This window comes from Nicotiana tomentosiformis, chromosome 10, assembly GCF_000390325.3.
Source record: "Nicotiana tomentosiformis chromosome 10, ASM39032v3, whole genome shotgun sequence".
Taxonomy (NCBI): Eukaryota; Viridiplantae; Streptophyta; class Magnoliopsida; order Solanales; family Solanaceae; genus Nicotiana; species Nicotiana tomentosiformis.
This window is the reverse complement of record NC_090821.1, coordinates 993,253-1,137,431: the sequence shown is the minus strand read 5'-3', so window position 1 is coordinate 1,137,431 and position 144,179 is coordinate 993,253. Positions and strand designations below refer to the sequence as shown.

Sequence of the window (144,179 nt, the reverse complement as noted above, 5' to 3'; positions counted from 1 at the left end):
CCGGGGCATAGACACGTGGAATACCGGGTGAACTCCTGCTAGGCTGGGAGACAAGGCAAGCTCATAAGCAACCTCCCTAACTCACCGCAATATCTCAAAAGGACCAATGAACCTCGAGCTCAGCTTGCCCTTCTTCCCGAACCTCATGATGCCCTTCATAGGCGATACCCGAAGCAAGACCCGCTCACCAACCATAAATGCCAAATCACGAACCTTACGGTCCGCATAACTCTTCTGCCTGGACAGGGTTGTGCGAAGTCTCTCCTGAATCACCTTCACCTTATCTAGGGCATCCTGGACTAAATCTGTACCCAACAATCGGGCCTCGACCAGCTCAAACCATCCCACTGGGGACAGGCACCGCCTACCATACAAAGCCTCATATGGTGCCATCTGAATGCTAGACTGGTAACTGTTGTTGTACGTGAACTCTGCAAGTGGCAAGTATTGGTCCCATGACCCTCTGAACTCCATCACATAGGCACAGAGCATATCCTCAAGAATCTGAATTATGCACTCGCACTGCCTGTCCGTCTGAGGGTGAAAGGATGTGCTCAGCTCGACCCTAGTACCCAACTCCTGTTGTACGACTCTCCAAAACCATGATGTGAACTGTGTACCTCTGTCTGAAATGATGGATACTGGAATACCATGAAGGCGGACAATCTCTTTGATATAAATCTCAGCCAACCTCTCAGACGAATAAGTGGCCAACACTGGAATAAAATGAGCTAACTTGGTTAGCCGATCTGTGATCACCCAAATAGCATTGAACCTTCTCAAAGTCCATGGAAGTCCAACTACAAAGTCCATGTTGATCCGCTCCTACTTCTACTCTGGGATCTCTAAACTCTGAAGTAATCCACCCGGCCTCTGGTGCTCATATTTGACCTGTTGACAGTTGAGACACTTGGCCACAAACCCAATTATATCCTTCTTCATCCCTCCTCCACCAGTAGTGCTGTCTCCAATCTTGGTAAATCTTCGCGGCACCAGGATGAATGGAGTACCGCGAGCTGTAGGCCTCCTCGAGATTCAACTCCCGAAGCCCATCTACATTGGGCACACAGATCCGGCCCAACATCCTCATCACACCGTCATCACCAATAGTCACATCTCTAGCATCACCTCGCCAAACCCTGTCTTGAAGAACTAGAAGATGATGATCATCATACTGGCGCTTCCTGATACGGTCATAAAGAGAAGACCGAGCAACCACACAAGCTAATACCCTGCTAGGCTCTAAAATATTCAATCTCACGAACTGGCTAGCTAAGGCCTGAACATCTAAGGCTAAGGGCCTCTCAGCTACCGGAAGATATGCCAAACTCCCCAAACTCTCTGCCCGACGACTCAAGGCATCGGCCACTACATTGGCCTTCCCCGGGTGGTATAATATAGTGATATCATAGTCTTTAAGTAGCTCCAACCACCTCCGCTGACGCAAATTAAGGTCCTTCTGCCCGGACAAGTGCTGCAAACTCCGATGATCAGTGTAAATCTCACAGGGAACACCGTACAAATAATGACGCCAGATCTTCAAGGCGTGAACCATAACTGCTAACTCGAGATCATAAACTGGATAATTCTTCTCATGCACCTTTAATTGTCTAGAAACGTTGGCAATCACCCTACTGTCCTGCATCAATACCGTTCCAAGGCCAATCCTCGAGGCATCACAATAGACAGTGTAGGACCCCGAACCTATAGGCAATACTAATACTGGGGCTATAGTCAAAGCTGTCTTGAGCTTCTGAAAGCTCTCCTCACACTCCTCGGTCCACCTGAACGGAGCACCTTTCTGGGTCAGCCTGGTCATATGTGCTGCAATGGATGAAAATCCCCCCCACAAAGCGACGGTAATACCCCGACAAACCAAGGAAACTACGGATCTCCGTAGCTGATGATGGTCTATCCAACTCTGCACTATCTCCACCTTCTTCGGATCTACCTTGATCCCATCACAAGACACTATGTGGCCCAAGAATGCCACTGAATCAAGCCAGAATTCACACTTAGAAAAATTTGCATACAATTTCTTCTCCCTCAAAGTCTGAAGCACGGTCCTCAGGTGCTGCTCATGATCTTCCTAAGACCGGGAATATACCAAGATGTCGTCAATAAACACAATGACAAAGGAATCAAGATAAGGTCGGAACACACTGTGCATCAAATGCGTAAAGGCTGCTGGGGCATTGGTCAACCCAAATGACATGACAAGAAACTCATAGTGACCATATCTGGTCCTGAAAGCAGTCTTCGGGATATCCTACTCCTGAATCTTCAACTGATGATAACCTGAACGTAAGTCAATCTTGGAAAACACTTTGGCACCCTATAACTAATCAAATAAGTCATCAATACGAGGCAATGGATACATGTTCTTCACTGTGATTTTGTTCAACTAGCGATAATCAATACACATCTGCATAGAACCATCCTTCTTCTTCACAAATAAGACAGGAGCACCCCAAGGTTACACACTGGGCCAAATGAAGCCCTTATCAAGCAACTCCTGTAACTGCTCCTTTAACTCCTTTAATTCAGGAGGAGCCATACGATATGGAGAAATAAAGATGGGCTGAGTGCCCGATAACAAATCAATGCCAAAATCAATATCTCTGTCGGGCAGCATGCCCGGAAGATCAGCTGGAAACACATCTGGAAAGTCCCTCACTACTAGAACTGACTCCACTGTAGGGGTATCAATACTGACATCTCTCACATAGGCCAAATACGTATCACAACCCTTCTCAACCATTTGCTGAGCCTTAAGAAATGAAATGACCCTGCGGGAAGTATACTCTAAGGTACCTCTCCACTATAATCTCGGCACGCCTGGCATAGCCATCGTCACGGTCTTAGCGTGACAATCAAGAATAGCATAATAGGGTGACAACCAGTCCATGCTTAAGATAACATCAAAATCTACCATACTGAGTAATAACAAATCGGCTCTGGTCTCAAAACCATTAAGAGCAATCAAACACGACCGATATACGTGGTCCACAATGAGAGAATCTCCCACGGGAGTAGATACATAAATAGGGGAACTCAAAGAATCCCGAGATATCCCCAAATGTGAAGCAAAGTAAGAAGACACATATGAATACGTAGAGCCCGGGTTAAATAATACTGATGCATCCCTATGACAGATAGGGACGATACCTGTGATGACTGAATCTGAAGCAACAACCTCTGAATGGGCTGGAAGGGCATAGTACCTGGCCTGGCCTCCCCCTCTAGGGCGACCTCGACCTCCCTGAACTCCACCTAGAGCTGGTTGTGAAGGTGCACCCCTCCTGGCTCTAGGGCAATCTCTAACCAGGTGACGAGTGTCACCACACTCAAAACAACCTCTCGGAGGACGCGACGGCTGAGACTGACTCGGATCTGGCCTGCTGGACTGGCCGGTAATAGCACCTCGAGTAGGAGGCATGTTGGATACTAGCGGTGCATAATAGGGATCCTGAGGTCTAGGAGGCGCTGGAACACAGCTGTATGCTGGAAGAGCTGAATGAACAGGGCGACTCTCAAAATCCCTACCGTAGTGTGCTGCTGGTGTACGAGCTCCTGAATAATGACCACTCTCTCGAGACCTCTTGGCCTCCCTCTCCTCTCTGTCCCGGGAAAACATGCCCTCTACTCTCCTGGTAATGCTCACTGCCTATTGATAAGTGATGTCCATCTCCAATCCCTGGCCATACTGGTCCGAATACTGGGGTGGAGTCCCTCAATGAAGCGACGAACCCTCTCTGACTGTAGAAACTAGAGCCGGTGAATGGCGAGCTAACTCACTGAAATGGACTGCATACTCCGACACAGTCATAGCACCCTGACGCAACTGCTCAAACTCTATACGCCAAGCATCTCTAAGGCTCTGAGGAACATACTCACGCAAGAATATCTCTGAAAACTGAGTCCAAGTGAGTGAGGCTGCCTCGTCCGGACTACTTAGCTCATAGGCATGCCACAGCTGATATGCTGCTCCCCTCAGCTGGAAAGCGGTGAAAGAAACCCCACTCGTCTCCACAATGCCCATAGTGCGGAGAATACGATGACACTCCTCAAGAAAACCCAGAGCATCATCTAAAGCTAGTCTGATGAAAGTAGGTGGGTGGTACTTCTTGTACCTCTCAAGTCTGAGCTGCTCTGCCTCAGAAGCAGCTACCCTAGTCTCATGCTGAACCGGAGCCATTGGGGGCATAGGAATATACTCTGGGGCCTGATCAACCTAGACCCTCTGGTCAGGAGTGCGGGATTCTATGCCCCTCCCCAGGCCTGAGATATAGCGGGAGCTATCAGAAATAGTCCAGCCTGATCCAGAGTGCTGAACATGCTCATGAACTGAGCTAAACTCTCCTGGAGGGCTGAAGTAGTAATAGGGATCTCCGATGCTGGCCCTCCAGCTAGAGCTGCTGGGGGCTCCTCTAACGCAGCTCTTGCAGGTGCTCGGGCTGCACCGCGTGGTCGTCCTCTACCCCGACCCCGGCCTCTTTCAGCTCTCACAGGGGGCTCGGGTGCCTGATCGTCGGTCCTCCTGGTATGGGTCCTCATAATATGTGAGAAAGAATAGAATAGAGTTTAAATTTTTTTGATGTCAATAACTCGCACGACAAGGGAATCAAAGGAATATGATTGTTCTTAACAGTTACATAGCCTCCCGAAGATAAGTACGGATGTCTCCGCACCGATCCGCGAGACTCTAATAAACTGGTTTGTGACTTGCGACTCCTATGAATCTAGTGCTCTGATACCAACTTGTCACGACCCAAATTAGCCCTTCGTAAGGTGTCGTGATGGCACCTAGTCTTTACGACTAGGTAAGCCTAATATTACGAAAAATATAAAGAAAACACAATATTTTAAAGATAAACAGCATATTGTGAATAGCCAATAGTAGTACCACTCTGCATATATAAAATAATTTCCCAAGACCCGGAATATCACTAAGTCACAAGCTGCTATAATCTATGCAGCTCGATACAAAAGTCTGAAGATAATAAAGAAAGTCTCTAGGCGAGGGAGTAGAAGGAGACTCCGAAGATCTGCAGACACAAGCAGTAATACCTTGAAGTCTCTTAAAATCAGCAGCACGCACTAACCCCGAGGCGGATAGCTCGCACCTGGATCTGCACATGAAAACATGTGTAGGGAAGGGCATGAGTACACCACAATGGTACCCAGTAAGCGACAAGCCTAACCTCGGTCGAGTAGTGACGAGGTCAGGTCAAGGCCCTACCGGAGTAAATATAATAAATTAAACAGTAAAAGATATAAGTAAAATTTACGGTAACACATTTAAAGAAATTCTCAAAAATTTAACAGTTAAGGGAGCCCTCGACTCAGAACAAGGTAAACACAGTGGGAAATCTCCCGAGATACCGTCCCATAGTTCCAAATGAATATGCAGTACAGGGGGATCTCCCGGAATAAATTCGTAGTCCCAATATAAATATGCAGTGCTGGAGAATCTCCCGGAATACGTCCGTAGTCCCAAAGTAAATATGCAGTGCTGGAGGATCTCCCGAAATACGTCCGCAGTCCTAAAGTAAATATGCAGTACAGGTGGATCTCCCGGAATACGTCCGTAGTCCCAAAGTAAATATGCAGTACAGGGGGATCTCCCGGAATACGTCCGTAGTCCCAATTTAAATATGCAACGCAAGATGAAATGGCACGAATGACATCGAGTTATACAGTTTATACTGGACACAGATAAGGAAAATAGGGACTTAACTAAGCATGGCGCACAAAATGTCAATTAGGAAGTTAAAACACGTAAGCATACTTCTCTAATCAAAGTTTAACAATTAAACGTATCAGTGCAATTTAATAAGGAAAAACAGTTTATGATTTAGAAAGGATAAACGGGATTTTTGCAATAATAGCCTGTGTACGTACTCGTCACCTCCCGTTCACGGCGCCTACACATCAATTAATATCAAACATCCTAAGGAAAAGTCCCCAACACAAGATTAGGCAAGCCACTTACCTCGAACCGCTCAAATCAACACGATATCAGTTCTTGCCACGGGTATCCGACTCCAAATGGCCCGAATCTATTTAAATTAATTGCATTATGTAAATATAACTACAAGTAACTAATTTATCTAATTAATTCGAAGCTAGCGTGAAATTAGGAAAAACGCCCAAAAAGTCTCCCCGGGCCCACGTCTCGGAATCGGGTAAAAATTACAAATTTTGAACACCCATTCACTCACGAGTTCACTCGAACAAAAATAATCTAAATCCGACGTCAAATTCCCATTCAAATCTCAGATTTTCAATTGGGAACCTTTTCTCCATTTCCAAACTTCTACCCTCAAATTCCTTAATTTGACGAGGAAAACAATAATAGATTTATGTATTATGATCAAAATAGAGTTAGAATTAGTTACCCAAAAGTTCTCCTTCAAAATCTCTCGAGAAATCGTCCCCACCGAGCTCTAAATCGAATTGGTGAAAAATGAGGAGTGAACCCTCGAAGCTGCCTCTTCAACCCAGCGATTTTCGCACCTGCGCTTATGGGGCCGCATCTGCGGTCATGCACCTGCCGAAAAATCATCGCAGGTACGAAGGTCACTTATCCGGGCTAGGTCCGCACTTACGCGCTTGAGTCCGCACTACGGATGCGCTTGTGCACTCAATCGTCTGCTTCTGCGGAACCTTGGGTCCTTCTCACCTCTGCATCTGCGACTGCCCTTGCGCAGATGCGGCTCACTCGTTGTATCTGCGACCACTGACTCTCCGGCCTAAAAGCGCACCTTCGATACCAGCCTCACTCTTACGGGGCCTCACCTGCAGACTCCCCACCGCAAGTGCGAAAACACCAGTTAAGCACTCGAAACACACCCGAGGCCGCCGGGACCTCAACCAAACCTACCAACCAATCTTATAACACCATACGAACTTAGTCAAGCCTTCAAACCACATCACCAAAATCATGAATTAAGCATGGATTCAAGCCTAAGAATTTAGAATTTTCCAAATTCTACAAACGACGCTGAAATACGTCAAATCTAGTCCGAATGACCTCAAATTTTACATACATGTCATAAATGACACTACGAACCTATAACCGCTTCCGGAAATCCATTCCAAGCTCACTATCAAAAATTCCAGCATCGACCGAAATCGTCGAAAATCTAACTTTCGTCAATTCAAGCCTAAATCTACTACAGACCTCCGAAACACATTCCGGATACACTCCTAAGCTCAAAATACTCAACGGAGATAACAAAGTCGACGAAATTCCATTCCGGATCCGTATTCATATAGTTCCGACTGTGGTCCAATCTCTAAGGGTTAAACTTACAACTAGGGACTAAGTGTCCCAAAACTCCCCGAATTCCATAACCAAACACTCCGGCAAATCCCAAAAGCAGAAACAAATATGGGGAAAGCGGATATTAGGGGATCGGGGCTCAAATTCTCAAAACGACCGGCCGGGTCATTACAAATTCACATAAGAATCGAAGTGGCAATCCCACCAAATCATCATATAGAAACAAAACCAACAAGACTTGAATTTAGGCAAGACAATTAAAAGATTTAATAAGTACCAATAATTTTCCATTTAATACATAAGTCGTGCCTAAGGATTTTAACCAATGTAATTTGCACATATAACCCAAGTACGTACTCGTCATCCCGCGTACTTGATTTTCCATTACACAAATTACACATAAGACTCAATGCCTAAGGGGTAATTTTCCCACTCGAGGTTAAGCAAGACACTTACCTTTTTGAAGTTATGCCGATATTTCAAAATCGCGTTCTTGCTTGAATTGACCTCCGGACCGCTCAAATCTATCCAAATTAATTTCATAACTTCATTAAAATTTATCAGAAACAATTCCGAATAATAATACGTCGACTTAAAATTTTATTCCAAAAGTCAACAAAAGTCAACGCGGGGCTCGCCTCTTGGAACCCGACATAATTTTCATGAAATCTGATCATCCATTCCGATATGAGTTCAACCATACTAAAATTATCAAATTCCGATGTCAAATGAACCTTCAAATCTTAAATTTGTGGTTTATGAAGCTTCTACAACTTTTCCTCAAATTTCCATCTCAAAGTACTAACTAAATGATGAAATCAGTGATATATTCATGTATATTAACCAATTTTAAGTTAAAATCACTTATCCCGATGAATTTCTTGAAAAACCCACGAAACATCGTCTCCAACTGAGCTCCCAAAGTCCAAAAATAAAATAATAACCTAAACCTCAGATATATAGTGCACCTCTCAGATTCTCAATATGCTGACCGTGCATTTCCACCGCCCCCGCGAATGCCTCATCGCGGTCCGCGGAATTCCCACCGCGTCCGCGAAAGTTTGGTGGCTGCACTACCAAGCTTTAGTTTTTTGGCCATAACTTTCCCTGCAGATGTACAAATAATGACTTCTTTACCTTTCTAAAACTTAGACACGAAGGGATACAACTTTCATGTTTGAATCATCTCAAAATTCCTTGTGAATCAAAAGATATAGGCTTCCGAAGTCGGACCTACGGACTGCAGAACTTCCTGGAGCGCGGCCGCTGACAGAATTGCACGGTCCGCGAAAATTTGAGCGCACCCGCGTAATTCTGCTATTGTCCGCGCCCCTAATTTGCCTCAGCGCCCCAATTTTTGCGGTCCGTGTCCTCCTTTTCCTCAGCGCCCAAAAATGCGCGGTCCGCGTCCCCGAAAGTGCCAGAACAATATTAGAGTGCTGAAATGTCCGGACTCGCTCAAAACTCATCCCGAAACTCATCCGAAACCTCCCGGACACAAACCATATATGAATTTCAATCATAAAATATGCTACGGATCTGTTCGCGTACTCAAAATACTGCAAGGAGGTCATCTTGACCCAATATTGACCAGGGCCAAACTCCCAAATTTCTTAACTTATAAATATCTTAACTTCTATGTTTTGTGCCGAAACATATCAAATCAATCCGGAATGACTTCAAATTTTGCACACAAGTCATAATTGACGTAAGGGATCTATTTCCATTTCCAGAATTAAAATCCGACCTCGTTATAAAAAATTCACCCTCCGGTAGGATTTGTTTCTCCAAAAATCTTCTATTTTTCAACTTTCGCCAAAATGCGTCGAATTGTCCTACAGACTTCCAAATCTAACTCCGAACATACTCCTTAGTCCGAAATCATCATACGAAACTATTTCCATCCTCAAAATTCTATTTCGGGGTCGTTTGCTCAAAAGTAATCTCCCCGGTCAACTCTTTCCATTTAAGCTTCTAAATAAGAATTGCTCTTTTAACTAAATTCCGAATCTTCAGTAAATCAAACTCGACCACACCCTCGGGTCATAATACATATTGTGAAACTGTTCGAGACCTTAAGCCACTGAATGAGGCGTAACTTCTTAAAATGACAAGTCGGGTGGTTACATTAACTAAACATGCAGTAATTCTAGGCATATAATGAACAAATATAACGTGATTATTTATAATGTTAGACTTACACTATTGTGTTATTACATGATATTTAATAGCAGAGTAGCCATATTATGATCAATAATTGATTATAGAAACATATTAATATTATAGTTTGCGGTTGCTTATGACAAGTTACACTTGAAAATTGATTATGAACTATAACATAATGAATTATAATATAGTATATATTGTTACAACACAAAATATTATAAAATATCAATTTGATTATAATATATCGTTAGATTGTTGTAGATTGATTTTGAAGTAATGATTCATGCATAATAAAGGTTTATAATGCATTTTTATTTAGTTTTATAGGTAGTTTGACGTTGTAATATATATGATTGTATAAATATTATGATGAAACTCATTCAACTTAATGTAAGACAATTACCACATATTGTCATAACTGATAATTGCACTGTTAACAATGGCTATCGTGACAACTTTTGGGGTACTAACATAAAAGATATACGATTGTGTATATAATTTAATATAGTATAATTATAATGTGTTAAGGTTGTATGATATTGATGAAATTAGGTGTTTTGTGGTGTAGTTTTAGATAATTGATTTTGATTAATTGTGACAGTAGATAATGATGTGTAATAAGTAATAGAATTAATGTTATGTAATAAATACGATTAAAATATTGAATAAAGTTGTGTATGGTATATGATAGAGAAGTTAATATTTATAATATAGTGATACATGTACATGCATCTTCATGCATTTACCACTGTGCTACGGCCGGTCGGGCAGTTACCATCGGTTGGTCAGTTACGTATCATTATTTACCGCCGGTTGGGCAGACATGCATATTCATTTACCACTGAGCTACAGCCGGTTGGGCAGTTACATATTTACCTCCGAGCTACGGCCGGTCGGGCAGTCATGCATTTACCATCGAGCTACGGCCGTCTGAGAAGTTACGCATTTATCACCGAGCTACGGCCGGTTGGGTAGTTACACATTTACCATCGAGCTACGGCCGGTCGGGCAGTCATGCATTTACCACCGTGCTACGACCGTTCGGGCAGTTACCACTGATTAGTTGGGCAGTCATGCATCATACGATATGGATAGTAGAAATAGTCTCGAAGAGAAGCATTATATATACAAGTATAACAAGTAAGCATTTACAGAGATTCAGGTTAATTCTTATATCTCTTTAATTAATGTTGACTTATTGTTATGTTTCAGTTTTGCCTTACATACTCAGTACATTATTCGTACTGACGTCCTTTTGTTGGGGACGCTGCATTCATGCCTGCAGGTATAGATAATCAGTTTAACGAGCCCTCATAGTAGACGAGATTGGCATTCAGCAAAGGATCGGTAAGACTCCACCTCATTCGGAGTGCAGTCGAGTCTATGAGTCATCGTGTCAGAGTTTTGCTAAAGACTTATGGGTAGGACGGTATCCTGTCCCATTTGATGTCAAATAATCTTAGAGGCTTTGTAGACAGAGGTTCATTTTGTACAGTATATCAGAGGCCTTGACGGTCCATATGTATTCATGTTTTAAGAAATGGTTCAGTGATACAGTATTGCCCACTTATAGTTATACATTATGAGTTGTGGCCATATTGGCCCATGATAGTTATAGAAGAAAAACAAATCAGTTACACAGTGGTTTGCTTGGGCCAGCATGGCACCGTGTGCCAGCCACGCCTCCCCAGATTCGGGGCGTGACAAAGTGGTATCAGAGCGGATCGTGTCCTAGGGAGTCTACAAAGCCGTGCCTAGTAGAGTCTCACTTATGGATGTGTTGCGCGCCACATTTATAATTGAGAGGCTATAGGGCATTTAGGAAATGTTACCCTTCTTTTGTTTCCAAATCGTGCCATAGAGCTGAGTCGTACGAAATCAGTATGAAGCTTTCGCTAGATTTTGTATGCACCAGAGGTGTAGGTATCACAATAGAGCTTCAAGGTGTAGATGTAATTCTACTTATGTTAAAAGAAGGTTATGATAGCGAGAGAAGATACGACGCGAGATTGAAAGGTAAGTAAGTTAAAGGTGAAGACAATATGAGATACTCAAGTACAAAAGGCTGTGAATAGTCGAGGCTTCAGATATAGTTTGGGTGTTAGTTTAGTTTATAAAGGAGACCCTAATAAAAATTTTGTAAATCTGTAATAGTTAACATTCGAGGACGAATGTTCTAAAGGAGGGAAGGATGTTACACCCCGTAAGTTTAACAACCTTGATATCGTTATATATATATTTGATATGGTATTTTGAGTGGAACTTTTTTTTTTTGTAAAGAAAAAATGGTTTGAAAAATATGATTTTATATAGTTATTAATATTAATACTTTCGAATATGTTTTAAATTATACACATAATATAAGAAAGTTTATGAGATTTTCTTTATTGTAAAGATAGAAATTATTTTCTCATAAGAAAAGAAGGTTATCTTTTTACCATTTTAAGAATTAAGCGTACGAAAACTTTACTTTTTATATGAGATTAGGAAAATTAAAAGTTGAGAAAATATATATATATTTACATGGATGTTTTAATGAAATAATAGTGTATGTATTTATTTTATATGGTACCACATGACCATGATAGCAAGTTATATAAAGTGTGTTAAAAGTGAGCAGTATTTTAAGTAATTTGAGACAATTCTTAATTATGCGGGTAATTGGTTAATTACCGGATAGCGAAATTATACCTAATTAATTATTGGATAAAGTTTAAATTTCCCAACAAGGGGATTACGTGGCAAGCAACCCCTTTCCTTTTAATGACTAAGTAATAAAAGAGCAAGGTGTCAAGATTCACACCATCCGTTTTCATTAGCCTCAAAATTCCTTTCACAGCCACAAAATCTGACTTCTTCATATAAGCATCCAATAATGTGTTGTAAGTGTATTCATTTGGTTTCACCCCTTTGCTAATCATTTCATCCATGAGCTTTCTTGCCTTGTTAACCTCTCCCACTTTACACAACCCGTCGATAACACCAAGCATTAATTACGTAGGCCACCTAAACAAAAATGAGGATAACACTATAATATCTTATGAAAGCATTCCAACAAACCTTTCCATAACATCGGTAACGTTTTTGTTCTAAAGAGCTTCATTCAAGCTTTTCATTTCATAAGTTACTTAAGGAAAAGGTTCAGCCAAGATGGTCTTTGCATAAGAAGCGTTATTGCTTCAGGCTTTTCATATAATTTGTTCCGTGTTTTGTCGCAATTAACGTGTGTTAGAGGATTGTCAAGAGAATCGACTCACGTATGTTGAGGTTATCCCTTCTTTCTTTTGGCACGATCCAAGTAACGATACGTAAATATAATGCTATTCCATAAGTGATTCTACTCTTAGCAGTTAAGGATGCCTATGTTATTCATTCGAGTAAAGTAAAATTCAAGCATATCTACGTATGTCCCTAGTCCCTATTGAGGTATATGACAGAGAACTTGTGTTACAAATATATGTGTTGGGATTTGTTTATAAATATAGTTTTTATAGTTTAACTAAACATGCAGTAATTATATGCATATGATGAACAAATATAACGTGATTATTTATAATATTAGACTTACACTATTGTGTTATTACATGATATTTAATAGCAGAGTAGCTATATTATGATCAATAATTGATTGTAGAAATATATTAATATTATAGTTTGCGGTTATTTATGACAAGTTACACTTGAAAATTGATTATGAACTATAACATAATGAATTATAATATAGTATATATTGTTACAACACAAAATGTTATAAAATATCAATTTGATTATAATATATCGTTAGATTGTTGTAGATTGATTTTGAAGTAATGATTCATGCATAATAAAGGTTTATAATGCATTTTTATTTAGTTTTATAGGTAGTTTGACGTTGTGATATATATGATTGTATAAATATTATGATGAAACTCATTCAACTTAATGTAAGACAATTACCACATATTGTCATGACTGATAATTGCACTGTTAACAATGGCTATCGTGACAACTTTTGGGGTACTAACATAAAAGATATACGATTGTGTATATAGTATAATTATAATGTGTTATGGTTGTATGATATTGATGAAATTATGTGTTTTGTTGTGTAGTTTTAGATAATTGATTTTGGTTAATTGTGATAGTAGATAATGACGTGTAATAAGTAATAGAATTAATGTTATGTAATAAATACGATTAAAATGTTGAATGAAGTTGTGTATGGTATATGATAGAAAAGTTAATGTTTATAATATAGTGATACATGTACATGCATCTTCATGCATTTATCACCGTGCTACGACCGGTCGAGAAATTACCACCGGTTGGGCAGTTACGTATCATTATTTACCGCCGGTTGGATAGGCATGCATATTTATTTACCGCCTAGCTACGGCCGGTTGGACAGTTACATATTTACCACCGAGCTACGGCCGGTCGGGCAGTCATGCATTTACCACTGAGCTACGGCCGCTTGGGCAGTTACGCATTTACCACCGATCTATGGCCGGTTGGGCAGTTACACATTTATCACCGAGCTACGGCCGGTCGGGAAGTCATGCATTTACCACCGTGCTACGACCGGTCGGGCAGTTACTACTGATCAGTTGGGCAGTCATGCATCATACGATATGGATAGTAGAAATAGTTTCGAAGAGAAGCATTATATATATATAAGTATAAAAAGTAAGCATTTATAGAGGTTCAAGTTAATTGTTATATCTCTTTAATTAATGTTGACTTATTGTTATATTTTATTTTTGCCTTACATACTCAGTACATTATTCGTACTTACGTCCTTTTGTTGGGGATGCTGCATTCATGCCTGCATGTATAGATAATCAGTTTGACGAGCCCTCATAGTAGACGAGATTGGCATTTAGCAAAGGATCGGTAAGACTCCACCTCATTCTGAGTGCAGCCGAGTCTATGAGTCATCGTGTCAGATTTTTGCTAAAGACTTATGGGTAGGGCGGTACCCTGTCCCATTTGATGTTAAATAATCTTAGAGGCTTTGTAGACAGAGGTTCATTTTGTACAGTATGTCAGAGGCCTTGACGGCCCATATGTATTCATGTTTTAAGAAATGGTTCAGTGATACATTGTCGCCCACTTATAGTTATACATTATGAATTGTGGTCATGTTGTCCCATGATATTTACAGAAGAAAAATAAATCAGTTACACAGTGGTTCGCTCGGGCTAGCACAGCACCGGGTGCCAGCCATGCCTCCCCAGGTTCGGAGCATGATAGGACGTATTCCGGGAGATCCTCCAGCACTGCATATTTAAATTGGGACTACGAACGTATTTCGGAAGATCTTCCTGTCTTGCATATTTATTTTGGGACTACGGACTTATTCCGGGAGATCCCCATGTCTTGCATATTTATTTTGGGACTACTGACGTATTCCGGGAGATCCTCCGGCACTGCATATTTAAATTGGGACTACAGACGTATTTCGGGAGATCCCCCAGCACTACATATTTGCTTTGGGACTACGGACGTATTTCAGGAGATCCCCCTGTACTGCATATTCATTCGAAACTACGGGACGGTATCCCGGGAGATTTTCCCATTGTGTTTACCTTGTTCTGAGCCGAGGGCTCCCTTAACTATTAAAGTTTCGAGAATTTTTTTAACTATGTTACCGTAAATTTTACTTATATCTTTTACTGTTTAATTTATTATATTTACTCTGGTAGGGCCTTGACCTGATATCGTCACTACTCGACCGAGGTTAGGCTGGGCACTTACTGGGTAGCATTGTGGTTTAGTCATGCCTTTTCCTGCACATGTTTTCGTGTGCAGATCCAGGTGCGAGCTATCAATCTCGGGGTTAGTACATGTTGCTGATTCTAGGAGACTTCAAGGTACTTCTGCTTGCGTCCGCAGATCCTCGAAGTCCCCTTCTACTCCCTCGCCTAGAGATTTTTCTTATTATCTTCAGACTTTTGTATAGAGCTATATAGATTATAGCAGCTTGTGACTTAGTGACATTCCGACTAGGTGCCATCACGACTCCTTTCGGAGGGTTAAATTGGGTCGTGACAAGTTGGTATCATAGCACTAGGTTCATAGGAGTCGCGAGTCACAAGCCGGTTTATTAGAGTCTCGTGTATCGGTGCGGAGACGTCCGTACTTATCTTTGGGAGGCTATGTAACTGTTAAGAACAATCATATTTTTTTGATTTCCTTATAGTGCGAGTTATTGACATCAAAAAAGTTCTAAAACTCTATTCTATTCTTTCTCACAGATGGTGAGGACCCGTACCGGGAGGACCGACGATCAGGCACCCGAGCCCCCTACCAGAGCCGCCAGAGGCCGGGGTCGAGGTAGAGGACGACCACGCGGTGTAGCCCGAGAACCTGCGAGAGTTGCGTTAGAGGATCCCCCAGCAGCTCCAGTTGGAGGGCCAGCACCGGAGATCTCTATTACTACTCCAGCCTCCAGGATACTTTCACCCTCAGATGGACGGAGAGTCCAAGAGCACGATTCAGATTCTTAAGGATATGCTTTGTGCCTGTGTGATGGAGTTCGGAGCGTCATGGGACTAATACTTGCCACTTACAAAGTTTGCTTACAACAACAGTTATCAGTCCAACATCCAGATGGCACCGTATGAGGCTTTGTACGATAAGCGGTGCTGGTCCCCAGTGGGATGGTTTGAGCTGGGCGAGGCCCGATTGTTGGGTACAGATTTGGTCCAGGATGCCCTGGATAAGGTGAAGGTGATTCAGGAGAGACTTCGCACAGCCCAGTCCAGACAAAAGAGTTATGCGTACCGGAAGGTTCGTGATTTGGAATTTATGGTTGGTGAGCGGGTCTTGCTTCGGGTATCACCTATGAAGGGCGTCATGAGGTTCGGGAAGAAGGGCAAGCTGAGCCCGAGGTTCATTGGTCCTATTAAGATATTGCGGCATATTGGGGAGGTTACTTATGAGCTTGCCTTGCCTCCAAACCTAGTAGGAGTTCACCAGGTATTCCACGTGTCTATGCTCCGGAAGTATCACCGTGATCTGACTCATGTATTGGATTTCAGCTCAGTCTAGTTGGACAAGGATCTATCTTATGTTGAGGAGCCAGTAGCCATTTTGGACTGGCAGGTCAGAAAGCACAGGTCAAAGAATATTGCTTCAGTAAAGGTCCAGTGGAGGGGTCATCCGGTTGAGGAGGCGACTTGGGAGACCGATCAGGATATGCATAGCCAATACCCTCATCTTTTCACTATTTCAGGTATATCTTTATACTCGTTCGAGGACAAATAATTGTTTTAAGAAGGGGAGGATGTAACGACCCGGCCGGTCATTTTGAGAATTAAAACCCCTATCCCCTAATATTTGCTTCCCCGCATTTTTTTCTGCTTTTGGGATTTTTTGGAGTGATTAGTTGTGGAATTCGGGGAGTTTTGGGATACTTAGTCCATAGTTGTGAGTTTAAGCCTTAGAAATTGGACCGTAATCGGAACTGTATGAAGACGATCCATAATGGAATTCCGTCAACTCTGTTAGCTCCATTGAGTGATTTTTAGCTTAGGAGCGTGTCCGGAATGTATTTTGGAGGTCTGTACTAGATTTAAGCTTGAATTGGCGAAAGTTAGTTTTTCGGCGATTCCGGCCGATAGTGAAAATTTTGATATCTAGCTCGAAACGGAATTCCAAAAGTGGATGTAGGTTCGTAGTGTCATTTGTGTCTTGTGTGTAAAATTTGAGGTCATTCGTACTAGATTTGATGCGGTACGGTGTCGTTTGTAGAATTTGGAAAATTCTAAATTCCTAGGCTTGAATCCGTGCTCAATTCAAGATTTTGTTGTTGTTTGATGTGGTTTTAAGGTTCGACTAAGTTTGTATGGTGTTTTAGGATTGTTTGGTATATTTGATTGAGGTCCCGGGGGCCTCGGGTGTGTTTCAGATGTTTAATGGAATGAAATTTGGACTTAGGAAAATCTGGTGCACCTTTGCTGGTTCTGGTGTTTCGCACCTGCGGAAGGGAAGCCGCAGGTGTGAGAGCCGCGGGGGGGGGGGGAGGGGGGAGTGCGCAGATGCAGAACTGGTGGGGTTGGTGATGGAGCACAGGTGCGCAAGTTTGACCGCACCTGCGAGCTCGCAGGTGCGCATGGGAAGCTCGCAGATGCGAAAATGGGTTGTCTAGTTAGGCTCGCAGGTGCGGCTGATTGTCCGCAGAAGCAGAACCGTAAATGCGGCCCAGGGATCGCAGGTGCGGACCCAGCCCGAGTAAGTAGACTTCGCACCTGCGATGGGTTTGTCCGTAGGTGCATGACCGCAGGTGCGGTCCAAGATCCGTAGGTGCGGAAATTGCTGGGTTGAAGAGGAAGATTCGAGGGTTCATTCCTCATTTTTTTCACCAATTCGAATTTTAGCTCGGGAGAAGTCGATTTTGCAAGGTTTTTGAAGAGGGAATAAATAGGTAACAATTCTTAACTCTAATTCGTGTATATTTCATTAATCTATAGCAATTTTTCTCATTTAATCAAGGGATTTAATTGAAAGAGTGAGAATTTGGGGGAAAAGTTCCCCAATTAAATTTTGGGTTTTGATCGAGTTCTAGGTGTCGGAATTGGATAATTTTTGGACGAGTGAACTCGTGAGTGAATGGATCTTCATAATTTATAATTTTTACCCGATTTCGAGATGTGGGCCCGAGGAGACGTTTTGGGCATTTTTCCTAATTTCACGCTTTAGCTTCGAATTAATTCGTTAAATTAGTTACTTGTATTTATATTTATATTATACAATTAATTTGAATAGATTCGGGCCATTTAGAGTCGGATACTCGTGGCAAGAATGTGATATCGAGTTGATTTGAGCGGTTCGAGGTAAATGACTTGCCTAACCTTGTGTTGGGGACTTTTTCCTTGGGATATTTTGATATTATTGATGTGTGGACGCCGTGTACGTGAGGTGATAAGTACATGGGTTGTTATTGCGAAAATCCTGTTTATCCTTTTTAAATCATAAATTGTTTCTCTTATTAAATTGCACTAATATGTTTAATTGTTTATCTTAGACTAAAAAAATATGTTTACGTATTTTAATTGCCTATTTGACATTCTGTGTGCCATACTTAGTTAAATCTCTATTCTCCTTATCTGTGATTTGTGTAAACTGTATAATTCGATGGCATACCTGTCATTTTATCTTGCATTACAAATTAAATTGGGACTACGGACGTATTCCGGGTGATCCCCTAGCACTGCATATTTACTTTGGGACTACATACGTATTCCGGGAGATCCCCTTGTACTGCATATTCATTCGGAACTATGGGACGGTATCCCGGGAGATTTTCCCATTGTGTTTACCTTGTTCTGAGCCGAGAGCTTCCTTAATTGTTAAATTTTCGAGAATTTCTTTAACTATGTTACCGTAAATTTTACTTATATCTTTTACTGTTTAATTTATTATATTTACTCCGGTAGGGCCTTGACCTGACCTCGTCACTACTCGACCGAGGTTAGTCTTAGCACTTACTGGGTACTATTGTGGTGTACTCATGCCCTTTCCTGTACATATTTTCGTGTGCAGATCCAGGTGCGAGCTATCCGCCTCGGGGTTAGTTCCTACTGCTGATTCTAGGAGACTTCAAGGTACTTCTGCTTGTGTCCGCAAATCCTCGGAGTCCCCTTCTACTCCCTCGCCTAGAGATTTTCCTTATTATCTTTAGACTTTTGTATAGAGCTACATAGATTATAGCAGCTTGTGACTTAGTGACATTCCGGGTCATTGGGAGATTATTTTGTATATGCCGAGCGGCACTACTTTTGTTTATTTATAGTATGCTGTTTTATCCCATTATTGAGTTTTCTCTAAGTTTTTCGTAATATTAGGCTTACCTAGTCGTAAAGATTAGGTGTCGTCACGACATCTTTCAGAGGGTTAAATTGGGTCGAGACACATATATTATGTGATGGCACTAACAAATTTGTGGATACATGAATGCTTAAAGTAAAATTGAACCAAAAAAAATTGCACAAACCATACCTTCTTGGAAACATAGTGAAATATAGCGTAAAGATTTGTGTGTTACCATAAGTTGTAAGCTATGCTAATGTTACCTTTAAGCTATACCAACAAATGTTGTGATATCAAATATACTGCTTGAGTTTTCATCCCATCATATTTTTAATTTATGATGATACCGTCTCTTCTATTTTTTATACAGAAATTCTTGAAGAATGAAGAGATCAAACTCAATTGGTTAGAAACTCGTGCTGATAACGTGTTATGAAATAAAAGCAACTTAGTAAAACATGAACAAGAAATATTGTTATGAAATAAAAGCAATTTAGTAAAACATGAACAAGAAGTGGAGATAGAGAGAGGGAAGATATTTTCTTCTTCAATTGTGTATATCTATTCCTATCTATTACAAGGCCTTTATATAGGCATGAAAAGTGAAGAATCACTATTGCAAAATATGTCATTGAACATGTCATTAAGCATTGGGAGGAAGATCATGGAGGAGGTTATGGAGTTACAATCATAACTCCATAATTATTAGAGTATTGAGATTTATGGAGATAATAAAGAAGAGTAGGCATCCACCATAATTTAATTTTCTTATAACAAATATTACATTATACGTATTATATTTAGATCTTATCGTTTGCAGCGAGCAGGATCACTTTCTCGTTGATTAGTTCATCTCTTTTTTATTGAAAAGTCAAAATTCCTGTATATAATTTTTCCAACGAACACGCTTGGTCAGATGGACTAACCTAACTCACCCTAAAGCTACTACCTCACTTTCTCGTCCTACTAAGATTTTGTCCCATCAATTTAAATATTTACTCTTAAAATTTTATGCATAAATAGTAATTAAGGAAATATTTATTTCTCTTCAAACAATAATGACATTTATTTCCAGAATTAAAAAAAAAAAAGGAAGAAAAGAAGTAGTAGTCTCTCAATTCCGTTTTACTTGTCTATTGAATTGCAAGTCAAAGAAGGAAAAGTTTAATGATCACGCTCTACTCTAGTCCTAAAAAGGATAGGTGGTCGCTGCAAATATAATCCGGTATAAAAGCCCGAAGTCGAATCCCACAGAGAACTAAGGTTTCACTATAATTGTTAAGTATCACTAAGAAGACAAGTTCGAACAATTCGTAAGTTATAAATATAAATATTCTTATGTTAAACTAATTAACTAACAAATTAAAGTAGTAAATTAACAACTAGAGATAAAAGGGGTTGGATAAAAGATTAAGAAGGTCTAGAGTTATGATTTCCCCAGTTGTCAGAATCCTTCCCGCTACGTCTTCTATAATTTCGCCAAAGTATTCTCTACCGATCGTGAGTACTTTGGGTGTTGTATCTCTCTCTCGAGTAACTACTACAATTTACTAGACGTATTCTTTCGAACAACGCTAGCTAGCACCAATTCACCGCTCACTACGATCGCACCAAAGGTTTCGTTATCTTTAATCCCACCTTTAAACCCTCCATATTGATCTCTCAAATACGTTAGGAGTGGTATTGTTCAACAACTACCTAAATGTGTACTCTCTCTCGAGCAATATACATACTAAATAGGCACAGTCAATTGATAGTCATTCAATGAACAACAATAAATGCGTAGTTGAATAAGTAGAGAAATTCAACGACTCAATTATATAAAAAACTTAATAAGAATTCATCCTACAAAAGGTTCCATCAAAACCCTAGATAACAAATTAGTTATTCATAATAGTATGCAAAAGTACAATACTAGAATTCATAACCAATAATAGAAATAGGAAGACGGAAGTGAAAAACTCGTAAAAGAATTCCCCGCCTTTCTCGTAGCGTGTTCTTGCCTCCTTAGGTCGAATCTCCTCTCAAAACATGTCTCTTCCTCTCTCGAAAATGACCTCTTTTAGGTCGAATCTGCTCTAAAAATGTCTTTCCCTTCTTAGACATGTTTAGGGAGTATTTATAGGCTAAGGTTGAAGTCCTTGAGTCCAAATCCGGGTCGGAGTCTTTTAATTCACGCACTTTGGATTATCGGGTAACAGAGCTGGCTACGCCTGGATTGTAGCGTGGTCAAGCTAGCTTTACTTAGTCTATAGCACGGTAAGGCAGGCTATAGAGCTGATTTTACTTGGTCTATAGCACGGTTTGGGTACTTGATGGTTTTATGCTCTTTTCTTGCATTTTGTCCTCCTTTTGTGAAACTTTCATTCGTCTTTGTCTTTCGATGCTCCTACACATAAAATAACATAATTTAGCTCAAACACCGCACAATTAACTACTAAAATAACAACATATAAGGCAAGTAATGTACTAAAAATATAGCATTTTAGCCACACATTACTACCCCACACTTAAACGTTGCTCGTCCTCGAGTCAACCACCAATTCACACTAACCTTTAGCACTTTATTTTCTTTTAGCACATCCGAAGCACACCATAACTATCACTATGGTTGATAACAACAAATAAACTTTAGCATATGCCTTCAACACACACTTCCCTTTACTTTATGCCATACTTCAAAAATATATTCAACAACAAGACAACATGCTCATAACAATCCTAACCTCACAAACCGACTCAATATTACAATGCATTCGTGTCTTGAACACTTAATATCATAGAGACATCTAATAATGTCACCTATCCCTTGCGAAATCATGTGCCCTCACAACAAGAACATAAGAGTAAGTTGAGTCCACACATTCGAATCAAATGCTCAAATATATTTTAAGGACTCACATATATCAAAGAAATCCCTCACTCTCACAAAGACGTCACATGCATGCACAAAGTACCATATGCTTGCCCATTATGTAAACCTTCCCTAATGTAGGCTTTCTCAATCAAAAATCAATTAGGACTTGTTCATGGTTGTAATGTGGGCTAAGGGTCAGGTAGGATATGAATAGTGACTAACCCTCCTAAGCACTTTAACATATCACAAATTTAACTTTAAACGCATTTTTCTTCAACACAACTTCACTTTCACAAATAATATCACCCCCAAAAATATTTTCTCTTTCTTTAAACATTACTTTAATTCATACCCACTAGCAAGTACAAGATATTCTTATTTTCTTTTGCTACATATTTATTTTCTTTTCAATAATACTTTTTTCTCCTTTTTTTCTTTTCTACCATTCCTGCTAGTGGTGTATTCCTTACAATTCAAGTTCACATTTCTTTCTTTCATTGGTTTCACTCAAAAGCCACCCAAGTTCCCTCATTACTTATTTTAGCGCTCATTTTACAATTAAAGTGCTTTAAGAGGTAAAAGAATCAAAATAATATCAAATAAGAACAAAGGAATATAAGCTCGTAATGTGGGTATCAAATAAAAGTCTATTGGCTCAAAAGGGTTTACTAGGGATTGATTTTATTTGTGGTAGACATTGAGTTCAAAAAGATCGAAGAAAGCCTAAAATTATTTTTCAAACCGAGCAAGCCTAGGATTTCGCTTCAACTCACATGTCGGGCAAGTTCTAGACTCAATTACAATGACATGGACTACACAGGAAGATCTCACCACACATGGCACATGATTCACTAAGGACGGTTCCATTCCTACTCTCAAATAATTACAAGTATTCACGGAGCCACAAATTATTAAGCATTAAGCACAAAGTAAACACGGGCCAAGAAAACGAGACATAGGCGTCAATAGACATGATATCTAACTCAACAAGGCATCATAAGCAACTTCAAACCATAGGGAAGGTAATACACATGCTAGAGCCTACATATGCAACTATCAAACAAGTCAAAAGGGCGACTAGAAATTTCATCTTCTTTCTTTTATTCACTAAATCCTATTCTACTCTAAAAATAAAAAACTATGACCCGGTTCAAATTACATCCCATGAAAAAGAACCGATGTACAAAGAAAAACCACGGGGATTATTACTACCTACAAAACTAAAAGAAATATTTTTTGGATTTTTCTTTTTTGTGTGTGTGTTTTTGGTCGGACTTTAAATCCTCAAGAAAATTGTCAAGGATATCCATCGTCGGGAACATTCCAATCTTTTTTCTATTTTTCTAAAAAGGTCTTATTCAATTAAACTAACACAGCTAAAATAGCATAGAAAGTCACCCTAGACAATCTCCTCACCCCATACTTAAAATTGTGCATTGTCCCCAATGCACACTATACTAATAAGAGGGTAAAAGAAATTTCATGGTAGGCCAAAGGTCGAAGCACTAGCAGCTCATGAGGTACTCAGACTTCTCTCAGGTCTGGTCCTTTGTGTAGGCACCTCACACTTAGTTCAAACCATCTGGTTTGCTGTTGCATCCTTCCAATAGCTTTGGTTTTCATACTCCTAGAAAACCAAAAATTGACACTACAAAAATAATACAAAAACAATAATAATTAAAAATAAAAGAAAGCAGTTAAGTTGGGATGCCTCCCAACAAGTGCCTTATTTAATGTCGCAGCACGACGCGATTTTGTTTTTTGCCTCCACCTAGAGCTTATGAATTGAACTCCAAGTTTTGCTTCAAGCTTATGATTATGCTCCTGGGGTGGTGGAACGAATCTAACTGGCCCAAGGAGACAATGTAGTATTCTGCACTTCTTGGCCTTTAGATGAGGTATGTAATTCCGACTTTCTACAAGAAGAATTCCATAATGTAGGTACCTTGTTCCTCATTCGTTGACTCCTCAAGTGGCTAGAATGACTCTATTTCTATATCATCATACAAACACAATGTGAAAAAATATTTGGAGTGTAGACCAATGCGCTTAACTACATGAACTTTGAGACTATCAACATCCTCAACACCAATGACACTAAACTCAACTAAATATGTATCCTCAATGTCCTTGGTTGACTATAGTATCTCTTCTACAACATTGGCATCCACAAATTCTAGTTTGATTGATTGTTGGTGTTCTACTATGGACCCCTAGATTGGCACCTCAATTTCTGTCTCTAATGCACACTGCTCCTAGCTACTTGTCACGGCCCGAAATTCCTACCTTCGGACCGTGATGGCGCCTAACATTTCACGTGCTAGGCAAGCCAACGTTAAAATAATATTATCTATTTTTAAAAAAAAAAATTATTAATAATCAAAGAACAAATGCGGAAGTAAAGTCTGAAATGTAGTGAAAAATTCATAAAAACAACGATGTCTAAATACCATCCCAGAATTGGTGTTACAAGTGCACGAGCTTCTAGAATAATACAAATAAAGGTCTGAATAAAATAAAGCTGTCTGTAAACGAACACACAGCTAAAGTAAAATAGACGGGGACCTCAGAACTGCGGACGCCATGGAGTTATACCTCAAGTCTCCTTCGAATAGCTGAAATCCGAGCAAGTCTAAGGCACGCTGCTGGGACCAACTCCGAAATCTGCACAAGAAGTGCAGAGTGTAGTATCAGTACAACCGACCCCATACTTTCATTTTCGTTGTGGCGTACAACCCGTTCCCCCAATATAATTTTAAACAACTCATAAATATAATAAAACTTACTCCAATAAATACCACGTCCAATGAGAAATTATTAAGCATCAAGGCACAGTATAATTATAATTTATTTACGAACCAAACAATGAAAATAATAATTTATTATGAAAATCATAGAGAAAATAGATAGCTTAATATTTAATATGCTAAATGTCAAATAACAATTAAAACACATAATTCAAATAGCATGTAACAATTAATGCAGGAATTCAAGAATTAATATTTGACAAAGAATAGGAGAGAAATAATTATTATAATAATTAATTTATGATTTAAAATAATTTATAATTTTTCAAGAAAGCAGGCAAACAATTAATTTGACGACGTATAGACATTCGTCACCTCGCTTATACGTCGTTCACATGCAATTCACATAACAAATAATTTAAGGGTTCTATTCCCTCAAGTCAAGGTTAATCACGACACTTAGCTCGCTTTGCAAATTCCAATCAATTATTCAACCACAGCATTTCCTTTAAATTTGTCTTCAAAAGCTTCAAATCTATTCACAAACAATTCAATATACTCAATACGAATCATAGGAATTAATTCCATGTGAATTTACTATAAAATTCCAAAATTTATTTAAATATTTGACAGTGGGACCCACGTCTCAAATCCCGAAAACACTCACGAAATCCGAACACTCGTTCCGATACGAGTTTAACCATATAAAAATCGTCTAATTCCGATATCAAATGGACCTTCAAATCTTAACTTTTTATTTTTGAAAGATTTTATAAAAATCTGATTTCTTCCATCTAAATCCGAAATAAATGATGAATATAGACATGGATTTATAAAATATAATCACTTTTGGTTAAAAAAATACTTACTCAATTCAAAGTCGTGAAAACCCCCCTTGAAATCGCCCAAATCCGAGACTTGAAACTCAAAAATGAGAAAAAATTGCGACTTCCGAATTTATGGGCTCTGCCCAGTTATTTTCGCATCTGCGGATAAAAGTTCCACATTTGCGGACTCGCATTTGCAAGACAAAGCTTGCATTTGCGATGCCAGGCTGCCAGGTGAAGTTCCGCATCTGCGGACACTCCTGTCGCACCTGCGACATCCGCTTTTGCACAAAATGGCCGCACCTGCAAAGACCCCAGGCCAGCCCAGTCCCGCATCTACGGACACGCTTCTGCGAGAAGCTATCCACTTCTGCAATCAAAGTCTTGACATGCTTGGGCACTTCTGTGATGGAAGGCTCACACCTGCGAGCAAAAGTCCGCAGGTGCGATTACAACAGAAGGAAAAGAAATCAGATTTTGCTTAAGTCCAATTCTTGATCCGATTTCAATCCGTATCACTCTCGGGGTACTCGGGACCCCATACGAATATACCAACAAGTATAATAACATAATACGGACTTACTCGGGGTCTCGTATCACGTTAAACAATGCTGAAATTACAATTCACAACCCGATTCAAACTTTGAGTTTTAACCTTTTCAATTTGCAAATCTCGTGCCAAAACATATTAAATGAATTCGGAATGACTTCAAATTTGGCACACAAGTCATAAATGATATAACGGAGCTGTTCAAATTTCCAGAATCAGATTCTGCCTCTGATATCAAAAATTCAACCCCGTGGTCAAACTTGGAATCTTTAGCCTTTAAATTGCCAGTTCCGTTAAATGGTCATAACTTGACTTAGGGACCTCCAAATTAAATTCCGGGCATACGCCCAAGTCCCAAATCACGATACGGAGCTACTGGAACTGTTAAAATACTGATTCAGGTCCATTTGCTAAAAATGTTGACCAAAGTCAACTCAGTTGAGTTTTAAAGCTTTATTTCACATATTAATCCACTTTTCACATAAAGATTTTTCGGAAAATTTTACGGACTGCACACGCAAGTCGAGGAATGATAAATGGTACTTTTCGAGGTCTTAGAACACAAAATTACTGAATAAATTTAAAGATGACATTTTGGGTTATCATATTCTCCACCTCTAAAACAAACGTTCGTCCTCGAACGGAGTTCGAAAAAAATACCTGAGCTGGAGAAAAGGTCTGGATATTTACTCTGCATGTCCGACTCGGACTTCCAGGTAGATGCCTCTACCGGCTGACCTCTCCATTTCACCCGAACTGAAGGATAACTCTTAGACCTCAACTGTCGAACTTGTCGGGCTAGAATAGCCACCGTCTCCTCCTCGTGAGTCAAATCTTTGTCCAATTGGACTGAGCTGAAATCTAACACATGGGACGGATCACCATGATATTTCTGGAGCATAGACACATAGAACACCGGATGAACCGCTGATAAACTAGGTGGTAATGCAAGCCTGTAGGCTACTTCACCCACCTTTTCAAGAATTTCAAAGGGTACGATATACCTAGGGCTCAACTTGCCCTTCTTTCCGAACCTCATTACATCTTTCATAGGTGAAACCCGGAGCAATATTATTTCTCCAAACATAAATGCAATATCACGAACTTTACAGTTGGTATAACTCTTTTGCCTAGACTGAGCTGTGCGAAGTCGATCCTGAATAATCTTGACCTTATCCAAGGCATCATGTACCAAATCGATACCCAACAACCGAGCCTCTCCCGGTTCAAACCAACCAACTGGCGATCGGCATCGACTTCCGTATAATGCCTCATATGGAGCCATCTGAATGCTCGACTGGTAGCTATTATTATAAGCAAACTCCGCAAGTGGCAAGAACTGATCCCAAGAACCTCCAAAGTCTATAACACAAGCGCGAAGCATATATTCCAATATCTGAATGGTGCGCTCTAATTGTCCGTCTGTCTGTGGATGAAATGTTGTACTCAACTCAACCCGCGTGCCTAACTCACGCTGTACAGCCCTCTAGAAGTATGAGGTAAATTGCGTACCTCGATCTAAAATAATAGACACGGGCACACCATGAAGCCGGACAACCTCATGAATGTAAATTTCAGCTAACCTCTCTGAAGAATAGGTAACTACCACTGGAATGAAATGTGTTGACTTGGTCAACCTGTCCACAATGACCCAAATTGCGTCAAATTTTCTCTGAGTCCTTGGAGCCCAATAACAAAATACATAGTGATACGCTCCCACTTCCACTCAGGAATTTCTAACTTCTGAAGCAAACCATCAGGTCTTTGATGCTCGTACTTAACTTGCTGACAATTCAGACACCGAGCTACATAAGAAACTATATCCTTTTTCATTCTCCCCCACCAATAATGTTGCCACAAATCTTGATACATTTTGGTGGTATCTGGATGAATAGAATACCTAGAACTGTGTGTTTCTTCAAGAATTAATTCACTAAGCCCATCCACATTAGGCACACAAATACGACCTTGCATTCGCAGAACCCCATATTCCCCCACAGTAACCTGTTTGGCATCACCGTGCCGCACCGTGTCCTTAAGGATAAGTAAATAAGGATCATCATATTGCCTCTCTCTTATGTGCTCATATAAAGAAGACCGAGCGACTGTGCAAGCTAGAACCTGACTGGGTCCTGAAACATCTACCCTCATGAACTGATTAGCCAAAGTCTGAACATCTACGGCTAATGGCCTCTCACCAACTAGAATATACGCAAGACTGCCCATACTCACAGCCTTTCTACTCAAAGCATCGGCCACCACATTTGCCCCGGGGTGATACAAAATAGTGATATCATAGTCTTTCAACAACTCCAACCATCTTCTCTGCCTCAAATTAAGATCCTTTTGTTTGAACAGATACTAAAGGCTATGGTGATTAGTAAATACCTCACACGAGACACCATAGAGGTAATGCCTCCAAATCTTCAGCGCATTAGCAATGGCTGCCAATTCTAAGTCATGAGCGGGATAATTCTTCTTGTGAACTTTCAACTGCCGCGATGCATATACAATTACCTTGCTATCTTGCATTAATACAGCACCAAGCCCAATGTGAGATGCGTCACAATATATCGCATACGATCCTAAACTTATGGGTAATACCAACATTGGCGTCATAGTCAAAGCGGTCTTGAGCTTCTGAAAGCTCAAATCACACTCGTCTGACCGTCTGAATGGGACACCTTTCTGGGTCAATCTAGTCAATGGGCTTGCTATAGATGAAAACCCTTCCATGTACCGACGATAATAACCCGCTAAACCCAGGAAACTCCGGATCTCTGTAACTGAAGTAGGTCTAGGCCAATTTTGAACAGCCTCAATCTTCTTAGGATCCACCTTTATGCCTTCTGCCGATACAACATGCCCCAAAAAGGCAACTGAGTCTAACCAAAACTCACATTTTGAAAATTTGGCATATAACTGCTTATTCTTCAAGGTGTGAAGCACACTTAGAAGATGTTGCTCATGTTCCTCTCGACTGCTGGAGTACATCAAGATATCATTAATGAATACAACCACAAAAGAATCCAAATAAGGCTTGAACACCCGATTCATCAAATCCATGCTGGGGCATTTGTCAACCCAAATGACATCACTAGGAATTCGTAATGCCTATACCGAGTTCGAAAAGTTATTTTAGGGACATCGGATGCCCTAATCTTCAACTGATGGTAACCGGACCTCAAATCGATCTTCGAAAATACCTTGGCACCTTGAAGCTGATCAAATAAGTCATCAATTCTTAGCAGCAGATATTTGTTTTTGATAGTGGCCTTGTTCAACTGCCGATAGTCTATACACATCCGCATAAAGCCATCTTTCTTCTTTACAAATAATACTGGTGCACTCCAGGGCGAGACACTGGGTCTAATGAATCCCTGATCAAGTAATTCTTGTAAACTGCTCTTTCAATTCTTTCAACTTTGGCGGGGCCATACGGTATGATGGAATAGAAATGGGCTGAGTGCCCAGAGCCAAATCAATACAGAAGTCAATATCTCTGTCGGGTGGCATCCCCGGCAAATCTGCAGGAAATACTTCTAGAAATTCACGAACAACTGGTACTGAGTCCATAGAAGGGACATCTGCACTGGGATCGCGAATATTAGCCAAATAGGCTAGACACCCTTTCTCTACCATACGCCGAGCTTTCATATAAGAAATAACGTTGCTGGCAGAATGACCAGGAGTTCCTTTCCACTCTAACTGAGGTAACCCTGGCATAGCTAGGGTCACTGCCTTGGCATGACAATCTAATATAGCATGATAAGGGGACAACCAATCCATACCCAAGACGACATCAAAATCTACCATATCAAGAAGTAGAAGATCCACACTAGTCTCAAGATTACCAATAGTAACCACACACGAATGATAGACATGATCTACTACAACAGAGTCTCCCACCGGTATAGATACACACACAGAAGCACTCAAAGAATCACAAGGCACAACTAAATATAAAGCAAAATAGGAGGACACATATGAATAAGTAGATCCTGGATCAAATAGAACTGAAGCATCTCTATGAAAAACTGGAATAATACCTGTGATCACAACATCAGATGACTTGGCCTCAGGCCTAGCTGGAAAAGCATAAAATTGGGGCTGGGCCCCACCACTCTAAAATGTGTCTCTGGGACGGCCTCTAACTGACTGGCCTCCACCTCTAATGGTCTGACCTTCACCTCTAATGGCCTGACCTCCACCTCTAGTTGCATGACCCCTACCTCTAGCTGGCTGAGTAGGCGGTGAAGCAACCGGTGCCGGTATGATGGCACGAGAATCTTGTCGAGATCTGTTACTCGCCAATCTAGGGCAATACCTCCTGATGTGACCAATGTTCCCACACTGATAACACCCATCCTGATGTCGTGGCAGCTGAAGCTGAAGCTGACCCAAATGGGCCGGATAACCGCTGTAATAACTCTGGAGTGGTGAAGCACTGATAGGAGCTGAATGTGCACTGAATGCCGGCTGTCCAGAGTAAGGCATAATAGGAACGTGACTCCCTGAAGCATCGGGAGATACATGAAGTGCTGAATGAAATAGTCTGGGAAGATGACCCCTACCAAAATTACCTCTTCCTCCAGACGAGGCAACACTGAAACCACCGAACTGACAAGGCCTCTTATCGGACCTCTGCCCTCTCTCCTATGCAAGAACCATCTCAATCCTCCATGTGCCATTAGCAGCCTCCTGAAAAGAAATTTCACTTCTGGTCTCCTTGGCCATCTGAAGTCTGATAGGGTGAGTGAGTCCCTCAATAAACCTCCTCACTTTCTCTCCCTCTGTAGGTAGTAAAAGGATCTCATGACGGGCCAAATCAACAAAACAGGATTCATACTGAGTAACAGTTATACTGCCCTGCTATAGACGCTCATATTGCTTGCGAAATTCCTCTCTCAATATGATAGGGAGGAACTTTTCCAGAAATAGCTAAGAAAACTGCTCCCATGTACGTGCAGGCGATCCGACTGGTTGGGTTAATGTATAATCTCTCCACCACCTCTTGGCAGACCCGTCATCTGAAATATAGCAAAATCAACCCCATTGGTCTCAACTATACCCATGTTCCACAGCACCTCATGGCACTATTCAAGATAATCATGTGGGTCCTCAGAAGGTATACCACTAAAGTGAACTGGAAAGAGCTTGGTAAACTTATCCAGTCTCAATAAGGCTGCATAAGATGTGGCGGTCCTATCATCGATCTATGCCACAACAACTGGCTGAACTACTAACTGGTGGAGCTGCTGGAGCCTGATTCTGGGGAGCCATCTGCTCCGGAGTGGGATTAGTGGGAGTTTGTGCTCCTCCCCCCAGCTTGTGAGACGGTTGGTACCACTGAAAATGTACCATTCTGGGCCACGCCCTCCATTAGACTTACCAAATGGACTAGAGCGTCCTGAAGTACTAGAGTGGCTATGAATCCTTCCAGGACCTGAACTGGTCCAACTGGTACATTCTGAACTGGAACCTCCTCCTGAAGGTCCACCTGAGGTTCTTCAACAGGTGCAGTTTCTCGAGCTCTGGATTGAGCTCTACCTCTGCCTCAGCCTCTAGCACGACCTCGGCCTCGACCTCTACCTCTGGCCATAGTTGCCACCGGGGGTTCTGGTCCTTGTCCATCGGTAGAGGTATTACGTGTTCTTACCATCTGCGAGAGAATAAGAGTAGAATGGCTCAATCATTGATGATAGAATAAAATAGCACGACAGAATAAGAAAGAAGTGATATTGTTCCTAAACTTTATAGCCTATGAGAGAAAAGTACAGATATCTCCGTACCGATCCTTCAGACTCTACTAAGCTTGCTCGTGACTCGTGAGACCTATGTAACCTAGTGCTCTGATACCAACTGTCACGACCCGAAATTTCCACCTTCGGATCGTGATGGCGCCTAACATTTCACTTGCTAGGCAAGCCAACGTTAGAATAATATTATTTATTTTTAAACAATTTATAAATTTATTAATAATCAAAGAACAAATGAGGAAGTAAAGTCTGAAATGTAGTGAAAAATCCATAAAAACAACGACGTCTAAATACCATCCCAGAATTGGTGTCACAACTGCACGAGCTTCTAGAATAATACAAATAAAGGTCTGAATAAAATAAAGTTGTCTAGAAATAAACACACAGCTAAAGTAAAATAGACGGGGACTTCAGAACTGCGGACGCCATGCAGTTATACCTCAAGTCTCCTCCGAATAGCTGAAAACCGAGCAAGTCTATGGCACGCCGCTGGGACCAACTCCGAAATATGCACAAGAAGTGCAGAGTGTAGTATCAGTACAACCGACCCCATGTACTAGTAAGTGCTGAGCCTAACCTCGACGAAGTAGTGACGAGGCTAAGACGGTTCACTTACATTAACATGTACGCAATATTAATAAAAACAACAAATAATAGAAAAAAAATCAGGTAACTCATTTATAATAATTGAAGCCAACTCAGCAGTCATAATCCATTATTATTTTACCCAATTCTGTTGCAGCGTACAACCCGCTCTCACAATATATTCACATTTAATTCTGTTGCAGTGTGCAACCCGCTCTCCCAATATATTCCTTTTAATCAAGTCTGTCATATATTTATTTCAATCAAGTATATATATAGACTTTTAAATAAGTCTGTTGCGGCGTGCAATCCGATCCCCCAATATTGACTTTTAAATAAGTCTATTACAGCGTGCAATCCGCCCCCCCAATATTGACTTTTAAATAAGTCTATTGCGGCGTTCAGTCTGATCCCCCAATATATATATATACTTTCATTTCCGTTGCGGCGTGCAACCCGTTTCCCCAATATAATTTAAACAACTCATAAATACAATAAAACTTACTCCAATAAATACCACGTCCAATGAGAAATTATTAAGCATCAAGGCACACAATAATTATAATTTATTTACGAACCAAACAATGACAAATAACAATTTATTATGAAAATCATAGAGAAAATAGGTAGTTTAATATTTAATATGCTAAATGTCAAATAATAATTAAAACACATAATTCAAATAGCATGTAACAATTAATGCAGGAATTCAAGAATTAATATTTGACAAAGAATAGGAGAGAAATAATTATTATAATAATTAATTTATGATTTAAAATAATTTATGATTTTTCAAGAAAGCAGGCAAACAATTAATTTGGCGACGTATAGACACTCATCACCTCGCCTATACATCGTTCACATGCAATTCACATGACAAATAATTTAAGGGTTCTATTCCCTCAAGTCAAGGTTAACCACGACACTTACCTCGCTTTGCAAATTCCAATTAATTATTCAACCGCAAATTTTCCTTTTAAATTTGTTTCCAAAAGTTTCAAATCTATTCACAAACAATTCAATATACTCAATACGAATCATATGAATTAATTCCATATGAATTTACTAATTTTCCGGATAAAAATTCGAAATTTATTTAAATATTCGACAGTGGGACCCACGTCTCAAATTTCGAAAAAACTCAAAAAATCCGAACACCCATTCCGATATTAGTTCAACCATACAAAAATTGTCCAATTCTGATATCAAATGGACCTTCAAATCTTAAATTTTCGTTTTTGAAAGATTTTATAAAAATCTGATTTCTTCCATCTAAATCCGAAATAAATAATGAATATAGATATGGATTTGTGAAATATAATAATTTTTAGTTAAAGAACACTTACCCAATTCAAAGCCTTGAAAATCCCCCTTGAAATCGCCCAAATCCGAGACTTGAAACTCAAAAATGAGTAAAAATGACGACTTCCGAATTTATGGGCTCTGCACAGTTATTTTCGCATCTAAGGATAAAAGTTCCGCATTTGGGAACTCGCATTTGCGAGACAAAGCTCGCATTTGCGATGCCAGGCTACCAGGTGAAGTTCTGCATCTGCGGACACTCTTGTCGCACCTGCGACATCCGCTTCTGCGCAAAATGGCTACACCTGTGAAGACCCCAGGCCAGCCCAGTCCCTCATCTGCGTGATTTGGTGCGCATCTGCGGACACGCTTCTGCGATTGAAGCCTTGACATGCCTGGGCGCATCTGCGATGGAAGACTCGCATCTGCAAGCTCTCACCTGCGAGCAAAAATCCGCAGGTGCGATTACAAGAGGAAGGAAAAAAAAATCAAATTTTGCTTAAGTCCAATTGTTGATCCGATTTCAATCCATATCACTCTCGGGGTACTCGAGACCCCGTACGAATATACCAACAAGTTCAATAACATAATACGGACTTACTCGGGGTCTCGTATCATGTCAACAATGCTGAAATTACAATTCACACCCCGATTCAAACTTTGAGTTTTAAACTTTTCAATTTGCAAACCTCGTACCAAAACATATTAAATGAATCCAGAATGACTTCAAATTTTGCACACAAGTCATAAATAATATAATGGAGCTGTTCAAATTTCCAAAATCGAATTCTGGCACCGATATCAAAAAGTCAACCAGTGGTCAAATTTGGAATCTTTTGCGTTTAAATTGCTAGTTCCGTTAAATGGTCATAACTTGAGTTAGGGACCTCCAAATTAAATTCTGGGCATATGCCCAAGTCTCAAATCACGATACGGAGTTACCGGAACTGTCAAAATACTGATCTAGGTCTGTTTGCTAACATGTTGATCAAAGTCAACTTAGTTGAATTTTAAAGCTTTATTTTACATTTTAATCCATTTTTCACATGAAAACTTTCCGGAAAATTTTACAGACTGCGCACGCAAGGCGAGAAATGATAAATGGTGCTTTTTGAGGTCTTAGAACACATAATTACTTATTAAATTTCAATATAACATTTTGGGTCATCACACTACTATTCATAATATTATCTTGTTGAGCATTTAAAGCCTCAACCAATTGCCTCATTTGTGCCTCTAGGTTAAGAATAGTTGCCTCTTGCCTTTGGATAGTATCCCATTACCTTTGGTTAGTATTCCCTAGCCTTTGTATTTGCAGTTATTTCTCATTACTTCGTTCCATGAGGCACTTTAACATATCTATGATCTCATTAAGGTCAGCTTCCCCGGGTTCTTTGTTCCTATTAACCTCATAAGAAAAAGTATAACCAACATAATAAGGGGTTGGGGGGGAGGGGATAAGAAATACAAGCACAACCATAAAAGTGACCATCCTGACCACCACAAACATCACATACATTCCACACATAAGATTGAGTTGGTCCACATAACTCGCTCTCGAGAATATTTTTACAATTTTGCCACATGTGGTTTCCTACACAATAAGCGCAAGGAAGATCAACAGTAGAATAACCAATATCGAAACTCCCATAATTTCAAGATGTCGTGTTTATCAATTCGACAAGTAAAACTAAAATAAAAAATAAAAAATTCAAATAATAAAACAAAATAAAAGTTCAAACTTGAAACCTAGCAATATGTACAACTACAACTACACCGTTAGTTCCCCAGCAACAGCACCAAAATTTGATCATGCCCAACTCTAGTCTTAAAAAGGATAAGCGGTCGCTTCAAATATAATCCGGTCTAAAAGTCCAGAGTCGAATCCCACAGAGAACTAAGGCTTCATTATAATTGTTAAGCATCACTAAGAAGATAAGTTCGAGCAATTCCTAAGTTATAAATATAAATATTGTTATGTTAAACTAATTAACTAACAAATTAAAGTGATGAATTAACAACTAGAGATAAAAGGGATTGAAGAAAAGATTAAGGAGATCTAGAATAATTATTTTCCCAATTGTCAGAATCCTTCCCGCTATATCTTTTATAATTTTGCCTAAGTATTCTCTACCAATCGTGAGTACTTTGGGTGTTGTATCTCTCTCTCTCGAGCAACTACTACAATTTGCTAGATGTATTCTCTCGAACTTCGCTAGCTAGCACTAATTCACCGCTTACTACTACCGCACCAAAGGTTTCGTTATCTCTAGTCCCGCATTTAAACCCTCCATATTGATCTCTCAAATAAGTTAGGAGTGGTGTTGTTCAACAACTACCTAAATATGTACTCTCTCTCGAACAATATACATACTAAATCGGCACAATCAATTAATGGCCATTCAATCAACAAAAATAAATGCGTAGTTGAACAAGTAGAGAAGTCCAACGGCTCAATTATATAAAAAACGTAATAAGATTTCATCCTACAAAAGGTTCCATCAAAACCCTAGATAAAAAATTAGCTATTTATAAAAGTATGCAAAAGTACATTACTAGAATTCATAACTAATAACGGAAATAGGAAAACGGAAGTGAAAAACTCGTAGAAGAATTCTCCACCTTTCTCCTGGCGTGTTCTTGCCTCCTTAGGTCGAATCTCCTCTCAAAAAATATCTCTTTCTCTCTCAAAACGTCCTCTTTTAGGTCGAATCTGCTCTAAAAAATGTTTTTCCCTTCTTAGACATGTTTAGGGAGTATTTATAGGGTAAGGTTGAAGTCCTTGAGTCCAAATCTGGGTCAGAGTCTTTTAATTCATGCACTTTTAATTATCGGGCAACAGAACTCGCGAGGCCAAGTTTATAGCGCGGTCAGCCTGACTACAAAGCTGGCTACGCCTAGCCTGTAGCGTGGTCAAGCTGTCTATAGAGCTGGCTTTACTTGGTCTGTAGCACGATACAACAAACTATAGAGCTGGTTTTACTTGGTCTGTAGCACGGTTTGCGTACTTGATACTTTTGTGCTCTTTTCTTGCATTTTTGTCCTCTTTTTGTGCAACTTTCATTCGTCTTTGTCTTTCGAGGCTCCTACACATTGTAACGATCCGGCCGGTCATTTCGAGAGTTATAACCCTGTTTCTCCCATTTCTGCTTCTTTATGTGTTAATTAGCTGTATTGTATTGTATCGGGTTGGTTGGTTCGGGTCCGGAGTAGTTTCAGAGTGGAATGAGATACTTAGTCTCTTATTTAGAATCTTAAGTTATAAAAGTCAACCAGATGTTGACTTATAGGTAAACGATCTTGGAATTTAATTAGGATGGTTCCATTAGCTTCGTTAGGTGATTTTGGACTTAGGAGTGCATCCGGAATATGATTTGGAGGTCCGAAATAGAATTAAGCTTGAATTGACAAAAGTTAGAAATTTGGCGATTTCGGTCAGCAGTGAAAAATTTGATATCGGGGTCGGAATGGAATTTTTGAATTTGGAGTAGGTTTGTAGTGTCATTTGTGACGTGTGTGAAAACTATGAGGTCATTCGGACGTGGTTTGGTTGGTTTCAGCATCGGTTGCCGAATTTGGAAATTTTGAAGTTCTTAGGCTTGAATCTGAGGGTAATTTGGTGTTTGGATGTTGTTTTGAGTGATTCGAGGTTCGACTAAGTTTGTATGTTGATATATGACTTGTTGATATTTTGTTTTAGGTCCCGAGGACCTTGGGGTGATTCTGGGTGGTTAACGGATTTGTCGAAGTTGGAAAATGTAGCTGAAGCTGCTGCTACTGCTATTTCTGCACCTGCGGAAGGAAGAGTCGCAAGTGCGCAAGGGGAGTCCATAGGAGCGGGCAGTGCTGGACTACACAGGATGCGCAGGTGCGAAGAATTGGTCACATCTGCGAACCCGCAGGTGCGAGACCTGGGGTGCAGATGCGAAAAGGAGGGCGCTAGGTAGGCTTCGCAGAAGCGGAGGGAAAACGCGCGGGAGCGCTCGTGCAGGGGTGGGGTTTAGGTCCGCAGATGCGGAACCTGGGCTTCTAAGTGAGTTTCGCACCAGCGATGAATTCTTCCGCATGTGCGGTGGTGCAGAAGCGTGAAATTGTTCGCATGTGCGAAACACCTGGGCATAAACCATAAATAGAACCCTTCGCGAAATTTTGTTCATTTCCACCATTTTCAAGTCGGGTTTTGGAGCTTTTGGAGTGATTTTGAAGGGTGATTCAAGGGCTATCACTAAGGTAAGTTGCTTGAGCCCTAATACTCGTATGTATGCTGATTTTCCGTTATTTATTCATGTAATTAGTGAAAATAAGGGGTTAGGGCTTGGGATTTTAGAAAGTTTAATTTAAGGATTTGATGGACCAAACGATGTCGGATTTTGTTAAATTTTGTATGTATGGACTCGTGAGTGGATGAGCTTCCTAGTTTTTGCAATTTTTTTCGAATTTTGAGACGTGGGCCCTGGGGCCGGGTTGAGCCAATTTTGGATTTTGGACTAAATTGATAGTTTTTCTTGTGGAATTCATTCCATTAGTGTGTATTGATGGTATTGTACTATTTATGAATAGATTCAGAGCATTTGGAGGTCGAGTCGAGAGGCAAAAGCATTGCGTGGTAAAGATTTGACCGGTTTGAGGTAAGTAACGATTGTAAATCTAGTCCTGAGGGTATGAAACCCTGAATTTCATATCATTCTACTATTTTGAAGTGACACACATGCTAGGTGACGGGCGTGTGGGAGTACACTGTTGGGGATTTTTGACTTGGTCTATCCCGTAGCAACTGAAAAGTTGTGTATTTTGTTGAAACTATATGATACTTATATGTTTTAGAAAGAGTTTCTATAAATTGGGTTGAATGCCATGTTTTGAGCCTTGTGCCAGTGCTGTGTGGACCCTTAGGGGCCTTTTCTTACTATCCTCTCACTGTTTTCGATTGAAAATATATACTCAGTCATGGTTATACCTGTTTACTGCATAACTCAATTTTTATTACTCTATTTTGATGCATATAATTGTTATTTTGGGCTGAATACCCTGGCTTGAGAGGTTTATGACTGAGTGAGGCTGAGGGCCTGATTTGTGAGGATATTTTTGGGATCGGGCTGCACGCCATAGCATGTTTGATATAGGCCGAGGGTCTGAGTGATTTATGCCATGATTTGGCTTGATATAGCGCTTGGGCTGAAGGAGCCCCTCCGGAGTCTGTACACACCCCCAGTGAGCGCAGGTACCTACTGAGTGAGAGTGCCGAGTGCTAAGTGACTTGGAGGCATGAGTGATTGTGAGGTATGCCCGAGTGGCATGAGCGACTGTGAGGTATGCCCGAGAGGCATGAGTGGTTGTGAGGTTTGCCTGAGGGGCTGTATATGAGTGACTGTGAGGTTTTCCTGAGGGGCTGTATATGAGTGATGTTTTGCCCGAGGGGCTGTTTATGATTTCATCATTTTTTCGCCTTTGCATTTAGCCTCTGTTTGAAAACTGTTGAAAAATATCTTTAAATGATTTTACTAAACTGGGTTTAAACGAGATGTTTTGATTCAAATCCTGATTTTTAAAGCATGTGGTGTTTTATTGAGATTTCATGATATGAACTTTTTATGCTTTGTTGCTCGTCACTACTGCTCAGTCTTTATTTATTGTTATTACTTACTGAGTTGGCGTACTCACGTTACTCCCTGCACTTTGTGTGCAGATCCAGGTATAGCTAGACATGGTAGCGGTTGTTGATTATTCTGGTTGCAGATTTTCTCGGGGATAGCAAGGTAGCTGATTGGCGATCGCAGCCCCTGCTCTTCTCCTTCTTATCTTCCTTTAGTTGTATTTAGCTATTTCCTAGACTATGTTAGTCTTGATATTGTCAGATGAATGGTAGTAGATGCTCATGACTAGTGACACCCCGATGTTGGACTTTTCTTTTTCGCACTTTTATTTTGATTTGAACTCTTTTACGAGGGTTTTTATGCTAATAGCCTTGAAATTATCTTTGAAATGAAAAATATCAGTTTGTTTTGGAAATGAGTCGGCTTGCCTAGTTCCACGATAGGCACCATCACGACAGGGTTAGTTTGGGTCGTGACACACATAAAACAACACAATTTAGCTCAAACACCGCACAACTAACCACTAAACTAACAACATATAAGGCGAGTAATATACTAAAAATATAGCATTTTGGCCACACATCACTACCCCACACTTAAACATTGCATGTCCTCGAGTCAGCCACCAATTCAACCTAACCTTTAGCACTTTATTTTCTTTTAGCACATCCGAAGCACACCATACCTATGACTATGGTTGATAGCAACAAATAAACTTTAGCATATGCCTTCGACACACACTTCCATTTACTTTATGCCATACTTCAAAAATTTATTCAACAATAAGACAACATGTTCATAACAATCCTAGCCTCACAAACCGACTCAATATCACAATGCATTCGTGGCTTGAACACTTAACATCATAGAAACATCTAATAATGTCACCTATCCCTTGCGAAACCATGTGCCCTCACAACAAGAACAAGAGAGTAAGTTGAATCCATACATTCGAATAAAATGCTCAAATATATTTTAAGGACTCACATATATCAAAGAAATTCCTCACTCTGACAAAGACGTCACATGCATGCACAAAAATACCATAGGCTTGCCCATTATGTAAACCTCCACTAATGTAGGCTTGCTCAATCTAAAATCAATTAGGAATTTTTCATGGTTGTAATGTAGACTAAGGGACGGGTAGGATAAATTTAGTAATAGTGACTAACCCTCCTAAGCACTTTAGCACATCACAAACTTAACTTTAAGCGTATTTTTCTTCAACACAACTTCACTTTCACAAATAATATCACCCCAAAAATATTTTCTCTTTTTTTAAGCACCACTTTAATTCATACCCACTAGCAAGGACAAGATATTCTTATATTTTTCTGCTATATATTTTTTTTTCTTTTCAATAATACTTTTTCTCTTTTTTTTTCTTTTCTACCATTCCTGCTAGTGGTGTATTCCTTACAATATAAGTGCACCTTTCTTTCTTTCATTGGTTACACTCAAAAGCCACTCAAGTTCCCTCCTTACTTCTTCTAGCACTCATTTTATAATTAAAGTGCTTTAAGAGGTAAAATAATTAAAATAATATCAAATAAGAACAAAAGGGTATAGGCTCGTAATGTGGATGCCAAATAAAAGTCTATAGGCTCAAAAGGGTTTACTAGGGATAGATTTTATTTGTGGTAGACATTGAGTTCAAAAAGATCAAAGAAAGCCTAAAATTATTTTTCAAACAAAGCAAGCCTAGGATTTCGCTTCAACTCACATGCCGGGCAAGTTCTAGACTCAGTTACAATGACATGGACTACACAAGAAGATCTCACCACACATGGCACATGATTTACTAAGGACGGTTCCATTCCGAGTCTCAAACAATTGCAAGTATTCACGAAGCCACAAATTATTAAGCATTAAGCACAAATTGAATATGAGCCAAGAAAACGAGACATAGACATCAATAGAAATGCTATATAACTCAACAAGGCTTCATAGGAAACTTCAAACCATAGGGAGGGTAATACACATGCTAGAGCTTAAATATGCCACTATCAAACAAGTCAAAGGGCGCCTAAAAATTTCATCTTCCTTCTTTTATTCGCTAAATCCTATTCTAGTCTAAAAATAAAAAATTATTACCCGGTTCAAACTACATCTCATGGAAAAGAACCGAGGCACAAAGAAAAACCACGGAGATTATTACTACCTACAAAACTAAAAGAAATTTTTTTTGGATTTTTCTTTTTTTGTGTGTTTTTGGTCGGACTTTAAACCCTCAAGAAAATTGTCTAGGATATCCATCATCGGGAACATTCCAATCTTTTTCAATTTTGCTAAAAAAACATTATTCAATTAAACTAACACAGCTAAAATAGCATAAAAAGTTACCCAGATAATCTCCTCGCCCCATAATTAATATTGTGCATTGTCCCCAATGCACACTATACTAATAAGAGGGTAAAAGAAATTTTCTGGTAGGCCAAAGGCCGAAGCACTAGCAGCTCATGGAGTACTCAGACTTACCCCAGGCCTGGTCGTTCATGCGGGTACCTCACACTTAGTTCAAACCAACTGGTTTGCCGTTTCATCCTTCCAATAACTTTGGTTTCCATGCTCCTAGAAAATAAAAAATCGACACTACAAAAATAATACAAAAAAAATAATAATTAAAAAAATTAAAAATAAAAGAAAGCAGTAAAGTTGGGTTGCCTCCCAACAAGTGCCTTATTTAATGTCGCGGCACGACGCGATTTTTTTTTTTTGCCTCCACCTCAAGCATATGAATTGAACCCCAAGTTTTGCTTCAAGCTTATGATTATGCTCCTGGGGTGGTGGAACGAATCTAACTGGCCCAGGGAAATAATGTAGTATTCTGCACTTCTTGGCCTTTAGATGAGGTGTGTAATTTAGACTTTCTGGCAAGAAGAATTCCAGAATGTAGCCACCTTGTTCCTCATTCCTTGACTCCTCAAGTGGCTCGGATGACTCTATTTATATATCATCATCCAAACACAAAGTGGAAAAATACTTGGAGTGTAGACCAATGCGCTCAACTACATGAACTTTGGGACTATCAATATCCTCAACACCAATGACAGTAAACTCAACTAAATATGTATCCTCAATGTCCTTGGTTGACTATAGTATCTCTTCTACAACATTGGCATCCTCAAATTCTAGTTTGATTGATTATTGGTGTTCTACTATGGACCCCTATATTGGCACCTCAATTTCTGTCTCTAATGCACACTGCTCCTGGCTACTATTCATAATATTATCTTGTTGAGTATTTAAAGCCTCAACTAATTGCCTCATTTATGCCTCTAGGTTAAGAATAGTTGCCTCTTGACTTTGGATAGTATCCCATTACCTTTGGTTAGTATCCCCTAGCCTTTGTATTTGCAGTTGTTTCTCATTACTTCGTTCCATGAGACACTTTAACATATCTATGATCTCCTTAAGGTCAGCTTCCCCGGGTTCTTTGTTCCTTTTAACCTCATAATAAAAAGTAGAACTATCATAATAAGGGGTTGGAGGAGGATAAGAAATACAAGCATAACCATAAAAGTGATCATCCAGACCACCACAAACATCACATATATTTCACACATAAGATTGAGTTGGTGCACATAACTCGTTCTCGGGAGTATTTTTATAATTTTGCCACATATGGTTTCCTCCACAATAAGCACAAGGAAGATCAACAGTAGAATAACCATTATCAAAACTCCCATAATTTCAAGATGTCGTGTTTATCAATTTGACAAGTAAAACTATAATATAAAATAAAGAAAATCAAATAAAAAACAAAATAAAAGTTCAAACTTAAAACCTAGCAATATGTACAGCTACAAATACACAGTTAGTTCCCCGGTAACAACGCCAAAATTTGATCACGCCCAACTCTAATCCTAAAAAGGATAAGCGGTCGCTGCAAATATAATACGATCTTAAAGTCCGGAGTCGAATCCTACAGAGAACTAAGGTTTCGCTATAATTGTTAAGTATCACTAAGAAGATAAGTTCGAACAATTCCTAAGATATAAATATAAAGATTCTTATGTTAAACTAATTAACTAACAAATTAAAGTAGTGAATTAACAACTAGAGATAAAAGGGGTTGGAGAAACGATTAAGGAGATCTAGAGTTATGATTTCCCCAATTGTCGGAATCTTTCCCGCTACGTCTTTTATAATTTCGCTTAAGTATTCTCTACCGATCGTGAGTACTTTGGGTGTTGTAGCTCTCTCTCGAGCAACTACTATAATTTACTAGACATATTCTCTCGAACTACGCTAGCTAGCACTAATTCACTGCTCACTACGACTGCACCAAAGGTTTTGTTATCTCTAGTCCCGCATTTAAACCCTCTGTATTGATCTCTCAAATACGTTAGGAGTGTTGTTGTTCAACAACTACCTAAATGTGTACTATCTCTTGCGAAATATACATACTAAATAGGCACAGCCAATTGATGGTCATTCAATCAACAACAATAAACGCGTAGTTGAACAAGTAGAGAAATCCAACGGCTCAATTATATAAAAACGTAATAAGATTTCATCCTATAAAAGGTTCCATCGAAACCCTAGATTACAAATTACCTATTCATAAATGTATGCAAAAGTACAATACTAGAATTCATAACCAATAATGGAAATAGGAAAACGGAAGTGAAAAACTTGTAGAAGAATTCTCCGCCTTGCTCCCAGCGTATTCTTGCCTCCTTAGGTCAAATCTCCTCTTAGAAAATGTCTCTTCCTCTCTAAAAAAAAACGTCCTCCTTTATATCGAATCTGCTCTAAAAATGTCTTTCCCTTCTTAGACATGTTTAGGGAGTATTTATAGGCTAAGGTTGAAGTCTTTGAGTCCAAATCCGGGTCGAAGTCTTTTAATTCACGCACTTTTGATTATCGGGCTATAGATCTCGTGAGTCCAGGCTTATAGCGCGGTCAGCCTGGCTACAGAGCTGGCTGCCTAGCCTGTAGCGCAGTCAAGCTGGCTTTACTTGGTTTGTAGCACGATTTGGGTACTTGATGCTTTTGTGCTCTTTTCTTGCATGTTTGTCCTCTTTCTGTGCAACTTTCATTCCAATGCTCCTACACATAAAACAACACAATTTAGCTCAAACATCGCACAATTAACCACTAAACTAACAATATATAAGGTGAGTAATGTACTAAAAATATAGCATTTTGGCCACATCAATTAACTGCATTTAATTTTTTCTTTTTTTAACTAAACAAATTTTGTCCATTGAATTTAAAGTGTGACGCGTTTCAGACATTTGATTTAGAATTCTAATGGAGGTTATTGGAGCAAAATCTACTGGAAGGCATCTCAAATATCAATTGATATATGGATAAAGTTCAATGATTATCTGCGAAATTAACCCATACATCATAAAGAAAGGACAGAGTAGTACATCATTGTTTGATCCAAAATTTAGATCTAAGTTTAAACAATAAGATTTTCTAATAGAATACAGTTAATCTTAGCCAACATTAATATCCAAAAGATTGTTTAACTGACTTCGTAGCAAAATGTCACGAGTTCCGTTCAAATAGAGATAAATGTGCAATAGTAAACAATATTCAATAGCCCAAGAACAAAGAGAATAGCATTAATAGTAATAAATGATATACATAAATGCAAGTGAGTTAACCAGAAAGGGATGAGATTCTTTGATATTCCTCATGACAATGATAAATTATTGATGGGCCTTTGAATATTCAGATTCTCCTTGGATAGTGGGAAAAAAGTTAGATACAAATCTGAAGAAAAGGTATATTTTATATGTATGTAATAAAACAAGAATCTTCAGAGAATGTCACTGTGTTGTTTCTTACAACGAGTGTCCAATTCCCCTCTATAGCTACATATATTTCTATTATAAGGGCACATGGACCACAAAAACTCTAATAGTATAGATCTGAGGAATATTCACTGTAATATTCTCTTTGAGGCCTTATTCCTAAAACTAGTCGTTGATGCTCTGCTAAAAGAAGTACCCGTTGATAGAATTTAAGGGTCCACCAAATTATATAGAGAACCAGATTCTCTATTTGTTCCCATAGAACACACGCACACTGCAGTAGGTAAATGAGACAAAGAGGTTTTACGTGAAAAACTCTCAGCTCACGGGATTAAAAACCATGACCTACCCTTGTAGGATTTCAAATTCACTGCTGAGCAAACTTTAGATTATAACTTATTGTAATCTAGGAATTAACCTCTTAATCCCTCACTAACTTGTAACAACTCTATTACAAACCACTTTGTAATAACTCTATTACAAAGACTTTACAACTCGACTAACTCTAGCCAAGACACAAATACAAGGGTTTATGATTTACAAAGATTTCTTACACAATGCTTCTAACTAAGCTAAGTATGAATTACAAGTAAAGAACTTTAATAAAGGTGCAACACAACTAAGGACATGTAATGACTCAATACATGAAACTGATCCTTCGTTATGTTGTTCTTTGTTCTTGATGCCCTTGAGAATCACTTGCAAGATTGGCACAGACTTGAGAGAAAATGCTTGATCAATTCTTGAATGTGCAAGTGTTTTGTTTTAACTTTGCTTGATATAAATAACTCATTTGTGACATCATTTGAATGATGTAAACAAGTTAGGTAAAGGGCATTTCCCATAAAGTTGACTGCTGCACTATTTTTGCATTGTTGTGTGTACATGCAGCAACTTTACAGCTGTGGGTAGTTGACTTGTACAGTCACCACGGGAACTGGTGGCCATTTATTCCCTATGTTGTTCCTTTGATTCTGAAGAGTTGAACCACGTCCCCGAACTGAGACTTATTGTTCTTTAAGTACTTGAGGATGTGTAACAGGTTCCTTATCTGGTTTTTATCAATAAGTTTATTAGATTATCAAAACATAATACGGATACATATAACCTATCAATTTTTCCCTTTTTGATGATGACAAACTTATAATTGAAGTTTCCCTTAAGAGTCAGAATGACACACATATAACTTGTATTCCCCCTGAATCTGTTCCCGGGCTTGTTCCCCGTCAATTATTTTTCCCCTTTTTGGCATCATAAAAAGATTAGTAGCAAGCAATAAGCAAAAAAAAGTCTAGCATGGTTAACTCATGCCACATGTGTGCATACAATCATGACTAAAAATAGAGCAAAAGAGCAAGACATACATAGCAAAATGATGAAACTTCTATTAATTTTTGGAAATTAAGCAGGGAGTAGTTCCATTATTACCAACACATCCACAAAATTAAAACAACAAAAACATAAGTACCAGTCATAAACATCATTAAAACTAAAAACAGAGGACAGACACTAGGAACTTGACACTGGGAACATGTTCTAGGGAGCACTGGAAGGGGAAGGCTTAGATAAAGAGGTAAGGTTTTTAAGAAGGATGTCCATTCGAGCATTAGCTGACATATGCTCATTAAGCAGTTTCTCCTTCAGGTCCTCAACTTGTTTCCTGAGGTCAATATTTTCTTTGGTCAGACGGGCAACCTCTGTGCTGTGAGAGCTGCGGGAACCAGGTGCCTCCTGAAGCTTACTTAGTTGACCCTCAAGAATGGCATTCCTTGCCTTCAGCTTCCTTATCTCATCAGTGGCATTGTTTTGGGCGTTGATCAACTGGGAGATAGTAGAAGTGCTGCCAACCCCTCCAATCTTATCAATGCACTCACATTCCTCGAGGGTGGTCTTGGAGAAGGTTTTTTTACAAATACCCACTTTAGCTTTTTCCAAAGGGACTTTGAAGAATTCAAAAACCTTAGTGAGGAGGAACCCGTAAGGCAGCCCATGATTACTATCCTTGAACTCTGCCACCTTCTGCATGTGTTCTATCATGATTCCAGGTAGGTTGATAGTTGTGTAGCCATCCAGTGCTTCCATGAGAACTAGGTCTGCTCGAGATGTAATGAACCTTATTTCTGTACGAGGGAGCAAAACTTTGTTCACCAATTCAAACAACAATTGGTACACTGGAAGGAGGGCCTTCTTGTGTACCCGCTCCCCTTGCTGAACTGCCTTATCCTTCAAGATAGCATTTCTAAAGTTTGAAGAACAGGTTCCCTGAACAGAAGACAAACCCTCAACAGGCACTCCCAAGATAGTTCCCAGCACAACAGAGTCCATTACAATATCAACACTATTCACCATCACACAAATATGATCATCCTTAACTGTAAAGACGTTGGCATAAAGACTGAGCACTTTGTCCTCATAAACTTTGGGACAGTCACATGTGAACAGGTGTGTTCACTATTGGAATTTACAAATCTCCACCAATTGGCGCATTCCATCCATATCCAGAATATCAGGGGCAAATGTACGACCCCACATCACCTTTTGATTTTTCAATTTTTCCTTGCTATCATCTTGGGTATCAGCAATCTTGGTCTTTTTGGAGGAACCAGGTTTCTCACTAGCATCACCCTTCCTTTTTACTGATGTACGAGCACTCTTTCCTTTCTTAGCAGATTTCCCAGACACCCTTTTCGCAGACACTTTTTCAACTAATTATTCTGTCACTTGTTCCCCAGATTCCTCAACTACCTTTTCACAAGATTTTTCATCCTCAACCTTGCTCAAGACCATTTTACTCACAAATGACTCCCTTTTGGACTTTGGAACAATAAGTTTCTTTGAGGACTTACGAACCAAGGAACTAGGTTCCTCTTCTACCACATCATTAATAATAACGACTAGTGCATGAGGTACTACCTTCTCATTTACAACTTTTCCATCTTTCACCAATCTCCTCTTCTTCTTTTCCAGTTTGCTTTTCTTTAAAACTGACTCAAATTCTTCCTTCTTTTGAAACCTAGTGATAGGTCTCTTAGAAGTTGACTCTTGGGGAGTTGCCTGACTACTCCTAGCCCTGATGAAGCTCGCAAGAGTCACATTATCATAGTCATCTTCACTCCCTTCGTTTTCCTCCTCAGACAGAGATCGCATATCGGGAGGAACAATGGCCAATGGCTCAGCATATAAATGAGGAGAGGGAGAGGGATCAGTACTGACCTGGGTTCTTTAGAAGAACAAGGAGTTTCATCCCAAGTAGAAGCATAGTGCTCCTCTTGTAATTCCAAAGTAAATTCAAAAGGCATAAGAGGATCATTACCTGTAGGATCCAAGCTCGGGGTTGCCATTGTCGATTCATCACCGGTATAACCCACACCTTGTCCTTTAACAGAACTTTCTTCCACTGGTAGACTAGAAATTTCTTGATTTTCTTCTCTATCCATTGTGTCTTTGTCAATCATCTTTTCCGGCGAGGCAGAAGTAGAGGTCACAACCACAAATTTCCTGGGAGTCGATGTTTTGCGACTCCGATAAGAACCAAAACTCGACTGGATTGGAGAGGAAGCAGAGGGTGGTTGTGACTCTAGCTTAAGGTTTGGACTAGTCGGAACAAGAAGTGTGGGCTCTATCATTGGTGTTTCAACGGATGAGGACATAGTGGAGATGATGCTTGGAATATTTTGTGTTTCCTGATTGGCAGACTTGGTGGAGTATAGTTAGTTGAAGAAGAGAGTTGGAAGAAGGAAAAAGGGAAATTTTGGATTCGTGATATGAATAATTCTGAAAGTGACTGTGAATGGATTTATTTGAGAGGAGCTAGAGACCGGTTGGGTATCAATTTTGGGTAGTCGGGTCGCTTGATAAAGGGTGAGACGTTTTGATTCAAGAAGAAAAAAGAAACTGATAGTATAATGACGTGGTACCATTTCAGCTGTTTAAAAATTGTGTATGAGAGTACAGAGGAACTACTAACCTGTGTCAAAGGAACCATGTTCCCTGATAGAGTTTGAAAATGTAAGCCTCATCCTTTGATCAACGTGCAATGCATTAGCTACTTGTCTGCTCTGTAATCTTCATGCGTGTCTACCTATAACGGTATAGAGATGAGTTAGACTTTTCCAGAAAATACTTTTTAGCTATTTTACATGTACATTTCTTTCATAGCCAATCATCGAGGGACTAGGTCCCTAGCTAGACTTCATCAACCCTAGTGCCAAGTGATTCTTTTCAAAGTGCACTCTGCTTAGTGCTTTGGTGAAGATATCTTCAATTTGATCTTCTGTGCTACAAAACTTCATGTAGATGAGCCCTTTCTCAACATTGTCTCGAAAATTTCTAGATGTTGCTTGATCCACAGCAGTTGAGCACAGTAAGAGGTAGCTGTCACATACTCAGCTTCAGAAGTGTTTTTCCTCATAATTCTCTTTGTAGCCTTCAGATAAGACTCCTTTAGATTGGATTGAAACCTGGCACAGAGTCCCACACAGAAAACAATGTCTGGTCTACTTGCTGTGAGATATAGAAGTGACCCAATAATGCCTCTATACATAGTCTTGTTTACAGGAGAACCAAGTTCCTCCATATCCAGGCTAGTGGCAGTGGCAATAGGTGTATCAACGATCTTTGAACTCTCCATCTCAAATCTCTTCAGAAGCTCTTTGATGTACTTCTGCTGACTTATCATTGTGACCTTAGAAGTTTGCTTGACTTGAAAACCCAAGAGGAAATTCAATTCTCCCATCATGCTCATTTCAAACTTGCTTATCACGAGCGTTGCAAACTCTTCACACAGAGAATCATTTGTTGCACCAAAGATGATGTAATCAACATAAACTTGCACAATGAGAAGTTTCCTCCCGCGTTTCTTCAAAAATAGAGTGTTGTCAATTTTCCCTCTTGTAAAGCCATTTTCTAGAATAAACTTGGACAACCTTTTATACCATGCACGAGGAACCTGCTTCAGTCCATATAATGCCTTGTCAAGTTTAAACACGTGCTCGGAATGCTTGTGGTACTCGAAACCAGGTGGTTGCTTAACGAAGACTTATTCTTTTTAGAAAGTCATTCATAAAAGCACTTTTGACATCCATTTGGAACAATTTGAATTCTATATGAGATAAAAAGGCATTAAGAATTCTGATGGCCTCCATTCGAGCAACTGGAGCAAAAGTTTCATCATAGTCAATCCCTTCTTCCTGATTGTAACCTTGAACTACTAGTCGTGCCTTGTTCCTTGTTGTGTTTTCAAACTCATCAAGTTTGTTTCTGAATACCCACCTAGTTCCTATAACAGTTCTGTCAACAAGTCGTGGAATCAGGTTTCATACACGGTTCCTATTAAATTGATGGAGTTCTTCTTGCATAGCTGTAATCCAATCAGCATCTTTTAATGCTTCCTTGATATTCTTGGGCTCAATTTAAGAGAGAAAAGTTGAGAAGACAAGCGCGTGTGTTGCCTTTGATCTGGTTTGAATTCCTAAATCAAAAGGAGTGATCACATTTTCTAGAGGATGTGAACTTTTGTATTTCCAGTTAGACACCTGAATCTTGTTGTGGGATGGTCCAGGTATTTCTGAATGTGATTCTCTCTCTACATGTAGGGTCCCTTGATCTACATCAGCAATTCTGTTTTCAGCTTCAATTGTTGTGATTGAGGGATCGGGTTCCTCTATGTCAGCTGGAGATTTATTTGTGCCATTGTCATTTGAATCCTTGACCTAACTCATCATGTCAGTTTTTTTTTCCATTTGCCATGTCAATGACTTCATCAGGGACAGTTGACTGTTCTCCCTCTTGATGAATCTTATCATGTGAATCCTTTCTACATGAGTGGTTAGATTCATCAAAGACCACATGTATACTTTCCTCAACACATTCCATCGCACACTTTGTGATCCTTGAAGCTTGAGTTGGGTAGGCCACGAACCAGGTCCTTCTTGACCAACTTGTTCAGTAACGTGAAACTTTCATGACCCATCCTTCTGTGCCATAGTTCAGTATTATCATCAACAACACTTAGACAACTGAGATCATCACTCTTGTTTCCCTTGTCACATATTTGGGAGACACTTAACAAGTTGTACTTCAATCCATTCGCATAGTACACATTTTTAATTGAGTGAGAAAGAGACTTCCCAATTCTTCCAATTCACAGAATGTATTCCTTTTTGCCGTTTCCAAAGGACACACTCCCTCCTTGCAGGGCTTTGAGTGAAAGAAAATTATTTGTGCTTCCAGTCATGTGCTTCGAGCAGCCACTATCCATGTATCATTGTTGGTTGCTCCTTTTCACTGCTCTCTGCATAAGGAAATCAAGGGTTAGACTTAGGAACCCAAACAAGTTTGGGTCCCTTGTAATGAGAAAAAGGATGAATCAGGACCTTCTTGGTCCAAGCAGGCATCACACGAGTTTTATATAAGGGACCAGGTTCTCTAACAGTAGTTACCTTTTTAGCAAAACTTTGTTTTTCTGTTGAGACTGAAACTTGGCCTTGCAGGTTTCCTTAAAGTGCCCAATGTTACCACAGTGAGTGCAAAGCCAGTTATCAGGTACAGTAACATACTTGCTATGAGGGTTGTAATGAGTCTTTTCCCTTTGGAACCCTATCCCTTGTATGTTTTCCCCATTGTTTTTATACAAGGCAGTGATAGCATCAGAGGACCAGGTCCACTTGAGTGATTTTTCTAGATCATTCTTAACTCTGCCTAGATCTTCCTCAAGCTGTATGTTTCTCTCAAGTTCGATACATAGACTAGATTTTATTGATTTTAGCTCATCTTCGAGCCTAAGGTGTGCCTCACTTGCAAATTCCTTTCCCTTTTGGGTAATCTCATGCCTACCTTCCCTTTTTAGTTCCTCAATTATTTCCTTTAGGTCAACGACTACTACTAATAGTTCATATCTCTCATGCTCTATGTTTGCAATTCTCTCAGTCGAAGTATCTTTTTCCCTTTTTAAACTCTCAATAGTCTCTCTTTTATCAACCGCAATCACCACTAGATCATCTCTCTCGTGTTCTATTTTTTCTAGTTCTGTGGTTAGCGCATTTTTATCATTAATGAGACTGTGATAAGCATTAATTAAAATATTAGCCAAAGATATAAGCTTCTTTTGAGAATAGGATTTCAAATTTCTTTGAACATCCAGAAAGTTTACCTCATCTTCATCTTCATCATCATCAGATTGTGCCATCAAGGCAAAGATAGAGTCATATTCAGTTACTTCACTTTCTACTGCTATCATGGAGTTGTCACCTTTGTCATCATCTTCGCCAGATTCACTTGAGAAGTCTTCCCATACAGCAAGAGCTTGTTTCACAATGTTGTCGCCAACATCTTTTCTTTTGAATCATTTGTCAGGAACCTGGTTCCTCTTAGATGCTTTGTCTGAGTTGTGTTTGTACTGATCTTGATTGAGGAGAGGACAATATTTGATGAGGTGCCCTGACTTCCCACACTTATGACGTAAGTCATAGCCTCTTGGCTTGCTAGATCTGCCCTTATTTGGAATACCTCCATTTTTGCGGACCATCTTCTGAAATGTCTTTGTCAAGTAAGCCATATCAGCATCCTCACCACTTGATTCATTGTTGTCTGTCTTGAGGACCAAGTTCTTCTCCCTTTTTGGGCTCTCTTCTCTCATGATTCTTTTTCTTCTTCATTTCATACGTTTTCAGATTACCAATGAGTTCATCAATGGTCAGCTTATGCAAATCTTTTGCCTCTGTAATGGCGTTTACCTTGCTTTCCCAGGAACCAGGTAATACACTAAGTATTTTCCTGACAAGTTTGTTCCTGGGAATGATTTCTCCTAGTGAGTGAAGCTCATTGATGATAGAGGTGAAGCGAGTGTGCATGTCCTGAATGGACTCGTCGTCCTTCATTCTGAAGAGCTCATACTCAGTTGTCAACATGTCGATCTTCGACTGCTTGACTTGAGTTGTCCCTTCGTGTGTTGTTTGAAGAGCTTTCCAAATCTCCTTATCACTCTGACAAGCTGAGATGTAGTTGTATTCATCTGGTCCGATGCCACAGACAAGAATCGTTTTTGCCCTGAAATTCTTCTCAGTAGCCTTTCTGTCAGCATCGTTGTACTCTTTTCTTGTTTTGGGATTGTAGTTGTTCCCTCATCAACAGTTTTCATGGGAACAAAAGGTCTGTCACATATTACGTCCCACAACTCTGAGTCCTCAGCCATGATGAAATCATGCATTCTTGTTTTCCACCAACCATAGTATTGGCCGTTGAATCTAGGTGATATGTACGTGGATTGTCCTTCCTCGAAGTTTGGTGGAGCAGCCATGATGAAGATCCTTTCTAGGTGTTAACCTTTTAGAAAGAACCTACTCTGATACCAAATGATAGAATTTAAGGGTCCACCAAACTATATAGAGAACCAGGTTCTCTATTTGTTCCTACAGAACACACACCCACTGCAGTAGGTAAATGAGACAAAGAGGTTTTACGTGAAAAACTCCCAGCTCATGGGATTAAAAACCACGACCTACCCTTGTAAGATTTCAACTTCACTGCTGAGCAAACTTTAGATTATAACTTATTGTAATCTAGGAATTAACCTCTTAATCCCTCACTAACTTGTAACAACTCTATTACAAACCACTTTGTAATAACTCTATTACAAAGACTTTACAACTCGACTAACTCTAGCCAAGACACAAACACATGGGTTTATGATTTACAAAGATTTCCTACACAATGCTTCTAACTAAGCTAAGTAAGAATTACAAATAAAGAACTTTAACAAAGGTACAACACAACTAATGACATATAATGACTCAATACATGAAACTGGTCCTTCGTTATGTTGTTCTTTGTTCTTGATGCCCTTGAGAATCACTTGCAAGATTGGCACAGACTTGAGAGAAAATGCTTGATCAATTCTTGAATGTGCAAGTATTTTGTTTTACCTTTGATTGATACAAATAACTCATTTGTGACATCACTTGAATGATGTAAGGAAGTTAGGCAAAGGGCATTTCCCATAAAGTTGATTGCTGCACTATTTTTGCACTGTTGCGTGTGTAGGCATCAACTTAACAGCTGTGGGGAGTTGACTTGTATAGTCACCACGGGAACTGGTGGCCATTTGTTCCCTCTGTTGTTCCTTTGTTTCTGAAGAGTTGAACCACGTCCCCGAACTGAGACTTGTTGTTCTTTAAATACTTGAGGATGTGTAACAAGTTACTTATCTGGTTCTTATCAATAAGCTTGTTAGATCATCAAAACATAACAGAGATACATATAATCTGTCACCCGTCCTCGTCCTTGACCTTCGATGAAATCAACTTGATGACATGTGGCGGTATTCAAAGGCCTTCTTAGTATCTATTAGGCTCACATATAATTGGACAATTTTTAGCCCATACAATCGTATCACTGGAAGTGAATGAGTAAAAATATTGTCCAAAAAAGTTAGTATCGATTGGAGGACAGAAGATTGTTATAGAAAAAGTAAGAGGTTTTCTGTTTCTGTTTTCGTTTTAACAGTTAATGCTTTTGGTTATCCATTTCACAAGCATGACGTCATATAAGCAAGGCAATATTATGCACGCACGCACGCGTAGAAGAAAGTAATCAATTAGGGGATTGAATAAACTTTTGATTTACTTATCTGTTTAATTACGCAATGATGATTGGAATCTTAGTTTAGTACTGTCCATTCTCAATCTATATATCGTACAGACAAAGGCAAAGAACTGGAGTTGAAAAAGGAAAGAGGATTTTTGTTTGTTTGATTAGGACTCCCACATTTATTTATTTATTTATTTATTTATTTATTTATTTATTTCTACAACACTTTTTTCATTAAAAACAGGTTTAAGACACTTTTGTAATTTTTTTTAAATATGATAAAAATTTTAAAAACAATAATCATCATACAAGGGGTCCCCCTCCCCAAACAAAGCTCCTTTAATTAGCTAAAAGTGATATTGTTAATGTACTAAGTATGTTTCTTAAATTATTATCACTACTCAATTAATTTTTGTAATAATATACGTAACTTTTTTTGGTTACAATTTAATAATATGAAAATCTGTGTTTTACCATATGGACGTACACATTATCTTTGGAAGCAGATATATTGTAGTCCATGAAAGTTCATCAATATAATTAAGGTTTTCAAAAGCGAATGTATCATTACAACCGATTTTAGATATTATTCATTTTGACAAATTAAAATTATTTCAAAATATTTAAAAAAGAGACAGAAAAAGTGAAGAGAAGAAAAGGGACGTTAGTGGGAAGAGGAACAGAAAGAAAGGTAAATGCGGGCGACCTTTGCTGACCCTTCAAGTCTCGTGCATGCGCTTTTTGCAGTTGTACAGTTTTACACTTTACTCCTCTCTCTCTGGTTTATGCATTCCATTTTCTCCCCCAACTCCGCCGGCGATACAACTTTCCGGTACCGGAATTCAGCTTTCCAAAATTCCTCTATCATAAATTTACTATATTTTCTCCCACCCCAGCAAACTCTACACAGTACAGATAAACACACAAACATTGCAGCTTACTAGCTTTATAATGTATACTTCTAATTATTCCTCCTATTGACTTTTCCCATAATTGGGTTTTTCTAAAGACTTCATTATTAGTTCAAAACTTCTTGTTTTTTTCTTGGTGGGTTATTGGTTATGAAGTATTACTAATAATACTGTATTAGAGTAAGATTATGCTGTATTAGGGCTTAAATGGATTCTAAGATTTGCATGAATGGAGTTTGCGGGGCTACTTCTTCAATTGAGTGGAAAAAAGGATGGCCTTTGAAATCTGGTGAATTTGCCTACCTCTGTGATAAGTGCGGGTAATTCAATTCAATTCAGATCTCTCTCTCTCTCTCTCTCTCTCTCTCTCTCTCTCTCTCTCTCTCTCTCTCTCTCTCTCTCTCTCTCTCTCTTTATATTGAATTTTATGTTCTGTAAATTCAACTTTATTGTTGTTCTTAATATTTCTAGTAAAAGTGATTTGCCTATTATTACTCCCTCTGTTTGTACTTTATGATACCATTGCTAGTTAGGTTGTGAAGCAATTTTAGATGTGTATAATTATAAAAAGTTTGTCACTTATATACTCTTTGTGTAGATTTTGGAATTTTAGATATATTTTAAAAATGATTAAGGAACCAATGTCCTAGTTGAGAGTTGAGGCCGAAAATTAGATGGTTTGACCTTTGTTCTTTGAAATGGTTACTCTTTTTGGAATGGAAAGAGTATGTACAATCTGAATTGTTTCTGTTTTATGTTAAGGTTTTTTTTTTTTTTTTGGCTGAAAGATATCTGTTAAATCATGTTCTATATATTGGCTTATTACCCATTATTTGCGAAGTTGTTTCTTGAGTTCGATGAAACAGTTACTTTACCTTTTCTAATTAGAGATCGCGTACCCAATTTGAGAGAACTTATATTATGTTGTGAAAATACTTTCCTGGTCCCGTTCGTGCACCAAGTAATGGCTGCTCAACTGAACTCTAGTTCTGGAAAGGTTAGAAACTCAATTGCGGGAAAGATAATCCTTCTGCATTGTGTATCACTTATTCTTGTCCCTTAGGAAGTTGGTGCAATTTAACCTGCTTGCCTTATTCTAAGGATTTGCATTATCAATGTGGTTCTTGTTGTGTAATAGTGAGTTCTTTTTCTTATTTCTTTTTGGCAACTTTGTCGTTCTTTGACGAAAGATCACTCTACCTAGCAGTAAATTGATGTGGATTGATAGAGGAATAAAAGAATTTACCTTAGGTTAGCAACTAATACTAAACTCTGGAAAGCTGAATACTGCCAAGTTGGTGAAAGGGTTGATTTCTTAATATTATACTTAGAAATGTTAGTTGCTGATAAAAGTGGAGATGAGTTTAAACAAGTATTGATTGCCTCAAGTTAGGTCTAGGACTTCACATAAATTATCTACATGAAGGCTTAACAGATCTCATAAAATTAAATTTGTTTAGGTCTACAATTTATCACGTGAAGTTCGTATTCACCATCTTGTTACTCTGTTAATTTCTCTCCCATTTTCCTGAGAATTAGATCACAAATTCAAGATGTCATAACATGGGATTTGGATTTACTCCAGGACTGCTTATGAGCAACTCGGCTTCTGTGATTTATTCCACTCGGAGGACACTGGTTGGAGGGAGTGTATTTCATGTGGCAAGGTTAGCTTGCAAAATTGTCTTTCTGCTTCATCGTATAATCTGATTCTCTGCAGAGATTCCTATAACTAACCTTTGCAACTAATTTTGGTATTGGCAGCGTCTTCATTGCGGATGCATTGCTTCTAGTTCTTTGCTGGAGCTGCTCGATAGTGGGGGCATTAATTGTGTCGGCTGTGCTAGAAGTTGTCAACTACATGCTGTGAGATCAATTATATGCATCTATGACTTATGTACTGTGAACATATGATATAAGTGTTGCACAAACAAATTGTTACTTTTGAAGTTTGCTTGCAAGCTCTCTATGGATTGTAATTTAAGTAGTAGTCCATAAAACATCTGAATAAACATAGAAGTCTTCATTCTCAAAAAAACAAAACACACATAAAAGTCTAATAACTCATGGCTTGCTCCTACTGATTTTATGACCTAAGGAAAAAATCAGCAAATTGTTCTCGTGCTTGCCATCTGGTTAACTGTTCTATTTCCTGATTGTTCTCTAACATTGTTCAAGAGCAGGACACCCTATTTATATTTGTAATGTAGTTAAGCAAGTGTATTGTTTAATAAGCAAGTATATTCTTTCATTGAATGTGACAGATTGAGTTTGCTAGACAAGACATTGTTTTCTTAAATTTTCACTATTATAAACTTAGGAACTATGTTGCGTCTTGCATCATGTTCTTCCAATTTTTTATACAGACACCAAATCATGTAAAGGCCAAAGCATTTGGAACTTCTAACTCAAACAGTGTTGGTGAAACGCCTTCAACTTCTTTGGGCAGTCAGATGAATGGCTCTGAACCTAAAAAAAGAGAGGGTTCTGACGGTGTTGATCCTGTACTTGTGCTCCCACACCAGAATGGCAACACAAATAAGCCTATAGGCCAAATAAAAATGGAAGAAGCTTTCCATCCTGCTGGAGAATCTGGATGCACATTTTCATCAAATTTGTGTCAGGCTTCTGCCGAATCCTCTAAGAATGTCAAATTGGATTCGTATAACGGATACATAGGCGTTAATGAGATTCATGGATCACAGGTGCAAACAAATTTAAGCATTGCTCTGTCTGCACCTTCACCGAACACAAAACTCTTTCCTGCTACAGTGGATGAGGGGGACTTGAACAAGAGAATTTCTTCCTTGCAACAAGGGTCTAGGTCTCGAAGCCTCTTGCCCAAACCTCCAAAATCTACCTCTGCTGTGAGATCAGAGACAAATGCTGGCATAATTTCACAGATTCGTGTTGCCAGGCCACCTGTTGAAGGTCGGATTAAGAATCAGCTGCTTCCACGTTATTGGCCGAGGATAACAGATCAGGAGTTGCAGCAAATATCTGGAGAGTATCCATCATGAGTTCTTAAATTAGATTGATTGCTGTTCACCTATTTTATTACATGATTTCCTTAACAATGTCTTTTCAAGCTCAAATTCCACCATCATACCATTATTTGAGAAGGTTCTGAGTGCAAGCGATGCAGGTCGAATTGGCCGTTTGGTACTTCCTAAAGCATGTGCCGAAGTAAGTTTCACGTTTTGTTTCTTCAGTATCATTTTAACACATACCCCTGTCCTGACCTTTTTTCCCCTTTGTGAATGTAGTTTACTTGCTGTTTTGCTCACTGTAGGAGAGGCCTGGTCTTCCTTTACCTTTTCTCCTCTTGGCGACTCCATCAGTTTCTTAATTGATTTGAAGTTATTTCAATTTTCAGGCATATTTTCCACCAATTTCTCAACCAGAAGGCCTTCCTCTGCGGATTCAGGATGTGAAGGGCAAAGAATGGGTATTCCAGTTCAGATTTTGGCCAAACAACAACAGTAGAATGTATGTTCTCGAGGGTGTGACCCCTTGCATACAATCTATGCAATTACAAGCCGGAGATACAGGTATGAAGTTTCATGTTTTGTAGTGAGTCATGAAACCTGCTATATTCAGTTCATCGTGTCAACGTCAAGTATTAATCATTTACCTCGACTTAAAAAGATTGTCTTTTTTATTCATTAGATGAAACCTTCTGCCCGTGACATTCAAGATTCACTTTGTGATCATTCCCTTTTAGTTCTTTGCTTTAACTCAACATAGAAGCTGTAATGCTGACAGGTCAAGTTAAACATAAAATGTATGAGATTTGAATTTTCAACAATCTCCAAATACATGCTTTTGGCCATCCCTCTTGTCAAAGTCACTCAGCTGTTTTCTGGAATTGGAATGAAGGTGTCCAGTGTACAATTTCTGAATATGAGTCCTTCAACTACATACTATTAAAAACTCAACTCTGTTATCCGAAAGCAAGATAAAAAAACAGAATATGACTATTGTTTCACTTGTTTAGTGTTGCTGACATCTATGTTCATATTCTTGCATTGATCTTGCCCGTTCCAGCTTCCCGTAAGCTCCACATGCACAAGAAGGGATAGAAAGGGGGAGGAACATATGCCTTGCTTTGGTCTAGTGAATGAATTCTGAAATTTTCCTTTCATTTCAGTTTAGCATATTTGCTCCTTTTTTGGTTTTTGGGCTATCTATTCAGACTTAAAATTCTGCTGCTCATCTCTCATCCTTTAAGAACATTTCATTTCATTTCAGTAACTTTTAGTCGCATGGATCCAGAAGGAAAGCTTTTAATGGGGTTTCGTAAAGCATCAACTGTTAATTCAACTCAGGTAACTAGCGCACTTAGGGGTTTCATCTGAGCTCATTTTAGCGGCTTATGACATAATATTGATTTATATTACCTAAAACAGGAAACTCGTCTATCAGCCATACCGAAGAGTGTTTTCTCCACTGAACCCACCTCCTTCTCAGCGATGCCTGAGAATCTACCTTTAATGAGTGGTTACTCTGGCCTTCTTCAGTCGTTCAAAGGAAGCAGAGAGTCTTCTATGAATTTGTCTTCTAAGCATTTCAATAGTGGTGATTTTAGCTGGTACTTAACTGAGAAGAATGAAGGCAGGAATGCAGATGGCACATTCTCCCCTTCAATGCCTGTTTCAGACCGTAAAAGGAGTCGTAATATTGGGTCAAAAAGTAAGAGACTGCTCATTGATTCCGATGAGGCTTTGGAGCTGAAACTTTCATGGGAAGAGTTACAGGATATGCTCCGACCACCGCTGAGTATTCAGCCGACCACTGTCACAATTGAGGACCACGAATTTGAAGAGTATGAAGTACGTAGCTTTATTTTTTAATTAATTTGTGCTGCTCATGCTCTATGGTTGAACTAGATGAACTTGCTAGTTAAGATTTAATCAGTCCGCTAGAGAACTCTGGCTTTGGCTTGATGTCTTTGTTCTTCGCAATGCAGCAACCACCTGTTCTTGGGAAGAGGAGCATATTTACTGTCCGCTTTTCTGGGTAAGAAAGACTAATCCATCAGAATGTATTCCAATAGACCAACTTGTTGCTTAAAAAAATGATGAAAGAGGACATCAGCAATAAGCAACCCGTCTTAAATACCTATTCTGAATAGTTTTCACTAGCAAGAAAATAGAAAATAGAGGGTGAGAATGACAAAACAGTGGTAAGATGTTGGATGGAGGCATAGACACAGAATGCGGCTTTATATTTGGCGTTGAATAGTATAGCATCACCATTGAACTAAAGACTGTAATTTGCGCCAACATATTCAACTGCAAAATATTCTTTTTGCATACTTTTTTGCTTTTCTAAACATCCCTTTTCATGCCCATCTCTTTGACATTTGGTGATCCCTATACTGCTTGAATTGGAAGTTTACTGCTAGATCACTGATCTCAGGGAGCAGGAGCAGTGGGCTCAATGCGATAATTGCTTTAAGTGGCGAAGGTTGCCAGCTGATTATCTTCTACCTCCTCAGTGGACATGTCAGGACAACATTTTTTATCATAGCAGGTCAGGGAGTTAGCAATATCAATAAATTTTGCGCAAAAGCGCATTAATGTGACTTAACATTATAAAATCCTTCGGGGTTGCCCAGTTGGTTTGGAGGGCGGTCATCCATACGGATGACCTGGGATCGAATCCCCCTCAATGCCTTCTGGGTTGAGCCTGTCGCACATGGCTTGCCTAGTGCGGTTTACCTCCCTGTGTGGTTTGCAGGCTATTACACAGGGGGAGGTTTACCCAGTGCGCACCAAGTGTAGCGGCTGCGGGTTTCCCTCTTATCAAAAAAAAATGTGACTTAACATTATACTTGTGATGCTCATGTTCTCAGGTGCTCTTGTTCTGTCCCAGACGATTTAACATCCAGAGAGCTTGAATATCTTCTCAAAATGGACAAGGGTGAAGTAACTTGTTGCTTTAGTTTCAGCCTATATTTCCATCTATGCACCAGCTGGTTCTCATACAAATCATGTTCTAAAATTTATCGACTCTGGATTTTAATATACTTATCTCGCGTATTTATTTGTTGTAAGCCTGTGGTTGCACTAATTTTTATGTCAATTTACCGTATGATTGTAAAATATATGTTGCATTTTGCACAGATTTAAAGAAACGGAGAAATGCAGCAGGCCAAAGGACAGCGCAGGCCCATGATTCTTCTGATTTAGATTCTCATGCAAATGGGACAGGTGTTGCTGGTGATGTGAGAGAACGTGGCGCCACATCAGTTGCAACAACAACAAAACACCCGAGGCATCGACCTGGCTGTTCTTGCATTGTGTGCATCCAGCCTCCCAGCGGGAAGGGCAAACATAATCCGACATGTACATGCAATGTCTGCTTGACAGTCAAACGCCGTTTCAAGACACTTATGATGCGTAAAAAGAAGCGTCAATCAGAACGTGAAGCGGAAATTGTCCAGAGGAATCAACTTATGTGGAGTTCAAAGGAAGAGACAGAAGTGGACAGCTTCTCTAGACAGGTGAAACCAGAAGCCGATCCTTCAGACAGAGAAAGATCAGGAAGCGAGACACTGGCGAGGGGCCATAGCAGCAATCAATTGCAGAAGCTTCCTGAAACCAGTAAGTCGCAATTAGACTTAAACTGTCACCCAAATCGGGAAGATACAGGTTCATCTCATCTTAGCATGATGTCTCTTCTTCAGCAAGCAAGTCTTCCGCTAGAGACATATCTGAGGCAGAATGGTCTAACAAGCTTAGTTTCTGAACAACAAGGGAGCTCAGGGTCCCAAGGGTTGCCCCCAGACACCAGAGAGAGTGAGGTACGCATCCACGAGGATCAGTGCTTCGCTTCTACAAGTCAAGAGCAAGAACAGGAGGGCACAAAGGAAAACTCTGAACCTGATCAAAGTGGAAAGGACAATTCATGAAACATGAATCCTTTTACTTGCTATTACTCTCTTCTCTATTCTTTTGCTTAATGGATCACTCTTTCCCATATCATCACAACGCCTCCCCCCTCACCTTATTGATCTCTTTTAGTTAGTAGGAGTATGTCAAGCAGTTGGTTAAAATAATTGTGTATATAGTTGTGCTGTGTGAAAATTATATTTATATACATTCCCTCTAGATTAAAAGAGTTCAATATGAAGAGATCTTCGTGCATGGATTCCAGATCAGTGAGATTGAATGGTTAGCTTGAGAAACAGAAAATTCGTCGACGATCCATAAATAGAAAAATTATGCATTTCATCAAATAGAGAAATGTTATAGACCCAATATTGTTTACAAGTTGCTAATAGCTACATCTTTAGAGGGCAGAACTTTGTATGCAGCTGCCACTGTCAGTTAGTACTAATGCACAAGTATGTGAGATTTGTAGCTGCCACTTTCCTACCTTGTACTTCACTCAAGATTGCCACAACATTAGATTAATATACTTTCCAGATAACATGAAACACTGAGATTTACTTCTCTATTAAATATCAAGATTGCATGTCTCACCACTGTCAGGCCAACTGAAGCCATATTTCTCACCAAGCCAAATTCCAAGTATACAATATTTCTTGATACACAAAAAAAAACATACTTGTAAATATACATCATTTTAAAGCAGCAAAAGGGGATTTTCTTTTCTGTCTTTTCTTTCCTTTTTCTTTTTATTTCTTTCTGGCCAATTGGAGATTTTCTTTTCCTTGGCAGGGGCCGGAGGTCGACATAAAACATTAAAGGAAAATCTACATCTTCCCACACATATCGATTCACAGAACACTATTCAACAAACAGACAAACCTTATCTACAAAATGTCATTTCCCAAGTGTTCTTCCTTGAGCAATGGGAAGGTGGAAAACCACATCTTTATCCTCGGTATCTTTTCATGTAATCACTTGTCAAAGGGAGAGGGCTAGAAGTAACCAATCAAAGAATAACCAATCAAAATCCTTCAACACTAGACCTGCGAAAAGATGAAGATGATGACCTTCGGCTTTCCAGTCGATCAAGGTCCTCCAAAGAGAAAGAGTAGGAACATGTTAATGAAGGACGAGACGAGGGCTGCGTAGAAGACTTTGAGGGAGAAGCCGATGCTCGGGTGATAGGTAAGGAAGGGGAGAAACTCAACCTTGGCGCAGGGGTGATGATTCCATTCATACTTGGAGACTTTGACATATGTTTACCACCAACTGCCACTGGTTCTTGCAGAGGAAACCGTGAAGGGCACTTCATCACTTGTACAGCCTTGAGTTGGTCGACGATTGTTCTCATGGTGGGCCTTTCAGACGGATCCTTTTGCAGACATCTTTGAGCAATATCAGCCACTGTTCTGGCTGCTTTAGGGGGGAACCGGCCTTTTAGCTGAGGATCCATGATTAGCGATAATCTACCATCATCAGCGAGGAAAGGCCTACTCCACTTGACTAAATTCCTCTCTTCCTTTGAATACCGACCATCAAGATTCTTCCGGCCGGTGAGCAGTTCTAGAAGTACAATCCCAAAACTCCAGACATTGCTCTTAGGAGTTAGCAACCCTGTCTCCAGTGTCTCTTGCGAGAGATTTGCCAGGGCCTGAACAAATGAGCGTTGTTTATTAATTAAAATCTTCTAAGTAAGAAGGTGCAAATAATGTAACCAAACTCATCATTAGACCGAGAGTAGCACAAACACAAAATTCTTCTCAACAAATAGTAATCTATGAGGCATTGTCGTCTCTTCTATTAAGAGCCACATCAGCTGAATTTATGAGTCACAACTTTTATCAAGACATGCTCCAAAACTAAGACGCTATTGACATACATCTTAAATCCATGGAAGACAGAGCTTGCTGATGATCAAACTACTCAATACAGCCGAAACACCTCTGCTAGTCCTCCCAAAACATTGGGTAAAAATTTAAATTTTAAGACCAGCATTTCCCAGGGATAAAAAAAAAGTTGAGTGACAGCAACAGTAAATAAGAGAACTTACGACTGAATTGCAAGATATCTCTGTCTCTTGTATATTTGTAATGCATCCATACCCTGAGAGCTTTGCACTAAAATCCTTGTCGATTTGTATATTACCAGTTGAAAATTCATGGAACATTGCCTGTTGGTAGAAAAAAGAAATTCAGCAAAAAATGACAATATCATAGGCCAAGCCTCAATATGAAAACTAGGAACTTCCATGTTATAGAAACACAAAAAATGACACAGAAAACTACAAGTTTGCGTGATGGGAAAAATGGCCACACAGCTTAGACTACATATTAAGGATGACAGTGTTGATACCTGGAAAGGTCCCTCCTCATGTAGGAATGTGAGACCTTGTGCAGCACATAACGCAATTTTCGTTCTAGCATTCCAATCTATAGGGGGGCCATCTGATCTTCCGAACAACAGCCGGTCTAGGCTTCCATGGAAAAGTCTCTCAAAAACCAACATCCTGTGCTCAGAACCTTCGCGAGCATGAAAACCAGTCAGTTTGCAAAGTGAAGAGTGTTGCAAAGACGCCAGTGTGTTCACCTCGTTGACAAATTCCTTCAAACCCTGAAAAAGCCGAAAAGACAGTGAGATTAGTTCCAAAATGTCACATACTCACTAAAACCTCATAAACTGAAAAGTTGACTCCTACACCCAACAATGGAATGACACCACCCTGTAAGTAATGCATGATCTAAAAATGGAATTTAGAAGTGCAGTTTGAAGCAGGCTTATGTCCTGCAAATTCCTGATTTGGACAATATCCGTTCTTTGCAGCTGTAGAACAGAAAGGGTAACAAGTACTGAGAAACAGTGCTGCTAAATCTAGCCAAATATGAACCTTGTCAAGTCTAGACACCAAACTAGACTGGTGACACACAGCTAGGATAATAAAGTCAACGTGCCAATGTCATTGAACATTACCTGTGAAGAAGGGTGAAGGCGTGTTATAGTGGCTTCAAGCTTCTTTGAACCAGAGGCATCATCCCCAAAAGAAGCTCTGTAGATGACAGAAGAGAGACCTTCTGACATACAGCGCTCGGGAGAGAAATGGTGGCACGCAGCGGCAATTTCATCAAAAGAAAAGTTCCGCAGCGTCCCAGTAGAAGGCAATGTAGGAGGCAGCACAGGAGGCAGTGGCAATGGTCCAGACGCATTGAGAGGGCCACTCGTATTCCCCACTTTGAAGCTTCTCATAGTCCTGAGGGAAGCAGAAGCATTCTGAGGTGATGGAAGAGGAAGAGGCTGAGGAACTGGTGAGCAGTATTCTTTTGTTGATCCAACACGACTCCTCAACTCTTCATGTTCCTCATATTCATTCGACGCTAGAGCATCTTGTTCCGCTGAGTCCATACTTGATGGGGCGGATAGAGCTCGTGTCCTACTGCTTGTTACTCCGTTGTTTGACTGCACTGGTTTCACTCTTGTTCTAAAACTAGGTGGTGCGGAGTGCAATGATCTTGTGTGTATCTGGGGTTCAGGTAGTGCAGTAGGTGACTGCTCCTGAGGGTTCACACGTTTGATGTGGATACTCTGTTTAGACATTTTCTTCTTACTCTTTGAAACAGTGAAACATCCCATGTCGGCGTCTAAATAATTCGGCCCTTTTGATTTATATCGTCCTGCCAAATCAATAGTAAGAATGAAATACATGATAACCATCGCTAAACTATTGAGCAACACGGGCTTATAATGGACCTAACCAATAACATTTATCTAAGAGTAAAACCAATCACCGCTGAATTTACAGTCAAGAAATTGTATCACCACTTTCATCCACCAAAAACTGGATTTAGCAACTAAGATACTGAATAATCTCCTCCTATGGTTTAAAACAGAATTTGAATAACTTTAGCTCTACTTTTCTCATTGACCTAAAACATAGGCAATTTTCAATAGCAATGCTGGCATCAATTTCTAATCACTCTAAGTAGTCCAAATGATTAAATCTATAGTATTATACCATTGAAGTTACATAGAGACTGTTTTATAGATCCTTAGACAGTATAAGTTTAAATGTAAACAATCAACCAATCAATAGCAATAAAGAATCAGGAATCAGCCAGAAGTTTCACTAAGGGTGCCAAAATATAAAGAAGTAAACCCACCAAAAAGCCAAGGGGAGTTTGGTATATGGTATATATATAAAAACAAGCTGATGAATTTTCAGCACATAATATAACAACAACAAAAAATACTCCTCAGTACCAAATAAGTTGGGGTCCACTATATGAATCCTCAGCTCATAGTATACAGAAGAACAATATACAAAAAATCTAAACTACTAACAAAAGATTTCCTTAATCCACTTACTTGTCGGAAAGCCCCCAAATCCAAATTCTTCAACTGAATTATCAATTAGATAAAATGAATTTCTAAAATTAACAAAAAGGTAAGGTCAAGAATAGTTAAAAACCAACCTGGTTTGCTTTTTTGAGCTCAAAGTTTGGATCTTTAATGATTTCTTGGGATAATAAAACAACCCAAGTACTGAATTTTCATTCAAATCTGTTGGATGACTTTGAAAGACTTGATTTTGGTAAGACAAGAAACCCTAACAAGAAGTCTTAGTAGAAAAATATAAATGTGGAAAGGCAAAAAGATCAGACTTTTAAGAGTAAAAGGCAAAGAAAGGAGGAAAAAGAAAAGTGGGGTGGTTTCATAGGAAATGAGTGAAGAAGTATATTTAGTCAAACTAAACAAAACCCACACGATTAAATTTCCATTATTATTATTAAGAAAAGATTTCATTGGTATCATCTCCATACAACAAGGCAAATTTCGTTTCTTTTAGCTTTATGACATTTTTGTCCTCAACACAATTTTCAATATTTTTGCCATTAAATTTTTGGACTAAATTCCAATTTCATTTGACAAATGGTTGAAAGCTCATAAATTGCAGTTTAAATTGAAAGGTCGGTAGTTGTAGTACGAAAAGTTTGAGTTGAGTCTTGTTATACTTATAGCTGCGTTTGGCGAAGATTTTTTTTTTGGCAAAAAGTATTTTTTCTGTCAAAAGTGTCTTTTAAAAAAAATTAAGGTGTTTAACTTTAGCCAAATTTTTAGAAGAAAGAGTGCTTTTGAGTAGAACATAAGTAATTTTTTAGAAGCAAAAAAATAATAATTTTTCTTTAAAAGTATTTTTTCGAAAAATACTTTTGAGGAAAGTATAGTTAAAAGTACTTTTTAAAAATTTGACTAATAGCCTATTTGGCCAAGTTTCTTTTGAGGCGGAAGCGCTTTTTTGGTCAAAAATGTTTTTTTCTAAAATTAAGATGTTTTGCCAAGCTTTTGGAAAGAAAAAAAGTGTTTTTGAAGAGCATCAGAAACAGTTTTTGAAAAGTAAAAAAAAATAGCTTCTCTCCAAAAGTATTTTTAAAAAAAACAGTTTTGATAAAAATATAGTAAGACGCACTTTTTAAAGTTTGGTCAAACACAAATTGGTACTTAAAAGTATTTTTCAAATTAGGTAGTCAAACATAAACTGTTTCTTACCAAAAGTACTTTTTTGAAAAGTATTTTTCAAAATAAGCTAATTTTAGAAGTTTGACCAAACATGCTATTAATATTAATTAATGTTCAAAAGTTCTTTTCAAATGAATTAGTCAAACACAAATTGGTGGTAGGTACGGAAGTACTATAAGAATAACTAATCTTATGAATTTCATTTCTCAATATTATAAAATAATTTGTATAATAAGAAATAGGGGTATGATGGTCAATTTATTGCTAGTATTAGTAATTAAATAAAGCAGCTCGAAATTCAACAAAGAGGGGCCTCGAATGTGGGGACAGCTCAGTCAAAGTATTAGAAAAGTTAGTAGTAGTACAACTACTATTACTATAGTAATAGTAATGGATTTTCTTTGTTTACTTTAATTGAGAAAAAGAAAAGATGTTTCCTTTTATTATTTTCTTTTTGTAGTCAAAGAGACTCTTAGTGATGAGTTTTTGACTCTTCTTTATTGCCGTTGGATACACTCATGGCTGACAGATTTACTACATACGTGGCATTCAGATGCACAATTGGGTCCCACTTGACATCAAGATTTTAATAAATCTAACTGGACAATGTAAAAATTGCATGGGCAATTTGGTAACCCTTTCTAACTTATACCCGTTTTATTTTTCCGTTTTGATCCATACCCATTTTTTTGTTAATAGCATTTTAAAAAGACGATTTTGCCCTTCTTTAATAAAAGACGACAAACGTAAGCATGTTTAGGATGAAATTTTAGCAAATAAACTAAAAAACTTCAGCTTGTTTAGACTGAAGTTTCGAATAAAACACAGAACAAAACTGTAGATTGCGTTACAAAACTTCAGCATGTTTTGGTATGAAATTTTAGCAAATGAACTAAATAACTTCAGCATGCATTAACAAAAACTCTTTAGAAAATTACATATTGCAAGACAAAAACTTAAGCATGTTTAGTCTGAAATTTTAATAAATGAGCTAAAAAATTTCAGCATGTTTAGTCTGAAATTTTAGCAAATGAACTAAATAATTTCAGCATGTTTTGTCTGAAATTTTAGCAAATGAACTAAATAATTTCAGCATGTATTAGCAAAAAGTCATTAGAAAATTACATACTACAAGACAAAAACTTAAGTATATTTTATCTAAAGTTCTAGGAAATGAACTAAAAAACTTAAGCATGTTTAGTCTGAAATTTTAGCAAATGAACTAAAGTCTGAAGTTTTAGCAAATGAACTAAATAACTTCAGCATGTTTAGTCTGAAATTTTAGCAAATGAACTAAATAACTTAAGCATGTTTAGTATGAAGTTTCAGCAAATGAACTAAATAACTTAAGCATGTTTAGTTTGAAATTTTAGCAAATGAACTAAAAAACTTAAGCATTTTTAGTCTAAAGTTTTAGCAAATGAACTAAATAACTTCAGCATGTTTAGACTGAAATTTCGGATAAAATTCATGACAAAACTGTAGACTGCAGGATAAATAACTTCAGCATGCAAGGTGAAACAACTTCATGCAAGTGTGATTCTGAAGATGAATTTGGACAAGTTTCTGATTTTTTTATAAAGTTGTTGAGAAGAGAGGAGGAGATCGTTTTATATCTTTTGTCAGAGGTGTAATTGTCATATTATTACGAATTTTTTGTGAGATGGATACCAAATCAATAATTTTAAAAAATAGGGTACAGGTTAAAAGGTGGCACAAATATAGGGTACGACTTCAAATCTCCCCTAAACAATTCACACGCGCTTCCAGCCTAATCAAATGGACAAATATGGCTTCTATAGCTCGCGCCAAAAATAATTTATATTCGGTAGCTAAAAATATATATAAAGTTTGTATAAGTATTGTATATAATATATATACATACAAAAAATATAATATTTTTCAACTATTATTTTGAAAACTTGGGCCAGCATTGCTACAGTCGATATATTTAAGGAAAAAATATTATTTTTTGGGAGAAATTTTGTTTAGTACTTAACCATTTCAAAATATATATGGATTTAACGTCTTACACTTGATTAGGAAAAAATATTAACATTGTTTGAAATATTTAGCACTTTGTATACGGTCAAAATAGATTTCGGCCTTCGCACATCCGATCGAGTTCGAACGATGGTCGATCGAACTGAGACTCTGAAGATAGAACAAACAAGACTAGAACCTAAGGGGGCGACCCGCATCGAGTTGGACATCGTTTTCGAGCTCTAGTCCAAATCGAACTATGACGTAGAGTAAAGCTATAATGTTTGTGATCCAGAGACCGACCAACATTGACCCTGAACCAATTCGAGAGCCCGAGTCAGAATCGAGCTCGAGCCAAGATCAAGAGCTCGAGTCAGAATCGAGCTCAAACCAAGATTAAAGGCTCAAGGCAAGATCGAGCTCACAGACAAAAGCCGTTGCAATTCCACTAGCGAGAATCTTGGCAAAAATTGTGAAAAAGCTGGTTTATCATGGGTCTTCCACTTAGTATTTTTTTTATTTATTATTATGCTTAGAGCAAGGTCTCTCTATTATAAAGGGCATGGTTATCATTTATCAGGGCAGGTTTTTTCTAAAACTTACGTTGTAATAAAAACGCTATATCCTTCCACAATAAAGAATCATTCTTTCAGATTTCTTAAATTGATTATATTTGTTGAGTCCTAAGATTCATTGTTCCTTACAACCTTATCTACTTCGCATTCTTTGCAATCCATATTTATATTTCTATTTATCCTTACAATTTGTATTAAGTTACATTACATATCCTTGGAACTACATATAAATTTAACTCTATCCGTTTTTCGGGTAAACAGTTTGGCGCCTACCGTGGGGCCAAGGATAGCAGTGGTTATTTGATACGAATCTGAAAAAATACGCCATTATTTTTTGCGTTTATTTCCGAAAACATCTTGAATTTCGGATCAGCTATGAATAACCATCAATCAAATGGCTTCACCAATCGATAACGGGGCCGGTCTTCAAGATGAAAACAACAACTTGACTCCCAGTACTGAAAGACCAATAGTGAACACCGTTAGAGCTCGAATCTGAGCGCCAATTGATATCAATTCGCATGTAGCCATTAAGGCGAACCTACATGTTGAACCCGAGAATATCATCTATGGTGGAACTCGGTCTGCGGTTCGAGATACTCATAACGTCGAGGAAAACGGTGTTAGCTTGCGTATGATTTTCGAAATGTTGCAAGCCCAACAAGCAGTAATAGCCCAGTTGTAGAGCCAAACCGAGCTACAAAGTAGGCCGGAGCCCAATCCACCCCGAGAAATCACCCACAGAACGGAACCAGCCATGGTGAAGTCAAATGAGCAAGGATCGGGGACTACTCCCGAAATTGCTAAATTACTCGAAGAACTCACAAAGCGAGTCGAAGCCAACGATAAAAAAGTAAAAACTTATAACTCTAGGGTCGATCAGATCCCGGGAGCTCCACCATTGATAAAAGGGTTGGATTCGAAAAAATTAATGCAAAAACCCTTTTCCTCGAGCGCAGCCCCGAAACTAATCCCCAAAAAATTTCGTATGCAGGAAATTACCAAATATAACAGAACGACTGATCCCAACAAGTATGTCACTTCTTACACATGTGCCATCAAGGGTAATGATTTAGAAGACGATGAAATCAAATCTGTGTTGCTGAAAAAATTTGGAAAGACCCTCTCGAAGGGGGCGATGATTTGGTATCACAACCTACCGCCAAACTCCATCGACTCGTTCGCCATATTAGCAGATTCTTTTGTGAAAGCACTTGCCGGCGCTATAAAAGTCGCAACAAGGAAGTCGGACCTCTTCAAGGTAAGACAAAAGGATAACAAGATGCTGAGGGAATTCGTATCTCGTTTTCAAATAGAACGAATGGACCTGCCTCCAGTCACAGACGACTGGGCCGTTCAGGCGTTCACTCAAGGTTTGAACGAACGAAGTTCGATGGCTTCACGGCAATTAAAGCGTAACTTGATCGAATACCCAGCCATCACATGGGCCGACGTGCACAATCAGTACCAATCGAAAATTAGGGTCAAAGATGATCGATTGGGGTCTGAACCGCTGTTCGAGGGGTTAATAATCGGGAATAAGGTCCGACTGGATATCGATACCAACCATACAGCGGAAGCCACAGAGTCAGTGAATCGAGACATAACCTCATGCAAAATAACAAAAGAAGCGATCGAAATCATGGCTCCCGAAGGCTGATTAACAGAAGCAGTTTCGATAGTCCTGCCGGATCTAAGGAAGCACCTCAGTTATCGGAATATAACTTCAGCGTCAATGCATCCGCCATCGTATCGGCTATCGGACTCATCAAAGACACTAAATAGCCTCGACCCATGCAGACCGATCCTGCCCAGAGGAATCCCAATCAAACATGCAAATATCATGGCACCCATGGCCACATAACGGAAGATTGTAGGCAACTAAGAGAGGAAGTAGCCCGTTTATTTAACAAAGGGCACCTTCGGGAATTTCTGAGTGATAGGGAGAAGAACTATTTTAAAAACAGGGATTTCGGCAAGCAAAACGAACAAGAAGAACCACGCACGTCATTCATATGATCATCGGCGGTGCCGATACCCCTCAGGGACCAGTGCTTAAACGCACTAAAATATCAGTTGTGAGGGAAAAGCGATCTCGAACTCAAGATTACGCACTCATAGGGACTTTGTCCTTCGATGATGAAGATGCAGAAGGAGTCATTCAACCTCATAACGATGCACTGGTAATATACGTACTCATGAATAAAACTAAAGTTAAGCGGGTGTTGATCGATCCAGGTAGCTCGGCCAACATTATCAGATTGAAGGTCGTAGAACAGCTCGGTCTGCAGGACCAGATCGTACCCGCAACTTTGGTTCTAAACGGATTCAATATGGCATGTGAAACCACCAAAGGCGAGATAATCTTACCAATAAATGTGGCCGGAACCATCCAGGAAATGAAGTTTCACGTGATCGAAGGCGACATGAGATACAACACCCTTTTTGGAAGGCCATGGATCCACAACATGAGAGTTGTACCTTTGACCCTACACAAGGTCCTCAAATTCCCAACATCGAGAGGTGTCAAAACAGTGTACGGAGAACAACCAGCCGTAAAAGAAATGTTCGCCGTCGAGGAGGCGAAATCAATATCCTCACCTTCGCCAATAAAGGGATCGGGCTCAGAAGGAGAACGGGACACCAACTAGCAATCACAGACGTCGGCTTCGACCCAGCCAGATGACCGAAAGATCGAGGAAGATGATGATCAAAGGATCCCTCGATCTTTCATGATTCCCGATGACTCCGACACCACCAAATCAATAATTGAGGAACTAGAGCAAGTCACACTAATCGAGCATTGGCCCGAGTGAAAGGTATACTTGGTAACGAGGTTGAGCCTCGAACTCAGGAAGAAACTTGTTCAATTTCTTATCGATAACATTGATTGTTTTTCCTCATCCCATTTAGATATAACAGGGATTCCACCGGACATAACAACGCATCGACTAAGCTTGGACCCTAAGTTCAGACCGGTGAAGCAAAAGAGAATGCCCCAATCCGAGGTAAAGCACGCATTCATAAAAGACGAGATAACCAAACTTCTCAAAATAGGGTCCATTCGGGAGGTGAAATATCCCGAATGGTTAGCCAATATAGTTGTAGTGCCTAAAAAAGGAAACAAACTTAGAATGTGTGTGGACTATAAGGATTTAAACAAAGTATGCCTCAAAGATTCTTTTCCGCTGCCCAACATCGATCGCATGATCGATGCCACGGCCGGCCACGAGACCCTCACTTTTCTCGATGCCTATTCCGGGTATAATCAAATCCAGATGAGCCCAGAGGACCAGGAAAAAACTTCATTTGTCACCAAATATGGAACATATTGTTATAATGTGATGCCCTTCGGGCTAAAAAATGCAGGGGCTACTAACCAACGCCTAGTACACAAAATATTCGAAGAACAAATAGGTAAATCAATGGAAGTTTACATTGATGACATGCTAGTTAAGTCCATGCGCGCAAAGGACCATTTGACCCATTTGCAGGAAACGCTCGAGATTTTGAGGAAATACAACATGAAGCTCAACCCCGAAAAATATGCTTTTGGGATCGGTTCGGGCAAGTTCCTCGGCTTCATGGTGTCGAATCAAGAAATCGAGATTAACCCTGATAAAATCAAATCCATCGAAGACATCACCATCGTGGATAGCGTGAAAGCTGTACAAATGCTAACGAGACGGATTGCAGCCCTAGGCCGATTCATTTCAAGATCATCAAATCGAAGTCACAAATTTTCTCTCTACTCAAAAAGAAGAATGATTTCGCTTGGACCCCAGAATGCCAACAGGCATTAGAGGAACTAAAACGATATCTATCGAGTCCACCACTACTTCACACTCCAAAAACAGACGAAAAACTCTACTTGTACTTGGCAGTATCGAAAATTTCAGTGAGTGGTGTCCTAGTTCGGGAAGAGCAAGGTACGCAATTTCCCATTTATTATATAAGTCGGACCTTAGGAGAAGCAGAAACTAGATATCCGTACTTAGAAAAACTGGCACTCGCACTGATAAGCGCCTCTAGAAAGTTAAGACCGTACTTTTAATGTCACCTCATATGCGTATTAATCACTTACCCGCTTCGTAATATTTTGCACATGCCCGAACTATCAGGCCGATTAGCTAAATGGGTCGTCGAACTCAGTGGGTACGATATCGAATATCAACCCCGTACGGCCATCAAGTCTCAAATTTTAGCAGACTTCGTGGCCGACTTCACGCCAACCCTCGTACCCGAAGTCGAAAAAGAACTGTTGAAATCGGGTAGTACATCAGGGGTATGGACCTTTTTTACGGACGGGGCTTCGAACGTGAAGGGGTTCGGGCTAGGAATAGTTTTAAAGCCACCCACAGGTAACACTATTAGGCAATCTATTAAAACTACTAGGTTGACTAACAATGAGGCCGAGTATGAGGCCATGATTGCAGGTCTCGAGCTAGCTAAAAACTTGGGAGCAGAAGTCATTGAAGCCAAATGTGACTCTTTGCTGGTGGTGAGTCAAGTAAACAAAACCTTCGAAGTTCGAGAAGATAGAATGCAAAGGTATTTAGACAAACTACATGTCACTTTGCACTATTTCAAACAATGGACTTTACGACATGTTCCACGAGAACAAAACAGTGAGGCCGATGCGCTTGTGAATTTGGGATCGTTGGTCGAGGAAGATGACTTGAGCCCTGGGACTGTCGTTCAACTCTCGAGATCCGTGATCGAAGAAGGTCACGCCGAGATAAATTCTACAAGCTTAACCTGGGATTGGAGAAATAAGTACATTGAATACTTAAAGAGCAGAAAGCTCCCATCGGAACCTAAAGATTCAAGGGCCCTACGGACCAAAGCTGCTCGATTCACGTTAGCTTCCGATGGAACGCTATACCGAAGGACATTCGATGGACCTTTAGCAGTATGCTTGGGTCTAGGAGATACCAATTACATCCTACGTGAGGTGCATGAGGGCATTTGTGGGAATCACTCTGGTGCCGATCCATTAGTCCGAAAAATAATCAGAGCAGGATATTATTGGATTGACATGGGCAAAGATGCGAAGGAATTTGTTCGAACATATGATAAATGTCAATGGTTTGCATCAACGATCCATCAACCCAGAGAGCAACTTCACTCAGTCCTATCCCCATGGCCATTAATGAAATGGGGAATGGATATCGTCGGCCCTCTGCCATCGACCCCAGGTAAAGCTAAATTTATTTTATTTATGACTGACTATTTCTCTAAATGGGTCGAAGCATAGGCGTTCGAGAAAGTAAGAGAGAGAGAAGCTATAGACTTCATCTGGGATCATATCGTATGTCGATTCGGGATACCTGCCGAAATAGTATGTGATAATAGGAAACAATTTGTGGGCAGCAAAGTGACGAAATTCTTCGAAGATCACAAAATAAGAAGGATATTATCAACACCGTACCACCCCAGTGGGAACGGACATGCCGAATCAACGAACAAAACCATTATTCAGAACCTAAAGAAGAGGTTGAACGACGCTAAAGGAATGTGGAGAGAAATCCTACCCGAAGTCCTTTGGGCATATCGAACGACGTCAAAATCCAGTACGGGGGCAACCCTGTTCTCCTTAGTATATGGGTATGAAGCATTGATACCAGTCGAAGTTGGCGAACCCAGTGCCATATTTCGATACACAACAGAAGAATCAAATAACGAGGCTATGAACACTAGCCTCGAATTATCGGACGAAAAACGAGAAGCTGCTCACATCCAAATGGCCGCCCAAAAGCAACGAATCAAAAGATATTATAATCGAAGAACCAAGCTCCGCCATTTCAAGGCTGGGGACTTAGTGCTAAGGAAAGTCACCCTCAATACCCACAATCCAAACGAAGGAAAACTAGGACCGAAATGGGAGGGACCATATCAGGTTCTCGAGAATGTCGGAAAGGGATCATACATGCTCGGTATTATAAACGGCAAACAACTATCAAGCAATTGGAATGTGTCACATTTAAAATGATACTACTGCTAAGGTACGACCCCTCCATTATTCATTTATATTTCAAAACGGATCCCTGCAGAAGTCTGATCAGGAGCTAAGATGGATCCTTCGATACGAAGCCATAGATCTGAAAGCACGCGTTGCACTCTTTTTCCCTTAGACCGATTTTATCCCAAATGGGTTTTTCGAAAAGGTTTTTTAACGAGGCAACCAATGATCGTGCTGCACTTATAACAGTATCCGAGGCCTCTTTACAATCGACCTCGAATACTGGGGGAGCATTAGGCACTCAAATACATCAAGTTCAGATGCAAGAAAGTTATTTCGCAACACCAGGGTTCCAATAGGAAAAGTTGTAAGAGCCAAATAGTCAATACGAACCATGCTCATGTAGATTGGCTCGAACCCAGGTGCGAAACATGAACACGTGTAATTACTTGTAAAGAAAGTTCTCCTCTTTACCGACATCTTATACCCAAGAAAAATTATTCTATTTGAAGATTTATTACACAAACAGAATTAAGATAAATTCGACCTTTATGCCTACGGGCTACATTAATTCGAGTTCGAATCATTCACTCGACGACTAAGCCTACGGGCTACTTTTTTGAGTTCGGGCAAGCACTCACTCGACCTTTACGCCTACGGGCTACATTACTTCGAGTTCGAATCATTCACTCAATGACTAAGCCTACAGGCTACTTTTTCGAGTTCGAGCAAGCACTCACTCGACCTTTATGCCTACGGGCTACATTACTTCGAGTTCGAATCACTCACTCGACGACTAAGCCTAAGGGCTACTTTGATTTTGAGTTCGAACAAGCACTCACTCGACCTTTACGCCTACATGCTACATTACTTCGAGTTCGAATCATTCACTCGATGACCAAGCCTACGGGCTACTTTTCGAGTTCGAGCAAGCGCTCACTCGACCTTTACGCCTACGTGCTACATTACTTCGAGTTCGAATCACTCACTCAATGACTAAGCCTAAGGGATACTTTTATTTCGAGTTCGAGCAAGCACTCACTCGACCTTTATGCCTACGAGCTACATTACTTCGAGTTCGAATCATTCACTCGACGACTAAGCCTACGTGCTACTTTTTCGAGTTCGAGCAAGCACTCACTCGACCTTTACGCCTATGGGCTACATTACTTCGAGTTAGAAAGATTCACTCGATGACTAAGCCTACGGGCTACTCTTTCAAGTTCGAGCAAACACTCACTCGACCTTTACGTCTACAGGCTACATTATTTCGAGTTCGAATCACTCACTCGACGACTAAGCCTAAGGGCTACTTTTATTTCGAGTTTGAGCAAGCACTCACTCGACCTTTATGCTTGTGGGCCACATTGCTTCGAGTTCGAATCATTCACTCGACGACTAAGCCTACAGGCTACTTTTATTTCAAGTTCGAGCAAGCACTCACTTGACCTTTACGCCTACGGGCTATATTTCTTCGAGTTCGAATCATAGCTCAACTAGTAAGCCTAAGAGCTACATCACTTCAAGTCTAAAAAAAATAAAAATTGACCGATCATAGAGACTACGAAGTATCAAGTTGTTTAGATCCTTGTGAAAACGTTCATAAAGGCGTGAATAAAGTCTTCACGAAATAAAAGCAAGTCGGCAGAATTATCAATGTACAAAAATTATCTACATGGTTGATTACAACGTAAAAACTAAAGACTAAACTTCTTGGTCATCCTCAGGAGCGGTCTCTTCTTTATCGTACTCCCCCCGTTCTCGGATCCGCTATTACTCCCATCATCATCATCATCATCATCATCATTGTCATCATCATCGTCATCGGAAACCAGAGCTTCAGCATCAACTTCGAGCTCTTTGGCCCTTTTTATCTCTTCAGCGAGATCGAAACCACCAGCATGGACCTCCTTGAGGGTTCCCCTTCGGGATCGGCACTTAGCTAGTTCGGCGATCCGATGTGCTCAAATGTCGGTAGTCTCGGCTGCCTCTTTTGCCTGAACCTGGGTAGCTTCAGCATCGGCCCGATAGACGGCCACGAGTGCATCAGCATCGGCCTTTGCCTTTTCGGCATCAGTTTCGGCCTTGGCAAGTACAAAGGCCAACCGAGCCTCAAGCTCCTCTATTCTTCTTGCTTGAGTCAAGCCTTTTTCCTTTATTTTCCGAAGTTGGGTTTCGGCCGATGATAACTGGGCTCGAGCAGTTTCTTTTTCTGCAGCAAAGCGGTCAATACCTTCTTTCCACTGAAAAGACTCCGTTCTTATTACGTCGACCTCCTCACGAAGCTTCCCGATCATCTCGCTTTTTCGCTGCAGCTGTGAGACCGAAACGTTAACCATCGTTCCAGTATCAAGCCCATAGGCTTTCAAAAGTATCATTACCTGCTCAGACAAATCGGTCTGATCTCGGTAAGCCTTGGCCAACTCAGCTCGGAGGTCTTTTATTTCCTCTTCTCTCTGCCCTAAGAGAAGTCTTAGGGAGTTCCTCTCATCAGTAACCCGTTGAAGGTCGGCCTCATATCGACGCAGCTCGTTTTGATACCGAGAACATGCTTCTCGATGAACTGGTGCTGCCTACAAATAAACAAGAAATGAAGTTAACGAAAAATAAACATAAAGGAAGTACCGGCAAAATAAAAAAACCTACCTGATTCAAAGTCTGCCGCACCCCGTGAAAAAGATCTGATTCATCACCAGTACCGGCAATGTCCTCGATACCGATAAACAGGTCACGAAATAGATCCTCTCCATCGTGAGGCCTGTCTAGATCGAGGGCCCCCAGAGCTTGGGCTTCCCGAATCACCCCAGCAGAAAAAGCGAGAAAGGTAGGCGAATCTTTGATTGCTGCTGCCCCAAATGAATCACAGGGAGCATTCTCTTCGGTTCGAAGAGACTCGAGGGCCCCTTCAGTCATATTCCCTGCCTGTTGGCTCCGATGAGATGCATCTTCGGTCTCTGATAATTCGGGTTTTTACCCAAATCTTTCTCCGATATATCATCAGTTCGAGGCAGAGCCTCGTGAAGCATCATCGATCCAGCTGCCGATGGGGCATCAGTGGTTCTCTTTGTTCGGGCCGCCAACGCGGACCCATCATTTTCTTCTTCATCTCCATCCCTTAGATGCAAAACTAATTCCATGGTCAAAGGAATGTCATTCTTGTTCGGCTTACGAGCCATCCTCTTTTTCGGTTCTGGGCTTTCGGGAACGGGGGCTCTTTTCCTTTTGTTTCCCTTCACCGGTTTTGGGACAGAGGCCAAGATTTCTTCCTCGTTGGACAAAGGCCTCAAAACCGCATCTTTACCCAAACCTGCGTATAGAAAATCCTAATAAAATATTTGAAAACCACCTCGTTCGAATTATCAAAAAGTATGAGAATGGGCTTACCATGATTTTTTGCCTCCCACCGACCCTTTGACAAATCACGCCATGAGCGCTCGGCGTATGTGGAGATCAAAACAAGAGCTCGTGCCCAGTTCTTAAGATCGGGAACTGCTCCGGGCATCCATGGGACTGCTATATCACAAAAGGGGGAGTGTCGATGAGAAAAGAAATAAAAAAACAAAATAGAAGTAACAACAGGATCACACTTGCATTTCATATTCCACTCCTCGAGAAAGGGCATCTTTTCAGCCAGAATCAGGTCCGAAATCCTCACTCGAATGAACCTGCCCATCCAACCCCAATCCATATCCTCGTCAATGCTTGAGAACAGAGCCTTGGTAGCCTGACGCTGAAGTTTTATTAACCCTCCTTGAAAAAGTTGAGGACGGTACAATCCGATAAGATGGTCGAGAGTGAACGACATCCCCTCGATTTTGCTCATAAAATATCGGATCAGGATAATGATCCGCCACAAAGAAGGATGGACTGGGCCTAGAGTTACCTGGTATTGCCGATAGAAGTCAATAATAATGGAATCAAGGGGACCTAAAGTGAAAGGCTAAGTATACACATTCAAAAATCCTTTCACGTAAGAAGTGATATCTTCGTCAGAGGTAGGAATTATTATTTCTTTTCACCCCAATTGCAATCCTTCCTTAGCTGTTTGAGGTGCTTTTCGGTTATCGAACACAGATAACTCGATACCGGTTCACACCGACCAGGGACCGATGAACCTTTATCGACCTTAAAATCTGAAGTAAGAACATACGCCCCGGGAACACACTCCTCAGGCCGTGGTTCTGCCGGTATCTCATCGGCGGCACACTGTGAAACTGATGCCTTCTCTTTCTGAGGAATGGTTTGTGATATTTTCGCCATTTTCAAATTCAAAGGTGAGGATTAGAAGAAAGTGACAAAAAATTGATAGAATTGAAGAGGGGCTTTTGGGAAATCACAAACTTGTGGGTGAATCAGAAAATTCGAAAAGGGACTTGGGAAGTTTTCGAATGGTAAGAGGAAGGGTTATTTATAGGCTTAAGCGATGGCGATTCAGTATCAGCGGTGGCCGACCACCGTCTAACATACATTAAATGCCTTGAAAGACTAAACCGACGGGACAGCTATCACATGCGTCATGATCGAGCCCGATGGGGACGTCAGATTATAATCCGATCGAGCCGTTAAAAAATCATATCATTTATCACCGCATTCTTCTTGAAAAACGAGGGGACTATCTGTATACGGTCGAAATAAATTTTGACTTTCGCATGTCCGATCGAATTCGAACGATGGTCGATCGAAATGAGACTCTGAAGATGGAACAAACAAGACTCAAACCTGAGGGGCCGACCCGCGTCGAGTTGGACATCATTTTCGAGCTCTAGTCCAAATCGAACTATGACGCAGAGTAAAGCTATTATGTTTGTGATCCAGAGACCGACCAACATTGACCCCGAACCAATTTGAGAGCCCGAGTCAGAATCGAGCTCGAGCCAAGATCAAGAGCTCGAGTCAGAATCGAGCTCAAACCAAGATCGAAGGCTCAAGGCAAGATCGAGCTCACAGACAAAAGCCGTTGCAATCCCACTAGCGAGAATCTTGGCAGAAATTGTTGAAAAAACTGGTTTATCATGGGTCTTCCACTTAGTATTTTTTATTATTATTATTATGCTTAAAGCAAGGTCCCTCTATTATAAAGGGCATGGTTATCATTTATCATGGCAGGTTTTTTCTGAAACTTACATTGTAATAAAAACGCTATATCCTTCTACAGTAAAGAATCGTTCTTTCAGATTTCTTAAATTGATTATATTTGTTGAGTCCTAAGATTCATTGTTCCTTACAATCTTATCTACTTCGCATTCTTTGCAATCCATATTTATATTTCTATTTATCCTTACAGTTTGTATTAAGTTACATCACATATCCTTGGAACTACGTATAAATTCAACTCTATCCGTTTTTCGGGTAAACACACTTATATAAAGCTTTTTAAAAAAGCAGCCCGGTGCACAAGGTATTTTGCGTTCACACAGGGTGCGGAGAAGGGCCACACTTCAAAGGTTGTGATGATGACAACCTATTCAAACGCAACCATTAGTGACTGCATTCACGGTTCGAATTTGTGACATATAAATCACACGAAGACAACTTTACTGTTGTTCTAAGACTCTCCCCTAATCTAATATAAGGCTTAACTGATAAAATCATATATTTCTTTGTTTAACCATTTGGTATCTACAATTCACTAAGTTGACTATCCCGTTTTGCACCATCCCCACTTCGAATAAGTTCGCAAAATTCTGAGGTGAATATTTGTTAAGAAAACAAACAATAACTATTCTGCTAGTCCTAAATTTGTGTGATATTCTTTGCAGGTTTAGATGTACTAAAAATAATGACACCATATATTCCAATTATATGTAACTTTTAAAGTTCTTTGCGCTTGCACTCCTAATCCACGTACTAATTGTTTTTTTATTTACTTTGCGCTTTATTCTTTTATTTTTTACGATTTATCCCTTAACTTACTTGTTTCTTTGCAAAACCAAAGATTCTAATTATTGATGGAAAAATTAGAAATTATAAACTATCTTAAGTGAAAATACGAAAACGAGGAATGGGAAGGGAGCAGGAAGTTTGCCCAGAGAAACAGCCGTAGTATAGCCTACTGCCTAGTTGCCTCATTAGGTACACAGAATTCTTAATTCTTTGCCTTAATTTGAGTGCCGGAATGAATTAATAAAGAACTTGGTTCTTTACCGTATTTCTTAAGCTTAAAGCAATAAAATTAACACAACGATTTTTACATGAAAAATTATCTGGCTCAAAAGGTACAAAAACCACGATCTACCACGTATGATTTTCAGCTCCAACTCCACTAAAACACTGAGCCAAAATGTATCAATTACAGAACTGTAATTAAATACTCTCCGGCACTCCTACAACTCCTATTTGATTCACAAGTTACTCTAACTTGTAAAGCAAAATACTCACTCCAACTCACTAATTATTTTTGACACTTGATTGCAACTCAATTACCTAAAACACATTCACTAGGCTGACTTGGGAAGAATACAATGCAAGTACTCAACACCAGTAAATAATTTATGACTCTTTACTTGATGTGCAAAAGGATCGTTTAGAAGTCCAAAGTCAATCATATTTAAACACGACTTGAGACCTTCTAGGAGTTATATTCAAAGTCAACTTCCTCTTTGATAGGACTCCTACTGTTCCAAGGATTCCACACGCTTTGGGACTTTAGTCTCTGACTGAATTATCCATATCGGTTTGAGCAACGACCCTTATCACTTATAGTAGCCATCGTCCATCAAACTCGGACCTGGGTAACTTTGAGACAAAGTTAATGTATTGGACAGACGTACAAGTATTACTCAAGAGGAGCAGATTCTTTCTCCCGAGGAGCAGATTCTTCAGACCAAGTTCTTCAGAACAGTTAAGCATCTATGTTGAGGACATGATTCTTTGAACATTTATTCATACATTGTTAATTATCAAAACTTCAATATTCAACAAAATTCCCTTTTTGATGATCACAAATTTTGTGCTTGGCAGAACCACAACATAACCAAATAATCACCTCAAACAACCAGATAATCACAATAAGCAACTATTGACAGATATGTATGTACAGAACAACTTCCAACCAACTTCCAACCTTATCTCTTTTGATTCCTTCCAACTCCCTAAATATATTTCTTTTCTCGTGATTAAATGATTACCATGATATCCTTTGGTCTGAGGTTATGGGTTATGTCGAATCCAGTAATTTTAGTCCAAACTCTTTATTTGTCTAGAAAAATTTATTAAAATATATAAATTATTAATTTAAAATTTAGTAACTTAAAAAAATTATAATTTCGAACCAATTAATTTCAAATCTTGGCTCCCGAAATGAATATGTTAAGGAATAAATCATTAATAATAAAATTATAGGGCACAAATCAAACGATTGTGCATATATTAACGCAAAATGCAAAGAGTTCTGACCTTTACAAATATTCAAATTATTCAGTTAATTCAGTTTTTAAGCATTAATATGACATTTCTAAACTAACTTTGAATCCATTATTTTGAAACTTTCTTCCATAACCCATTATATTATATGTGCAAATAAATCAAACTACCATCTTTAAACTTGTGTTGACTCAAATAAGGTTGTGTGAAATTGAACTAAAATGGTAATCTTTATTTGAATACTGGATGTGGATTTATGAATGCGAGAGAGATGAATATGTACCTAGTAATTAAAGTCGTCAGTGTGAAGATTGATATATACTTGTTACATCGAAGGCTGAGACGACACATGTTAGGGTGGATAATGCCCTTGCGGATGTCGAGATGATTATAAATTTTGACACATGACTGTCGATCAGTCAAAAATAATTATATCTGCTAGCTAAATATAAGGGTGGCAAATGAGCCGGGCCCGGTCCTAAGTGAGCTTCACGGGCCCAGTCCTAAATAGGCCGGTCCTATGCGGTCCCGGGTTTCGCGGGCTTATTGATGGAACCGTCTCGGGACCGGGACCGCGAACTAACGGTCCCGGGTTAAGTGGGCCGGTCCCGGGCCTAAACGGGCCCCAATTGACCTAAACGGGCCCAACCGAAACTTTCTATTTTTAATTTTTTTTTATATAGAAGTTAGAGAAAAAAAATAGTAATAAAGATATATAAGCTATATTCGATTTATATACTATATATACATCTTAAAAAATATATATATACATACTATATTATATATACATAGTATACATCTTAAAATATACTATATATACATCTTAAGATATACTATATATATAGAGTATAGTATAGTAGATCTTAAGATATATATACATCTTAAGATATATATACATCTTAAGATATATAAGCTATATATATATATATGGTAAGATGTATATATAGTATATCTTAAGATGTATACTATCGAATATAACTTATAAACTATTTATATATATATACACACACACACACACACACACTATACTATATATACATAGTATATTCGATATACTCGATATACATATATATATAAGCTTATATATATAATATACTATACTATATATACATCTTAAGATATATAAGCTATATTCGATTTATATACTATATATACATCTTAAGATATATATATATATATATATACACACACTATACTATATATACATAGTATATAAGTCATATTCGATAGTATACATCTTAAGATATACTATATATACATCTTAAGGTGTATATATATACACACACTATACTATATATACATCTTATATATACACACACTATACTATATATACATAACATATAAGTCATATTCGATAGTATACATCTTAAGATATATATAATATATATAGTAAGATGTATATATATATTATAGTATAGTATAGTATATATAGTATATCTTAAGATGTATATATAGTATATCGAATATAGCTTATATATCTTAAGTTGTATATATAGTATATATATACTATACTATACTATACTATACTATACTATATATAGATAGTATATAAGTCATATTCGATAGTATACATCTTAAGATATATATAATATATATAGTAAGATGTATATATATTATATTATAGTATAGTATAGTATATATAGTATATCTTAAGATGTATATATATCTTAAGATGTATATATAATATAGTATATATAGTATATCTTAAGATGTATATATAGTATATCGAATATGGCTTATATATCTTAAGTTGTATATAGTATATATATACTATACTATACTATACTATACTATATATACATAGTATATAAGTCATATTCGATAGTATACATCTTAAGATATATATAATATATATATAGTAAGATGTATATATATTATAGTATAGTATAGTATATATAGTATATCTTAAGATATATATATATCTTAAGATGTATATATAATATAGTATATATAGTATATCTTAAGATGTATATATAGTATATCGAATATAGCTTATATATCTTAAGTTGTATATATAGTATATATATACTATACTATACTATACTATAGTATATAAGCCATATTCGATAGTATACATCTTAAGATATACTATATATACATGTATATTTACTATATATACTATATATCTAGTATACTTAGTATATTTTAAGATGTATATATAGTATAGTATAGTATATATATAAGCTTATATATATATGTATATCGAATATAGCTTATATATCTAGTATACTTAGTATATCTTAAGATGTATATATAGTATAGTATATATATATAAGTTTATATATATATGTATATCGAATATAGCTTCTACTATATGTATAGCTTAAGATATATAAAAAGACAAAAATATTGTAAAGAGATATTCAAATCAATGCGTTATATTTTTATTATAGCATTAAAAATCATGGCAATATCTTTCTTAGTCTTCCTCCCCCATATGGAATGAGCACAACAAGGTGCTAATACCACCATTGAGAAGAAAAAGAAACTAATCAAGATGTGCCAAAATACAAGTTACATATTAATTTATATGGTATCTCTTACAAATTTCATAAATCCTTCAAGGTCCGGAGGAATGGTGGCGGAAATGAAGCTTGGTCATCACCGCTTCCAGGCGAAGCATCATCCTCCGCAAGTTCAGCTAGCATTTCTTTGTAAGCTTCGTCTACCTCTGGTTGTGATTCAGCAAGTCCAAAATTTTTTCTTTCCGAACGGATCCAATCTCTGAAAAGTACTGATTTTTCCAAGCTCTCCCTCATAGACGCTCTATAATCACCGAGTTGAAGTCTTGCTTGACTGAAAGCGCTCTCTGATGCCACTGTTGAAACTTGAATAGTTAAAATATCTCGGGCTATCCTTGAAAGAATCGGAAAGTATTTTTCTTTGTCCTTCCACCATTCCAAAATATTAAAGGAGCCGTCGGGATTCACTTCCTCAATTCCCTGTTACAAATAAACTTCAAGCTCATTTAGTTGTGAAAAATCACTAGTACTAGAACCTTGAGAACCCCTGAACCCTGCCCAAACACTAAGTGCTCTTACTCCCGCAGTTCTTTTAGATGATTGAGAACTAGAAGAAGAAGGAGTTGGAACATTTGGTCTAGCATGATCTAATGCAACTTGATAAGCATTATAAATAGTTTGAACATTTATTTTAATTGAGGCTATTGCATTCGGAAGTTTAGACAACTCCTCATCTTCAAGTGCTAAACCATTATAAACAGTTTCATACCAAAATTGAGGACCTCCTAATTTCATAGTAGGATTTAACAATGCAGCAATACCATAAATAGGGGGAATAGGGAAAAAATATTTTTTAAACTTTTTTCTCATAGAATCAATAGCAAGTTGATAAATTTCCCCACCCTCTGAAAAATGATCAAACAAATTTAAAAATTCTGCAATATAAACTAAACAGTTAGAAATAATAGGATAATATTACCCAGAAAATTTATTTATAGCAATATGAAATTTTTCTAAAAAATCTACAAGCATTTTAACATTAGCCCAATCCGTATTTGTAAGGTGCTCATCATCATCACTTACATGAGCATTAAACGTTGAGTTTATGGGGTTTCTATATTCATATGCAACAACTAAACTTTTATACATGTAATTCTATCTAGTTGGACAAGGTTTAGGAACCTTTCTTTCTCTTAGGCCAAATTCATCGCATCTTTTGAAATGTTCTCTAAGTCTACTTCTACGGTTTGAATAAAAAAGCCAATTAAGAGCCATTTTAACTTTTTCAATTTCAACATTTAAAATTCGCATACCATCACCCACAATTAAATGGTAAATATGACAAATACATCTAACATGAAAAATGTTACTAAATACAGGATTTAGTATAGTGGTAAGCAAGGCTACAACATTTATGTTACTAGTAGCATTATCCATTGAAACTGACATTATTTTATCACTAATGTAAAAATATCTACAAATATCCTCAATCGTGCTAGAAATAAACTGCCATGTGTGACGTGAATTAATTATTCTATAAGCAATAATGCGCTTTTGCATTATCCAATGCTCATCAATCCAATGACTGGTAACAGTAAGGTAATCACAGTCATTACCACTTCTACCAATATCAGTTGTAATAGCAAGACGATAATTTATATGAGTAAATAAATAGCGCAAATATTGTTCATATTCATGTTTATATTTATAAATATCACTCTTTACGGTTGTGCGAGGAAAACCTTTATAAGTAGGATTATAAATTTTTCTAATATAATGCACAAAGTGGGGGTTAGAAGGAAAACTATAGGGTAATCATGTAACAGTGAACATTTTTGCCAATTCTTCCCGATCTTTTTATGGATCATAATATAAAATACCACCGGTAACAATGTTAATTCCCGATTGAAATTGATTTGACCCGGTACTAAGGTCAGCCTGACTAGGTGCACTTATCCCCTCAGCCAAAGCTTTCATACGAAAATATCTAGCTTTATCTTGAGGGTGTACCAATATGTGTCTAGTCAAACTCCCCCCCCCGACTTCCAACATATTGAAAAACTAACTCTTTGTCACAAGTTTTACACTTAGCCCTATTTTTTTTCTCTTAGTTGAGTAAAAAATGGCCAAACAAGAGGTGTTTCTGCCCGTTTAGAAGGTTGTCTAGAAAAAGTAGGGACACTAATAGGAGGATCAGACGAGGGATCATCTAGATTATTATTAGTTGGGTTAACTTCAGGAGCAGGACTAGTGGGTATATCATCATCCAGTTGCGTTTCATCAAAATCTATTTCTTCATCATCATTTTCATCAATAGTTGGATTACCATAAAGAGCATTCATTTATTCATGGTTTAATTGTTCACTGGGTGCAATATTATGGCAAAATTAACTCTCGATAAATTGTAATAAACTATTATCGCTATCAAGAATAGGAGGTGTAGGACGGGTAACATGTTTGGGTCGGGGAGCCGGGGGAAGTGGAGGAGGAACATATTGGCCACTAGATTCACCACTCTTCGATTTTTCCTTATTTTTACTAAACATATTTTTTAAGAAATAAGCCATCTTAATTAATCAAGCAAAGTAAATAAAACAAACAAAATTATAATATTAAAACTTAAGAGTTGGAACGAGTTTACCGAATTGACGAACAACTTGTTAGAAATTGATTATCGTTGAAGACTTCAATTCACCAACTTCACAATTATTTCACAAATTGTAACAATAAAGTAAGCAATAGTAGCAATTATAGAAGTAAATTAGAGAGAGATTGTGATAGATTAATGATTTTGTAAGAAAAAATAAAATAATGATGGGGTATTTATAGTTGAAAATAGGAAAAAAGTGTAATTATAAAAAGTTTGGGATTAAAACAAAGTTGGGGGGGTTAAATGGTTTTTTATAAATTGACAGCCCAACGGCTATTTTTGACAGCCCAACAGCTATTTTTTTTTAAATTAAAAAATAGCCGTTGGGACCGTTTGGCCCGCTAAGGGACCGGGCCGGTCCCGGGCCCTGACGGGCCAAACAGTCTCGGGCCTGACGGGCCTAAATCATAGGACCGGCCCACGAGACCAGACCAGGCCCGCTAAAACCGGACCAAACGGTCCCGACCCGTTTAGCCCGTTTGCCCTGCGGTCCCGGGCCGGTCCCGGGCCTGGACCGGCCCACTTGCCAGCCTTAGCTAAATATGTAAAATATATGTATAATTATATCGGTAGGGCGAGTCCTAGCCCATAATTGATTGAATCCATGACTTGAACATTTTTTCATTTCACGTCAGGTCGTAGAGTGTATAAGATGATTTGTATACCAAATATGGAACTTATTAGCACAAACTAGATGGAGCACTTATTCAATAATGCCATAGGTAGACAAGTTAACTCCTAACCTCGGCGTGAGAAAGTTAATTGTATGCTTTAACATTAAGGAAATGCACTGATCAGTTTTTCCAATTACATAAACAGAAAAGGAAAATGGTAATGCGGAGCAGAGATAAATGGCTTTCGGTCTTTATTTATAGTTGCCAATTTTTTTTTTTAATTAAAAGTGTTTTCTTGCCAAAATCAAAGTGTTTGGTCAAACTTTTTAAAGGAGAAAAAATACTTTTGATTAAAAGCAGAAAAAAATAATTTCTCTTCAAAAAAATATATTTTTTTAAAAAGTACTTTTGAGAAATTAATTGTAGATCAAAAGTACTTTTTAAATTAATTAATTAAACATAAATTATTTTTCATCAAAATTACTTTTTAAAAAAGCATTTTTCAAAATATTAAAAGTTTGGCCAAGCTACTGTTATTATTTTAGTTGTGGGGACGATTTCAATTTTATTTTCTTTAGGGTGACCGCAAAACCTCTCTTTCTGACTCTCAGTACATGTCTTGGGCCAATAAATTATAGGGACTGAGGCTGCTGGTCTCCACTAGTCTCACTTTAATTTGCCTACCATTATTTCAATTATAATATGATTATAAATTTTTGTTTACACTTGTTGTATAGCATATACATATCTCACTCTTTGATAGTTTCGCTTCAGTCTTCTGGGTAATTTAGGTATCTTGCTTCACAAAGTATGATTGATGGCTAGATCTAGAGCAAGAATTTGAAGTTTATTGTTTCTAAATGTGCCACATATTTAGCTCGTCATAGTTATAGGTTCCGCAATTAAATATTTATAGATATTTAATGAATTATCTATTACAAATATAGGGTATAAGCAAAAAGTATTAAATTTGTCTGAACTCCGCCCCTGTTGACGGGATTAAATTTTATATACATATGGTCATTCAACTTTAGTTAATACACCAAAGTTACCGAATTATTTTCTGTAACAAAAAAGTCACTACCTTTGATTAATATTACAAAATGTACTAAATAATCCTTTGTAATAAAAAAAGTTATTCAATTTTGCTCAAATGTCACAAAAATAATATTATGTTCACTATGATCGTGTCTGTTTGTCTTTTTTTAGTTTATGCAAAATTAAATGACTTTTTAATTATAAATCTACTACTAAGCGACTTTTTTCATTACAAAAAGTAGTTTAGTAATGAATGACATCCAAAATATTATCTTATGGTTCATACACCCTCCTGTGTAGTTTCTCAAATTCCAAAACATTACTATCTTCTTCTTTCAGATTACCATTTCAAGTTTAGTGTAAGCACTTTATCTAATCTGACCGATTGTGTAAATAGATTTAGACCATCATAAAAGTTAAGTAAAAAGAAAAAATTAAGAAAAAAGAGAGAAGGAATTAAATATACACGTGGAAGAGAGATTAACTAAATAAGATAGAAGTTCTATATATCAAGTCTCAAGATTGGATTGTAATACCAACCAACCGCCAAAGTTTCGTTACAAGACTCGAATAAAAAAGAAACAGACAACAGATACATAGTAATGGATTCACAAGCAGGATCAAAAACTCGATCCATCTTCTTATTATGATTTCGCTACTTCCAAATTTGTTCGTAGAAAAACTGATCTTTCATCAACCTCACTGGACCCTGCATGGCTGCACATATCGCCAAATATAACCAACATTAATCACGAACGATTATAACTAACGGGTTATTACTCTATTTTTCAAGCTAACATATCAAACTGGTATGAAAACACTATTAGAAATTCGGGCCAAACCGAATTCGGTCTGTCGTTATTTCAAAATATTTTAATTTTCAATTTTTTTTATGAAACCGATCAATTTCGGTCTTTTTTTGGCGCAAAAATGCGGCAAACTATTTTGGCGTCCCGCAAAATTTATTTTTTAAGAAACCGACCAACTTTGATCGGTTTTTCATATAAAATAAATTAAAACTAATATTCAAAAAACCGACCGAAATTGGTCGGTTATTTCAGTCGGTGATTTTAAAAAACCGACCGACTTCGGTCGGTAATTTTATATTTTTAATAAAACTGACTGAAATCGGTTGGTTATTTTCGCGCGAAAATACAATTAAAGAGTACAAATAAAATAAAAGATAGTCTTAAACCACAGAGGCAGATCTAGGATTTGAAGGTTCCGGGTGCCATATTATTTTATACATAAATTTACTATTATTTATACTGTCCAAATGGGATAAATATTTAGTCGGTTTGATCAAATTTGTGTTTCGGTTCGAGCTATTCATCTTTTCCATTTATATAGATAAATATATCGAACGAAAAAAAATAATGACAACTTAGTGCACATCATAAAATTTTCAGCAGTAATACCAATATCATAAAATTTCTTCTACATGAAAAGTACAAAAAGACAACCATTTCTTTCATTTTCTGACAATTGAAAATATCTTCCAATTAACAAAATACTACCATAATAAGTTGGTCACTACAACTAATAAGTAAGACATACATAATTCTTTTATCCTTGGGTAAACAAAAACATACATGAAGATCATTTATTTACAACTGTCCTCGACGAATTTTCATATTTTGAAAACGGTCAATAATAGCATCATTACTTACCTTTTCAAATGCTTCACGTTCTATGTAAAAAATTAAACAATTATTTAAATATTGATCACCAATGCTATTTCGCACTTCATTTTTTATCTGCTTCATGGATGAAAATACTCTCTCCACATTTGCAGTAGCAACATGTAAATCAAAGTCAACTTCACGAGTAAATAAACAAGTGCATAAGTCTCCACAAGATTTGCTTCAACCAATGCTTTTGCTAAATCTCTAATTCCTTGCAAGTTGGAGAACTTGGGATCATCCCCTCGCATATGAATTTTGAAGGTATCGAGTTGATAACTCAAATCCCGAAGCTGGAATTTATCAAATTCATTTGGATAACATTTTGCCAGTGTCATTATTCTATCCTTATCAAAATTAGCAAAGGAATTAACTGGACTCAAGCTAGCCATCCCAAGAAGCAAATCATTACTTACTACATCAAAACGTTCATTAAGCTCTTGAAGTTGCACATCAATCACAACACAAAAGATTTCAACACGCAAGTGATGTGAGTAACAAACATTAGACTTACGCTTGGACTTTCCGGGAAAGTAAGACTCATCCATCTTCGGAATCAAAATATCATGCCTATCACAAAATGAGGAAACATCATCCAATAGAGATTTCTATCCAGTTTCCCTCATATCTTGCAACCTTTTCTTTGTAATGTCAAGAAACACCACGGCATTAACAATATCTTGATCCTTTTTTTTGTAAAATCTTGCTCAATTCATTTGACATGGCCAACACTTTCACCATCAAATGAAGCACGAAAATAAATTTGAATGTTCTAATCTTACCCAAAAGATACTCTGCTTGATTTCTTTTATGTGAGGTAGAACATTCATACTCAATCAATTTAAGCACACAAACAATAGAAGAGAAAATAGCAATAAAGTTATCCAATATTTTAAAATGGGATCCCCAACGAGTATCACCTGCTTGATTTAATCATCGGCTAATATACCAAAGTAATCTCCATTCAAGTCTTCAATTATAGATTTCAATGTTTCTTTTGCACAAGCATTGACAATATCCTTTTGAATCATAGGACAAGTTAAAGTATCATTTTGTGGAGCATTTTCTAATATTACTTTTTCCACATCCGGATACTTGTCCCCATGTCACCGCAAAAAGCTTAGAAATAAGCCTTGATTTGTTGAATATTCACTTTCGTCATGACCTCGGAAAGGTAATCCATGATGCAAGAGAAGTCTTACAACATCAATTGAGGCTTCCAAGCGCATTCGGTACTCACTTTTTACCTTCTCTGAATGCTTGTCTAAAACAACTTGAATTGATTGATGATGATTTGACAAATCTAGCATCTTGTTGAAACATTTATTATGGACACTACTAATCTTACCGACATGCAAACGGAACCTTTCAAAAGCCTTATTCCAAGCCCTAAAATCACTTTTTATAAAACATTCACCCGCACTTCCATGAACGCATTCATTTTTGAACAAATAACAACATAGACAATATGCGGCATCATTTTTCACACTATACTCCAACCATCTTGAAAATGAACTTTTGAACCAACTTGGTTTAAATTGGCGCATTCTCCCTCCTATTGTAGTTTTAGGAAATTGATGATTGGTAGGTTGACAAGGCCCATTTTGAATGTAATATCTCCTCACCTCATCTCGTAATCGAGGGCTATAATTAGCAATGTGTATTCTTTCTCCTGGGTCGGTGCTAAATGATTCTGAGTCAAGCTCGTCGATAAGATGAGAAAGATTGACATTCGCACGAATTTCTGGAGGTATCGCCTGACTCAATAATTGCACACTAGAACTTGGTTGAGAATAATTCATCTTTACGATAAATTTATCCATCTCAATCTTTCCTACAAAACAAATGTTCAATCCAACTCATAATTAATTTAAGGATGTCATATACATTTTTGGTATAAATTTTAATTAAGACTGAAAAAATCTAAACAACAAAATACTTTAAAAACTTATCTGATCATGATACACATCATCTTAGCATATGTTTACACAAAAATCATGCAAAAGCTAAATAGCTAATACAATCAGAGATTCAAGGGAATAATATGCACAATAACACAATAAACTATAAATTAAAGATTGGAACAGAGAAAAAAAATTAAATCTGAATTGAATAAAAGGAAAACAAGGGAGAGAATGAAAGGGTCAAAGGGGTTTAGTAACTTATAAGTCTATACTATAATACTATTAAATATTAACTATACCACCAAAAAATTTATTTTCAGGAAAACCCAACATAAAAAAAACAAAAAAAAAAATAAGAGAATAAGAGAGATTTACAGTCACATTACAAAGCAGTGGTGCAGCAACAAGGTGAGGTGCAATGAAAAAACACCAAACGGTGGTGGCCAACCGCCGGTGAGTGGCGGACTGAAAAACTGAAAATTCAAGAGTCCCCAAGTTTGGGGCAGCAACACCGTAGAAAAGAAGGGTTTTGGGTGGGAAGAGTTTTTGGGGGAAATAAGGGAGCTTTTGTATTTTAATTGATAAAGAAAGCAATAGAAAAGTCAAAAAGTATATAATAAAGTAAAACAAAGAATAAATAAGAGAGAAAACAAGTGAAGTGTCGTACACCTCACATTAATTGTCCAATAGTACACTAATAAAAGTTCCAAAATTTTTATGTGTTGCACAGGTTTTCGAACTTCCGCTACTAGAGAGATATTTTCGGGTCTTTACGATTGGCACCCAATGGCTGTTTTGTTCATTAGGGTGCCATTTTATTATATGTACAATATTTCTTCTACAGATATAGATATATACACAAAGTTCCGATTGAGGTCTACGGGTGCCGGCGCACCCCCTCGGCTCTATGTAGATCCGTCTCTGTTAAACCACAATGTACCAATGGTGTAGTGGTAGAATAATATCCTGCCACAGTACAGACTCCGATACGATTCCCAGACGATGCATTTTTTAATTACATAATTAAAAATACCGACCGACTTCGGTCGGTTTTTTCGGCAGTTTTTTCTTTTTTGGTTGCTTGTGAAATTTTATTGATCGACCGACATCGGTCGAAAATTTCAACCGAATTCGGTCGCTATTTATTACCTACCAGCCTAATTTCGACGAATTAAAGTCAGTCGAAAATCGGTCGATTTTTCCAATTTTCCGACCGATTATGGTCGATATTTTCTGGAGGGTTTTAGGTAGTTTTCTAGCGATGAAAGTTACATATTATTGTAAATCGTTTAATCGGATAGTGTAAAAGATAAGTACATGAATTAATGTACCTGGAGCAGTCAGTAGAGGGACTGATCTTGTAGGGAATGTTAACGCCACAAGCACTAGGGAGTCCAGCAACTTTACCTATATTAGTTCCCGTAATAGCATTAGCAGCTGATTTCAGGCAAGTGCAAGCAGTCTTTCGGTCCACTGGGGTGCGAGCTGCACCCAACAGACCTTTAACGCCGCCACAACAACTCCCCAAAGGGCCGCGGCACTGCAGATAAGGGAGGCAAGGAGCCAGGCCAGACTGAACCTGGCCGCAGCTCAGTGGCCAGTGCCTCTGGATGGGGTTCGACCAGTGGTGGGCCCAAGATTTTGTGCAAGCGGATTCAATCTTAGAAATACATAACTTTAGTCGTAAAATAGTAGTTGTCAAGTGTGTTCAAATAAAATATTTATACAAAATTTATGCAACTTTAATCGTAATTTATACATATACATAGTATTATTTTTTGACGAAGCAGGTTCAGTTGAACTCGCTTTCCACCATGTGTGTCCGCCATTGGGTTCGACCACCACCATGCAGAGTAGCACAAAGCACGCAATCTTGCCAACCATTTCCATTCTTAAAAAGATAGAGAAGATAAAACAAGAGTGTGTAGTGTGAGGATTCAAAGTAGTACAAATATTTTTGCTCGAGTGTTGGGTACATAAGCTAGTGAGAACTTTTGGGTATTTATAGAGGAAATTGGAAATAGATTAATGGCCGGCCAATGGAGGATTGAGAGAATTAGTTGGCAGTTGAGTTATATACTTATATTCAACGAGGGTACTTAATTAGGGAGGTGCCGCTGGCTATGTAAAGTCAAATTTAGCTCTTACGTGTTTGACTTTTAATGAACTACGCTAGGATTTAGGCACTCTGGAAATCGACACTTAAAAAAGACCGTGGTCCAAATCCTAGCATTCCTTACTTTTGATTTTGAGTTAATAAATAAGTTTAGAAGATTAGAGCAACTATACTGTGGCATATATATTTGCTCTGGTTGTAGTGTCCATATCAAAGACAAGTGAGTTTGGTTCTATAACTGCACTAGTGGCAGAAAAAGTATATTTGATTATCATGGCTAATTAGACAAATGAGGACCAACAAAAGAGAATGATTAGTGTGAAGAAAAAGAAAAAAAATAGGTTATCTACTTATCTTGTTGTATACGTCTGTCTTTAGCACTTCAGTAGCTAATTAGGCAATAACGGTTCAGAGATGGAAACCAACATCATTTAGCAGTACACAGAATACGTTATTATTAAACTCAAAATATAACAGTGAAATGAGTTAAGCAATTCAGTAAACGATTTTAGGTGGAGTTTGTATTTTTAGCAGAAGAGTGCTTAATCAATAATGTTTTTGCAAAACAAGTAAACTTTTTATGGAAGGTCAAAATTTTAAAACTTTTTGCAAGAAATTCTTGGAAGCTAAAAATATCCATATGAACAAATTTCGAACCCTCGAATGGCTGTTATAGAATTTAAAATTCTAACCCGTAAAGTTTAAATCCTAGAGTCTGCTTCTCCTGCCTACTCCTACTGATCATCTTATTGTTGATTATGTCTGAATTCACGAGCAGGGCTAGGACTCAAAGAAATAAAGTTTCCAACGAAAAGCTCAAAATGATGCTCTTTGCCAACTTTCTGTATAAAATATTCTGCCCCAACCAATGCATTATATTACTTTCACTTCACTCCAAAAAATAACCCTCTAAAAACTCTCATGTTTCATCATTCTGTTGCACTTACATTTATCCCTCCAATCACTTTGCCTTGCTTCATTTTGCAGTTAAGCTTTTCTCTGCTTCTCCATTGTGAATTAGTGCATATCCATCCTTTCAACATGGGATGGACAAAATCTGCCAAAAGAAAACTCTCTTTTCCCATAATCACAGCCATTATCTGTACTTTAACCTTCATTTTTCTGTTGTACACTGAGAGGATTAGTACTATTTCTTATGGCTCTATTTTGAGGTTTAAGCCTTGTCCCAAAAGAAATTCTGCAGGTGTGCACCAGCTTGTCGATCTCAATTGCTTTTGTTATACTTTTTTGTCGTGCTGATATATTTTTTCTTTCTTGGCTTATTAGATGATAGAGAATTGCAGAGCGATCAACTAGACAATCCAACAGACGAGAGTCTTGATTTTGATCCTGATGAATGCAGTGTCACACATGGGAAATGGGTTTTTAATACTTCAATTAAGCCATTGTATTCAGACATGACTTGTCCTTTTATTGATAAACAATATTCTTGTATTAAGAATGGCCGAAACGATTCAGATTATCGATACTGGGAATGGCAGCCTGATGACTGCATGTTGCCAAGGTTAGCAAGTTACTTAAAATATCAATTTCAGTTTTCTGTTTCTGTAAGTAAATTACCATATTGCAAAATGAAAGAAATAGTAGGATTCTTGATTCTTGTTTCAACACGGTCCAGAAGCATGCATACTTGCACAAGTGAACTCAGGATTTAAAGTCAGTGGGTTCAGAATGAGTGTGATCTTATTATGTGTTACATTTAAAACTTATTTTTTTTCTGTATGTATACATAATTCGAGCTAAAAGCAATCAGTTCAGTTAAAGCAACATGGGTCGCCCTAGATCTGCCTCTGCTTAATGATGAAAGGTAGTTTTGTGAAATTATCAATATTCAGGTTTGATCCTGAGATTGCCCTCAGAAAGCTTCGAGGAAAGAGACTAATGTTTGTAGGGGATTCACTACAGAGAAATCAATGGGAGTCTTTTGTGTGTTTGATTGAATCTGTAATCCCAAAAGGCAAGAAATCCATGAAACGTGGCCACGTTCACTCTGTATTCAAAGCTAAGGTAAATCACCATATAACTCAAACTATATATAAACCTTGTATGTTTGAAGAATTAGCTTGAAAGTTTGAAAATCTGCTTAATTTGGCAGGAATATGATGCTACAATTGAGTTCTATTGGGCTCCATTCTTGGTCGAGTCTAACACAGATATTCCTATCAAAAGTGATCCAAAGCAGAGAATAATTAAAGTGGACTCAATTGCCCAACGTGCCAAGCATTGGTTAGGAGCAGACATCCTTGTTTTCAATACTTATGTTTGGTGGATGAGCGGACTCAAGACCAAGGCACTGTAAGTTCTTCAATTATAACAGCGGAGCCACAAATTTTAATAAGAAGATTCAAAAAAATATTGAGTTGAACAGGCAACCTAAATCATTTTTTGAGCTACCCTACCACTAAACTAAAAGTTTCCATTGCGGCAAGTGAATTCAACAATTTTTTATATATATAAAAGAAAATCTTTTCACTTATATGCACCGTATAAGTTTTCGAAGAAAATGGATTAAATTGAATCCTTCAGACCATGTAGCGCTCGTCTCTGTATAGAAGAATTTCTACATGGCTTTGCATATAACGCTTTTAAATTGATCAAAAAATACAGATGGGGCGAATTCGAAAATGGAGAAGAAGGTTATGAAGAATTAGATACAACAGTTTCTTATAGAGTAGCATTAAGAACATGGGCAAATTGGATTGATTCAACAGTTGATCCTAAAAAAACACGAGTCTTTTTCACTACTATGTCTCCTTCACACCAAAAGTAAGTTATCATAGCAAACAAACATAGTTATTTTCTAGTGGAACATAAACTAACTCAAGCATTTTTATACATATTTTCAGAAACAAAGAATGGGGGAACATAAATGGGATCAGGTGCTACAATGAGACAAGACCAGTAATGAAGAAGGGACACTGGGGAACTGGTTCAAACAAAGAGATGATGAATGTTGTGGCCAATGTCATGGGAAGAATGAAAGTTCCTGTTACTGTTTTGAATATCACACAATTATCTGAGTATAGAATTGATGCACATACATCAATATATGGTGAATTGCGAGGCAAATTGTTAACAGCTGAGCAAAGAGCTAATCCTTTACATTTTGCGGATTGCATACATTGGTGTTTGCCTGGAGTTCCTGATACTTGGAATCAGTTACTTTTTGCATATTTGTAGCCCCAAATTATAATGCTAAACAGACCGAAAATGATTCTTTGTAAAGTTTTTCACCCCATAAACCAACAACACATGCAAATTACATGCAAGTATGTAACCACGCTGGTTGAACTATGTAAAGTGAATCAATTGCCAGAGTGATTTCTTCCATAATTAACTTTATAATATGGATGTTTGGAGTTGTATTGTCTCAATTTGGCTTAATAAAGACATTCCAAGTTACTTACCTAGACTTGGATTGAGATGAGCTTAAATGGAGCGACATGGACTGTGAGGATACATATTGTTAATGGCCTAACACCAACTCAATTGGGATCTAGTGTTTTTGCATGTAGTTTATTGTTTGGGTCGATATGATGATTAACATATATATATGGTTCACAAGGAGAAAGGGTTTTGTTGAAATATTGAATCTTAGCTTGAAAGCTTATGAAGAGTACCATATGGAGTGTAAAATTTAATTAGAATAGAATGGGATATTGTTTTTATATATCGATAATGAAAGATTTGTACATTATTAATATAATCTAGGGTGAATGACATAGTTACCCACAAAAATAAAACTATTTACCCTTATCTACCCATTTATTTTTCTACCCATCAAACTAATTACATTTCCTACCCTTTTGTGGGGAATTTTCTCCAATTCTTGTTTTATTTCTATGCTTCTTTTCTTTTTTCCTTTTTTTCTTTCTTTTCTCCTTTTCTTTTTTTCTCGTTTTCTTCTTATTTATTTTTCTCTTTTATTCATTTATTTTTGCTCAAATCATATTATTGTTATTTTTACCATAACTTATTTCACACTCAAATTTGACTTCTTCTTTATTTTTATTTTTTTATATTTATTTTCTTTATTTCTTGTTCCTTTTCTAATTCCACGTGATTGCCATGTAAACCTTGATCTCCTTCCCTACAAATATCAGTACACACTCTACCATTAACAGTAACACAACCTGTTATGGAGCAAGAAAACATAATCTACGGCCACCAAATCTCCATATATACTAGTTAGAATAGAAATGATAATAAAATATTGGAAAATGCAATAAAAATATAAGTAGCAAAAAAGACTTCTAGTACCATATGATACCAATATAGTATACGTGTATAACAACAAAGTATATGATTGCTCTAGAATATTGCTACAACTATCTGCGACTATACTACTGTACCAAAACATTAAAGGATGCAATAAAAGTATGAGAAAATTACATGCTCGCATTGCAAGCTAAATATTCACAAAACAACTCGCTCATTGCGTATACTAACATGGTATATAGTTGTATGGGGTCGTTCCAACAATTGCCTATAACTATAAAAACTATTACACAGTACACATAATCTATGTCCATCGAAACAAAAAAATTCAAGCACTGCAAATCACGTTCATATAAATAATTTTAGAATATAATTCACTTAAAAATGCAGCTAAAACAACCAAAAAAATGCTCAAACTACCATATGATACCAATATGGCATATAACTATACCAACATGGTATACAGTTTTACTGGTTAATTCCCGGCAACTATATGACTATACTACTATTACATAACACACATTCATAAACAGAAAAATAAAAAAATAGTGTACCACATATTAATATAATAAAGTATTTTAAGATATTGTACTATATTACTATTATTAAAAGGAAATCAAATAGTGTACCAATTAAATGCATGTAATACAACCAAAAAGTGATTCAACTAGCATATGATACAAATATTGTATATAGCTATACTAATAGGGTATATAGTTGTACATGGTCGTTCCAACAACTGCATATAAATATAAAAACTATTGCATAATACACAAAATCTATGTCCATAGGTACAAGAAAATACAACACAATAAAACATGAACATATAAATCATTTTAGAATAGAATTCACTTAAAAATACAGCTAAAACAACCAAAAATTATTCCAACTACCATATGATACCAATATGACATATAATTATACCAATAGGATATACAGTTCTACTAATTAATTTCAAGCAACTATATATGGTTATACTACTATTACATAATACACATGCATAAAGAGAAAAATTAAAAAATAGTGTACCCATATTAATATAATAATATATTTCAAGATATTGTATTATAATACTATTATATAAAATAAATGCATAAAGAAACAATCAAAATGATTACATAATACACATGCATAAAGGTAAATTTAAAAAATTCAAGATATTGTACTATTCTACTATTACTAAAGAAAAATCAAATAGTGTACTAATAAAATGTAGCTAATACAAACAAAAAATATTCCAACTAACATATGATACCAGTATAGTATATAGCTATACGAACAGGGTATACAATTGTACGTGAAGAGATTATTTTTTTTTTAAATTTAATTATTAAACTGAAATAACATCATTTGTCAATAAAAATTTCAAACAAATTCTAAAAGGATCTAATTATAAGAGTATACCATTACATTATATAGTATACTATAATAGTATATCATTGGAATGAACTGTATACCAAAATAGTATATAGTATATCATTTTGGTATACAGTACAGATTCTTCTTCGCTAGTTCAATACAATAAGTTATACACTATTGAATTAAGTATTATATAACAAAATAGTATATAATATGTTATTTTGGTATATAATGGATTGGTTCATTCCTTCAAAAAAAAAAGTAGTATACTATTGTAATTAATTATATACTCTTGAATTAATTATTGTATACCAATACGATATACAATATAACATTTTGGTATACAGTACAAATCTATCTTCTTTGCTAGGTCAACTCAATTTCAACCCAAATTTTAAATATCTACTTTAAAATCTCCACCAAATTGACTTAAACTTTAGCCACAAACCTCCAATCCAATATTTCAAACTAAATATTTTGTTCTAAGAAAAAAATTGAAACAATATGAGAACTTCGTTGAAAAGTTGAAAAAGAACTCAACGAAAAATTTCAAAAAATTCTCAACGGACCAAATTATAATAGTATACTGTTACATTATATAGTATACTATAACAATATATCGTTGGAATGAACAAGATACCAAAATGATATATAGTATATCATTTTGGTATACAATACAAATTCTTATTCGCGAGTTCAACGCAATAAATTAATTATAAATGAGTGAATCAATTATTATATACCAAAATGGTATATGGTATAACATTTTGGTATACAGTACAAATTCATAATCTTCACTAGTTCAACTCAATTTTAATCTAAAAATTTATCTCCAAATTTTTTTATCAAATTTACTCAAAATTTTTCCACAACCTCGAATCAACTTTTCAATCACACTCTAGTCACCATCGAATCGAAATAACTACAAACTCAACAAACACTCTTTATGAGTTTCAAGCTTTAAGTTCCTTCAATGGTGGACTAGATTTTCTTAGAATAAATCTCCAAAAATTAGCATTGGCACCATAATCTATTATCAATTAACAACACCCAACAATTTCAACAACAAAATACTTCAAACAAACACATATCTTGTCACAATACTGCCAAATTTGTACTAATAATTTTGTCGCTTTGGAAAATGAATTAGATGGTAAAACTCCAAAGTGCAGTAGATTAAGGCGCATATGACCAAAACATACCACAAAGAGCGTCGGCAATCAAAATTTGTGATTACATGTACAGCCTCACAATTTTGTAGCAAATTGAAACCTTAAAATTTTTTAACCTTTTTCTATAGATCTTTGTTTTGCTTTTTTTTTTCTTCCTGGGATAGATGATTAAGATAGGAGAGGGAGGTAGATAGATCAAATATCCCATGAAAAGATGTAGGGTATTGGCAACACCGGAAAGGAAAGAAAGAGAAAGAGCGGAGAAAAGAATAAGAGAAGAAAGAGAACGTGAGGAGAAAAGTTAATTAGCTTTAACAAGAACAAAATAGGAAGAAGGATTAATGGCTAATTATTTTTGGTTGCATAGGTACATATTGTAATTATTTTAAGAATAGGTAAAGGCGGGTAATTTATTTGGGTAGAATAGGTATATAGCATAATTTGCTCTATAATCTAAGTGGTCAAGTTTTATACATCAATGGTACAAGAAAGTATTTACCATCAGTAACATTTTACTAGTGAATAATATCTAAATAGCATCTCTTAGAATGATTATGTGTGCACTTGAGCCCGAAGACAGAGACAACTCAGATGAATCAAGACTCGAAGCCCATATCTGAACAACCATAAAGAGTTCATCTTTGCCCCCAACCAAAAAGAGTTCATCTTCTCTCCTGTTGAACAACTTCCTGAGGTATCTCGAATCTCGAGATCCTAATTTAGATGATACCTTATTTCCCAAGTAACAATCTCATCGTACCTCGTCCATACGTTTGACCTGTTCATCCTTTCAAGGGCAACCCAAATCTCAGGCCAATTCCAGATTCAAGCTATACTTCTTTTCCTCTTTTTCTTTTTTGTTTTTGTTTTGTGATCCTTATAGCATTGACCTCAGTATCTTAGGAGACTTTGTTGCAACTTTTCTTTTGAAATAACTTTTTTCCATAACACTTTATAATATGCACATAAATCAAACTACTATCTTTAAACTTGTGTTGACTCAAATAAGGTTGTACTATGAAATTGAACTAAAAGAATAATAATCTTTATTTAAATAATAATGGAGACTGAATATGTACCTAGTAATTAGAGTCGCCAGTGTGAAGACTGATATACACTGTCATATTGACACACATGTTAGGGAGGATAGCCCCCTTGGTCGAGAATCTCGAGATGATTATAAATTTTGATAGCAGTCTTTACGCAGCACCAGACTTTTCAGCAATCTTAAAACATATACTCCATATTACTTAAGAGGATACACGAACCACAAGCAAATTAATTTTAGCTTTGGTGACATTTTCATTTTATTTTTCTATTTTGATATTTTGACTCTGACTCTGGCACTGAGGGGCAAGCCATGTGGCATCCATCTTATTAAATATCAGAGTCACTATCACGTAGATTTAGATATCAACTTTGGACAAACTAAACGGAAAAAGGGTATTGTTTACCCTTAAAATTGGATAACAATTAAACTTATAATGTGGTTCTAAGGATACGTGATTTCACTTAATACCAATTGATAAATATGAAGATTAATAACATAAATGAACTATAAAGTAAAGCAAACCAGTGTTAGAATAGAACTCAACCCTCGAGTTTGTATACCTTCAAACTGGTTGATGTAAGAACAATTAAAATATAACAAGATGATGAACAATAGTATGAACGAGAAAGAGAATTATATTGCTTTGATATATGTGTATAATGTGTATTGCAGATGATTAGAACCCCCTTTAAATAGTAAAGGAATTTCACTTATGGTATAATTCTAAGTACAGAAGGAAATCCCATGATTAGCTAATTAACCGTTTCTGATTTGATCCGTTCCGAGATTTACGCCATGATCCTCGACCAGTCACAGATATCTCTCTTTTCTGTTATTGTGCTATCTTCGATCTTGCTCGATGTCTGTCTCTTTTGTCTTCGATCGCTACTAGCCTCGATCTCGACAGGTAACTCGATTCTGAACTCGATACCTTATCCTTGTGATTTAGTCTGTTCCGTTACGAGACCATCCTTCGATGCAACCTCCCAGTCTCGGTCAAATAGTAAAATTGGGCGGGCCTGAATTTAACCGTATACAGGTATATTTGAAGCAATAGTATAACAACAGGGGTATATATTGTTAGTTTATAGATATGTATAGTGTAGTCTTGTCCCACATTGGAAGAGGAGTAATATCTCCTTGTAGTATATATCTATAAATATGGATCTCTTGTATTGTATTTATCATCCAATATCAATAACATATTTTCTCCCATGCCTTCTCACATGGTATCAGAGCATTAGTGAGAAAAGATCGTTGTGCGTCATTCCAGCGTTAACCGGGAAGAAAGAACTTAGTCATCCTGTAATTTTTTCGGTGACCTAAGGCTTGTCTAAGTGAAATTCACTTTTTTTCGGTGTTGTGCTAAAACCAACACCACCACAAGGTAGATCACCCTCCGACTACCAACCCCTGAAATTTTATCCGGCAGAAAAGCCGCCACGCTCCTCCACGCGCCGACAACAACTTTTTCGGCGAGGGTTCCGGCCACTTTTCGGCCATGTTTTTGCGAAGCTTCTTCAAGACAGTGTGCTCTCCTCAAAATTTCGAGCCTACCCATCTAATTCAAATCAAATTCCAGCCACTTTTATATTTTTTCGGCATGAACAATGATCTTTCTGGCCATTTTTTGAAAATATTTCTTCAGGACAGATTGCTCGCAAAGGAATTCCGAGTCTATCCATCCTGGTTACAATAAATTCCGATAACTTTGGAATTTTCCGGCGAGCTACAGTGTTTCCGGCGTGAACAGTATTCCGCACATAATAGTGTTCTGTTTTCCTGCTGTAAACAGTGTTTTTCAAGCTATTTCTTCAGTTTTCTCATAGGAGTTACTTATTTGCACTATTTCAAGTTAACCCTACTACTACAAATGGTAGCGACATGGGAACCGATGCTTTGAATAGTCGGATGATTTCTTTAGCAGAGTATATTGAGTTTCTTTAGTATAAAGCATGTAAGCAGACATCTTCTGAGATAGCTTCTGTTGTTCAAACAGGTAATAACGTGACTTGTTTCTCCCAATCTTCATCCTCTGAGTCTTGCTTCATTGATTCAGGTGCATCAGATCATATTTCTGGTAACAAATCTCTTTTCACTACTATTTCGTATTCTCAATATCTTCCAAAAGTCACAATGGCCAATGGGTCTCAAACCATGGCAACTGCAATAGGTCAAACAAGCCCACTTCCTTCCTTACCTTTGGATTAAGTCCTTTATGTTCCCAATAGTTCTTTTAATCTCATAACTGTTAGTCGCTTAGCCAAATCACTTAAATGCGTTATTTTATTTCTTAATGACTATGTTTTTATACAGGAACACAGTACGGGACGGATCATTGGTACCGGACGTGAATCAAACGGACTTTATTACCTTATCCTTGCTAAATCACATGGACTCACATCTTATCTTCCTTCTACAATTTGTCCTGTTACTGATTCACCAGATTTATTACATAAACGGTTGGGACATACCAGTTTGTCAAAACTTCAGAAAATGGTATCTGGTTTATCTCACTTGTCAGCTCTAGAGTGTGAGTCATGTCAGCTCGGTAAGAATACCCGTTTTCATTTCCCTCGGCGTCTTGATAATCGAGCAGAGTCACCTTTTACTTTAGTCTATTCAGATGTTTGGGGTCCTAGTCGGGTCAGTTCTACCTTAGAATTCCGCTACTTTGTCAGTTTCATTGATGATTATTCCACGTGCACTTGGATATTTTTGATCTGAGCTGTTTTCTATTTTTCAGACCTTCCATGCTGAAATTCAAAATTAATTTAGGGTTTCTATTCGCACATTTTGTAGTGATAATGCACGAGAGTATTTGTCTTCCCCATTTCAGCAGTTTATGAAATCTCATGGGATTATTCATCAAACATCTTGTCCGTACTCATCTCAACAAAATGGGATTGATGAAAGAAAGAATAGACATCTTATTGAAACTGTTCGTACCCTACTCATACAATCTCATGCTCCGTTGCATTTTTGGGGGATGCCGTTCTTACATCTTACTATCTTATTAATCGTATGCCATCTTCAGCTATCCAGAACTAAGTTGCATTCTCTGTCATGTTTCCCCACTTACCTTTGTTCTCTCTTCCACCCCGTATCTTTGGAAGCACTTGTTTTGTCCATAAACTTACTCCAGGAATAGATAAGTTAGCTCCTCGTGCTCTTAAGTGCGTATTTTTGGGTTTCTCGAGAACACAAAAGGGGTATCGATGCTACTCTCCTGACCTCCAGCGGTACCTTATGTCCGCTGATGTTACCTTATTTGAAACCCAATCATACTTCATAGGTTCATGTCATCACATAGATATTTCTAAGGTACTACCAGTTTCATCTTTTGGAGATTCAGTCACTCCAGCTCCACCACCTACAACTCCAGTTGTAGCTCTACCACCTATAGCTCCAGTTGTAGCTCTACCATCTATAGCTCCAGTTCTACCACCTACAACTCTGGTTGTAGCTCCACCACCTATAGCTCCAGTTCCTCCACATAATCCAGTTCAACCTTCTGCAGCTCCACCATTCTTGACTTATCATCGTCGTCCACATCCAGCATCAGTTCCAGGTGATTCACGCCCCGCATCAGATTCTGCACCTACTGCAGACTTGTCTCCTCTTAGTCAACCAATTGCACTCCGCAATGGTGTACAATCCACACTTAATCCTAATCCCCACTATGTTAGTTTAAGTTATCATCGTCTATCGTCACCACATTATGCTTTTATATCTTCTTTGTCCACTGTTTCTATCCCTAAGTCTACAGGTGAGGCACAATCTCATCCAGGATGGCGACATGCTATGATTTATGAGATATCTGCTTTACATGTGAGTGGCACTTGGGAGCTTGTTCCTCTTCCTGCAGGTAAGTCTACTGTTGGTTGTCGTTGGGTTTATGCAGTCAAAGTCGGCCCGGATGGCCAGGTTGATCGGTTTAAGGCTCGTCTTGTTGCAAAAGGATATACTCAGATTTTTGGGCTTGATTATAGTGATACTTTCTCTCCCGTGGATAAAGTAGCACCTGTTCGTCTCTTTTTGTCCATGGCTGCTGTACGTCATTGGCCTCTTTATCAGCTAGACATTAAGAATGCTTTTCTCCACGGTGATCTTGAGGAATAAGTTTATATGGAGCAACCACCTGGTTTTGTTGCTCAGGGGGAGTTTAATTGTTGTGTGTGTAGATTGCGCAAGTCACTATATGGTTTGAAACATTCCCCTCGATCTTGGTTTGGTAAGTTCAACACAATTATTCAGGAGTTCGGCATGACTCGTAGTGAGGCTGATCACTCTGTGTTTTATCGGCATTTTGCTCCTAATATGTGTATTTATCTAGTGGTTTATGTTTATGATATTGTTATTACTGGTAAAGATCAGGATGGTATTACTAATCTGAAGCAACATCTCTTCCAGCACTTTCAGACTAAAGATCTGGGATGATTAAAATATTTTCTAGGTATTGAGGTCGCTCAGTCTAGCTCAAGTATTATTATTTCACAGGGGAAGTATGCCTTAGACATTCTTGAGGAGACTGGAATGATGGGTTGCAAACCTATTGACTCTCCTATGGATCTGAATGCTAAGCTTCTGCCTGGACAGAGGGAGCCTCTTAGAGACCCTACGAGATATAGGAGGTTGGTTGGCAAATTGAATTACCTCACAATGACTAGACCTGACATTTCTTTTTCGGTGAGTGTTGTAAGTCAGTATATGAATTCTCCCTGTGATAGTCACTGGGATGCAGTTGTTCGCATTCTTTGGTATATAAAGTCAGCTCTAGGCAAAGGATTACTATTCGAGGATCGAGGCCACGAGCAGATTGTTGGGTACACAAATGCTGATTGGGCAGGACCACCTTTTGATAGACGTTCTGCGTCTGGATATTGTATTCTAGTAGGAGGTAATTTGGTCTCGTGTAAGAGCAGAAAACAGAATGTAGTTGCTTGATCTAGCGCCAAAGTCGAATATCGGGCCATGGTTATGGCGACGTGTGATTTAGTTTGGGTCAAGTAGTTGCTCAAGGAGTTAAAGTTCAGAGAAATCAGCAAGATGAAACTAGTGTGTGATAACCAAGTTGCTCTTCATATTGCGTCAAATCCGGTGTTCCATGAGAGGACTAAACACATTGAGATCGACTGTCACTTTGTCAGAGAAAAAAAATAATTTCAGGAGATATTATTACAAAGTTTGTAAAGTCGAATGATCAACTAGCAGATATTTTCACTAAGTCTCTTACTGGTTCTCGTATTAGTTACATGTGTAACAAGCTCGGTACATATGATATGTATGCACCGGCTTGAGGGGGAGTGTTAGTTTATAGATATGTATAGTATAGTCTTATCCCACATTGGAAGAGGAGTAATATCTCCTTGTAGTGTATAGCTATAAATAGGGACCTCTTGTATTGTATTTATCATCTAATATCAATAACATATTTTCTCCCGTGCCTTCTCACATATATGATCTCAAAGTATAACGAGGGATACATTTAAACCTTTTCTGATAGTACATGAGTATATTTGGCCCTTTTCCGTTTTACTTATAGCAGCGGATACATGGACCACAAGCAAAATTAATTTTAGCTTTGGTGATGATTTTATTTTATTTTTATTTTCTGATATTCTGACTCAGAACATATTCCATTGGGTAAAACATTACAGGGATTGAGACTGCTCTTCTTCCTCGTCTAATATATGATTTAACTTTTCTTACATTTGTTGTATAGCATATCACACTCTTCGATAGGCGATAGTTTCTCTTCTTCTTTACTTATCATGGTTGACAAAATAATGTACTGTTTATGGGTTCATTTTATGTCGCTCAAATTTTATTTTATTGCATCAACGACGGAAAACTCAGTAATAATTTTTATAACACAATTTTGAAAGTGCGAGGGGGGGGAGGGGGGTGAGTTGAATTTTTCTTTTCTTTTACGAGGAAATCGACTAACTTGTGTTCTAGTCGACATGACTTTTGATATGTGATGTAAATTAAATACAGGAAAATAAACTGCAGAAAGTAAATGACACATGATATTTTATTCTGGTTCGGATTCAAAATGAATCCTACGTTCAGCCCCCTTGGGTTGCAAGGGTGTTCTCTTTCAAGTATGAAGTTGCTTAGTACAGATGGACTAGTATTTTTATACACCAACAATTTCGTCACTTTGTTCTTTGTTCTCTTCTTGATACAATGGCTCATCATTGATCTTTCTCTTTTTCTTCTCTCTCTAGTTACACGGTAAATCTATAGCAGACTACAATGATTTTTTGAAATAGAACAAAGAGATTGATATTGGTTCGATGAAAGTATATCCTTCCTTTGAATCTTCTTTAGTATATATATGAGAGTTGGTCTCTACTCTTCACGACGTGATAGTTTCATGGCTGAAAGGCAACCCAAGGGAGTTGATTCTCAGAATCAATCAAGATGATTTTCTTCCAAGAATAGAATAGAACTTCTTTTCATTGTTTACTTGATTTCCTTTTCTTTGCAAGCCGTTGAGATTGAACATTCTTTGTAGATCTTCTATACTAATTGATTGATATTCTATAATGATTGATTGATCTTTTATACCAATTGACTGCCTTCCGTAAATAGCTAAATCGAATATCCGTTTTTCATAAAACTTGCAATCACAACATATTTACACCTTGATTCTTGCTTCTGGATCTTGACTCACACGTTTGACTCCTTGATTCTTGCTTTTAGATCTTCTGCTAGAATCTTTCCAATTATTGTGACTTTCTTCTTTGGGATTGGTTTCCTGCAATTAGAATTAAGTTATTGTCTATCATTAAAATATATATCTAATAATCTCCCTCTTTTTGATGATGACAAAAAAACTTAATTCATTTTACTTCTATGTTTATAGACTCCTCTTACGTGGATTTTTTCATCTCCCCCTCTACTTGTTGTCGGGTACTTTGAGTCGACTCCCCCTCATTCAGATGCCCAATAGTTGACTTTTGTTCAGTCAGTCGACTGAACCATACCCTCCAAGTTAGTGAATACTTTATTCCTCCCTTTTGGCATCAATCAAAAAGAGGGTTAAGAAAGTTTAATTATTACTTCCTCCGTTTTAATTTATGTGAACCTATTTTACAGGGCACTGATTTTAAAACAAATGAAGACTTTTGAAATTTGTGGTCCTAAACAAGTCAAAAAGGGTCCCCAGGGTATTTGTGTAGTTATAAAAGCTTCTTATTAAGGGTAGAATTGTAAGTTTAAGCAAAATTATTTTCAAATTTAGAATCATTCTTTTTGGAACAGACCAAAAAGGAAACAGTTTCACATAAACTAGAGCGGAGGGAGTAGCAAATAATATTAGCAGATAATACGCTTTATTACAGTCATCCACAGAGTATCCAAAAAAAAAAATGCAATCAGAAAATTATTTTCCAGAGAGACCAAAAGAAATTGTCTAAATAGCTAATACAGATCATCGACAAAGGAAATAAGTAATGGTGTTGCAGATAGATTCTTGAGACGATCAAAGCTTAAGTTCATTGTGACTGAGATTCCATCAACATGATAATGAATTTCCTTGAAAGCTTTCACTCCCTTTTCTGCGGTTTTCAGCACCATGACTCTTAGCTTGGAGACGTCAGATCTTGTTTCCTTTGCAACTGCATATATTTCTCCAACTGAGGTCTGGGTAGCCAGGAGTAACTCTTTGATGATAGTCAGCTTGTCATCATGCAGCTATCTTTTCAAGCAACTCCGGATTATTGAAAGCAGTCTGAGAAGTATCGACCTTTACCTTGGAACTAGAGGGAATCACTTTGGTTTTAATTTCTTGCTTCTTTATCCAAATACCATCCACATCAACATATCCCATGCTAACAAACTGCCTATTATTATAACACTTGGAAATAGATACATAGGGATAGTTTAAGGAGGGGATATTGAAGGCCTCGAGGAGGTGAGTGATGAACATACCGTAGGGTAGACTCAAATGATCTTCACCACATTCAATCATGAAATTTATTACCCAGGAGGACGGTTTCACTTTGTGCTTAGTGAGAAGACAGTAGACTAAAAAGGTGTCCCTTTGAGATAATGTGGTATAAGAACCTATTCTGGGAAAAATGGCGTTGACAATAATGTGGGCAAGAATACGAGTTTCAAAATTGATGTCATTGGGTCCTAATTGATTTGGCAGAGGATCAGACAGAGAATCAGCAAGACATTATTTGGCTTGTTCAAACGACATTTCAAAATTATCAGGCCAAGAGTTTTTAAATAGAGCAGAGTAATCAGAAATTTTACACTTAAACAGGGAATCAAAAGTAGAAAAATCTAGAATGATATGCTGACGTAGCACGAGTGACTCAATTTTATTAGATTTCTGGGAATGGAGATTTGCATAGAACATACGAACCAGATCTTCATAGACTTTTGAAGGGGTTAGGGCAAATAAATTTTTTCATCCTTGAAAAGTGAAGGAATTTTTTACCTAGCAATTTAGGGCTTCTATCTCTTCTAGATTGATGATCCTTCCATGAGTAATTGATTTTCCTCTGAAGTAGACAAACTTATCTATGTTGTGAGAATCCCAAATAGTTCAATTCTGACTCCAGTGCATTGTCCAGGTTTATCTTCACCTTCTTTGGAGTGAACGCTTCTACTCCTTCTTCAACGGGTCGCTTTCCTAGTGCCTTTTCTATTCGAACATCATCAGGGAGGTTTTCGTGACAAGAAGCAAAACCCTTTGGACCGGGTGCTTTTGCGAGTGGAAGTAGAGGAATTTTTCGAAGCTTTAGCCATTAGAGAGTTTGAGTGAAGGTTGTATAGAGAAGACTCAAAGAAGAGGCACACTTATAGAGATGGAGGGAGGAGTGAAGAGACAAGACTGATGGGGCAGAGAAAGGCAACAAACACGACTGATTGATTCAGTTTCCATCTCGATAAACCAAAAATACGGAAAGAAGTGCTAAAAACGGAGGTGCATAATTAATGCTGCAAACAACTAATGAAGTACACGGTACAATTTTTTTTTTTACCAAAATTATTAAAACACAATCTTTGAAAAGTACCAAAATTTCAATGCCTTATTTTGAAAAAAGCAATAATGCCAAGTAAATCCCTAAGGGTTTGAAACCCGTCCTCTAGAAGAGGCTTAGTAAAAATATCAGTTAACTGATTTTCAGTGCTAACAAACGATAATTCAATGTCAGCCTTAAGAACATGGTCTCTAATGAAATGATGCTTGATATCTGTATACTTTGTTCTAGAATGATGCACTGGATTTTTTGAAAGACAAATGACACTAGAATTATCACAAAAAATTTTAACAGGCTTAAACGTAATTAGTTGATGAGTCATCCAAAGTAGTTGAGCACAACATTGTCCAATGGCAATGTATTCAACTTTAGTTTTAGATAATTTAACTGATCCATGTTTCTTACTGTTCTAGGAAATAAGCGATTTTCCAAGTAGTTGACAAGTTCCACTTGTGCTTTTCCTGTCATCTTTATCTCCTGCAAGATCTATGTCTGAAAAACCTTCAAGCTTAAAATTATTAAGACGTGGAGACCATAATCCTTGTGATGTAGTTCCAATAAGATATCTAATAATTCGTTTCACAGCTGTTAAATGTGACTCCTTGGGAGCTGCTTGGAAGCTGACACATCTGCACATACTAAACATTATGTCAGGACGACTAGTAGTTAAATAAAGTAGATATCCAACCATTCCACGATATTTTGACTCATCCACTAGTTTTCCTTCCTCATCTTTGTCAAGAGATGTAGCTGGACTCATGGGAGTCCCAAGTACCTTGGCATTGCTCATTCCGAATTTTTGTATCAGCTCATTCGTGTACTTTGTCTGACATATAAAGATTCCTTCATCTGATTGATGAATTTGAAGTCCAAGGAAGAAAGTCAATTCTCCCATAATGCTCATTTCAAACTCACTTTGCATGAGATGTGAGAATTCCTTGCATAGAACAGGGTTAACACTTACAAATAAAATATCATCAACATAGATTTAAATAATGAGATTTTCCGACGATGACCTTTTGATGAAGAGGGCAGTATCAGTCTTACCTCTTGAGAATTCATGACTGACCAAAAACGAGCTTAGTCTTTCATACCAAGCTCTAGATGCTTGTTTTAGCACATAGAGAACCTTAGTCAACTTAAACACATGATAGGAAAACTGTGAGTTATTAAAACCAGAACATTCCCTAGAAGTGATATGGTAGGGAATGTTCTGGTATCATGGTTCTTGTCATATCCTGCAAAGTTCTATTTTTGCGTTCAACTACACAACATTGCAGAATTCCTCAAATGCTTTGCTTTCAAATTCTCATCCATGATCACTCTGAATAGTTGAGATAAGGTACCCCTTTTCTCTTTCTATATTTTTGTAGAAAATCTCAAAGTTCTTTAAAGCTTCATCTTTGTGAGCCAGAAATATTATCCATATAAAACGTGAGTAGTCATCCACAATAACAAAGGCATACCTTTTTCCTCATGTACTAGCAGTTCTAGTTGGTCCAAACAAGTCCATATGTAGTAGTTGAAGTGGCTTGCTAGTGGAAACAATATCCTTGGATTTGAAAGAGTTTCTAGTTTGCTTACCAAGGTGACATGTATCACATACATGGTTTCTAGAGTAGTTTAGATCAGGAAGACCAATGACCAAATCATATTTGGAGAGTTTTTCGATCAAATGCATGTTGGCATGACCAAACTTTTTGTGCCAAAGCCAGGGATCATCAGTAATGGATCCAAGACATATATGACTTTCCAAATTATCCATGCAATCTAAAATGTAGACATTTCCATACCTCTTTCTTGGAAGAATGATTTTATTTGATTCATCTTCAATAGCACAACTAGTTTTCTTGAATTTCACTTCATATCCAGAACCACATAGTTGGCTGATGCTTAGCAGATTGTAATTTAGTCCATCTACAAGTTAAACTTCAGTAATGTCACAGTTGTTATTAAACAGACTAGTTCCAGTACCGACAATTTTGCCTTTTGAATCATCACCAAACTTAACGTTTCCTCCATTGATTTTGGTAACTTCCTTGAAGAGATTTTTGTGCCTGTCATGTAACTGGAACACGCACTGTCGAGATACCATTTTCCTTTTTGACTTTGCCTGTGGTGTTCCTGCAAAGAAAGATTATTACCTTATTTTATGTACCCAAGCTTGCTTCGTTCTTTGTTGGTTAGTTCTCTTAGGATCAGTGCTATTTTTTGGTTTCCAAATCCATCATGAGATATTTGATTTACGAAATATACAAAATGAATATTTGTGTCCAGCCCTATTACAGTAATGACACACATGGGTTGATACAGTCTTTGACCTTCCACTGGTATTAGTACTTGTGGACTCTGTTTTGGCATGTCCTTTTTCAGTTGACTTGTAAGTCGCTTGGTTGGACTTGACAGAACTGTGAGTGGTGGACTTGAGCATGCCATTAAGTTGCATTTGCAATTCTTGAACCTCATCTTGAAGTATATCTCTTTCGATCTCACATACTTCAAGTTTGATTTCCCAGTCCTTCTTTTCCCTATTGAGTCTCTTTAATTCATTTAGTAATTTTTGACATGCTTTTAGGGTAAGATCAAGAATATCCTGCAATTCGTTACATCTATCATAATTGTAAGGTTTTACCTCACTTGTTTCACCTCATTCCATGAAGCAATTTTCAGTGTCTTCTTTACAGTCGTCGTTTGATGTATCTTCATCAGTCCAGCATCCAGAGTATTTGTTCATATCATTTTCCAAAATCATCATGAAACATAGATTTGTTATTTTTTCATGTTCTGAACTATCTTCATTGCACCAACTTTCGAAAGATTTATTTTTTTGAACCCTCTGGAGACTTTCCTCTTAAGATCTGGGTATTCAGCTTGAACATAGCCATACCTTCCACATTCAAAGCATTTTTCGTCAATTTTGTCTTGTTCATTGTATTGCCTGGTTTGTCTAAATGACATCCTTCCCTTCTTTGTGTTTATGTATCTTCTTATCAATACATTCATATTTCTTGACACCATGGCAATTTCTTATTCAAGAACTTCTCGATCATCATCAACACTATTTTCAGGACCTTCAGTTGTAGTTTTGAAAGCAATTATTTTCTTCTTTTCTTCCGGACGAGTTTTCTTGAGATGGTTTTTTTCAAATTCTATAAGATTTCCTCTTAGTTTATCTTATGAAAGTTTGTCTAGATCAGGAGATTTGAGTGAAACTACCTTTGTCTTCCATGTAATAGGCAAACTTCTCAGGATTTTTCGAACTTGATCACCACTTGAGTAGAGTTTACCAAAGGCTTTTAGATCGCCAATGATTTTGCTGAATCTTGCAAACATCTCCTCAATGAATTCTCCTTCTTTCATCTGGAAGAGTTCATAATCGTGAACCAATATATTTATCCGGGTATCTTTCACTTTGCTAGTTCCTTCATATGTAACTTCCAGTTTGTTCCACATTTCCTTGGCGATATCACAACTTGAAATTTTCTCGTACTCTTCTCCACTAACGGAATTATATATCAATTTTTGTGCCTTAGCATTAACTTGAACAACATCCATTCGCTCATTTGTGTATTTATCTATATCTCAGCGGGTGGTTGAGCTGCTGCTGGTAGTGAATAATTTTCCTTTTTGAAAATGCGCCATACTTTGACATCATAGGACTTTGCATAAATTTACATGCGCACTTTCCAGTGAGAAAAGTGTTGTCCATTGAAATATGGTAGCCTGACTTACGAAGTTCCCTCTTGAAAGAGTGCTCCAATAGTTACTTGATTTGCCATGTTCTTTTCTCATAGGTTGTTAATCAAAAATGTGAGACCTGCTCTGATACCAATTGGAAGTGCAAGGGGGGGGGGGGAGGAGGGTGAATTGTAATTTTTCTTTTTCTTTTATGAGGTAGTCGACTGAACTTTTGATATGAGATGTAAATTAAATACAGGAAAATAAATTGCAGAAAGTAAATGATACCAGCTATTTTATACTGGTTCGGATTCAGAATGAATCCTACATTCAGTCCCTTTGGGTTGCAAGGGTGTTCTCTTTCAAGTATGAAGTTGCTTAGTACATATGAGGTTGTGTTGTCATACACCAATAGCTTCCTCACTTTGTTCTTTCCTCTCTTCTTGATACAATACCTCACCCGTGATCTTTCTCTCTTTCTTCTCTCCATAGTTACACAATAAATCTATAGCAGACTACAATGCTTGTTTGAAGTAGAACAAAGAGATCGATATTGATTCGTTCAAAGTATATCCTTCCTTTGAATCTTCTGTAGTATATATATGAGAGTTGGTCTCCATTCTTCACGGCGTGATAGTTCCATGACTGAAAGGCAACCCAAGGGAGTTGATTCTTAGAATCAATCAAGATGATTTTCTTCCAAGAATAGAACGAAACTTCTTTTCGTTGTTTCCTTTTCTTTGCAAGCCGTTGAGATTGAATATTCTTTGTAGATCTTCTATACTGATTGGTTGATCTTCTATACTGATTGATTGATCTTCTATACCGATTGATCGATGTCTTCCATAAATAGCTGAATCGAATATCCGTTTTCAATGAAACTCGCAATCACAATATATTTACTCCTTGATTCTTGCTTCTGGATCTTGACTCGCACGTTTGACTCCTTGATTCTTGTTTTTAGATCTTCTGCTAAAATCTTTCCAATTTTTGTGACTTCCTTCTTTGGGATTGATTTCATGCAATTAGAATTAAGTTATTGTCTATCATTAAAACATATATCTAACAAATTTTAATTGCATATCATAGAAATAATATATATATATATGTCCATGTGAACATGTCTCTTTGTTTTCTCCTTGACTTTTTTGTAATATTAAAGTGAAATGAAGTGATTTTTCGATTACAACCCCCCGTCCCGTAATACTTAGGTAGAGTTATTAAGTGACTTTTTCATTACAAAAGTATATTTAGTGATGAGTGATCATCCATAAACACATGGTTTATGCACTTTCATTATAATTCTCAAGTTCCAACGTTACTATCCTGTTCTTTAAGATTACCAACTCAAGTTTTGTGTACGAACTTATCTAAGGCCTGGCCGATTGGGTAAATAATAATAGACCATCAATGAATAAAAGTTATAAAGTAAATGAAATAGGAAAAGAAATTACTCCGAGAAAAGAGAATAGAGAGAGAAGGTAACTAAATAAGATATCTATATATCAAGCCTCAAGATTGGATCGTAAAACCAACCAACCGCTAAAGTTTCGTTACAAGACTCGACTATGAGTACTCGAAAAGACTCAAGTAAAAAGAGACAGACAACAGATACATAGTAATGGATACATAAGCAGGATCATCTTCGTATTATGATACTTTCAGATTTGTTCGTAGAAAAACTGATCTTTCATCAACCTCACTGGACCCTGCATCGCCAAATTTAACCAATATTAATCAAGAACGGTATCATATCTATCTAATTGGTACAAAAAGCTACATATTATTGTAAATCGTTTAATCTGATAGTGTAAAAATTAAGTACAGGAATTAAAGTACCTGGAGCAGTCAGTAGAGGGACTGATCTTGTAGGGAATGTTAACGCCACAAGCACTAGGAAGTCCAGCGGCTTTGCCCATATTAATACCCTTAATAGCATAAGCAGCTGATTTCAGGCAAGTGCATGCAGTCTTGCGGTCAGCTGGGGTCTGGGCAGCACCCAACACACCTTTAACGCCGCCACAACACCTCCCTAGAGGGCCGCGACTCTGCAGATAAGGGAGGCAAAGAGCCAGGCCAGACTGAGAATCTTGTGGTATTTATAGAGAGAAAATTGGACATAAATTAATGGCCGGCGAATGGAAGATAGAGAGAATTAGTTGGCAGTTTAATTATATTCGACTGAGGTGCATAATTAGGGAGGTGCCGCTGCCTATAAAGTCAGGTTTAGTTCTTACGTGTTTGACTTTTACGCTACGATTTAGGCATTCTGAAAATCGACAAACATAAAAGACCATGGTCCCAATCCCAGCACTCCTCTATTTTAAGTAAATAAAAATTACTCTGCATTTACATTAGTAGGTTACTTTTATTTGTTTATAACAAATAATTTATTTTATTTTTAAAATTATAAATCTCATTTATTATGAATAGTTAATAAATATCTTTTGAATAACATGAGAGTATAACAATACTTAACACTTAGGTATATATAAGTTAAAATCTTTTGTTTTTTCTTTAATAAATTTTTGGTAACCTACTTTCCAAGTAACAAGAGAGTATTATCTTTCAAGGAGCAACTTTTTACTATAATAAAGCATAAAAGGTCTCAAAGATTCAAAAGATGTAATAACATTATTTTGCAATATTCGAACTAGGAGAAGCAGAAATCCAAGTAACTCTAGCGACAATGAGAACTTGGCTAAACTACGCGTCAATACGTTCCAAAATTTAGGGATAAATATAACATTTACATCTTCAAATGAACTCATCATCTTCTGGGTATCTTCACAAATAACCTCTATCTCTCGTGAGACTATATCATTCTTTTTCGTATCATATTCACCATATTGTTTTGCCTCTGACAAGATATTTTTTTTCTTTCTAAAGAATGTTTCACAATTAGATGTGGAAAATACATGAACCAATTTCAAATTAATGCAAACAATTCATCTTTGTTTGTTTGCCATGATAATAACCCCATTCTTTTTCTTCTGCAATGTTCTGAGGCACTGACTGCCCATATCAACCTTGTACGTTCCTGAACTCTTATGCATCGAATACATCCCAATTCCAGTCTCACTTGAATATATCAAAACATCTGCTTTTGACAATAGTTCACCGACCATATCTGCATGCATGAGTTTTGATCTACACTGTGTTTGGACATTTCTTGAGCGAGGTCTATCGGAAACGGCTTTTATACTAATTAGGGGTAAGGTTTGCGTACACATTACCCTCCTCACATCTCACTTGTAGGATTTTACTAGGTATGTTATTATTGTTGTTGTTGTAATGTGATTGGACATTCTGGAAATGAAATTAAACTTTTATTAGTACTACAAATTTTTCTTTTCGATGTCTAGTTCACATTAATTTTTAAGTCCCTTCTTGCTTTCTCTCCAACAAAGGAAGGAATAGGAATTTATTTGCTTTTATGGTACTGTAATTCCACTTTATTGTCTTCTAGTTTTGAACAATATAATGTCTTTTCCTAGTTTCTGGAGACGTTGTAATTGATCTACTTATGGATTAAGTACACTTGAGATGAAAACATTTTATCTCATAAAGTTATGTAAAACTCTTTCGTATCATAGTCTAGACATTTTTTTCTCTAATGAGACTTATAAAATCACCAGAAATATGAGCTTCATATATATATATATATATATATATATATATATATATATATATATATATATATATATATATATATATATGTCTAAGTGCATGCAGTCGCGAAGTTAGGAATTTCGATACCGACAATAATTTTTTTTTCATTTTACATGTCTTACGGAAAAATTAAGGTACCAAACAGAAAAAACGAGTTTAAACAAATAAAACAGTACAAAACTATTAAATATCATACTCCTATTACGTAACAGTTGTAAATTTATATACTCTGCCTCAAAAGAATGTACAAATCATTATTAAATAGCGGATTAACTTTTTCCTTTTTTTTCCCAATTACATATCCAAAACTATTTTAGTGATATTTCGTATCCTTGCCAAGTAAAGAGTGAATACTAAATCCAATTTTGACTCTGTTATCATCAGAAGTTATTTCTACAGACTAAAACTTTTTAGAACTCAATTTGTTTACGATATTATGTACTGCTGGTGAGCTAACTAATTAGGGACGACCGTATATCGAGAATTTCCCCTCTACAAAAATTAACCTGATCGGTATATATAATTAAACTTTTTATCAATTTCCATTGTTATTATCCTATTTCTTAAAACTACCAACTAAAGTTCATTGTAAGAACTTAATATTTAACTTGGCTGATTGAGCGAATAAATTTAGGCCATCAATGAATAAAAATTAAGTAAAAAGAAAAAAATTCATAAAAACAGAGAGAACAGGGAGGAGGAATTAAATACGCGCGGAAGAGACAATAACTAAATAAGATAGATGTTCTATATATAAAGATTGGATTATAATACAACCAACCACCAAAGTTTCATTACAAGACTCGATTATTAATACTTGGAAAGACAGAGAAAAAAGAAAGAGATAACAGACACAAAATAAAAATGGATCCAAAAGCATGATCAAATTACTCGATATCCATCTTATTATATTCGGCTCCTGATCATGATTGCACTACTGCCAAAGAGTGCGGTGAAAATCTGATCTTTCATCAACCTTACTGGACCCTGCATTGCCAAATTAAACCAGCAAATTAACTATTTACTCGACATGTGCAATTATCTTCTTACATATAAGCCAATTATATCCAGAAAAAATATATAGCGAGTATTACATATATATATAGAATTCCTTATTTACTAACATTGGTGTAACACCATTTTTTTTACTTTGACAAACTGACACCATGCGAGGCACATCCTTTTGTAACATGTGAACCGATCATAAATATTGTTTTAAGTGTCCCACACTACTTGCTTAAATCAATGGAGTGTTGTCTTGCTATCTAGTTTTATATAATTCTGATAGTTTCATATTAACAAATTTTAGGGTTGAATTAGGCCTATAAGGTACATTTTATCATCAGAGACAGCCCCATACCATTCTTATTTTATTAATTGTCAGTCCACTTGTTCTATTTTGCATTCAACACATGTACTTTTAGGGGCGGAGTTAGAAGATGATATACGGGATCAGTCGAACCTAATAACTTTATTTTAAGATCCTGTATTTGTATTAAAAAGTTCACAAAATATATACAAGAGTTAAAATTTGGAATCCAATTACTAATGCCGAATATTGCTATCCTAGAATTTAAAAATACCCATAAAATCTGTGTCAGGTAGTCCTAGACGAATGAGGGTGTTAAGTGTCCCCACTGATTGATGGAAAGAATTATAGTTTCCTTATATAGTCAAGTGAGTACTGCTTACAACAGTAAGATTAATGAACATGTCGGTAGTGCAAGGATAGCAAGAACTTAAAAGTAAAGAAGGTAAATAACGTACTTGGAACAGTCAGTGGAGGGGCTTATCTTGTAAGGGATGTTAACACCACAAGCACTAGGGAGTCCAGCGGCTTTGCCCATATCAATGCCCTTAATAGCATTAGCAGCCGATTTTAGGCAAGTGCATGCAGTCTTACGGTCAGCTGGGGACCGGGCAGCAACCAACAGACCTTTAACTCCGCCGCAGCAGCTCCCCAGCGGGCCACGGCCCTGCAGATAAGGGAGTCAAGGTGCCAAGCCAGATTGAACCTGGCCGCAGCTCAGTGCCTCTGCATGGGGTGCAACCACCACCAAGTGCCACAAAGCAAGCAATCTTGCCAACCATATCCATTCTTTGAAAAAAAAGTTATGGGAACAACAGAAACTAGAGAGTAGTTGGATGAAGTAGGGGAAGTACTACAAATGTTTTTGCCTTGAGTGTCGTGTATAAAAAGCTAGTGAGACATTAGGTTTTTATAGAGAGAAAAGTAGACATAAATTAATGGTCGGCCAAATGGAGGAGTAAGAGAATTAGTTGGCAGTTGGGTTAAATTCAATGTTGATTTTTTGGCTATTTTTTTATGGTCCATAAACAAAAGTAGTATATACTTTGAAGGAGTGCCTAACCATGTGCAACAAGAGATAGTACAACAACTTAGTTTCTCTGATCGCACCGTGCATTTTAAGTACCTTGGAGTGCCATTAAGCTCCAAAAGGCTGGTTGTAGCACAGTGCCAACCATTGATTGATAAAATGCTTGGAAGAATAACCAATTGGACTGTAAAGTTTCTATCATATGCAGGGTGGTTGCAACTGATTAAAAGTGTACTAATAGCAATTCAGTCTTACTGTTTCAGATTTTCCTGCTGCCTAAGAAGGTCATCAACAAAGTTGAAGCAGTATGCAGAACCTTCCTCTCGACAGGAAATACAGAAGCTAAGAAAAAGGCCTTGGTGGCATGGAATCAATTGTGTTTACCTAAGACAACTGGTGGACTAAATATCACTAATGTGCAAGTATGGAATAGAGCTGCGATCCTGAAACATTACTGGAACTTGTCTCAAAACAAGGACAAGTTATGGATTAAGTGGGTGCACAATTATTATGTGAAAAGCATGGATATAAGCAATGAGGATGCCAAGAATGTCTCGTGGACTATTCGAAAGATTATTAATGTGAAGAAATATCTTGAGAAGGCAACCTAGAAGATTGAAGATGTTGTGGTAGATGGAGTACTCTATAAGGAGAATGTATAGCATGCTTAGGGGGAACTTCCCTAAAGTGAGCTGGAAGAAGTTGATATGTAACATCCAAGCAAGCCCAAAATGGATATTTATATTGTTCCTAGCGATACATGAGAGGCTATACACCAAAGATAAGCTAATAAAATGGGGTATGAGGAATGACGCCTAACCTGTCGTGATGACGCCTAACGTGGTATTAGACAAGCCGATTTCTCACAAATATTTCCAACACTTTTAACAAGAATGAATTTAAAGCAGTTTTAATAGTAAAAGTTCTCATAACCGGGATACAAAACCCAAAACATAATGCGGGATTTCCAACTATCGGGGTGTCACAAAGTACATGGGCATCTATACTTCACAAGTCTAGAAAACATGATCAATAATAGTCTGAGACCAAATACAATAATCAAGAAGATAAGAAAAGAGAGACAAGGTCTGCGAAACACCGGCAATTACCTCAAAATCTCCGAATAATCAACTGTACGAAGAAATCAACACCCACTGTGTCCGAAAATACCTGGATCTGCACATAAAGTGCAGGGTGTAGTATGAGTACAACCAACTCAGCAAGTAACAACACTAAATAAAGAACTGAAAGTAGTGACGAGCTTCACAGCTGAGTCCAATTACAGTAATTTCCAATATAATAAGGTAGGCATGCTTTCAAGTTCAACAATTAAGGCCAAAACAGTAATTTCATGTCAAGTTTAACTGAAACATAAGATAATATCTCTTAGAAATTTCCAAAACAGTGATATATGACAGTTGAAGTTAACCAATAATGAAATCAAATGCATCCTTTCAGGACCACATTCACTCAGCCATTCCATTCACTTAGCACTCAACACTCAACACTCACATTCAGTAGGTACCTGCGCTCACTGGGGGTGTGTACAGACTCCGGAGGAGCTCCTTCAGCCCAAGCGCTATAATCCGCACGGACAACTCGCGTGTTATATTATCAATATCTGGATCCGTACGGACAACTCACGTGTTGCACGGACAACTCGCGTGTTATAGTTTCAATATATGGATCCGCACGGATAACTCACATGCTATAGTATAATATCTGGATCCGCACGAACAACTCACGTGCTGCACAGACAACTCACGTGCTATAGTATCAATATCTCACAATCAGGCCCTCGGCCTCACTCAGTCATAAATCTCTCCAGTCTCTCGGGATCTCAATAATCATGAAATCAGCCCAAACAATAATGATATGATGCATTAATAATGAACAATAGAGACTAAGATAAAATAAACAAGTAAACTATGACTGAGTAAAAAATAATAATTTAGCAGATAATTCAACATGTACACGTCCTATGTGGGTCCCTACAGTGCCAACATATAATCTAAACATGATTTGTGGTTCAATTTCTCTACTACATGGAGAATGTACAGATAACAACAGATTATTCAACTACACAGTTCCATGGAATTTGACCAAGTAATAATTTCTACGGTGCACGACCACACGCCCGTCACTTAGCGTGTGCGTCACCTAAAAACCTATCACATAACACAAAATCCGGGGTTTCATATGCTCAGAACTAGATTTAGAACTATTACTTACCTCAAATTATGTAATTCTTTATTTTGCTATGCCTTTGCCTCGCAAATCGGCCTCCGAACGCCTCAAATCTAGTCACAATTAACTCGATTCAATCAATTCAAATTATAGGAATTAATTCCATATGAAAATACAAAAGTATCCAACAAAATCCAAAATTACACTCAAAAATCGCTTGTGGGGCCCACATCTCGGAACCCGACAAAAGTTACAAAATATGAATGCACATCCAACCACGAGTCCAACCATACAAGTTTTACCAAATTCCGACATCAACTCGACCCTCAAATCCTCAATTAAAGTCTTTGAAGATTTCTACCATTTTCAACCCAATCTTTACCCATTTGAACTCAACAATCTTTCCACAAACCTTATTGGTACGTGTTTGTATAAATAATACACTCACACCCAAGAATCATACTCTCAATCACCCATCTTTACCCAAACTCAAAATTGAAAATTAGGGTTAGAACCTTACCTCTTCGATGAAGATCTTGTGATATTTCTTGTTGGATTTCAAAGCTTGAACAAGATCTTGATGAACAAAGCACTTGGGCTTCTTCCTTTCTCTAGAACACTCTCACTTCTCTCTAAAATATCAGATTTTTGCCTTCAAAATATGCCCCAAAGGCTATTTATCAAAATGGGGTTGGATCATAAAAACTAAAAAATGAAGCTCCGGAACAGGATCTACGGTCGCATATGCGACCGCATAATGCATCTGCGGCCCGCGAAATGGGCCGCGAAATGGACCCTGAGAATCGGGCATATTCTGCCCGAGTATGCGACCATTCTACAGTCCGCATACTGATTCTGCAGTCACAGAATGGACCCCAAAAAACTTCTGTGGCCGCATAATGGCCCAAATGTTTCTCGAGTTTCGCTTCGTTTTGCAGTAAATACGCGGTCCACATAACGTTTCTGCGGTCGCAAAACAGACCGCATAATGTCCTTCTTCTGCCAAAAAAATTCCTCAACACTTAAGTGCATTCTTCATTCAAGCAAGCTCGCCGCGAGAAATTTCTACAACCTTTGTACTAATTAATCTATCTCGGCACTACAAAACCTTAATTTCCTTAGCAAATATTTTTCTGGGGTCATTACACATAAGTCAACATCCGGTCAACATTTTCAACTTAAGTTCTAAACCTTGGAAATAAGTGTTCCAAATCATTCCAAAACCTCACCGGACCCGAACCAATCACCCCAACGAGTCATATAAAAATTGTAAAGCACAATTTGAGCAGTAAATGGGGAGATGGGGTTGTAATACTCTAAACGACCGATCGGGTCGTTACATTCTCCCCCTCTTAATCAAACGTTCATCCTTAAACGGGTTTAGAGTCATACCTGGAGCCTCAAATAGGTGTGGATATTTTCTCCGCATCTCCCGCTTAATCTCCCAGGTAGCTTCTCCGACTGGCTGGTCTCTCCACTATACTTTCACTGAAGCTATGTTCTTTGATCTTAATTTCCGAACCTGTCGATCTAAAATATCCACTGGCTCCACATCATAAGTCAAGTTACCATCCAATTGAGCTGTACTGAAATCCAAAATATGGGACGGATCTCTGACATATATACGGAGCATGGATACAAGAAACATCGGATGAACACTCGATAAACTAGGCGGTAATGCAAGTTCATAAGCCACCTCTCCAATATTATTAAGTATTTAAAAAGGTCCAATATACATAGGACTCAACTTGCCCTTTTTTCAAATCTCATAACACCCTTCATAAGCGAAATTCTGAGTAGTACCTTCTCTCCTACTATGTAAGCAACATCACGAACCTTCCGGTCATCATAACTCTTTTGTCTAGATTGCGCCGTGCGAATTCGATACTGAATCAATTTAACTTTTTTCAAAGCATCCTGAACTAAGTCAGTACCCAATAGCCTAGTCTCACCCGGCTCAAACCAACCCACCGGAGACCGACACTGTCTCCCATATAAATCCTCATAGGGGGCCATCTGAATGCTCGATTGGTAGCTGTTATTGTAAGCAAACTCCACGAGTGCCAGAAACGGATGCCAAGAACCCCAAAATCAATGACACAAGCGCGTAACATATCCTCAAATATCTGAATAGTGCGCTCGGATTGTCCGTCCATCTGAGGGTGAAATGTTGTACTCAACTGAACCTGTGTACCTAATTCTCACTGCACTGCTCTCCAAAACTGTGATGTAAACTGCGTGCCCCGATCTAAAATGATGGACACTGGCACACCGTGTAGGCGAACAATCTTGCGGATATAAATCTCAGCCAACCACTCCGAAGAATAAGTAGTACTAACTTGAATAAAATACACGGACTTGGTCAATCGATCTATAATTACCCAAACATAATCAAACTTTCTCAAAGTCTGTGGGAGCCCAACTACGAAGTCCATGGTAATACGCTCCCACTTCCACTCCGGAATTTCAAGTCCCTGAAGCAATCCACCCGGTCTCTGATGATCGTACTTCATCTATTGACAATTTAAACACCTAGCTACAAACCCAACTATATCTTTCTTCATTCGCCTCCACCAATAGTGCTGCCTCAAATCGTGATACATTTTCACGGCACCTGGATAAATGGAGTACCGCGAACTGTGAGCCTCCTGGAGAATCAACTCACGAAAACCATCTATATTAGGCACACATAGCCTGCCCTGCATCCGTAATACACTGTCATCCCCAATAGTGATTTCCTTGGTATCACCGTACTGAACCATGTCCTTAAGGACAAGTAGGTGGAGGTCATCATACTGACGTTCTGTGATACGATCATAAAGAGAAGACTGAGAATCCACACAAGCCAAAACTCGGCTTAGCTCGGAAATATCCAACCTGACAAACTGATTGGCCAAGGCCTGAACATCCAAGGCTAAAGGCCTCTCTACTACTGGTAAGTATGCTAAACTGACCAAACTCTCTACCTTACGACTCAAGGCATCGGCCACCACATTGGCCTTTTTGGGATGATAGAGAATGGTGATATCATAATCCTTAAGAAACTCCAAACACCTACGATACCGCAAATTAATATCCTTCTATTTAAATAGATATTGTAGACTCTGGTGATCGGTATAAACCTCACAATGGATACCGTACAAATAATGCCGCCAAATCTTCAAGGAATGAACAATAGCTGCTAACTCATGGTCGTGGACCGGATAATTCTTCTCATGTAACTTTAACTGTCTGGACGCATAGGCAATCACCCTACTGTCTTGTATCAACACTGTGTCGAGACCACTACGCGACACATCACAATACACAGTATAAGACCCTGAACATGTAGGCAATACCAATACTGGGGCTGTAGTCAAAGCTATCTTGAGCTTCTGAAAGATCTCTTCACATTCATCTGACCACCTGAACGTAGCACCTTTATGGGTCAATTTAGTCATAGGCGATGCAATAGACGAGAAACCCTCCACAAAGCTACGATAATAACCGGCCAAGCCGAGAAAACTTCAAATCTCAGAAGCTGAAGATGGCCTGGGCCAACTCTAAACTGCCTCTATCTTTTTCAGATCTACCTTAATTCCTTCACTAGACACTATGTGTCCTAAGAATGCCACCGAACTAAGCCAGAACTCACACTTAGTGAATTTGGCATACAATCTCTCCTCTCTTAGCCTCTGTAATATAATACCCAAGTGTTGTGCATGATCCTCCTGGCTACGTGAGTGCACCGGGATATCATCAATAAATACTATGATGAATAAATCAAGATATGGCTGAAATACACTATTCATCAAGTGCATAAATATTGATGGGGTGTTTGTCAGCCCAAAATACATCACGAGAAAGTCATAGTGACCATAACGAGTCCTGAATGCCGTCTTTAGAATATCTAAATCCCGAATTTTCAACTGGTGATACCCGGATCTCAAATCAATTTTGGAGAATAACTTCGCTCCCTGTAGCTGGTCAAATAAATCATCAATACACGGCAAAAGATACTTATTCTTGATTGTAACTTTGTTCAGTTGCCTGTAATCGATGCACATCTGCATAGTACCATCTTTTTTTTTCACAAATAGAACCGATGCACTCCAAGGCGACACACTAGGCCTAATAAACCCCTTATCAAGAATTTCATGAAGTTGCTCTTTCAATTCTTTCAACTCAGCTGGTGCCATACGATATGGAGGAATAGAAATGGGCTGAGTGCCTGGCACCAAGTCAATACCGAAACTAATATCCCTGTCGGGTAGCATACCCGACAGGTCTGCAGGAAATATATCTGGAAAGTCTCGCACTACCGGTACAATATCAATAGTAGGAGTGTCTGCATCAATATCTCTCACAAAGCCGAAATATGACAAACACCATTCTCAACCATACGTTGGGCCTTCAAATAAGAGATTACTCGATTGGGAACATAATCTGGAGAACCTCTCCACTGGACCTTTGGCAAACCCAGCATCGCCAACGTCATAGTTTTTACGTGACAATCCAGAATATCATGACATGGATACAACTAATCCATACCCAAGATTACATCTAAATCAACCATACTAAGCAATAAGAGATCAAATATAGTCTCCAGTCCCCCAATAGTTACCATACAGGACTGATACACACGGTCCACAATAATAGTATCGTCCACCGGCGTAGATACACTAACAAGTGAAACTAAGGACTCACGGGGCATATCCTGATAATGAGTAAAGTACGATGATACTTATGAATAAGTATAACCAGGGTCAAATAATATAGAAGCCTCATTGTGGAACACTAAGACAATACATGTGACCACTGCATTTGAGGCAACGACATCTGGCCTGGCAGGAAAAGCATATAATCGGGCCTCACCGCCACCTGATATGCCTCTCAATCTAAGGCGACCCCTAGCTAACTGAGGCCCACCCTGAGCTAGTTGAGGTGGTGGTGTAACTGCTGGTGCTAGTGGCGTCGGCCGAGAAATTTGTTGTGGAGCCCCACTCAATAGCCTAGGACAATCTCTCTTGAAATGACCCAATTCTCTGCACTCGAAACAACCCCTCCTCTGACGGAACTGTTGCTCGTGATAACCCGAGGAATTACCTGTAGAAGTATGAGAGGACGAGGCATGATAAGAAATCTGCGCTGGTAGTGCACTGAATGAAGACTGGCCTGAGTGAGCACTGTAAGAACTGGGGCTAGCTGATGCACCATAATGAGCTGGACGAGTCGTCTGAGCAGGCCCTTTAAGGACGACCCCTACTGTGGTAGGACTGCCACCCAGAAGGTACCCCACCAAAACTTCCCGAACCTCGAGGCTACGAACCACCTCTATCTGTCGAGCAATGTCAACCACCTCGTCAAAAGTGGCACCAAATACCCTCTCCCTAGTAATAAGCAACTGTGGCTAATACGTGATGCCATCAACTAACCTCCTAATCCTCTCCCTATCAGTGGGAACCAACCAAACTACATGACGAGCCAACTCAAAAAACCTCATCTCGTACTGAGTCATAGACATGCCATCTTGCCGAAACTGCTCAAACTGTCTGCGCAACTCCTCCCTATGAGATTGCGGCACGAACTTCTCCAAAAAGAGAATAGAGAACACCTGCCATGTAAGTGGTATTGATCGACCGGCCTGCGCCTATTATAAGCCTCCTACCATTTGAAGGCAGCCCCAGAAAACTGAAAAATAGTGAACGAGACCCCACTGGTCTCCAGAATACCCGTCGTCCGAAGCATCTGCTGGCAATTATCCAAAAAACCATGAGCATCTTCTGACTCAGCACCGCTAAATGATGGAGGTCGAAGCCTCCCAAATCTATCAAGTCTCCTCTGCTCATCATCCTCCATAACGGGGACTACCGGGGCATGAGCAGCTGCAACCGGCTGGGCTGGTAGTGCTCCCGGTATCTGAAGTCCCTACACTACCTACTCTAGAGTACGGGTAACATGAGTATGAGTACCTCCCCCGGCCTGAGAAATGGCTGGTGTGGCCTGAGCCGAAACCACCTAAGCAAGGCCAGTGCAAACTGTCAATATCGGGCCAAAGCCTCCTGAAGGCCTGGAATCACTAAAGGCACAACTGGTGCATGAGCTGGTCCTGCCGGCTCAACTATATCTGGAATCTGCTCCTGAGCTGGAGCAGTTGGTGGTGCTACAGGTGCTTCTCCAACTGTTGTACGAGCTACACCTCGATCTCTACCTCGGCTCCGGCCTCTCGCTGCCCTAACTGGTGGCTGACGATCCGATCCGATAGTAATTATCCTCACCATCTGCGAGAGAATAGAATAACAGAAATTTAGTTTCTGGAATCAACAAATTCACATGAAAGAATACAAGAAAGTGAAATTTTCTTAAGGGTTCGGGAGCCTCTTGAAGACTCTACTAAACCTGCTCATGACTCATGAGACCTATGTAACCTTGGTTCTGATACCAACTTGTCACGACCCAAAATCCGAACCTATTGTGATGGCACCTAACGTGGTACTAGGCAAGCTGATTTTTCACAAATATTTCCAACACTTTTAACAAGAATGAATTTAAACGAGTTTTAATAGTAAAAGTTCTCATAACTGGGATAGAAAACCCAAAACATAATACGGAATTCCCAACTATTGGGGTGTCACAGAATACATGAGCATCTATACTCCACAAGTCTGGAAAACACGGTCTATAATAGTCTGAAACCAAGATACCAAGTTTGTCACGCCCCGAACTCGGGGAGCGCGACCGGCGCTCAACCGAGTGAACCCGTCCGAGCAAGCCTATTAGATTTTTTACTACCCAAACTCATCCATAAATAAAGAGAACACATATTTTCATTAATTAGATAATAAGGTGATCATGTCTGTAATACCAATTTCTTACCATTAGTTACATCATTTTAGAGTCTCAAATTTCACACACATTTTCATGGTCTAAAGTGGAACAAGTAATTCAAACACAACATAACATTGTTTGATTTCCCCAGCACCAATATACTACCCACACTATGTCTACAGAGCCTCTAATAGATACAGAAGAGTATTATGATAATGACGGCAACAAGGTCCCGGCTATACCTCAAACACCATACACAAAGAACAAAAGATACATGACCCCGAAATGAAGTGGGGCTCGCCAAGTCTGTTGGGAAGAGGGTGTACTGCTATCACTGATCAGTGTCTCCTGCTGTAGAACCACCTACATCCATTGAAGATGTAGCGCCCCAAAAAAAAAGAGACGTTAGAACATATGAAATAGTACTAGTATAAATGACAAATCACCCTCTCAATAGAATGATAAATAATACGAGCAAGTACAATCATAATATCAGTGGAAGTCTCAAACAACATCAAACCTCAAATTAGGATCAAGACAATGTTCAAATAAGTTTCCATATTTTAAGTTGAGAGGTCTTTAGTACCAATATGCTACCGTTCACGATACCAACATTCACAATACCAATACTACCGTACTTTTAGCACAGAGTCCGATCACGAACCGATTAGCTAGGCCATATCATTAGAGACATCAACCAAAATCATAATTTCCAGCACAATCACCACCATGTGTGCGGCATGGTGTCCGATCACGACCCGATTGGCTAGGCCTTCTCATTCGAGACATCATCCTTTTATACCGATCATCTCAATTCATACTTCTTTCATATATTTTCATTTCATTGGCATTAGTGGCCACAATTATAAAATCATTCTTGGCACATCGGCTGTATTTAGTATTTCATGCTCACCTTTTTCACTTTCAAGCATCATCATCATCATCAACAACAACAAGGTATTACAAATCAAGGTTTTTAATGCACATGTGAGCAATTAAGAGTTTTAGGCACATAGAGATTTTTCACAAAATTTGGCATAATAGCCTTCATTTGAACTTGACTTGAAGTCGCAACATTATTAATGCACATCCCATACTTTGAACACATTCCCACATGATAACACAACATGATAAAAGCATTTGGGACCACATATTGAACATACATCATTCAACACAAGCTTATTCAGAATAGCCAATTTTATAATGAACAACTCGGGACTTACATAAATCACATGAATATCGTGGGATTCAATTCTAAGAGAGGAGTTTAGCCAACATATCTAGGTTCGAGCCTTTTAATTTACTACAATTCCGAAAATCTTAGCCACTTCGATATATTTAGAGATATAGAAAAATTGAACACAAATTAGGAAGGAATTCATAATTCCATCTCACTTAAGCATTTTATCAAACACTAGGTATATAAATTACACTACAAGATTCTTCTACAAGATTTCCTTCATTCCATAACCCAATCTTTACTTATTTGAGCTCAACAATCTTTCCACAAACCTTATTGGTACAAGTTAATACTCATACACCCAAGAATCATACTTTTAATCACCCATCTTTTACCCCAAACTCGAAATTGAAAAATTGGGGGAAGGAATTCTCACCTCTTTGAAGCCCTAGCAAGATCCTTGTGAAATCTTCTAGCCTGGAACAAGAATTGATGAGCAAATGGCTACGTCTTCTCTTTCTCTCTCTAAGCTACTCTCACCTCTCTCTAAAAATATCAGATTTTTGCTCCAAAAGAGTCCCTTTACCTCAATATAACGAAATAGGATCGGGTCAAAAATTAAAATAATTGAAGCCCCGATGTAGATCTGCGGTCGCACATGCAACCGCATAACATGTCAGCGGTCCGTAAATCGACCCATAAATGTAGCTCCAAAACGGGGGTCATCTAGTTGGGTCTGCAGTGGTTATGCAGCACACAGACCTATTTTGTGGTCGCATAATGCACCGCAGACTTCCTCCAATATTGCCCTGCCTCTGATCCACTATGCGGTCCACAGAGTGATTATGTGACCACATAGTGGGCCGCAGAAACTTCTTCTTCTACTGAAAATGTTCCTTTACTCCCCAGCACATTGTTTAACCCAAAACATCCGAGCCGAGGCGAGCTTGCGAGAATTTATTCTCGAGCTTACGACCGCAAAAATTTCGTCTACAATCCTCAAACACGTAAGCCTAGTTCGGCACCACGAAACCTTAATTTCCTTTGTGAATATTTTACGGGGCCTTACACTCTCCCACACTTAGGATCATTCATCCTCGAATGAGGGTCAAAATCCATTATTAACATTCAATGTGACTTAACTGTTAATTCAAACACACCAACAATTTCAAAATTTGGCTAACTCTCTAAATTTTTCAAAAACAATTTCGCCGGAGTCTTCTTTGTAACTGGGCCTATCCACCTGTCAGATAATCCCAGAAACCAATCCTAACAACATATACATAATCCGATGACGCATTATAACAAAAAAATAACACCAATCGTGGCCTCTTAAGGAATATGTTATCAGAAGAGGAATACCCTTAACATCAACCGTACAAATGATACATAATTCATAAAAGGTAACTCTTAGCATTTTCATAAAACACAACTTTATAATTACATGGCTATTCAAACAAATAAGGATACTTCTTCTTCATTTCTTCCTCGGCCTCCCAGGTGGCCTCTTCAACCTGTTGGTTTCGCCATAACACTTTTACGGAGGCAATTTCTTTATTTCTCAACTTTCGGACTTGCCGATCAATAATAGAAACTGGAATCTCTTCATAAGTCAATTTCTCATTAACCTCAATAGTCTCAATCGGAACAATGAGTGTCGGGTATCCAACTACTTTTTTTAATATAGACACATAAAACACTGGATGTACTAATGACATTCCAGGTGGTAGCTCAAGCTTGTACGCCACCTCACCGATCCTCTGTATGATTTTGTATGGCCCGACATACCACGAAACCTTAATTTTCTTTGCGAAAATTTTATGGGGCCTTACACTAATCAAGAATATAAGGAAGGAGAGACAAGGTCTGTGAAACACCGGCAGCTACCTCGAAATCTCTGGATAATCAACTGTGCGAAGAAATCAACACCCACTGTGTCCGAAAACACCTGGATCTGCGCACGAAGTGCAGGGTGTAGTATGAGTACAACCAACTCAGCAAGTAACAATACTAAATAAAGAACTGAAAGTAGTGACGAGCTTCACAACTGAGTCCAATTACAGTAATTTCCAACATAATAAGGTAGGCATGCTTTCAAATTCAACATTTAATGCCAAAACAATAATTTCATGTCAAGTTCAACTGAAACATAAGATAATATCTCTCAGAAATTTCCAAAACAGTGATATATGACAGTTGAAGTGCAACAATAATGAAATCAAATATATCCTCTCAGGACCACATTCACTCAGCCATTCAGCATTTGCACTCAGTAGGTACCTGCGCTCACTGGGGGTGTGTATAGACTTCGGAGGGGCTCCTTCAGCCCAAGCACTATAATCCGTACGGACAACTCACGTGCTATAGTATAATATCTTACAATCAGGCCCTCGGCCTCACTCAGTAATAAATCTCTCTAGTCTCTCGGGATCTTAATAATCATGAAAATCAGCCTAAATAACAATGATATGATTCATCAATAATGAACAATAGAGACTGAGATAAAATAAACAAGAAAACTATGATTGAGTACAAAACAACAAATTCGCAGATAATTCAATATGTACACGACCTATGTGGGTCCCTACAGTGCCAACACATAATCTAAACATAATTTGTGGTTCAATTTATCTACTACATGGAGAATGTATAGATAACAACAGATTATTAAACTACACAGTTCCATGGATTTGACCAAGTCACAATTCATACGGCACACGACCACATGCCTACACGTCCGTCACCTAGCATGTGTGTCACCTAAAAACTGATAACATGACACAAAATACAAAGTTTCATACCCTCAGAACTAGATTTAGAATTGTTACTTACCTCAAACTGTGTAATTCTTTATTCTGCTATGCCTTTGCCTCGCAAATCAGCCTCCGAACGCCTCAAATCTAGTCACAATTAACTCGATTCAATCAATTCAAATTATAGGAAATAATTAAATATGAAAATACAAATCTTTTCAACAAAATTCGAAATTACACTCAAAAATTGCTCATGGGACCCATGTCTCAGAACTCGATAAATAAAATATGAACGCCCATCCAACCACGAGTCCAATCATACAAATTTCACCAAATTCCGACATCAACTCGACCCTCAAATCCTTGACTAAAGTCTTTGAAAATTTCTACCATTTTCAACCCAATCTTTTCCCATTTGAACTCAACAATCTTTTCACAAACTTTATTGGTACTTGTATGTATAAATAATACTCTCACACCTAAGAATCATACTCTCAATCACCCATCTTTACCCAAACTCGAAATTAAAGACTAGGGTTAGAACCTTACCTCTCTATTTTTTAGCAAATATACCACTAGGTTATTCACCTAGTAGTTGTTATATATAATAATTCCCAAACTAGGTCAAAGGTACAAACTGTCCAAGTACAAAGAATAAAACAAAACCAATGGCTATTGCTACCAAATACAGTGGAGTAGTAGCGTAATGATTAATGGAAATTACAAAGCAAATAATTTAAAACATCCAATTGCTGCCGACGATAATAAATCTACACACCAATTGCAAACAATTCCATGTAGCACCAACAATACTCTCACCAGACGCCATTTATTGAAATCCAATGGAGTAGGTATGTATTAATCCACATGTCGTAAAGAATTGGTTGTCGGATATCCTCAATATGGTGTTGAAGAACTGAAATTCTAGCGTCGAACTTGTTGCGATGCATTCATCTTCAAGCTTCAAATAAGTCTGTTGGAAACTAAAACCTGCCTTGTTGAAGTATTTATTTTGTAAGTTATCGAAAACCCCCCAGAATGAGCATGGTAACATGCTAATACTACTGGGAATTGATACAACACCAAATAGTATTTTCAAAACTACCGCAGCAGAAGTAAATAGTTGTGCCAAACAGTACTGCATTATATTACTGTGAAATGATGTTATGTTGATGTATTCGTATAAGCACAGTTGCACTTGTAGAGCCAATGAATACTCATGATTCTGTCTTGAAGAATCCATAGAGCGTATCAAATGTCCTTGGGATCTTGCGACTAAGGATTGACTGTAGTCGTGTCCACTTAGCATAATGGTGTTAGTGGCGCGTGAAAATTTATACAACTGCAGGTGCTCGAGCACTTGGGATGCTAATAGCAATCCATGATGACGCCTCAATAAGCTGAGCCTGTCTGTGAAACCTGCACAATGTAGCAAACAAATTAGGAGGAAAGATTTTGCTCCCAAGTTCTTGTGTGTTCTGGGAGCAGTGAAGAAGATTGGGTAGTGATTGAAGGAGAAAATCTGTGGATGATGTCTGGTTGGTATATTGTTGTTTTATGCCATTAAACCACCCCCAGTTTGAGCATGAATTCAAGCTAATACCACTGGGATGTGATACGATAACACATAAATAGTTGATACCTTCATAGTGAACTGATTTGCTGAAACAATACACCTTGACCTTCATGTGAACTGATTTGCTGATGATGTATTTGTACAAGCATAGTATCAGTTGTATCCCCATTGAATAATTATGTGTTTGTGTTGAATCATTGATGAAGCACTGAAGGTTTCCATCTCTATAATCCCTTGCATTTTTTAAATAACCATCGCGATCAGATAGTTGAACAGCATCAGCAAAATGATGTATAATACATCAACTGTTGCAGGTTGAACATATTTCCACAGTATAACCATGCAAATACCACTAAGAGATGGTGCATCTCCACATCGCTAGTAAGCTGTGCAGAACTGTTTTTTAACTGATTAGAAAACATATAACTTCCAGGCGAATGCATGTAAGTTATGTAACTACAGCAGAAAATATTTAACTTCTAGATGAGTTACACTTTGAATTGTGACATAATATAGCATTTGCTCTATGCACCACTCCATTTGATGTGTACAATGTAAGCAATACAGTTTTACTAGCAGTGCAATAATTTGTTCACTCTTGATTTCATATGATTCTCCTCACACCATTAGACCACCCCCAGACTGAGCATGGTAACATGCTAAAACTACTGGGATGCAGTCTAACTGTGCGTAGATAACCCGCATCAGTAAATAGACCAATGTGTTACTTGTTGAGTAAGACGCATAGATTTTACAATTTGAATCCTCCTGAATAACAACAGTATATTACCTTTGATAAGCTTTGATGGCAGATATTGCATTGGCAATTCACTGGCCAACTCGCTATCATTAATATGGACCTTTTTTCTATTACCTGTTATGCAAGTAAAAGACAACAAGAACTGCACATTTGAAGAGTGCACTGTTTGCATTAATCCCTGTCATTTTTACCATCATTGCAACTATGTGTCGAGGGTATGTTATTCTGGTGTTTGGTTATCCATTCACCATCAGAGCACACCCATGTTGTCATGTTCTGTTAATATCACTTAGAAGTATCCTGCCTTATTACAAACTAACAACAACAACATACCATCCTAGTGTACTAATATAAACTTTTGCACGTCAATCTGGGAATTTCTTTTAGCAATTTTAACCCTTAGATTTGGTATTTGTGACTTGTTCATGTTTATTAATCTCTTCCTTGCTGTAGGAAGTTCTGTAAAGGAGTAAAAATGAGTTGTCCCTGCAAAAGAGAAAGCAATGTTAGCTATATAATCTGCTAAAGTGTTTCCTTCTCTGTAAATATATTGAAATATCATATTGAAATGATCCCTCAACTCCTGAATCTTCTGCACTTCTGCCATTATACACCAAGGTGGCTCCTATTCTCTTTCAATAATCTTATTCAACATCAAGCAATCTGTCTCTAATATCAGTGGATAAAGGTTGTTGGTAGAACAATATTCCAGCCCCTGTAGTATAGCTTTTGCTTCAGCTACCACATTGGTGGTTTCATCTAGGTTCACTGATCTTTCATATATTAGATCACCTGCATCATTTCTTACACAAAATCCAAGTGAACTAGGTCCAGGGTTCCCTTTTGAAGCACCATCAGTGTTACACTTATACCACCTTTCATGAGGGAGCTGCCAAGTAACTTTCCAGGTGATTAAAGTTGGCTTGTATGATTCAAAAATTGGATCATTTCTGGCCATAACGCAGGTATATGAGATAGCCATGGAAACTTAATCCTTGCCAAGTTGTGGAGTGTTTTGTTTACTTCATGAATGACTCTGTTTGTAGAAACTGTTACTCCATTCCTGTTTGTGTTCCTCTTTTTCCATAGTTCCCAAGTAATGATTGTTGGAGCTGCCTAAAATAATAGTTTTAACTTTGTACACCAATTTATGTTCCACCATAACTTTATTACTTTCTTTACTTGGATTAATTGTACAGAATTCCCTGCAGCTCCTAGAAAGTGTTGCCACACCTTTGATGATGTATGGCTCGTCAAGAAAATGTGCTCAAATATTTTATCAGTTGGATGTTTATAGCACCAACATCTTGAAATAATTATATATCCTTGCCTTCTCCACAAATCATCTGTAGACAGCTTGTACCTCCAAAGTCTCCACAGAAAGAAAGAGATCTTGAATGGTAGACCTTTAATCTACATTTGTTTGAATTCTTGACAAATATTTGCTTTACGTCTCTGAATTTCCCATGCACTCTTGATAGAAAACTTTTCTGACGCTGTTGGCATCCAGTGGGGTATTTCTTATTGGGTGAAAATCTTGTGATATTTCTTATTGGATTTCAAAGCTTGAACAAGATCTTGATGAACAAAGCACTTGGGCTTATTCCTCTCTATAGAACACTCTCACTTCTCTCTAAAATATTAGATTTTTGCCTTCAAAATGAGCCCCAAAGACTATTTATCAAAATAGGGTCGGGTTAAAAAAATCATAAAATAAAACTCCGGGACATGATCTGCGGTCGCATATGCGACCACATAATGCATCTGCAGCCCGCGAAATGGGTCGCAAAAATGGACCCTGAGAACTAGGCACATTCTGCCCGAGTATGCGACCATTCTGCGGTCTGCATACTGATTCTGGGGTCGTATAATGGACCACAAAACACTTCTGCGGCCGCATAATAGCCCAAAATTTGCTCGAGTTTCCGCTTCGTTCTGCGATAAATTCGCGGTCCACATAACGTTTATGCGGTCGCAAAACAGATCGCATAATGTCCTTCTTCTGCCAAAATTTTTCCTCAACACTTAAGTGCATTCTTCATTCAAGCAAGCTCGCTGCGAGAAATTTCTTCAACCTTTGTACTAATTAATCTACCTCGGCACCACAAAACCTTAATTTACTTAGCAATTTTTTTTTCGAGGTCGTTACACATTAGTTCACATCCGGTTAAACTTTTTAACTTAAGTACTAAACCTTGGAACTAAGTATTTTAAATTATTCCAAAACCTCACCGGGCCCGAACAATCACCTAGGTGAGTCATATAATAACCGTAAAATATAATTTGAGTAGTAAATGGGGAGACAGGGTTATAATACTCGAAACAACCAGCTGGGTCATTACCCCAACATTTATTTTTCAAATGTTGCACATCCGCGAAGGTGTGGATGTATATTATGAAGTGGCTCGGCATTAGAAGAAGTCCTACGGGGTAGAGGGAGGAGATTAACTGGGCTAGAATGAAAGCTAATGGAAAGAACTCGCTACAGAAATCAATAGAATGAGCTTGGCTTGTACTACTTATCACATATGGCAAGATATGAACTACAGAATATTCCAACAAAAAAAGAGGACACCAGAAGACATAGCAAGATTAATTGTGCAAGAAGTCCATAGTCGAGGTAGCATGAAGTCAAAGTTGGGGAAGCATATGCAGAAATTAAATTTATATCCGAGTCTGTAATTGCTTGAGAAGTAGATTAAAGATGAAATAGTTATAGCTAGCCGAAGTTTGTTTATACTAGAGTTGGGAATTATGTCAACTCTAGGGGGTTTTGCTTTACTTGTAAGTATTTTCTTTTTCCTGGTAATAAAATCTGATAATTAGGAACAAAAAAAAAAGCATTGTTCAAATTAAAGATCATATGATGAGCCAAATATGCAATTCCACATTTGGGAAACTCAATGGAGGGAGATTAAACCCATTTGAGTGCACCTTAGTTATTTTATTATATACCTACCTCTTGACTCCCACGTGAAATCAAATAAAAGGAAATTTCTTGAGGTATTCTTTGAGGGTGGTTTGGTACAATGGGATAAGGATAATAATTGCGGGATATAATTTATGATTTTACTTATTTCATGTTTGGTTATAGGTATTGACTAATCATGGGATAAAGTTTATGCTAAATGGTAGGATTAGTTATCCATATAGAAGGTGGAATAAGTATAGTAAATTCTATAAGATACCCCATCATTGTATCAAACGACGTCATCTGAAAATAAACATTTCCAAAAAAAAAGTGAATATTTGAATTGCCTCTTTAACATTCTAGTACAAAATCTCACATATCCGGAGGCGGAGCTAGCACTTTAACAACACGTTTGTCCGAACCCAGTAGCTTTGGTCCAAACCATGTATTTGTCTTACGAAATTCATTGAACATATGCACAAATTATTAATTTAGAACATATGCACAAATTATTAATTCATTGAACATATGCACAAATATAAACTTTAAATTCTGGCTCTGCCTCTACTGACATTCAAAACTCCACCAAAGAAGAAGGGTGTCACGACCCAATTTCACCTGTAGGTCGTGATGGCACCCAACACTACAGCTAGACAAGCCAACTAATAAATTAAGCATACATTGATAAAATTTAAAACCAAAAAAATTTAAACCCAAACTCTACCAATGTGTGTGCCAAGACCTGGTGTCACAAGTGAATGAGCATCTAGTAGATTATACAAAAACTTCAAATACTGTCTAAAATAAAATAGATAGAATATAAATATCAGAAGAGACACTGGTAGCTGCAGAACGGCTCAGAAAGTCAGCTCACCACTATGCCTCTGGATGACGTGGGTATGTGATGATAGGTCCTCCACTAGTACCTATCTCAGATCCGGCACAAAAAGTGCAGCAAGTGTAGTATGAGTACGTAAACAACGTGTACCCAGTAAGTATCAAGCCTAATCTCAAAGTGGTAGAGACGAGATGGCCGACTTTGACACTCACTATAGGTCAATAACAATTGAAATAAAACTAGGATATTTAAATCAATGTGATTTACAGAATTTATTTGATCAGCGGAAATAATCAAATTCCTTCAAATGTATCAATTTTCAATATATTAATTAAATTCCTTTAATTCAAATAAATTCTAATTTATCAATTAAATCTCATTTACAAGAGTAACAATTAATTCCTTAACAAGCAAGAATAATAATTCATTAAATTCCAAAGATTTTCCAATTTACTAATTAGCTTTATAAGCTGAAATAAATTATTAAAGCATCGTGTAATTATTATTATTATTAAGAACGATTTCTGCCGAGGACGTACGGCCCGATCTAGAGTGTCGTGTACACTGCCGACGGACGTGCGGCGCGCTCCATAGATGCATCTATCCTGCCGAGGCATTCGGCCCGCTCCACAAGAAAGGAGGACATTTTTATGTACCTCCGGAAGGAGAGTATATTTATTATAAGATAAATTTGGGAGGAAAATAATTTCTTTTGACAATTAATTGATTTAAATAGAAATCAAGCCTATGAGATTTTCATCCTTTAATATCTTTATCAAACAATTCACAATATATATCCATATATATCAATTAATATTAATTAATCAAAGAATACAATTTACACAAGTAATACATGCTTTGAGTCCTAAACTACCCGGACTTTAGCATTAATAGTAGCTACACACGGACTCTCGTCACCTCGTGCGTATGTAGCCCCCACAATTAGCAACAATTATTTAATCTTAATCACCTATGAGGTAATTTCCCCCTCACAAAATTAGACAAGAGACTTATCTCGTCTTGCTCCAACTTAATCCAAGATTTTGCCTTTTCCACGATTATCCAACTCTGTCTGGCTCGAATCTAGCCAAAATAATTCAGTACAATCACTAAAAATTGTAGGAAATAACTTCTATAAGGAAATACTACAGTTTTCATAAAAATCCCGAAATTAATTAAAATTTTGCCCGCGGGGCCCACATCTCGGAATCCGACGAAAGTTATGAAATCCGATAACACATTCAATTACGAGTCCAACCATACCAGTTTTACTCAAATCCGACTCCGAATCGATACCGAAATCTGAAAATTTCATTTCTATGAGATTACTAAACTTTTCCAAATTTCAATCTCAAAACACTAATTAAATTGTGAAAACAATGATATATTCTTGTATATTGATCAAATCCGAGTTAGAATCACTTACCCCAATATTTTTTCCTTGAAAATCTGCCAAAAGTCGTCTCTGCTCAAGCTCAAGTTCGTCAAAAATGGCAAATGAGACGAATGTCCTCTCTTTATAACACTGCCCAGCACTTCGGAACAGGGCCTCGAACAGGGCCTCGATCGCGGCATCGAACATGTGCCTTCGATCAGGGCATCGAGGATTGGGCCTCGATCCTAGCCCTCGAGCCATACCTTCGATCATGCCATCGAGCCTTACCTTCGATCGCGACTTCGATCACAGGCTCGAGTCTGGACCTCGGTCATGGCCTCGATCAGGGTATCGAGGTTGGGCCTTCGATCATAGCCTCAATCATTGCATCGAGCTTGAGCCTTCGAGCCTTACCCCCGATCATGCCCTCGAGCCTTGCCTTCGATCGAGGCTTCGATACTGAGCCTCGTCCCTGACATCGACTCAGGCCTCGATCGTGGGCTCGATATCTGGGGCTCGATCTGAGGCTCGGTCACATCCCAGAAAATGCAGTAGAAGAGAAAATTGCAGTAGCTTTTTAAGTCCAACTTTTGATCTGTTAACCATCTGAAACTCACCCGAGGCCCTCGGGACCTCAACCAAATATACCAACAAGTCCTAAAACATCATACGAACTTAGTCGAACCTCTAAATCACATCAAACAACGCTAAAACCATGAATCATACCCCAATTCAAGCTTAATGAAACTAAGAGTTTTCAACTTCTACATTCAATATTGGAACCTATC

The 144,179-nt window shown here is 38.0% G+C and overlaps 5 protein-coding genes and 2 long non-coding RNA genes across 12 annotated transcripts; 2 read left to right on the top strand and 5 right to left on the bottom strand.

Annotated features, from left to right (window-relative positions):
- Nucleotides 1-55,484: 55,484 nt before the first annotated feature.
- On the top strand, nt 55,485-62,885 carry LOC104086919 (B3 domain-containing transcription repressor VAL2-like). Of its 2 annotated transcripts, XM_009591270.4 has the most exons (13): nt 55,485-56,054; nt 57,320-57,401; nt 57,499-57,600; nt 58,101-58,741; nt 58,824-58,920; nt 59,111-59,285; nt 59,986-60,062; nt 60,144-60,566; nt 60,704-60,753; nt 61,156-61,269; nt 61,592-61,659; nt 61,863-62,342; nt 62,426-62,723. In XM_009591270.4, exons 1-13 carry the CDS (start codon nt 55,942-55,944, stop codon nt 62,485-62,487), a joined length of 2,484 nt encoding a protein of 827 aa, XP_009589565.1. In that variant the 5' UTR covers nt 55,485-55,941; the 3' UTR covers nt 62,488-62,723. The 2 variants fall into 2 exon arrangements, with proteins under 2 accessions (XP_009589565.1, XP_009589564.1); XM_009591269.4 differs by having other exon boundaries at nt 55,486-56,054; nt 61,863-62,885.
- A 283-nt stretch (nt 62,886-63,168) lies between these two features.
- On the bottom strand, nt 63,169-67,344 carry LOC104086918 (probable serine/threonine-protein kinase PBL1). Its single transcript, XM_009591268.4, has 5 exons — nt 67,097-67,344; nt 65,601-66,298; nt 64,986-65,243; nt 64,684-64,803; nt 63,169-64,284 (listed from the first exon to the last, which is right to left on the bottom strand). The coding sequence occupies exons 2-5, from the start codon at nt 66,255-66,257 to the stop codon at nt 63,655-63,657; spliced, it is 1,665 nt and encodes a 554-aa protein (XP_009589563.1). The 5' UTR covers nt 66,258-66,298; nt 67,097-67,344; the 3' UTR covers nt 63,169-63,654.
- Nucleotides 67,345-91,369: 24,025 nt separating this feature from the next.
- Nucleotides 91,370-96,333, bottom strand: LOC104089394 (non-specific lipid-transfer protein 2-like). Its single transcript, XM_070187767.1, has 3 exons — nt 96,187-96,333; nt 95,705-95,962; nt 91,370-91,496 (listed from the first exon to the last, which is right to left on the bottom strand). Exons 1-3 carry the CDS (start codon nt 96,261-96,263, stop codon nt 91,487-91,489), a joined length of 345 nt encoding a protein of 114 aa, XP_070043868.1. The 5' UTR covers nt 96,264-96,333; the 3' UTR covers nt 91,370-91,486.
- Nucleotides 92,328-95,696, bottom strand: LOC108943925 (uncharacterized). Of its 2 annotated transcripts, none has more exons than XR_011411772.1 (2): nt 94,749-95,696; nt 92,328-94,303 (listed from the first exon to the last, which is right to left on the bottom strand). It is a non-coding gene; the product is annotated as an uncharacterized lncRNA (long non-coding RNA). The 2 variants fall into 2 exon arrangements; XR_011411773.1 differs by having other exon boundaries at nt 94,760-95,696.
- A 1,008-nt stretch (nt 96,334-97,341) lies between the features above and the next one.
- LOC104089377 (protein trichome birefringence-like 3) lies at nt 97,342-99,855 on the top strand. Of its 4 annotated transcripts, none has more exons than XM_009594249.4 (6): nt 97,382-97,693; nt 97,777-98,014; nt 98,322-98,517; nt 98,606-98,805; nt 99,118-99,276; nt 99,357-99,855. In XM_009594249.4, the coding sequence occupies exons 1-6, from the start codon at nt 97,411-97,413 to the stop codon at nt 99,688-99,690; spliced, it is 1,410 nt and encodes a 469-aa protein (XP_009592544.1). In that variant the 5' UTR covers nt 97,382-97,410; the 3' UTR covers nt 99,691-99,855. The 4 variants fall into 4 exon arrangements, with proteins under 4 accessions (XP_070043799.1, XP_009592561.1, XP_009592544.1 ...); XM_009594257.4 differs by having other exon boundaries at nt 97,384-97,693; nt 98,346-98,517; XM_070187698.1 differs by lacking the exon at nt 99,118-99,276 and having other exon boundaries at nt 97,342-97,693; nt 98,346-98,517.
- A 21,527-nt stretch (nt 99,856-121,382) lies between these two features.
- Nucleotides 121,383-122,845, bottom strand: LOC108947919 (uncharacterized). Its single transcript, XR_011411771.1, has 2 exons — nt 122,433-122,845; nt 121,383-121,652 (listed from the first exon to the last, which is right to left on the bottom strand). It is a non-coding gene; the product is annotated as an uncharacterized lncRNA (long non-coding RNA).
- Nucleotides 122,846-129,914: 7,069 nt separating this feature from the next.
- LOC138900604 (uncharacterized) lies at nt 129,915-130,673 on the bottom strand. Its single transcript, XM_070187708.1, has 2 exons — nt 130,606-130,673; nt 129,915-130,560 (listed from the first exon to the last, which is right to left on the bottom strand). Exons 1-2 carry the CDS (start codon nt 130,671-130,673, stop codon nt 129,915-129,917), a joined length of 714 nt encoding a protein of 237 aa, XP_070043809.1.
- Between the last annotated feature and the right edge of the window lie 13,506 nt (nt 130,674-144,179).

Excerpts from the sequence above, each read along its gene's own strand:
- LOC104089377 (XM_009594249.4), top strand. The coding sequence starts at position 97,411 with ATGTTTCATCATTCTGTTGCACTTACATTTATCCCTCCAATCACTTTG. Across the intron at positions 98,518-98,605 it reads ACTCTGTATTCAAAGCTAAG|GAATATGATGCTACAATTGA; the intron begins GTAAATCACCAT and ends TTAATTTGGCAG. Across the intron at positions 98,806-99,117 it reads GGACTCAAGACCAAGGCACT|ATGGGGCGAATTCGAAAATG; the intron begins GTAAGTTCTTCA and ends CAAAAAATACAG.
- LOC104089394 (XM_070187767.1), bottom strand. The coding sequence starts at position 96,263 with ATGGAAATGGTTGGCAAGATTGCGTGCTTTGTGCTACTCTGCATGGTG. Across the intron at positions 95,963-96,186 it reads CCCAATGGCGGACACACATG|CTGCGGCCAGGTTCAGTCTG; the intron begins GTGGAAAGCGAG and ends CTGGCCACTGAG.
- LOC104086919 (XM_009591269.4), top strand. The coding sequence starts at position 55,942 with ATGGATTCTAAGATTTGCATGAATGGAGTTTGCGGGGCTACTTCTTCA. Across the intron at positions 59,286-59,985 it reads ATTACAAGCCGGAGATACAG|TAACTTTTAGTCGCATGGAT; the intron begins GTATGAAGTTTC and ends ATTTCATTTCAG. Across the intron at positions 61,270-61,591 it reads AACATTTTTTATCATAGCAG|GTGCTCTTGTTCTGTCCCAG; the intron begins GTCAGGGAGTTA and ends TCATGTTCTCAG.
- LOC138900604 (XM_070187708.1), bottom strand. The coding sequence starts at position 130,673 with ATGAGGTTTTTTGAGTTGGCTCGTCATGTAGTTTGGTTGGTTCCCACT. Across the intron at positions 130,561-130,605 it reads GATAGGGAGAGGATTAGGAG|GGAGAGGGTATTTGGTGCCA; the intron begins GTTAGTTGATGG and ends GCTTATTACTAG.
- LOC104086918 (XM_009591268.4), bottom strand. The coding sequence starts at position 66,257 with ATGGGATGTTTCACTGTTTCAAAGAGTAAGAAGAAAATGTCTAAACAG. Across the intron at positions 65,244-65,600 it reads GCCTTCACCCTTCTTCACAG|GGTTTGAAGGAATTTGTCAA; the intron begins GTAATGTTCAAT and ends CGGCTTTTTCAG. Across the intron at positions 64,804-64,985 it reads ATGAGGAGGGACCTTTCCAG|GCAATGTTCCATGAATTTTC; the intron begins GTATCAACACTG and ends TTCTACCAACAG.